Source organism: Ursus arctos, unplaced genomic scaffold, assembly GCF_023065955.2.
Source record: "Ursus arctos isolate Adak ecotype North America unplaced genomic scaffold, UrsArc2.0 scaffold_4, whole genome shotgun sequence".
NCBI classification, from domain to species: domain Eukaryota; kingdom Metazoa; phylum Chordata; class Mammalia; order Carnivora; family Ursidae; genus Ursus; species Ursus arctos.
Window position 1 is genome coordinate 4,190,676 of NW_026623056.1, and position 144,179 is coordinate 4,334,854.

General features: G+C 41.2%; 5 protein-coding genes, 1 non-coding gene and 1 pseudogene across 12 annotated transcripts; 4 read left to right on the forward strand and 3 right to left on the reverse strand.

The window, feature by feature from the left end:
• Positions 1-1,668: 1,668 nt before the first annotated feature.
• Positions 1,669-3,797, reverse strand: ACTRT3 (actin related protein T3). The gene is made up of 2 exons (XM_026500568.3): positions 3,495-3,797; positions 1,669-2,885 (listed from the first exon to the last, which is right to left on the reverse strand). Exons 1-2 carry the CDS (start codon positions 3,692-3,694, stop codon positions 1,967-1,969), a joined length of 1,119 nt encoding a protein of 372 aa, XP_026356353.1. The 5' UTR covers positions 3,695-3,797; the 3' UTR covers positions 1,669-1,966.
• A 1,614-nt stretch (positions 3,798-5,411) lies between these two features.
• On the forward strand, positions 5,412-5,484 carry TRNAV-AAC (transfer RNA valine (anticodon AAC)). Its single transcript has one exon. It is a non-coding gene; the product is annotated as a tRNA-Val (tRNA).
• Positions 5,485-6,990: 1,506 nt separating this feature from the next.
• MYNN (myoneurin) lies at positions 6,991-23,001 on the forward strand. 2 transcript variants are annotated; one of them, XM_026498964.4, is made up of 8 exons: positions 6,991-7,080; positions 7,930-8,226; positions 12,596-13,389; positions 14,138-14,297; positions 16,414-16,592; positions 17,478-17,561; positions 18,532-18,618; positions 20,316-23,001. In XM_026498964.4, exons 2-8 carry the CDS (start codon positions 7,961-7,963, stop codon positions 20,576-20,578), a joined length of 1,833 nt encoding a protein of 610 aa, XP_026354749.1. In that variant the 5' UTR covers positions 6,991-7,080; positions 7,930-7,960; the 3' UTR covers positions 20,579-23,001. The 2 variants fall into 2 exon arrangements, with proteins under 2 accessions (XP_026354749.1, XP_026354756.1); XM_026498971.4 differs by lacking the exon at positions 17,478-17,561.
• Positions 23,002-36,813: 13,812 nt separating this feature from the next.
• On the reverse strand, positions 36,814-52,988 carry LRRC34 (leucine rich repeat containing 34). Of its 5 annotated transcripts, none has more exons than XM_057306596.1 (10): positions 52,865-52,988; positions 48,261-48,325; positions 48,042-48,106; positions 46,973-47,056; positions 44,118-44,246; positions 42,282-42,377; positions 39,663-39,817; positions 39,124-39,279; positions 38,427-38,553; positions 36,814-37,149 (listed from the first exon to the last, which is right to left on the reverse strand). In XM_057306596.1, the coding sequence occupies exons 2-10, from the start codon at positions 48,280-48,282 to the stop codon at positions 36,946-36,948; spliced, it is 1,038 nt and encodes a 345-aa protein (XP_057162579.1). In that variant the 5' UTR covers positions 48,283-48,325; positions 52,865-52,988; the 3' UTR covers positions 36,814-36,945. The 5 variants fall into 5 exon arrangements, with proteins under 5 accessions (XP_057162579.1, XP_057162578.1, XP_057162577.1 ...); XM_057306595.1 differs by having other exon boundaries at positions 48,207-48,325; XM_057306594.1 differs by lacking the exon at positions 52,865-52,988 and adding an exon at positions 49,056-49,161.
• A 5,951-nt stretch (positions 52,989-58,939) lies between these two features.
• Positions 58,940-71,379, forward strand: LRRIQ4 (leucine rich repeats and IQ motif containing 4; the record flags this gene model as incomplete). Its single annotated transcript, XM_026498921.3, has 5 exons — positions 58,940-59,959; positions 64,123-64,296; positions 65,481-65,619; positions 66,513-66,709; positions 71,257-71,379. Coding segments are annotated over exons 1-5 (1,653 nt in total), but the record flags the coding sequence as incomplete, so codon positions are not given.
• Positions 71,380-73,442: 2,063 nt separating this feature from the next.
• On the reverse strand, positions 73,443-101,783 carry LRRC31 (leucine rich repeat containing 31). Of its 2 annotated transcripts, XM_026498908.4 has the most exons (9): positions 101,524-101,783; positions 92,583-92,726; positions 90,697-90,864; positions 87,961-88,128; positions 87,561-87,728; positions 86,623-86,790; positions 83,905-84,072; positions 80,109-80,276; positions 73,443-73,774 (listed from the first exon to the last, which is right to left on the reverse strand). In XM_026498908.4, the coding sequence occupies exons 1-9, from the start codon at positions 101,711-101,713 to the stop codon at positions 73,443-73,445; spliced, it is 1,674 nt and encodes a 557-aa protein (XP_026354693.2). In that variant the 5' UTR covers positions 101,714-101,783. The 2 variants fall into 2 exon arrangements, with proteins under 2 accessions (XP_026354693.2, XP_044240808.1); XM_044384873.2 differs by lacking the exon at positions 90,697-90,864.
• An 11,297-nt stretch (positions 101,784-113,080) lies between these two features.
• On the forward strand, positions 113,081-113,647 carry LOC125281465 (60S ribosomal protein L17-like; annotated as a pseudogene).
• The last annotated feature ends 30,532 nt before the right edge of the window (positions 113,648-144,179 follow it).

A 144,179-nucleotide genomic window follows, 5' to 3' on the forward strand; every position in this document is an offset into this window, starting at 1 on the left:
TTCTTTTAGGAAAAAAAAAAAGCACTTTAAGAATTCTAAAGTGAAGAGTGAATTCATGCTCTCTACACAGCTTGTGAATCTAGTGAGTGCAGCATCAACTGTTCAAACTGCCCTCAGATAATAATTTTCTACACCTTATCTAATCTAGTTTTGCTTACAATCACTAAAATGGGAGAGAAATACCAAGAAATGAAATGCACCTCTTCACAAATGCTTGACTCAGCTCTACTTACTGCTACTTGTACAATGTGCCCATCATTTTTACATCTAGGAGCCTTTGCCCTAACGTGCTCTCTGCCCAGAATGTGCTTCTGGTCAATTCTCCATATCTCCATACCTACTGGGAGTGCACCACAGAGAGCCTCAGGGAAGGGGACAGAGATGAAAAGGGAAATCCCACAATCCCTATTTTCTAAGAACACACTTAGAGCAGGAGAAAGACAAGCAAACCAAAAGGTAAATTTGCATAATTAAGTAGTGAATAGAAGTACAAGTAATATTATGTGCTGGAGTACAAAATGAATTTTGGCTGTATGGAGGAAGTAGCATCTGAGCTGGACCTCTAAATTATCTAATTCTATAACAAAAAATAACTGTTGTTTTATTGTAAAGTATCTTTAGGGACATTATCCCATTTGAACCTCACAATGACCCTGTGAGACAGATCGGGATTAGGAGCCCCGCTTATGGATGAGGAAATTGATCTTCAAAATGTTCATGCAGCTGGTAGGTGGTAGGGCCTGGACCTAAATCCACATATGCTGCCCCTAAATTCTGAGGAAAACGCATTGCTTTAGGTTTCAGTTCCAGCTGTCTTATAAGCCCAGCCCCAAAGCCAAATCTACTAGAAAGTCTTCTATGAGCCCTCAAGGTATTTTCCCTCCTTTGAGCCCCCAGAGCATTTCATATTTCTCTTAGAACATTAAATCACTTTCTATCTAGGATTATTATAATTGAGGTAAAAATTTCACCTCTTATACTAGACTGCTGGCTTCTGAAGGAAATGATCTGACTCCTGATTTAGCATTCATTGCACTTAGCACAGTGCTTTGCATAAAGCAGATACGAAATACTTTGAGTTACGTTAATACTGCCATCATTATCAGGAACCCAGGTCATTTTACATCCTTCTTCCCCCCTTCATATCTAATTAGACACCAAGACTTGTCGGTTTTTTGTAACTTCTTCTTTTTAATTCCTATTGCCTATAATCTTGAGTATAAAACTTGACTACTTTGTATCTAGAGTAGTAACTTATTAACTGATCACCAAATCTCCAAGGCCTTCCCAATCCAATTTATCTTCCAGACTACAGCCACATTCATCTTAATTTCCTGTGTCTCCTGCTTTTCATTCTTTAATCGTTCCCCTTTGCCTATAGGACATTTAACACACAGCTTTCCAGTCTAGTCCCTGGCCTTCATTTGCCTTCCTAGTCATTGCTCTTTGTCTGCTCCCTATGAGATCTTCATTTCAATAAAACCAGTTTATTAAACGTGCTTTGAATAGGCTTTGTTCATTCTCTCTTGTCCCTAGGCCCTTTCTCATTTCCATTATGCTTCTCTGGATATCTGCCCTCTTCCTCCTCCTCCACCACACACCCATCCTAATGCCACCACATCCATGATGGCAAACATTTGCTATGAAATCTTTCCTCACAGCAACCTTCTTTCCCTAAACCTCAGCAAACGTAAATCTATATCACTCATTTGGCACACATGTTGTACTACAAATTGCTCTTTTTCCAAAGGAAATATAAGATCTCCAAGGTCAAGAATAGTTTCCTCTAGCATTTAATTTGGCTCTACTCAATGGTTTACTTCACCATTATCTTCCCCCATCATAGAAATGCAAGAGATGTGGACAATCCAATAATGAAATACTTCCTGTTCCCCCAGATACATATAATATCCAGTTTTCTGTCACGAACACTCAAAACATTTTTTTCTAACCATTTTATCTGTATTCAGAAGCATCTTTGGTGTACTATGTTGGGTCCAACTTCCTTAAATTCTGCCTCGGTGATCCACATGTCCTGGAAGGCAGACAGGGATGCAAGAATGGAGCCTCCCATCCACACTGAGAGTTTCCTTTCTGGGGGAGCTGTAACCTGCACAGGCGTATTGGCAGGTACCATATTTGCTATATCTTTAACTAGCCGCTTGTCTAAACCAGGGAAAGAGGTTGATCCCCCAGCAAGGATAATATTGGAGAAAAACGAATTCCTCAGATCTGTATCGCATTTCATTATGCTGCTGAAACACAACTTATCGATGCCAGGGGTATCGAGGTTCATAAGATGTGGAGAGAAGAGGGCCTCTGGACAATGAAAGAGCTGGTCATGGAGCTTGATCATCTTCCCATCAGGCAGATGGTAAACTTTCTCTATAGACTCGGGATTCTTGGCCATTTCCTCTTCATAGTTCATTACCACATAACAAGTGGTTTCCTTAATGTCTGCGACAATCTTTCTGTCCGCAGCACTAAGCAGCACGATGCCATGATCCTTCAACAGCATCATGAGGTAGTTGGTGAGGTCAAGGCCTGCCAGATCTAGCTGCTGGACACCATGAGGCAGACAGTAACCCTCGAAGATGGGCACGCACTGGGTGACGCCAGCACCGGAATTGAGCACGAAGCCAGTTGTGAAGCCAGCAGCAAAGAGAGCCAGTACCCCTTGGATGCACATATAGAAGGCAGGAACCTGCAGGTGCTCAAAAAACACCTCAGTCATCTGTTGCCGGTTCACCAGTGGGTTCAGTGCCGGCTCGGTAATCAAAACTGGGCCATCACAGGCCTTTAGCTTCAGGTTATGATCATAGATATGCTTCCACATGGTCTCCATGTCTCCCCAGGAAGTAACCAGACCACGCTCCACTGGGTAGCTGTAGGAAAAGCAGTAAGATAAATGGCAGCGTTTGTTTGTTTGTTTGTTTGTTTGTTTGTTTGTTTGTTTAACAATGGCAGCTTTTAATTTCTCCAGCATCTATTCTCTTCAAACTTGGATTAATCCCCATTTTTATCACCAGTATCCCTCTGTGGACAGTGACTGCCAGTCAGAAAAAGGTGACTGCCAGCAAAAGTTAGCAGAGCTACTACCTTCCTCTGCAGTGTTTGTTGCTTTCTATTCGTCCTCCCTTTAGAAGACAAAGAATCTTTTTTTAAAAAAATTGGGAAATCTTTACATAATAGTACAGTTTTAATAGCAATTAATTGAAGAAACCCACATGATAAGGGTACTATGAATTAAGTGATATTCTTAATGAACTTGTATTTTATGAATGATAACTTTATTTGTACATTTGAATACATCTATTTATACAGAGAGCAAGTAATGTTCACTCTTAGATGTTTCGCACCCTTGGAGATTTGCGGCCGGCACCAGCAGGCTGAGACTTTCCTGTTCCCCGCTTCCTTATCCTCTCACCCTTGCGCCCCTCATCTGGACTCCCCGTAATCCGACGTGGGTCCTGCCTGCTGGGAGAAGGCCATACCTGATGGACAGTGAGTTTCTCTTTTCCTGCGCCTCGTCGCCCACACACAGTTCCAGCGCGCCCTTGGCCACCCAGTTCTGGCCTTTGGCTCGGCCGATAATGTTCGGGTAGACAAACTGGGGTTCCCGCGAGCCAGCCAGGCCCGCCTTGATCATTCCCGAGCCGTTGTCGATCACCACTGGAAGCTGGTAGTAGCTCATGCCGCCGCCGCCGCCTCCGGTCGCCTGGCCACACCGGCCGCCCTGCCTGCGGGCTGCGCCAGGAGGGCGGAAAGTGCGGGCCGCAGACCCTGGGCAGCGTTAACAGGCCCACGGCCTGGAACGCCGCGTCACAGAGGCCCTGGCCCGGCCCCACGAGACCTGCGCCTGGCAAGGGCGGGCGGGGGTCCGGGAGAGGCCTGGCTTATTGACTCTCGGAGGTGCTGCTTGCTGATTGCATCTCACAGGGGCTGGGTCACTATGCCAATATCGGGGAAAACCCAACTTTCTTCCTTAAAGATGCAAATTTAACCCTTCAAAGTGCCTTTCTCTAATACCTCGAAGAGCCATAAAAACAATTTTCTTTTCCAAAGCCTTTAAATTCTGCTTAGTAGGTACCTGTCCAGGGGCCTGAGGAAAGCTCTGGAATGTGCCCTTGAAGCTAGGAAAAGGTGGAGAGATTTGACAGGGGAAAGCTGTCGCAGAAGAAGCTTGGTTCTGAAACCCTCCTCAACTTCTGGATAGAAAAAGTGAAAGAATGCTAGGATTTAATGTGGGTTTTATACAGATGAACATAGGCGGAGGGAAGGAAAAATAAAGACAGAGAGGGAGGCAAACCCTAAGACAATCTTAAATATAGGAAACAAACTGAGGGGTGTCAGAGGGGAGAGGGGTTGGGGGATGGGGTTATTGGGTGCTGGGCATTAAGGAGGGCACTCGATGTCATGAGCACTGGGTATTATATGCAACAGACGAATCACTAAATTCTACCCCTGAAACTAGTACTACACAGTATGGGAACTAACTTGAATTTGAATAAAATCTTGAAAGAGAAAAAAGTGGGATTTATATACTTTTATTATTGTTTCTATATACTGGGCAAATACTTTGTTGTGTTTCTTTCCCGCAGTTTCTAAGAAAAATGTACTCAAAACCAAAATGGTAGAATCTTGCTTTTTTTGATTGATTGATTTTTAACAATCTCACCCGGTATCCCCCATGTGATATGGAAGGCCATTCTGATTTCCTTAAAATATTTGATATTTAGGCATAAGGATGTGTCTGCCTCTTTTCAAGAAAAACGATATTCCTTAGGTCATACGAAGTTCAGGTTTAGAACAATTTAAGTACATTGCGTGCCAAAAGGTGCGTCTTTCGTGTCTGATTTTTTTACCCCCTTAATTCTACACACTGTGTAGAGGATTTTAAAACAAGCAGGCAAGTTCGAACCTCTGGTTGGTCTATACAAGCAGGGGAGGAAATTCAAAAGCTATTTACCTGTCTCTCCACCAGAGGCTGAAACGGTCACCCTACTAAACAACAGTGATGGCATTTGGTGCTGCAAACTGATGCAAGAAGGGGGACGCCAACCAAGCCCCGCACTTGCCCCGGGCTTCTCAGCACTGCGTTGGGGGGGGGGGGGGGGGCGGAGACTGCCAAACAAAACATTTCCTCCCACAGAAGCAAGTGTAAGCAAAGGAAGTGGAAGGAGCCAGCGCCTGGTTTCTACAGCAGTCCGCAGGAGACTCTGGAAAAAAAGCGCACGCAAATTCCAACTTTCGAAATAGTTTTAGCACTACACAATTAGAAGTATAGTCATTTTTCCTTTTTTGTTTGTTCGTTTTTCCTGTTAAAACTACCTTAATGTTGCTGTAAGTGCCCAGAATTTCGTGGTACTACTTCTATATCAAGGCCATTTTGAAGCACAGAAACCAGTTAGGTTTCCGTAGTGTAGTGGTTATCACGTTCGCCTAACACGCGAAAGGTCCCCGGTTCGAAACCGGGCGGAAACAATTATTGCTTTTCCTATAGATTCCCTCAAACAGAGATATGTCATTTTTTAAGACAGTCTAAATATGAACTTGTGGAACAGTGGGAATTTGAACTTTTACCTTGATTATTTTGTTCACCAAATGTTTTTATTGACAGCTTGCCACGCGGAAATGTTTCAAAAAAAAAAAATTCAACTCCCAAACTACTACTGAAAAATAATGTAATGTACAACCTAGAAGAGGAGCTCAAACACGGTGTTAGAAACTGTTAGCCCTGTTGCCTACCGACCACTCTTTGTATTACAAGTCCTTTAGTTTTTCATTAGTCTTCCCCTTCAGATTGCAAATTCCCCTAAACGCCAGACCATGTTTTACTCTTATTTTATCCATACTTGGTGTCATGCTTAACACCTGGTAGAGACTCATAAATATTTCTGAATAAACTACCGAAAAAGGTTCCGACGAAATATAAAAGTGAAATCAGAAAGATAAAATCAAGAACCCGACTCAGCTTTTTCCCTTATAAACATAATGGTAGTGGCTTTATTCACAAATGTTTTTACGGACCAGAGAAAAGAAGTTAAAGAGCAAGCAGAATGTCTTTGGAAAAATCTCAGAAGAAACGAGTAAATTCCAGGTGACTGTCCTTTAAAATAAAGTCATGAGTAAATATCCTAAAGTCCTGATACAACTTTTAACAAGAAAAAATGAAGTTTTGGTTTTCTGAGATTCATGATGTCTGCAAGTACTAGGGAAAAATTCACCCTAACATATTAACAGGACTTATCTTACTGTTTCTGCGCCTTTTGTATATTACGCAGATGACTGGCATCCTTTTCCGTCACTGTACAAAAATCTGAATTCGATGTAAATCATTATATTTAAATTTTTCTGGTCTAGACACAGAACCTTTTCCGGTATAAAGCCCACCTTCCTGCAATGTTGCGCGTGCCCAGTGTACCCTACTGCTTTGCTCCGCTTTGCTGCATCTCAGACTTGTAACACCAGGTAAGGATATCCTGGAAACTAAGCTACAGTCGGCTGATGCAAACAAAACCCAGGGGGTTCCCAAGAGCTTTCGGGTACGTAAACCGAAAAGGGGTGATCTGTCTCAGCTTGAAAATCTCCCTTGGCCAGGAGCCTAAGTACACAAGCTGTTTCCACTCGCGGGGTCCTGAGGAAGGGCAGGATGATGAAAGAAACTACAAGCCCCAGCATGCAGTGCACAATCTGGCTCCTGGAAAGAGGGCCTCGGTGGGGCGCTGCCCGACCGCTGGCCATAGGCGAGATGCCGACTGTCGGCCAACCATAATGTTCAGAATGAGGAAGACAAGCGGGGCGCTGTGAATGAGCCCTTAAGTCCCGTATTCGTGACGTTTGCGGTTTCGCGGGGGGCCCTAGTATGCTGGGGAGTGGAATTTCTGTGGGCCTGTCTGGTCGGGCCTCGCCGTTGTCGGACGTCCACGGTACCAGCGCCTCCAGAGTATACATGGGACGCCCGGGCCGGATATGATGTCGCCGTAGAGGAAGAAGGAAGAGGCGGAGCGGGGCGCGGTGACGTCCCTCCAAGATGGCGGAGAGAGCGTGAAGAAACTGTTCCCCCTTGGATTGCTCCAGGTGAGTTCTTTTTTCAGCCCCCCAGCTTGCCAGTCCAGCTCTCTCCAGACGCTGGGTCATTGGAGGGCAGGCGTCTTGGAGTTCGAATTCAGGTCGGGGCGAAGGTATTAACGTGGAAAGCTTGGGCGAGGCAGCCCGGTGTGGGCCTTGGCCACAACCTCTGCTGTGGGAACTCAAGGTAGTGGGAGGTAGGCGAAGGGCAGTGCGGCAGAAGCCGGGAGACACCGTTGTCACTCTCCGTTGCGGTCCGGAATGGAGAAGTGGGAAGAAAGGGGGTGTGGCCTCCTCTGGGCGAGTGACGGAACCTTGACAACTCTTGGCTCCGCTCATTCTCCGCCCCCTGGGCACCCGCCTCGCGTTTTGAAACAACTGTGCACCACGGAAACTAACAGGTTTCGGTGATTTGAGAGTAGTTTTAAAGAACTTGCACCGTATTTTTTCGCCATCTGTTCAAAGGAGTCATTTGTTAGTGGTTGGTTAATTTTTTCCCCCAGCATATGCATGCGTACTGAGCTTGAAAATCTGAAGGTTCAACTGCTGCAAAAGCGTGAAATTTTGCGGTGCTTTTTTTCAGCTGGTGCAAGTGTTTTCATTCATCGCCATTTGTTTATCTGTCTAAAGGATTGTGTTAGTTGTCCAGGATGTAACAAAGATAGACAGGAACTTACGCTTCAGCATTTTTAACTATCCTGTTTGATAAGAATTTTCGAGGTGGGGGGAATACATAAGGACTGACTTTGTTTTTGTCCATGTTCTGTCCCATGTCCCTTCTCCCCTTACCAGTTGGTTGGGTGAAACGTTTGATGAAAACTTAGGGTTACTGACTTACTATTTCTTTTTGTCTTTTAGAACAAGGGTAAAATTCCATTCTGATATCAAAATGCAGTATTCGCACCACTGTGAGCACCTTTTAGAGAGACTGAACAAACAACGGGAAGCAGGTTTTCTTTGTGACTGCACCGTAGTGATTGGGGAATTCCAGTTTAAAGCTCATAGGAATGTGCTTGCCTCATTTAGTGAGTATTTTGGTGCGATCTACAGAAGCACTTCTGAGAACAATGTCTTCCTTGATCAGAGTCAGGTGAAGGCTGATGGATTTCAGAAACTGTTGGAGTTTATATACACAGGAACTTTAAATCTTGACAGGTAAAGTACACATTTTATTTTCACTTATAAAAGCTAGTCAGCAGTCTGTAGAGCTAAAGTATATTTGAATTTTTTCCATTCAGTCCCTTAACTCGGAGTCGTCATATAGTCATGTGCACAATGCTGTTGTTTTTAATAAAGAAGTCAGTATTACTGATTTGGGATGAACAGACTACATTTCTTACGCACGAAAAGCACAGGTGTTAATAAGATTAAGGCCTTGCTTCTGACACATTTGATTTATCTACTGAAACAGAGCCTGTGTTTTTAGTTATGAAAACTTAAGGAGCATACACAATGAATTCTAGGTGAATTCCAGTTTCTTTGGTCTTTCTGTACCTCTGATCGTCTCTCTTCCTCACTCTATTTCCCTACTTCTTAAAGTGGTTGAGGTAAGGGAATGTAGATGAGGAAAGAAGGATGATCTTCTGTGTTCATTTAATAATACTCCCATTTCCAACCATAGAGAGGAACGTGCAGGACCTCTTCCTGATCTTGTTTCAGGGAGATAATTTCCTTGGAATGTAAATGGCCGTGACTTCTATTATCTCTGTATAGCTATCAGTACTAATGCTTAAATCAGATCCATGGTGCTAGAATGCTTTTCTGAAATGCTTAATGCTCTCACTGTACTAACAAGAAGTAGGCTTTGAGGAATTTGATAGTGCAGGCACTGTGTGTCTCCCATGCATAGTGAACTGTATAATTAGTTTAATACTAATGCATTTATTAGTTGTGGAGGTGAAAGAGAAACCAATCAAATTACTCCTGTTTTCTTTCCTCCATCTCTTATAAAAGTGTGAACATGACTAGATCATAATCTGACATAAAAAGATTATGGGCTTTAGAATTAGATCTAGCCTGTCAGTCACTGTGTCTCTGAGCAAGATGCAACCTCTAAAAGCCTCAGTTTCCCCATCTGTAAAAATGAGATGGTAATAACTACCTTGGTGTTACTGTGAAGATCAAGGATTTACTTGAAGGCCTTCCTCCCAATGAACATTAGTTTCATTTATTTTCTCTTTTCGACTCTCCTCTCTCCCTTTAATTTCACAATTTTTGGAGAAAAATTAGGAAAGAAACCAAAAGGAAACATCTGAAATTCTGCCACCCACTTATAATCATTGTTAACATTTTGATAAATATTATTTCATTCTTTTCCAGATGATCTCTGTCTCTGTATATATGCTCATACACATTAAGCAGAATCCTTCTCTCTGTTTTACACTGCAGCTTATTGTCTAACTATACTTCTTTAGAAAGCTAGAATCAGGATGTTCCTTAATCCTTTTGAAAAGGAAACATTTGTACTGTTTGGAATTGTTTTTAAATTTTGGTGTAATGAAATCTTTGAGTCAGTTCTGTATGAGTTGATTAAAAGAACAGACCAGTGTCATAGATTAACCTACATGACAAATTATTTAAATTTACTGAATAGTTGATTCTACAATTACCTCTTTCTAAATATTCAGAATATGTAATATAAAATAACCACAAAACTAGTGAATTTTGGTTGATCTTCAATTTAGTGGTTTCCCTTTCTCAATTAACTTTTCCAGAACAATCTTGAATTGATTTGAACAAACTGAAGAGCAGCTTACTTTGAGCCTTCGTGCAAAGAACCAATGTGAAAAAGGCCAGATTTTTGCTCAATCTTTTTTGGTACATATCTTGCCTGGGAACTAGTTGTTTGAGCCCACCCACCAATGTGAGAAGGTTTACATCAAAAGTAGAAAGTCTGTACAACTTAGTGATTAAATTTAGTGAAAAAAACAAAATAATAAAGAATTAAGTGGACTCACGAGCCAGATTTCCTTGGTCAAATCAGAGTTCTAACACACTGTGATCTTGTACAAGTTACTTTCTTTGGAACTCTGAGCCTTCATTTGTATGTAAAATGGGATTATTCCAGATTGCATAGACATGTCCTAAGGGTTAAATGAACTATTTATGTAAAGCGTTTAGCCATATACCTGGCAATATGTAATTAAATGACTTTCAGTGACTGTGCAAAAGATGACAGTAAGTTTGCAAGCCCTGTAACTTTACGCTTGTAAACAAAAGCAGTTATTGATGTAAACAAATGCTGATTGGTTCTCTTAACTGTAACTGAGATTATAGTCTGTCTATGAAATAGGTGGATAATTTGTACGAAATACTGTATCAGTACTGAACAATTCATGTGCCACTCAGTGCTAGTTTGTATTGGTCTTACAGGCTACCAGACCTTGTTATGTGTTCGGTGGTTCATTTTATGGAGCACTAAGCACAATTATAATTGATGGCCTGAGTATAATAAGTGATAAATTTGGTTTCATTCTAGTGGTATTCTCATTTATTGTAATTTAATAATAGACTGTAACAAAATTAATAAAAGGCTTAAGGAAAAACAACATTTTTAGAAGTGATAATGCTACTGTATATATGGCAAAAAACATTTTGTATAAAAGATGAACAAGATTGTGTTTATGTTTGGGACATTTGTGCTATATCTTTGCAAATAGAGAACTTCATTACAAAGATAATTTGTTACATATTCCAAAATTATAACCAAGGTCATGTTTTCTTATGTAGGGGAAAGACTCCATTTGCAAATAGATTATATTCCAAAAGTTTTTTTTTTTTATAGTATATTTAAGAACTTTAGGTATATTTTCCCAGAAAGTAAAATGTTCCCTAAACTTGTGATTAGGTTTCCAGACTGGCCTATAAACCTACTTAATCTATGATGAGCTGAAAAATGATTAAGTGTATAATGAAAGGCAATTTTTTAAAAGCCAATGTAATGTTAAATTAAAAAAGAAGAAACATACAGGTGGCACTTGAAATAAAGAAGTTTTCAATTGTTGATGAAAAAATGGATATAGATCTGTAGATACTGTAGCATACTTTTAAAGACCTGAGTGGTTCATGACACTCATTAATTTTTAATTTCAAATTTTACTCCTTTTCTTTTTTTAAAAAAGATGTATTAATAGCACTATATTTATATTATCAGCTATAACTAAAACCCTTTTCTGGCTTACATGTATAATGAAGGAAAAGGGAAAATATATTTTTTTTCTAAAGAGTTAAATATTATTTGGGGAAAATGGCAAGTAGTAAGGTTACTTGAAGGGTGTGTTTGTGTGTGTGTGTGTGTGTGTGTGTGTGTGTGTGTATATCCGTCCTCAGATAATTAAAAGGGTCATATTTTTGTATTATTACCAACTCAACTCTCAGATTTTTTAAATAAAGATTTTGTTTATTTATTTGAGAGAGAGAGAGAGGGAGAGAGCACAGAGGAAGAAGGAGAAACAGGCTCCCTGCTGTGTGGGGAGCCAGATGTGGGGCTTGTTCCCAGGACCCCAGGATCATGACCTGAGATGAAGGCAGATGCTTAACCGACTGAGCCACCCAGGTGCCCCTCATCTCTCAGATTTTATAGCTAAGAAAATAGAAGTGCCTAAAGATGCTGACCTACCCTGATAAATTCACCTTGTAATGCCAGAGCCAATGTTAGAGTAATCAAACAATTTTTCACTACAGTATAAACTTCTGAAGGGCAGGGACTATTTGATATTTCTTAATATCCCTCTTAGTGTACCACACATGGTAGATGCTCAGTAAATATTGACTGGAATGTTGAACAGGGTGAACTTTAATCTTTTTATATAATTCTAATAATGACAGACTCTCCAACATGAGTTGAGTAAGACACATACACACACACACACACACACACACACGGGAGGGTTGTTAGAGCTTAGTGCATTCTAAATCCTGTTCCTTCCAAGTGTAATCTGTAAACCAGCAGCATTGGCATCACCAGCAAGTGTGTTAGAAATGCAGACACTTAGGTCCCACCACACACCTCCCTACAGAATCTGAATCTACATTTAACAAGATACCTGGGTGACTCTCATACTTGGGAAAGTTTGAGAAGCACTGTTAAAGTCCCTCACAGGGGAGCAGAGAGAGATAATAGGAAATAATTTTTTACTCTGTTGCCAGTCCAAGAAAGATGGTTGTATCTGAATAGGCCTCAGGGTGAATGGCGGAGGCAGTACATTGCCAACAGCTACTTTTGTGTTACAAGTATTTTTTAAAACACACAGTACTTTGAACATTTTATTTTCCTATAGTAGTACGTAACGTAGTATGTAACCATTTTTTTCATCTTTTCAAGTTCTGCAAAACTGGAAGTTTTTGCCTACGCGTTATTCTGAATGAGTAAATGAATTCTTGTAAATTTGTTCTTTTAGTTATGCCTTTTTCATCATTCTGCTTCATTAAGTTTTTAAAAGACATTGAAATATATGTGCAGCTCTGTTTCACAAATAGTTTTTCTTTGTTCAGAATATTGTCATTTAGCCTTGTTTCCTTACAGTTGGAATGTTAAAGAAATTCATCAGGCTGCTGACTATCTCAAAGTGGAAGAGGTGGTCACTAAATGTAAAATAAAGATGGAAGATTTTGCTTTTATTGCTAATCCCTCTTCTACAGAGATATCTAGTATTACTGGAAACATTGAATTGAATCAACAGACTTGTCTCCTTACTCTACGAGATTATAACAGTCGGGAAAAATCAGAAGTATCTACAGATTTAGTTCAGGCAAATCCTAAACAAGGGGCTTTAGCAAAGAAGTCATCTCAAACTAAAAAGAAGAAGAAGGCTTTCAACTCCCAGAAAACAGGACAGAATAAAACAGTGCAATATCCCAGTGACATTTTAGAGAATGCATCTGTTGAATTATTCTTAGATGCAAATAAGTTATCCACAGCTGTAGTAGATCAAGTTGCACAAAGAAATGATAATTCAGAACTCGAGTTGACGTCAGTTGTGGAAAATACTTTTCCAGCACAAGCTATTGTGCAGACTGTTCCAGTGAAACGGAAACGTGGAAAGTCACAACCAAACTGTGCTCTGAAAGAACACTCTATGTCTAATATAGCCAGTGTCAAGAATTCTTACGAGCTGGAGAGCTCTGGGGAAGAGCTGGATCAGAGGTATTCCAAGGCCAAGCCAATGTGTAACACATGTGGGAAAGTGTTTTCAGAAGCCAGCAGCTTGAGAAGGCATATGAGAATACATAAAGGAGTTAAACCTTATGTCTGCCACTTGTGTGGAAAGGCATTTACCCAGTGTAACCAGCTGAAAACGCATGTAAGAACTCATACAGGTAAGACTGGTTTGTGGGAGATACGATTGCTTTTATACTGTGACTGAAATGATATTTTTGTACAGAACATAATAATATGCAGTGTTGACTATTTGTGACCAACATTTGGTATATACTTGAATTCACAAAGTATTTAGCATGTTAGATTGTTGAAAATTTCTTTGTAATTGTGACCAAGTATTTACTGGTTTTTTGTTTTATTGCTGCTGATAACTCTGAAGTCCTAATGTATGGGGTCTTTGTACCATTTTCCCTCATAGTTAAAATAAACACAAACTTGATTCTAGCTTGCTAAGTATTTAACAGAGACAAAGATTAAGAGAACTGATAAAAAGTAGTTACAACTCAGGACAGTTTTCAGACTGCCAACACGTCTCACCTTTTGCTTCCTAGACCGTGTCAACTTCTGAACATGTTTCTTAGAATCACACAAATATTCATTCCTCAGCCTCTACGTTTACCTTTGTTGGTACACTTAGATTTGTACATATTAAGATGCAATGTGTATTTCTAATTGTTCACCTTTCACTCTTATGAATTGAGAAACAGTGATTTCTTTTAATTCTACTGATGTTTTCAATAGACAATCTGGAAAAAAAATCCTACTTGGTTTTTTACTTCTAGCAGTTAATATTTTCTGAATACTGAAAATAGTACTGTTGGTGAGCTCTTGAAAGCTTATGTGGCTCAAGCAACTAAAACAGAATATCTCCTTTTAAATATAAATTTTATTTGCTTGTTCTTTTAGGTGAGAAGCCATACAAATGTGAATTGTGTGATAAAGGATTTGCTCAGAAATGCCAGCTGGTCTTCCATAGTCGTATGCATCATGGTGAGGAAAAACCCTATAAATGTGATGTATGCAATTTACAATTTGCAACTTCTAGCAATCTCAAGATTCATGCAAGGTAAAAAACAAAAAAATAAGTTGTTTGATCTTTGAGTCTGTCATTCACCATAGTCTTTTGAATAACTATTGTATTCGCACTCAAGACAGTAGAGTTGTAATTGTCGCTCCACCATTAAATTTTCTTAGCATAGTCAGGGAACCAGAAGGAAGCCATGGCGACTGGAGAGGAGTCAATAAGGGAGAGACATAAGATCAGAATGGTGATAGGGCATCTAAATGGTATAACGTTTTATAGGCCATTATAAAGCTTCTACTCTCTCTCTCTTTTTTTTTTTTTTAACGATTTTATTTATTTATTAGAGACAGAGCACAAGCAGGGGGAGCAGCAGGCAGAGGGAGAGGGAGCAGCAGCCTCCCTACTGAACAAGGAGCCAGATGTGTGCTTGATCCCAAGGTTCTGGGATCATGACCTGAGCCGAAGGCAGACACTTAACAGCTGAGCCAGGCAGACACTTAATAGCTGAGCCACTCAGGCGCCCCTAAAGCTTTTACTCTTGAGGTTGAGAAGCAGGCGATGTATCTTGCTTGCATTTTTAGGGGATGACTCTGGCTGCAATAATAGAAAAAGAATGTAAGATTGCAAGAATGGAAGCAAAGTTACCAGTTAGGAAAATACAGATATAACCCAAGTGAGAGCGATAATGATTCAGGCCAAAGTGGTAACAGTGGAATAGATCAGTAGTTGTCAGATTCTGGACATATTTTTAAAGGTAGAACAATAGAATTTGCTGCAGATTGGATGTGGGGTATGAAAGAAGGAAAGAAGAGTGGAATCAAAGGTGATTCTGAGGTTTACAGCCCTGAGCACCTGAAAAGATGGAATTACTGTTAACTGAAATGGAAAAGTTTGTGGATAGAGCAGTTTAAGAGGGAGTAGAGATCTGAACTTGTTAAATTTGAGGTGACTATTAGACATCTGAATGGAGATGTACATTGGTTAAGAAAGTCTGTAGTTTCGAGGACTGGTTTGAGTTGAAGGTATAAATTTGGGAGTCTCTAGCATATTTAAGTATTTAAGGTTTAGTATTTAAGGTTATATTTATATAACCTTATATATAAACCTATATATAAATATATATATTTAAGGTTATAACACTGAATGAGATCACTAGGAGAATGAATGTGGGTAGAAAAGAGATCAAAGGACTGAGTCATGAGGCGCTTAGAGGTGACTAGGAAGGAACAGCCAGTCTACAAGAGTAGACTGCCCTGGAATCCAAGTGAAGGAAACTATTCCAGAAGGGAGCAATCAGCTGTGTCAACTTCTGATGATAGGGAGGTGAAGACTGAGAATTGACTATTGAATTTAGCAGAGTGAGAGGTCAGCAGTGCTCTTGACAAAAGCAATGTTAGCAGAGGCTAATAGAGATTAGTAGAGAAGAAATGAAAGTAGAACAGTTGGAGACTCAAATTTTGATAAAGGGGAGCAAAGAAATGGAGGAGCAAGAGAAGTCAAGGGTTTTTTTTTTTAAGATTGAAGACATCAGTATATTTGTATGCTGAGATACAATGGGATGGGAAAACTGGTGGAGGAAATTACAGGAGTGATTATCATTGAGTGGGCATGGGGGGTAGGATAGTATCTTCATTATACAAATGGGAGTAGTTGGATTCAAATCAACTGTCACCCTCATGTTAGAGTCAACAGAAAAACAGCAAATACATAGGTGCAGATGCCTATAGGTAGAGAGTTGGGATGGTGGAAATTTTCTTCTGATTGCTTAAATTTTTCTCAGTAAAACAGGAAGCAAGGACATCAGCTAAGGATGAGGATGGGTGAGGAGGTGCTGGAGGTTTAAGGAAAGAGTTCTGAAGAGTGAGTGAATGGACAAGTGAAAATAATAGCCTGTGCTATTAGGGGCACACTTGACAACCATATAAAGATGATGGCACAATTTTTTTTTTAACTGATCTTAGAACAGATGTTTTGATAACACCCAAAACATTTATTTTTGACAGTATACATTGAACCTGTTGATTTTAAATACATATTTTTGGTCTGTTAAGATGAAATAAAAGACTGAATGAAAATTGAATGAAAAATGCTTTTTACATAGATTGGACACAAATTGTTTTACTCACCAGCATATAACTTTATATTTATTTACGAATAGGAAGCATAGTGGAGAGAAGCCATATGTCTGTGATAGGTGTGGACAGAGATTTGCTCAAGCCAGCACATTGACCTATCATGTTCGTAGGCATACTGGAGAAAAGCCTTATGTGTGTGATACTTGTGGGAAGGCATTTGCTGTCTCTAGTTCTCTTATCACTCATTCTCGAAAACATACAGGTAAGAATTTGACAGAGATGTTTAAAATTAGGAAAAGTTGTAAATAAAAGAAAAAAAGGGAAATTGAGCCCTTAAAGAAAAGAGGTTATAGACTTTGTGTTGTATATCTGTTGTGTTTGTGCTTGTTGAAGCTTTTTGTGTTTGTGGTTTTCACATAATAAATATTAGCTATAAAAACAGATTTATTTTCTAGAGCATAACGGTGGTTGGAATTTTTTATTATATAACTTACATACATTAAAATCAGATAGTTTTGACAGTATATAAACTTGAATTGAGACCTATGTTATGACCTTAGAAAAACTCCTTAGCCTCTTGTTTTACTTTCCTCGGATAAAACTGTAGAGTGAAATTACTGGGTGGAGGTGGGTTTGGGTAGAACATTGATTTTTACGACATCTTAGGACTTGTCCTACGCAGACATTCTAAGATTTGCAGATTAAATGGATACTTCAAATGCAGAGTATCAGTTTTGAAGCAAATTATGCTCAAAGATTTTCAGTTTTGATAAGGTACCTTTTAAAACAGATCTTTGCTAAATATTCCTCTTAATAATATAGTAGATAGTAAGAAAGTAATGGATTGACGAATTTTTAATCGTATGTTTGTAATCATATAAAAATTGAACTTCTTGCCCAACTCTAGTCTACTGGAAGGATATTTGCAGAAATAAAGTTTTATTATATGAAAAGCATCAGGTTACATGGACAGTGTAAAATAATTACTAATAATTCATCTAAGTAGGATCACACTGAAGATACCTCTAAAATACAACATAAGAGGTTTTAATTTAGTATTTTAGAACAGGTTACTTTAGATTATTGTAATTGATAAATATTATATTGGTATAGTACACCACTTCGCTATCTTTTATTTTCCATCTAGGTGAAAAACCATACATATGTGGTATTTGTGGGAAAAGTTTTATTTCCTCAGGAGAGCTCAACAAACACTTTCGATCCCATACAGGTCTGTGTTTAGGGAGAACGTATTATTTTTGGTTCTCTCTAATTTCTTTTTATGTAAACCTTGACTTTTAAACCATTATGGTATCTAGTCGTACTCTACCTATAGCAATATTTTAATGTATAAATATCAACTTTTTACTTGCTTTGATTTTTTTTTTTTAGTTATTTGGAGTAGTATTAATTAAATTTGGTCTAGAATTGTATAGATTTTTTAATATGCCAGATAATAATAGCTTTTAGGTGGTTTGGATTAAATTGCACAGGTGTACCAAGAAATGAAAAGGAATAGATAATACCAAGATAATATCATATTTTCTTATCAAATAGTGTTCCGTAAGCAAATTTTCGGAATGAATTTTTGTACTGACATGTTTCTTGTAACAGTATTGTGTAGTATGAAGAAAATATGGAACAAATAAATTAAGGGAAAATGCCACTTTGAAAATGTACTGTTCTGACTTTTTCATTTTTAAAATTATTCCTCATAATTCCTATCTGGAATAGTGTGAGCGCTTAGTAGACATTTAATAAACGTCTATAGTCTCATGCTCCTTTGTTTATAAAGCATTGAACAATTCTTATTTCTTTTGTAGCATTTTATTCTGTCACTATTTTTAAAGGATTTTAAAGCTGCCAGAAAGCAGAAACCATAATTACACATTTTTTCCCCTTAGCTGTTCCTCTTAGGGTCTGGCAGATAACTGGCATTCACTAAATGTCTAATAGAAGTAAAAGAGTAAGTTAAATTTCTGTTAATGAAAATGCTCCATTTTCCCAGAAATGGGGATGCTTTATATAAAGTAAAGGAGTGCCTAATATGTATAGAAGTTTTATAACCAAGTGATGAAAAAGGTCATTTGAAACTAAACTTAAACAGTATAGTAATGTTTGCACTGTGTTCATAGACATTGATATTTTTGTCTTAGCAGCTTTTAAAATATTGAGTTTAAACTTTTTAACTTGCTTTTCAGGAGAAAGGCCATTTATCTGCGAATTATGTGGAAATTCTTACACAGATATTAAAAATTTAAAGAAGCACAAAACAAAAGTCCATTCCGGTAAATGTTTGTGTTTTATAAAAATTTGGTGCTCTCATATTCGTGCTATTCCTAAAATGTTGAGATGCACGTTATAACAGTTTAAATTAGATATATATTTTTGAAAACTAGATATACACATATTAGGAAGGAAGCTTTATAATTTGTAGATAAATTCACTAACAATTTTTTTCCATATTGGCCTTCTAATAAACAGTACTTGAAATATTTCCTCTTTTAAAAACCTGATTTATGAAGTATCAAGAATGAAAGAATATTAAAAATATATATATGTATCACTGTTATCCATACTAGAGTCTGGGTTACCTGGGGATTACTATAGTTATGTGAAGAAAAGGGCATCATAAACCCTAATCCAGAAACATATAAGAGGGAATATAATAGAAACATAAAAATAAGCAAATAGGTAGCCCCAAATTGTTACATAGAAATGGAAAGCCAGACTACAAAATTTTAAGTCTGTTGCTTAAAATGAATCCTCGAAAAAGCTTCACTGTGTCATGATTAGAAACAAAATACTAGGCTTCTTCAGTGTGTAGAGATGTTAACAAGTCTGATAGTGAACAGAAACAGAAACATAGGATTAAGTCAGTAACTTCTGAAAACTGCAGTGTTGTTAATTCAACAAACATTAAATGCCTCTACCTCCAAAGTACACATAACTAACTGCAAGATATATGAAGTAAAACAAGGCACATTCTTAGTCCTCAAAGAATTTGCAATCTAGTGTGGGAGACCAGAAAGCTAAATAGCTGTGATTACAGGATAAAATGTAGGGTTTAATAGAGACACAAAAGTGCTAAAGAAGAGATAAAGACCTTCTGAGGTAAGTATTGGAAGGGCTTAATTCTAGGGAACTTGAAGGAAAGAGAGTTCAAAGGGTGCAGATAGGAAAAGGACCTTCGTCCCAGGCAGAGAGCACATTATAAAGGGAGTCATCGGGACAAGGAAGCGCAGGTTATATTCTCGGCTGGTTGAACTGAAGAGTAGTTTGGCAAGAACAGAGAGAATTATAATTTTATGAAAGTTAATAGGCAGTTTTGTCTAATGAAGACAGAGTGAAATGTAAATACTTTGGAGAGACAGAAGCATGGTAAAGCTCATGGGAACTTTGAAGGCAAAAGTGTATCTACCATAGGGTGATAATCACTCCCTAAGTAGAGAAGAATTTCTCGCTTCTGAAAATACACAAAAGTGCCATACCTCTGAACTTGAACTCAGAGAGTGGTATGAACTACTCATTAATATGTTCAGTAAACACATTTATTATGTGTATAGCACTATTATTAAGTACTTTGAAGGAATTAGAGAAGCATAACTTGACATTTACCCTTAAGGAATTTACAGTCTGGTTGAGAATTCAGGGCATACTGAAGTAGAATGTTCAGTAGCAGTAAGAGAGATAGATGTCACAAGGTGATAAATGAAAAATTGACAACCGAGTGATAAAATAGGTAACAGCTCACCCTAGTCTAGAACAGTTAAGTCCATTTTAAGTTCAAGTTGGTGCTTGAACCTAGGCTTGAGGCCTGTATTGGATTTGAATAGATAATGAGGGTAAATCAGCATAAGAGAAACAGCATGAGTAAAAGGTGTGGAGGTTTGAATGCAAGTGCTGGAAATGGTAAGCAGATTTAGTCTAAGGGTTTTTGTTTTGTATTCAAAGATAGCATAAATTTGTTGCCCTTCTATTTCAGGTGCAGATAAAATTCTAGATTCTAGCACAGAGGATCATCCCTTAAGTGAACAAGATTCCATACAGAAAAGTCCGTTATCAGAAACATTGGATGTGAAACCTTCTGATATGACTTTACCACTCTCTCTTCCACTTGGAACTGAGGACCACCACATCCTTCTGCCTGTCACAGATAATCAGTCTCCTACATCAGATACCTTGTTGAGATCAACTGTGAATGGGTATTCAGAACCACAGTTGATTTTTTTACAGCAGTTATACTGACTTTGTGAGGAATATGGAGTTGCTAAAACATCTCTGGTAGTAAACATAAACATCTCTGGTAAGGTGCATCTATTCATATTAAATTACCATTCATTTGAGTTGTAACCATTATTTTTCATTCACTGAAGTAAACACCTGATGCTGCATCGTAACCGCAATGCTTGTTTTGATTTTTGGCTTTTATGTCTAGATTATAAACAACGTGTTAAGGAGTGAATTATACTGTAGTAGCACTATTTTGGATGGATTAGTTATATTTTCCTTTAGAGCTGCCTTAATTCATTTTTATTTTGCATTTTAAATTGCCTTTCATTTATTGAAGTGGAATCTTTCCGTTTATATGAGTTAGTTTCGACCTATGGGATTTTTTAGTTATTTCCCCTCAAAATTTAAGCAGAATTCATGATAGTATCAGGCCAAGAGTGTTGCTGTTACTAAGCCCCATAGATCAATATATAAACTATGGGGGAAAAGTAAATTTTCATATTTCTATTTAAGAGAATTTAGGTACTGAATAAGAATTGTGTTATTTAATATAATCCATTGGAGGTAACTTTTCTAATGAATTTAAAAAGTTTTTCATAAAAGCTAAAAAACTGTGTGTACATTTTTGTTCTTTTAGAATTCAGTATTCTGGAGAAAAGCAAGGGTCAGTACTTTCGACTTAACTGTGTTATCTGAGACTACATTTGCAAAACGAGTTTTAAATAGATCATTTGATGTTTTTACCTTGTTAGAAGACAGTTTCAAAGTGTGATTCAGGTTATGTTTTAATAGGTTTTTAGATTACTGGTGATAAGGAAAATATACTGAGTTTTGAAGATTTTTGATAAGCCTCTCTTACACCTGTTACACTCTTTTTAAAATACTAAGTTCTAAAAAGAATTTTTTAAATATAAACTTAATGCATACTCTAAACCACTTGGTCTCTGAATTGACACATTATGATTACATAAAGAGTTAAGAAACTAGTTTCAGTTATAAGTGAACATTTGAGTTATCAGAAAACCAGTTTATTAACTATTTTATATTTAAGTTTTCTGTAAGTTTTGAGTTTTAAAATTTTATAAATTAAACCACAACATGTGGGTGTTGTCATAGTTTCACAGTAGTCTGTTTCCTTCCTGCCGAATGTAGACAATTATCATTCTGATAGTTACTATCAGTCTTTCCCATCCCACTTATCTCACATAATTTATTCATTTTACTGCCTAATCTTTGGACATTAAATTATCAGTTCCACAGAGTCAGTTCCTATATTGCTGATAAAACACCATGGTGACATTATTTCTTACTTCTGCCATGCATTAGCTGTGGCTTATTTGTTTTCTGGCTTTAAACTACACCTGTAATAAAGTTAATGTGGGGTTTTTTTGGTGTTGATTTCTTTAATTGTATTTTCTCTGGCATCCTAGTCAGAGGAACCAACTAGAAGAGGATGTTGTAAAACTCCTTAATTCTTGTAGAGATTGTCACCATTTCCCAACGCACTCAGCATTTTTACAGTGGATTGTCACCAGCGGGTCTGACTTAACTGAGTAGACTTTGAACTGTTGCCTTTGTATAATAGACATCAAGCTTAGTATTTAATTATTTACCTAAGAAATCTAATTATGCATGTGTATTAATATACTGGTTTAAATACAATTTACAAAGTTATAAAATGTTCAACTAATCTATTCTGGCTTAAATTCAATAGGAATTTATTGGAATGTGAAGAAATTAAAGAAAATTAAAAGACTCAGCCTCTTTAAGAAGTCTGCTGAAATGGAGAGGTTATATTTAATTCACATCTTCATTAATTCAAGCATCTAATGAATAAAATTTCAAAAACTGCTGCAGTGATGCCAAAATTTTATGAGAGCAGTAGTTACCAAATTTCCACTAATATGCTGGTAATTAGCATTTTGCATAGATTAGTCTTCAAATTTATTATTATTAATATTAATGGATTGGAATGGCTAAGGTTGATTTACTGTGCTTTTTCTTCATCACGTTATCTGCTTCATAGCTAAAATAATTTTATTTTAAATTGACATGGCTTGATGTTCTTCCAGAGTGACAGGTAAGAAATCTTGAAGGCTGAGGTTCCTGTCTTGTCATTCTTCTTATAATACTATACCCTTATCATAATACGTATATATTTCAGTTGTATCTGGTATCTTCCTAACACTCATAATTATGATTTTAATTAAGCCCATTTTTAAATATATTTGTTACAGTGCAGTTTGCGGAAAAGTCTGTTCTTAATTAAATCTGACTACATTTTTGAAAGTTTGTTTAGGATGTTGAAGATCTTACTGAGAAATTATTTTCTAAAATAATTTTGTATGTATTAGATTATTCCTACTGTATTGTTAGAGTGTAGACTTTTTAAAAAGAAACCATAGATTATATATAAATGATTTTTTGCTGTTTTTAAATGGTATTTGTTTTATGTTTAATTTCATAGGATGATTTTGATAGACAAATTTTAGAAAAAATTTTCTTAAAGAAAAGGTTCTATCAGTTCTCTTGCAAAAGTAGTTGATCACTTCTGTATGTTTCAATTCTGCAGAAATTGTACAAATGAGAGTAGTTGAAATGTACATGTATAAAGACAATGTACATGTTCTTATTTTTTAAAATATCCTAGAATAATAGTTCTAACATATGATGCATATCAGAAACATTTTAAAAATAACACTATCCAAGCCCCACCCCAATTTAGGCCTACTCAATCATACAGTCTCTGGGACATACATGCTGGAAAAGCCCCACAGCCGGTTTTAATGTAACCAGATGTTGGGAAGTAATATCGTAAATTTCTTTTGGTATTCTTTGGAAGCATTTAAAATTGAAGCTCTTGATATAACTTTCCATCTCATACTCAGATTTTGAGTCTTTAGAATTTCCCTAGAAATACCACCGAGTAAATTCTATATTCTTACTCATTTATGAATAGTATGTAGATTTAGTTATTGAAGGATTAATTTCTTGAGACAATGGTATGGTTACTCTTATTCTCTGCAACCCCTGCCCCCATTCATTCAAGAGAGAGCTGGTATATTTGCTTAAGGAATATGGTAATTATCAGGTAGACATAATAACGATCCAGAAATAGGGTATTTAATTTCAAGAAGAATATACCATTGTAAACATCATGGATGTGAACAGATATTTGGATTAAAATGTCTGGGCAATATTTGAAGTGCTAGAAAGTTATTGAAATCAGGATACATAAACCTAGCAAAGATAAGATAAATGCCACCCTTTAAGTCAAATGGGAAAGACAAGCCTGAATATAGTGGCAGTAAAACAAGACAGAATGTCAAGTGTTATGGGGGAAGGCAAGGAAGGAAATACTGAGCAGTCAATGAGAGTTGAATGGACAGAAAAAGGGCCACTGTTCCCCTGGGTAGACAAACAAGAAGAGATGGATGATGGTGGTGGGAAGGACTGTGCGCACAGCCAACTGAAATAGGCCGAATGAAGAAAGTATGAAACGGAGGAGATAGGAGTCAAAGACACGTCCAGCACTATGCCTACACCATCCTACATGAAATAATCCTCTGTCCTTAATCTGTGCTGAAGGAGTAGGATTGGATAGCCAGGTTTGTAATTCTAATGTCACACACCTAAGCACGGTTGACTGCCGAAGGGCAGGGATTAGAGGATTAGGCAGCCACATTTGTAAAACATGATTCCATACTTATGTCCACAGTTCAGCTGAACACCTTACCAGGGAGAAACAATTCTTAGGTCTGACTGAGCTAGTTAGATTCTCAAGAATTTGAGCTCTGAAATTCAGACAGGTTTTGGTATACATGTAAGTGAAAAGAGCATTTAGAACTGGCTCAGAGTGAGTGAAGGAAGCCAAAATCTAAAGGAAATTATGTATAAGCAGAGGAAGTTGATCTGTAGAGTGAAGCAAGGGAATGAAGTAGGTTCACAGAACCAAGCCACTGATTCCCTATGAGAGAGAGGTGTGGCCTTGCTGTCTGGCTTTGCAGTCTCGTTCTTGACATGGCTCAGCTCTATGCTTCATTTCCTTGTCCTTGGGTGCCAGTGATTTTTTTTTTTCCTGTTATATCCTTACAGTATATCCTCCTTTTCTTACACAGGCTTGAATCTGTTTCTTTTCCTTGCAGTTAGCCCCGACTTAGACACCTAAGTTTTGATCCTTCATTATTGAGAAGATGGTGACACCATTAACTGTGATAGGGAAGATACGGTAGAGGTTTATGGAAGAGAAGACTTTATTTTAGATGCACTGAACTTGGTTGGTGCTACAACAGCCATGTGAAAATGTCTAAGAGTACTTGGAAATGGAGCCCAAAATCCAGGAGAGGTTAAAGCTAGAGATACAGATCTTGTAGCATAAGGCTAATAATTACTGCAATAGAAATGATTAAGGCAGCCCTGGGAGATGGTACAGAACAAAAGATAAAATCTTTGGGGAAATACATTTAAAGAATGAGCAAAAGATAGGAGGGCCTGGGTGGCTCAGTCAGTTCAGCATCTGACTCTTGATGTCAACTCAGGCCTTGATCTCAGGGTCTTGAGTTCAGGCCCTGCTTTGGCTCCACACTGGGTGTGGAGCCTGCTTAAAAAAAAATGAGCAGAAGATGGACAAGGAGATAAAAAGTGGTAACAGGAAGAACACTAGGGTAGTGCAAGTTTCACAAAGACAGAAGTGGTTTTGTACTGATCATGTGGTACAGAGAGATTAAATAGGGTGCAAATCAAAGACAACTTTGGGTTGGGTAATTGGAGCATGATGGTCCTTTGAGAAGGCAATTTATAGTAATAGCAGGAGTAGAAGTGAGGTGGCTATAGTTTGAGTAGTTCAGACTTTGAATACTACTGCCCAGCTGAAAAGCAGTGTGGAGCAGGATCATTTTTTCTCAAATATGTAAAAAATACAAAGCATGTTATTACTTGTTTTCAAATCTGAAACACTGTAAAATGATGAGCATAATATGATTTGCAACACTATAATCAGAGGCTGTATTTGAGCCTGATCTTAAAGGATGATAAGAGAAAAATGGAAGGAAGCTTTATATGGTTGCAGATTTACTCAGTACAGTTCAGATGTGCAGAGGATGTGGAGTTTTCTGACAGAACTTGCATTTCTTTCCTCTTGAACTCCCACCCCGTGGGAAGACGGGAAAAAATTAACTTTTAGTCCCAGCCAGTTTAAAACTTAGTCTGATATAAAGTAGATACAATTTATAAGATTTTAAGGTAATGGTTAAACTTTTGGAAAAATGCTCTTATTTCTGTCCTTTGTCGTCTCTTTAAACTGGTGTCCAGATATATGGAGGGGACTTACATGATGATAATGTTATCAGAGAAGACAGCGTCTGCAGTTCTTCCGTTCTTTGGGCATCCTACTGGCCTCTGATGCAGTAGGCCACAGCTTGTAAAATACATGTGATCAGGTTTTTCCTAGCTTGGTCAGAGCCCAATAGTTCTTGACTGAATTGGCCTCACCGGAGTTGTAACAAATGTGGCGAACTTGGACACTTCTGCAGCTCTGTCTCAAGCAGGCCCGTGTAGATCAAGGTGCAGGTTTAGCCTGTGCCACCCCCCTGCAGGCTCAAAGTAAGCCTTTTTGCTTCCCATTCATCAGCTTGCTTCCCACTCAGCTACCTTCTGAGTCCCCTTGGGAGAATATAAAGATTTGTGGGTCCCCTCTGTACCACAGAAGAACAGAGATTAGCCTGGGCAAACAAATCTCATTCCTAAGGTTTACTTTCATATGACTGTGCCCTACCTAGTCTGATGAGAGGCCACCTCTTTCCAGAATCCTGTAAACTCCTCTGTTACCCAGCATATTACAGATACTTTAAAGCAATGAAAGATGGACTGTTGCTACATTAAATATGAATGAGTTACATTAATGTTGTACAAAAGAAGTCAGACATAGAGTGACTACTGTAAGATTCAGTTTATATAAAATCAAAAACAGGCGAAACTACTCTGGTGTTAGAAGGCGGAAGAGTGGTTGCCTATTGGAAGAAGGTTGAAGGAGCTTCTGAGCAGCGTGTGGCATTTACTGTCTTTATCTAGGTCATGGCTGACACGGACGGTTAGCTTTGTGATAATTCATCTACTTGTTCACTTAAGATATGTGTACTTTTCAAGGGGCACCTGGGTGGCTCAGTCGGTTAAACATCCAACTCTTGATCTCAGCTCAGGCCCTGAGCACAGGCCCTGATCTCAGGGTTGTGAGTTCAAGCCCCACATTGGGCTCCATGCTGGGCATGGAGCCTACTTAAAAAAAAAAAAAAAAAAAAAAAAAAAAATCTGTGTACTTTCTGTATGATTGCTATACTTCCGTTTTAAAAAGTATATATTTAAAAAAATTTAAGAATGAGAAAACCAGAGCATTGGTTCTTAAACTTCAATGAGATTAAAGACCTGGATTATAAAAATGCATTCCCCAGACTATCCTCAGAAGTTTTTTTGTTTTTTTTTTTTTAAAGATTTTATTTATTTATTTGACAGAGATAGAGACAGCCAGCGAGAGAGGGAACACAAGCAGGGGGAGTGGGAGAGGAAGAAGCAGGCTCATAGTGGAGGAGCCTGATGTGGGGCTCGATCCCACAACGCGGGGATCACGCCCTGAGCCGAAGGCAGACGCTTAACCGCTGTGCCACCCAGGCGCCCCTATCCTCAGAAGTTTTGACTCAGTAGGTCTGACTCTAAGAATCTGTATAACATTTTGACCCAGTGGTTCTGATGCTCCACACTTTAAAAATGATGATTTAGCATCTGTAGTTTAAGAAACTCTCCTTAACTCTCTGGACTTGAACTTTGGTTCAAGTATAAGAGGTTTGTCATATTAATTGTTACTTGAGTCTGAATTTATTGGATCTCTAATTGCTAGGAGTAGCATTTCCTCATCACCTTAATGTTTTACAAATGTAATGACGGTTATTTAAAATGTTCCTATTTTTTTTCCTATAGCGTGGTTTTATTGCATCCACTGAGTTCTGCAAATTTTCAAATTTGAGTAAAAGACAAAAATTTTATTCATTTCCTATTGCATTTTTAACAATACAAAGATATTTGATTTTCCTGGGACATATAGCCTTTTTAGATACAGATATTTAGTTCTAGACTATTCAGCATGTGATAATGTAAAAGAACTCTGTAAAGAACAACCAGTCTTTATAACTGCAGAGCAGAAATCTTAAAATGGAAATAAAATAAGATTTGAACACATAGAATGTTGCCAAGTAAGGTTTGTTAAAACCTAATAAGTAAAATCAGTAACTAGTAAAATCAGTCAGTTTAAGTATCAGGATATATGTCATTTATAGAATTCTGTAATCCATACAGTTTTGTTAGTTCCATTGTAAACATTGGCAGATCTTTATGTGATTTTCACATCAATGGAAGGTCATATTATTTCTAAAATTCCATTACCAGATTGTGATAGTTTTCTTTGATAATAACATATAAACAATATTTATCTAAAAAAACACAACCACTTGAAATCCATTTCACACATTGTTAATTAACATTAACTATTGGTTAGTATTTTTCAACCAATTTCAGATGTTTTAAGATTTTGTTTTTCAGCACAGACTCAACCCGATAGCAACCATCTGTCCTGTCCTGGATGATTCAGATTCATCTCTGAAAGCATGAGAATGGATTTGGTAAGGCATTTAGGTCTTTTCTGGCTCAAAGACTCTGTAACATTAAATGAAAATAATGCCGGACAGTTTAATAGATGTTCTTCCCCTTATGTAATCACCACTACCCGCTGTGTCTGCCCTCCCATCCCCCAGGAAGTATAGGAACATGGTATTAGGTGCCAAATATTAGGAAAGACCTGTAAACCTTCAAAAATCATTAACTAGTGAGTAGGGGATATTGATCTTAATTGTTTAATCTACTAAAGGAGTGGACAGATGTGATTTTTTGATACGGTAATTTTAAAAAAAATAAATGCAGCTCTGATTTGAGGAAATCACAATACTTTAAGTGAAGGCCAGTACTTTCACAACTGTAGAGTTGACCACCACCTTTATTCCACCTCCTCCCTGTTGACATTTAGAGATAGATGGTATTTTCTTTTAGACTGCAGAACCTCAGCTTAAAGTAACGTTTTAAAACTGTCCACGTGTCTTTTTTTCACACTTTGCTTGACGAGTAAATCATTCAGATGAAGCAGCCTCTTCTTGGCGTGTGTGAATAAATTTGGGAATATAAGTCTGTAATCAAAGCATCATAGCGTTTATTACCTCCTCATAGGAATCTTTATTTGAAAATAAGATTGGCCATAGACAACAGTAATTATTTGCCATCAAATCATTAAAATCTTACTGGCATTTTCTAAAAGAGAATGATCTTAAAAAGTTCACTGGCATTACTGACTTGTTTAGAAAGCATATATTTATATGTATTTGTAATATGTATATTTATATATATTTGCCTGTATTTGTGAAATTGTATCAACAATCATAATTACCTAAATAAGATATATAAAATATTTTTTCAACTTCTAAACCCCCTGAAATTCCCTGGCAGTCTGCCACCTGAACCCTTTTTATTACTTCATGACAACTTTCAGTTAGGATACCTATGATGACTTTTTCTTTTTATGCAGTTTTACTACTTAATTTTTTCTTTTTAAAAACAAATTAAATTCCTTGATTTTTTTTTTTCCCTCCATGGTTAAAATTTTAGTCTCTATTCTTTTTTCACCCCAGTCCTTTTTTCTTTTATTTTTTAATTGATGTGTAGTTGACCTGTTAGTTTCGGGGTTACAACATAGTGATTCAACAATTACATACATTACAAACTGCTCACTGTAATAAGTGTAGTTACCATCTGTCACTGTACAGTGTTATTACAATATTATTGAAGACGTTCTCTATTTTTTCATTCTCATCACTTATTTTAATAAATTTGGAAATTTATACCTCATAATCCCTTTCACCTATTTTGTTTATCCTCTCATCTCCCTCCCTTCTGGCAATCACTGGTTTGTTATCAATGAGTCTGTTTTTGTTCTTGTTTGTTCATTTGTTCTTGATTCCACATATAAGTGAAAGCACGTGTTGTCTTTCTCCATCTGAATTACCTCACTTAGCATAACCTCTAGGTGCATTGATGTTGCCAATGGCAAGATGTCCTTCTTTTTTATGGTTGAGTAATATTCCATTGTGTATCTGTACCACGTCTTTATCCATTCATCTATTGATGGACAGTTAGGTTGCTTCTGTATCTTAGGTATTATAAACAAAGCTGCTATCAACGTAGGGGTGCATAATCTTTTCAAATTAGTGTTTTTGTTTTCTTTGGGTAAATACCTAAAAATGGAATTGATAGATCATATGGTAGCTGTATTTTTAGTGTTTTTGAAGAACTCCATAGTGGTGATACCAATTTACATTCTCATCACCAGTCCATGAGGCTTCCCTTTTCTCCACACCAACACTTTTCTTGCCAACACTTATCTCGTCTTTTTGATACTAGCCATTCTGACAGGTGTGAGGTGATATAATTGTGGTTTTGATTGTCATTTCCTTGATGATTAGTGATGTTGAGCATCTTTTCATGTGCCTGTTGGCCATCTGCATGTCTTTGGAAAAGTGACCCTTCAGGTCCTCAGCCCATTTTTAGATTGTTTAGGGGGTTTTTTGGTATTGAGTTATAGGAGTTCTTTATATATTTAGGATACTAACTTCTTAATCATAAACGTCAGTTGCAAATATCTTCTTCCATTCAATAGGTTGCTTTTTTGTTTTGTTGATTCTTTCCCTCACCGTGCAAAAGCTTTTTAGTTTGATATAGTCCCAATTGTATATTTTTGCTTTTTTCCTCCTTCCCTCCCATGCTTGAGGAGACATACCCAGAAAAATACTGCTGAGATTGATGTCCAAGAGATTACAGCCTGTGTTCTCCTTTAGGAGTTTTGTGGTTTCAGGTCTCTTACACTTAGGTCTTTAACCCACTTTGAGTTTACTTTTGTGTATGGTACAAGAAAGTCCTGTTTTCCCAACACCATTTATTGAAGAGACTCTTTTGTTTGTTTGTTTGTTTTTTAAGATTTTATTTGACAGAGCACAAGCAGGGGGAGCTGCAGGCAGAGGGAGAGGGAGAAGCAGGCTCCCCACTGAGCAAGGAGCCTGATGTGGGGCTCGATCCCAGGACTCTGGGATCATGACCTGAGCCAAAGGCAGACACTTACCTACTGAGCCACCCAGGCACCCTGAAGAGACTGTCTTTTATCCATTGCGTATTCTTGCCTCCTTTGTCATAGGTTAATTAACCATATACGCATGGGGGTTTTTCTGAGCTCTCAGTTCTGTTCATTGATCTAGGTGTCTGTTTTTGTGCCACAGTACCATACTGTTTTGACTACTATAGCTTTGTCGTATAGTTTGAAATCTCAGATTGTGATATCTCCAGCTTTGTTCTTTCTCAAGATTGCTTTGGCTATTCAGGGTCTTATGTAGTTACATACAGATTTTAGGATTTTTTTGTTCTAGTTCTGTGAAAAATGCTATTGGTGTTCTGATAAGGATTGCATTAAACCTGTAGATTGCTCTGGGTAGTATGGACATTTTAACAATATTAAGTCTTGTAATCCGTGAGCACAGAATATCTTTTCCATTTGTTTGTGTTGTCCTCAATTTCTTTCATCAATGTCTTTTTTTTTTTTAAACCTTTATTAATGTTTTTAAGAAAGCTCTACACCCAATGTGGGGCTCAAACTCACAACCCAAGATCAAAAGTCCCATGCTCTTCTGACTGAGCCAGCCAGGCACTGCAGTTATTTTATTCTTTTTGATACAATTATACATAGGATTGTTTTCTTAATTTCCCTTTCTGCTGTTCTGTTATTAGTGTACAGGAATGCAACAGATCTCTGTATTTTGTATCCTGTAACTTAATTCATTTTTTCTAATAATTTTTTGGTGGAGTCTTTAGAGTTTTCTATATATAGTATGCTATCTGCAAACAGTGACAGTTTTACTTCTTCCTTACTAATTTGGGTGCCTTTTATTTTTCTTGTCTAAGTGCTACGCCTCGGACTTCTAGTACGGTATTGAATAAAAGTGGTGAAAGTGGATATCCTTTCTGTTTCTGATCTTAGGGGGAGAGCTTTCAGCTTTTTACCATTATGTTAGCTTTGGGCTTGTCATATATGTCTTTTATTCTGTTTTCTGTGCCCACTTTGAGAGTTTTTATTATCAACGGATGTTCAATTTTGTCATTCTTTTTCTGCATCTACTGAGATGATCATATGACATTTATCCATTTAGGTTTTTTTGGTTTTTTTTTTTTAAGATTTTATTTATTTATTTAACAGAGAGAGAGAGGCAGCAAGAGAGGGAGCACAAGCAGCGGAAGTGGGAGAGGGAGAAGCAGGCTTCCTGCTGAGCAGGGAGCCCGATGCAGGACTCAATCCCAGAATGCTGGGATCATGACCTGAGCTGAAGGCAGACGCTTAACGACTGAGCCACCCACGCGCCCCTATCCGTTTTGTTAATGTAGATCACATCAGTTGATTTGTAGGTATTGAGCCATCTTTGCATCCCTGGAGTAAATATGACTTGATCATGGTGAATGATCCTTTTAATGTATTCTTGAATTCTGTTCACTAATATCTTATTGAGGATTTTTGCATTCATGTTCATCAGGGATAATTGGCCTATAGGTTTTTTTGTTTTTGTTTTGTAGTGTCTTTGGTTTTGGTATCAGGATAATCCTGGCCTCATAGAATGAATTTTGAAGCAATTTTCCCTCTTCTATTTTTTGGGATAGCTTGAGGATAGTAATATTAATTCTTCTTAAATGTTTGGTAGAATTCACCTGTGAAGCCATCTGATCCTGGACTTTATTGGGAGTTTTTTATTACTGTTGCAATTTTATTTTTTTTTTAGATTTTATTTATTAATTTGACAGAGACAGCCAGCGAGAGAGGGAACACAAGCAGGGGGAGTGGGAGAGGAAGAAGCAGGCTCCTAGCAGAGAAGCCTGATGTGGGGCTCAATCCCAGAACGCTGGGATCACACCCTGAGCCGAAGGCAGATGCTTAACGACTGCTCCACCCTACTGTTGCAATTTTGTTGCTAGTTGCTAGTTATTGGTCTGTCCAGTTTTTCTATTTTCTATTTTCTGTTTCCTCCTGATTCCGTTGGAAGAGTGTATGTTTCTAGGAGTTTATCTTTTTCTTCTAGGTTGTCCAATTTGTTGGCATATAGTTTTTTTTGTAGTAATTGTATATACTTTTTTATATTTTTATGGTGTCAGTTTTAACTGATCTTTCATTTCTGATTTTGAGTTCTTTTTCTTGATTAGTCTGGCTGAAGTTTTATCAATTTTATCTTTTCAGAGAACCAGCTCTTAGTCTCATTGATCTTCTCTGTTGTTTTTTTAGTCTCTATTTCATTTATTTCCACTCTAACCTTTACTGTTTCTTCTCCTAACTTTGGGCTTTATTGGTTCTTCTTTTTCTAGTTCCTTTAGATGTAAGGTTAGATTGTTTAAAATGTTCTTGTTTCTTGAGGTAGGCCTATATCACTATAAATTTCCCTCTTAGAAATGTTTTTGCTGTGTGCTAAAGATTTTGAACTGTAGTGTTTCCATTTTCATTTGTCTCCAAGTATGTTTTGTTTCCTCTTTCTTTGTTGATCCATTCGTTGCTTAGTAATCTATTATTTATCTCCCATGTATTTTGTGTTTCAGTTTTCTTGTAATTGATCTTTTTCTAGTTCATACTGCTGTGGGAGAAGATGCTTGATATGATATCACTGTTCTTAGACTTGTTTTATGGCCTGCCATGTGATTTGTCCTGGAGAATGTTTCATGTGCAGTTGAATAGATACTCTGCTGTTTTGGGGTGGAAAATTCTGTGTAAGTCCACCTGGTATAGTGTGTCATTCAAAGCCACTGTTTGATTTTCTGTCTGAATGATCTGTCCATTGATGTAAGTAGGTGTTAAAGCCCTCTAGTATCACTGTGTTATTGTCAGTTTCTCCCTTTGTCTGTTAATATTTGCTTTATATATTTAGGTGGTGCTCCTATGTTGGATGCATAGATATTTAGTTATTATATCCTCTTAGTGAACTGTTCAGCTTGGGTGTTTTCCATTACCCTCTCCTCCAGATCATTGATTTATTCCTGTATTCTCTAATCCACTGATTTCCTCTAGCACATTTTTTAATTATTATATTCTTCATCTCTGACTAGTTCTTTGAGTTCATCCTCTTAGTGAACTTTTATTTAATGACCTTTTTCATCTCTTTTTACAGTCTTTGTTTTAAAGTCTATTTTACCTGATATGAGTATTGGTATCCCATTTTCCCCCCTGCTTCATTTGCATGGAAAATCTTTTTCCATCCCTTCACTTTTTTTTTTAAGATTTTATTTATTCATTTGAGAGAGAGAGAGCACACAAGCAGGGGGGAGGGGCAGAGGGAGAGGGAGAAGCAGACTCCCCGCTGAGCAGGAATCCTGATGATGCAGGGCTCAATCCCAGGACTCTGGGATCATGACCTGAGCTGAAGGCAGGCGCTTAACCTAGTGAGCCACCCAGGCACCCCTCTGTCACTTCACTTAGTCTGTATGCATCTTTAGGTGTGACCGGAGTCAAGGCAGCATATAGATGGGTCTTGTTTTTTTTCCATTCAGTCACCTTAAATCTTTTCCTTGGAGCATTTAGTCCATTTACAGTTAAAGTAATCATTGATAGGTACGTACTTTTGTTGTTTTCTGGTTGGTTTTGTAGTTCTCACTTCCCTTGTGATTGATGGCTTTCTTTAGTGTCCTGCTTGGATTCCTTTCTCTTTTTGTGTATTACAGGTTTTTGATTTGTGGTTACCATGGGACTCATATATAACACCCTATGTGTATAGCAGTCTATATTGAGATCATGGTCTTTTAAGTTCTCTAAGAGCACTAAAGTTTTATTCCCCCCCCTCCGTGTTTTATGTATATGAGGTCATATTTTACCTCTTTTTGTATATCCATTGACTAGTTTTTATAGATAGAATTGCTCTTACTACTTTTAACCTCCTTACTAGGTTTATAAGTGATTGATTTACTACCTTAACTATACATTTGCTTTTACGGTGAAGTTTTCTCCTCTTACTTTCTTACACTGTGGCCTTTTCTTTCTACTTAGAGAATTTCCTTTAACATTTCCTGTAAAGCTAGTTTAGTGATGATGAACTCTAACTTTTGTCTGGAACACTAGCTCTCCTTGAATTCTGAATGATAAATCTCGCTGGATAGAGTATTCTTGGTTGCAGGGTTGTTTTGTTTTCTTTCAGCACTTTGATTATGCCATTCCTTTCTGGCCTATAGAGTCCTGCTGAAAATGAGCTGATAGCCTTATGGGGTTTTTCCATGTATGTATGTAACTGTTTGCTCTTCTCTTGCTTTTGGGATTCTCTAATTTCTGTCATTTTAATTATGCATCTTGGTGTGGACCTCCCTGGGTTCATCTTAAGGCTCTCCTTGCTTCTTGCACCTAGATGTCAGTTTCCTTCCCCAGGTTAAGGAAGTTTTCCCGCCATTATTTCTTCAAATAAGTACCTGTCCCCCTTCTCTCATTCCCTTCTGGGATCCCTATAGTGCAAATGTTCATACACTTGATATGTCACAGAGGTCCCTTAACCTAGTCTCATTTTCTGTTTTTGCTGTTCAGCTTGGGTGTTTTCCATTACCCTCTCCTCCAGATCGCTGGTTTATTCCTGTATTCTCTAATCCACTGATTTCCTCTAGCACATTTTTTAATTATTATATTCTTCATCTCTGACTAGTTCTTTGAGTTCATCCACTCTTCTTTCAAGTCTGGTGAGTATCTTTCTGACCATTACCTTGAACTCTATTAGGCATATTGCATCTCTCTTTTTCTGTGGTTTTGCCTTCTTTCATTTGGGACATACTCCTGTGTCTCCTCATTTTGTATTTCTATGAATTAGGTAGGTCCTCTGCTTCTTCTGGTCTTGAAAGTAGTGGCCTTGTGTGGAAGGGGTCCTGTTGTTTCCTGCCACACAGTTCTCCCTGGTCACCAGAACCTGTTGTGGTTGAGCTATGACCGATGCTGGCATGCTGCTGGAAGATGCTAGCCCTCTGCCCCACTGGCTCTAATGACCATCCTATAGTGTTGAGGGTACACTGAGGGCAGGGCTTGTCCACTGCACAGCTGGCTAAGGAGCCCTAGTAGTCTCTACAGCATGCAGACAGGCCCAGCGCTCAGCCTGTCTGCAGTGGTCAGCTTTTCCTGCTCTGGGCTCACTGGTGGGCTGGGCTTGCTTCCTGTGTGGCTGGCTGTGAGACCTGGTTGCAGCACCTGTGGGCTTGCTAGTAGGCAGGGCTGGCCATTTGCCTGGCTGTCTGGAACGAGCCTCTGTGGCTGCTGCAGACACACTGAGGGGTAGGGCTTGCTCCTATGTAGGCAGCTGAGAAGCGTGCCTGTAGCAACTGCATGTGTACTGGTGTGTGGGGTTAGCTCCCCACTCCCCAGGGCAGGAGGTGCTATGGAGGGGTGCCTACCACAGCGGGCAGGGTAGACAGGGCAGGGCACACAGTGCTAGCAAGGTAGGGGGAGAATGTCAGAACTGGCTTCTACAAGTGTCTAGCTGTCTAGGCTGGGAGAGGGCAAGAAAAATGGCACCCACCAGCACTTTCATTGCTGGAGAAAGCTCCTGTATTTCCTATAGATTCCTGCCCCTCCTGTACACATCCTAAAACTAGTCAGTAAATCTCCCTAACGTATACCCCAGGCACTTTTCAAACTGCTGCTTCTGTGCTCTGTCTTGGGCCAAGTTATTTAATGTGTTGGCTTTTAAAGGGTGGAGAGTTGGTTTTCTGTAGCCCTTCAGCTCTCCTGGAGTTAAGCCACACTGGTTTTCAAAGCCAGACCTTCTGGAGACTGGTCTTCCCAGTGCAAGTCCTCAGGGCCAGGAGTGTCCATTGTGGGGTCGCTCCTCCTTACCTGTGATGTCCCTCGCCTTTGTGAGTAGTCACTCCAGGGGTTTCATTCCTGATGGCATCACTGTCCCTCCGACCCTTGTTGATGTGACCTTGTCTCCACCCCTAGCTGTGGAAGATCTGTTCTGCCCCCCTTCAGGTGGTTTCCAGAGTGCATTGCAGTACAGGTAGCAGTTGCCTCCATGTGTCTGTGGGGGGAGGTGAATGCAGGGTTCTCCTATTCTGCCATCTTCCCTCACCTGTCAAATTTCTTTTAAAGAATTAGACTACTGTTTTTCTACAATAGGTAGGCATACAAAGCCATTTTAATAGTCCCTTTTTTCCAGTGTATAAAAGGTAAAACATTCTAATTTAAGAAAAACAGGCAATAAAATATTAACATAAGACAGATATATGAAAATTATTTTAGAGCTTGTTTCTCATAGATGTCCACCTACTGGTACAAGAGTAAAACCTGCATTAGGTGAATTCGTGCAAGCTTCTCCATAAGTTGGCCTCCAGTAGTAATGCTTTTTAAGGCCATTGGAGACTTCTGCAAGATACACATGTCCATCCACCACAAATGGTTCCACATCTGTATTGTCTGGTTTTAGACGGCCCATTTGAATTAAGTCTGAATAGGCCTATGATTTTTAAGAAAAGAAAAACCTCTCATTACAAAAATGTTTAATTACTGTAAAATGAATAAGCTAATTTCAATATTCAGAATAGCTGTACTGATTCAGTTTAAAATATTCTAAGTTACTGGATTTTAGGTTTTTTTTTTTACATACGATTTTTGTTCACTTAATATCACATAATGAAATTATAATCTTAAAGTTTATTTCCAAGTTCTAAGGTATTTTGTTCTATGGCTCCCAGAATTAACAATTCTCTGTATTACAGATTTTGTGGGCCAAAGGTCCCATGGTCAAAATTTTCAAGTCCTACAGGGGTTCTTAAATGAGGGAGGAGGGAGTTGTATATGCTTTGAAAATCTGAGGATAGCCAGGGACCTACTTTTCAGAAAAATAAGCAACCAAATTTTGGCATACAACTGTATGGAGTCCATGAACTCCCTGAAGCTAATTTATAGACTGAGGCTAAGACAATTTCTGTAGTATTAGATGCTGGCCTGTCTGGTAGGCTAATTCCATCTTTATTGTAGAATTTTCTTTGTATGTCTCTTATGCATCATTGGTATCTTTTTAAGGGTATCATACAAACATGTTAAAATGGTTGGTCAGTAATGTGGTGAGTATAGAGAAAGGCAGATATTTAGACAATGAAAGATTTAAAATTTTAGTTGCTTTCTACCTTAGCTTATTATTCCAAACTCATTCTAGTGTGTAGAATATGATGTTTTTCTGAAATCAAGGGTTTAAGTAGTATATTTTATTACTCTTTTTAGAGGTAGAATTTTGGATAGTCTTTTTGCAAATTGAGAATTTTAGCATCTTCCTTCTTTCCAAATAAAAACTATTGTTACAATGCTTTTTTGTTCTGAAAGTCGTTATGAAGGCCTCTATTTACATAAGCAACATAAAAGCACCGTATGTCTCCAAATTCCATGTCTTGGTTTAATTATTGGGCAGATTAGAGATTGCACTACATCAAATTTAGAATAAATCAACAATTGTGATTTTTTAAATGTTTAAACTTTGGAGGAATTGGGACTGTATAATTCAGTCATCTTTATATTAACATGTAGTATTTGATATCTCCTATTTCAACCACAAAACTTTCCAGTGCTTAATTTTTAGGACTTATGTTAAAATTTATCAAAACTGAAGTGTCGTACTATATTTTGGAATCATTTCCAAGGCCACCTGTAAATGTCTGATATTATAGAGAAGACCCCAGCAAAAGCCTTTAGTGAAGGAGAGAAAAAACAAAAACAAACAAACAAAAAACAACTTACCATACATGTAGCCTCATCAAATTTGTTTCCCCAGATGTAGACATTCGAGAATGTGGGGTTTGTTTTCATCGACTGTGAAAGTGCAACAAGTCCTTCTCCCTCTATGTTGTTGCTGACTACTGAAAGCCTATGAGAAACAGGAAGTAATAACCCTAGAAACCCCGCTACAGACTTCCACACAGAAGATGCATAACTTAGCCAATAACATTTGACATTTTATTGTGTAAAATCTTAGGAATTATCTTAAAGATACTTAATGCTAACTAAAATCCAAGAAACTTCATTTTCTAAGTGGATGCTTCAGGTACCTAGTATAGTTACCTACATTTTAGAAGTCAGCAGTCTGTTTTATATCATTCAGCAAATGTCGGGGTGGATTACAAATATACCCTTCAGGATAAAGTCATCCAATAATATTTTGATTATTTTTTGTCTTGATCATATTGAAAGATTATGATTTTTCTGTACAATTCAGGATAAATACTGTAGGCAGTAAGAATTTTCTTAGTCTTAAGCAATCATAACGAGAATCAACTGATTTTTAATAGACGTTACTTTTGAAAAAAATTGAAATGTTTAATGTCAGTTTAGAAACTGTTTTCATATTTCATCATGAGTCTTGATTTTTAAAGGGCTTGAAGTATTTTAAAAGTTTAATTAAAATAAGAGAAAAACTTAAATATAAAACCATACTAACGCTCTAAGGCTCCTGTTGTGTGAAGCAAGAGTTTCACTGAGATACTTTGCTCCTGCATTTTCTATTCTGTTAAAAGAAAGATCTAGTACTTCCAGGGTAGTATTGCTTTTCAGTACATCAGCCAAACACATCATTCCATCATGAGTTATTCTATTGCTGGGAAGGAAAAAAAATACGTGGTTACATTTTAAAATATGAAGTATTCTTTTATTTATAGAGATTAACATGCTTCAAGACTGTTGTATAGAACATTACTTTCTAGTTTAGTAAAGATTTTAATCACTCAGTTTCCAAAAAAGTTAATAAAAATTTACTATAAAATATTGCTTCCATTCTGGTTTACTCATGATTAAATTGCTCATTCACATTGCTAGGAGATAAAATATCAGTATAAACTAAATACTAAGGCTTAGGACAAAAAGTTAACAGTGGTTGCATTTTCTGGTCTTTGGAATTAGTGTCTAACAATGTATCCTAGGTACTGTGGATATTTACATAGATTATTCCCAGGACTTCTGGATTAATGTATTATCACTTACCAGCTGACATCAAGGTAGCGTAGGCTTCTGTTCAGATACAGTGCATCACATAACTGCTTCATACCACAGTTTTTTATATTGTGCTTACACATGTGGAGTTGAACAAGGCAGTGGTTTTCTTTCAACATGTGGCCTAGATGAACTGTGGACTCTTCCTAAAAATAGGTAAAATCTTTTTCTAAAATACAGTTTTGAAGCTGTACATGTTTATTCCAAATATATGCCAAGTTATTTAAATTAGCTCTTTAAAAAGATAACAAGTTAAGACTATTAGCCTGTGATTTGTATTTGTTTTGGCTTGGCTTTTAAGAAAAACCACTTTTGCCACAAATGATATTTATCATTTTAAAAACTGGCAGCAGGCACTTGCAAAGTACAGTGACTAAGTGATATAAAAGAGGCTGGTTTTAAAAAGTCATAATTCTAAGTCACTCCAGAAGGGGGGTGGGGAGGGAAACAATTAGCCCTCTGTGATATTGTGCATGTTAAGCTCCCTTATTGCTGTCCTCTCAAGAATCTCTAAACGTTTCTTATACCCTCCATATGTTCCTCAACTTTTCTCCTGATAGAGATAAGATAGATAAAATAAACTCTTCATAGATAAAATACAAAGACATTTCTGAATGTTGATTCTATTTTAAAAATACACTCATTAGTCCTGTGATATCCAATTCTTCGCTTTTATAATCATCACAAATTTCTAAATATGTTTTACTGTTCTAGTCACTGGAAGACTTTTTTCATACCAAATTCTAGCTGCTTCCAGGCAAAAAGTGTATAATCTCAATGAGGATTTGAATACCAAGCACTTTAAGTTTTTAACAAAGTCAAAGCAGGTCTTAAAATGAATGGGTCAGTATTTTATGGTAAGAAGTCCTCTTACTTGATTGCTGCATTTTTTCTTTTTAAGTGGGCTCCATATCCATGGAGCCCAACACAGGGCTTGAACTCAGGACCCTGAGATCAAGACCTGAGCTGAGATCAAGAGTCTGATGCTTAACCGACTGAGCCACCCAGGTGCCCCAAGATTGCTGTATTTATAAGTTTTACAGTCACTGGAAATACTGATCACAAACATGGTAACTATGTATGCTCAAATTATGTACTTCTACATAATAACTGAGAAAAACTACTTTGAGAAAAACTACAAAAGTGAAAACCCATAGCAATAGCAGATGTGTACATGAATTTTATAATAAAATGGTCTTTATAATAAAATGGTCCAAATACTAGCTTTATACTAGCTGTCTGACTTTGGGCAAATTATTTCATCTAGCTAAGTCTCCGTTTCCTTTTCTGTAAGATAGGTAAAATTATACTTCCCTCACAATTAACAAAAAAGTACCTGGCATAAAATAAGTGTTTTGTAGAACACTATAAAGTGTTTTTATTGTTCAGTAGTCTGCAATCCTATATCTGATTTAAATTATTGCTGACGCTGTAAAAGATACACCCAAAGGGAAGCTATGGTTTGAGGTCTTAACAAATGCAGACTGACCACTTAGGGGGTCCAGTATTGCTCTGCATGGGGCCTGGAACAGAGGACAGGATGTATATATATATTTGTGTTTTATGCTTTGATTGCATTTTTTTTTAAGGTCAAGAAGTTTGGTTGAGGGACCACCCTTATTAAGGAAGGGAACTAAAATCAGAAGTAGTAAAGTGTTTTTAGATCCATTTACCAACTTTGACAATTTGCCTAGGATGGCACCTGGCATCTGTAGCTTTCCATGCTCCCCAGATAGTGAAATGGAACCGGCTTGCAGGCTTCTGTCTGGAAATAGCAAGTGCGAAGCAGCACAGGAGGACTCTGCTGCACAGCCATTGAAGAGACTAGTACGCACAGGGATGGAACGTAGTGGCTGTCTTGGAGAGGAATTGAAGGCAGGCTAGAGTTTAGCTGACTGCTAGAAGCACCAGGCCAGGCCTGGACCTCAGAAAGACCTTGGGCTTCTCTTAACTATTCTGATTTGGGAATAATGACACCACCCGACACACTTAAAAGAGGAATTGTGCTTCTAATGTGATTCCATATAGTTTAACATACGTATTTCCTCAAGGCTTTAATCCAGAAAATTTTGATTTAGTCTTCAAGTCTCATGTCCTCAACCTGAGAACCTTCTCTGCACTTCTAAAAGAATGTTAAAGAACAAGAAGCCTTGAAAGCAGCTACCATGTTTTTACCATCATCTTGTCTTCAGCATGCAGCTTACCTATAGGATGACATCCAGACTTCCCAGGCTGCTGTTCACACACATTTTGCCATTGTTACTCATGATTTCCAAAGGGTTTAGTGATATCAGTATAACAAACAAAACAATTCACACTGAGCTCTTACCCAGCCTTTAAAACTTTAATCATTGTTTTTGTCTTAACTACTCTGCCTCTTTACAGGTTTATTCACTGTTAATCTGAGTTTACAAGGAAGAAAAAAGCATGTTTATTGCTTAAATAAGTAACATCTAAAATCATAATTTAACTCAATTTTTCTTCAAATAAGTTTTTCTTTGTAAATGCAGTAAATTCTAAAAATATGAACCTTGACATAACCTTCAGTAAATAGTACCTTCGTTTTATTCACATGTAGTAATATTAGCTGTTATCACTTTGAATACATACCTGTTCACCATACAGTATAGGTCGGTTTAGGTTTATTCCCTTAATTGTTTGGTTTTGAGTTAGGACTGTAGCAAATGCTATCACACTTTCCATTCCCTAGAAAGAGCAAATTCATTAAGGAAACTGTTGAAATATAAAACTTATTTCAAAATCAGTAATCTGGATTCAGAGAAATAAACTGTTTTAAATTATAAATCCTGAATTGCAGTTTGGTCAAATTCAGGAGTGAATTGTTACTATGTTTTCTCCCTGCCCTAAAATCTGTAACATGCAAGGGGAGTTCTTAAAGTTTCAGTATCCATTTCCTAGGACTTTCACCTCTAGGTTTACTCCTAAGCCCTCAAGTTTCTGTGTGTTTCTGACCTCAGATACCCAGACACACCTGCAGATTCCAGCTAGGGTTCTGCACTACTTAGAATAGACCTTGTGCAAGCGTTCTTTTATACCCATACTCGTACTTTCAGTGTGTGCACAGTGGGAAAGGTTTACTGATCAACGTTTTTCACAGCTTCTACAGGATTCCCTCTTTACTTTATTGGAAGGGCCTAATTCTCCCAGATTTCTGTGATGGACACGAGCACACACCCCCACCTGTTACGCCAGAAAACCTGGGCCTCCTCTCCGCCAGTCTACTTACCCTCCCATCCAATTGATCAGTAAGTCTTAGAGATTGTCTCCAAAAGAGGTCTCAGATTAACCCATCTGTGTGCCACCACCCTATCCCCAGTCCTTATCGCCCCCCTGGATTATAGTAACTTCCTAAGTGGTCAGTGAGCTTCCTCTCACCACCCTCTTAATTTCCCCACAGAAACCGGAGTGATCTTTTTATAAAGGACAATCAAATCGTCACCCCCAAAGCCTTATCATGATACATATTTACAACACAATCCCCTCTCCCCCTGGTGTATGACCTACAACCCATACAATGTCACTGGATTTGGCCTCTGCACACCTCTCACCTTCGCTTTGAGATCCTCTTAACCCCCTCTGTCTAACCACTCTGGCTTTTCAGTTCTTAGAAACTGCCAGACTCAATATTTCAATATTCATGCACCACTCATAGTTTTTGCCATAATGGAATATCAGTTTTACTATTTACTTAATACGTTTCTATTAAATCAACTCACTGTTTCCCATTTTAAAGCTCTATTGCTACCATAAATAGAAAACCGTAATTCCTCAAAATAGAGCATCTGTAAAAATAAATACACAAGTAGTAAAATTACCTCCATCTGTAATAGCAATGCTACCCATACCACTCTTGGGGTAGCATTATTTTAGAGTCTATGTTTTCTGGACCCCTGCCTGGAATGTTCTGCCATGGACCCTCTCCAAGTATGTTTTTCCTCACCCTTCATGACTCATATTACCTCCTCAGATATTAGGCATTAGATAGACATCCTATCATGCAGATTACCTCCTACCAGAGTACTTGGCCATCTTTGTAGCACTTTTCTCTTTATTGATGTTTTCCCAACTAGAATATTTAAAAAAAAATGCTACTTCTTTAGAAAGCCTAAATTAAAAACAATCTTTTTTCTCAAAAAACCCCATATAGGTTAAGAAGGGTTATAGACTGAAGCTTAGGAAGAATTTTATTATAGGTCTTCCTCTATAATATCATTTAATACAATCTGATTTTATTAATTGCACTGTTATGCCTAATAGAAAAAGCGAAACAACAACAACAACAAAAAAAACGTTTTCTCTCAGATACTAGGGGCAAGTTCAATCATTTATAAGACTGTCATTTATCTGGTCTCTGACAGTTCCCTATCCTGGTTCCAAGGAGAATGATGAGGTACCTGGGTGATTTTTCTCAACCATTCTACTTACCAGATCACAGTCACCCAGATCTAATTTTTCTAAAGATGAATTAATTTGTAGCATTGCAGCAAAAAACATTCCACCTTTATTTTCAATCTTGTTTCCAGTCATTCTTAGGTATTTCAGAGTTGTATTCTTCTGAAAAGAAAAAGAATCAAAACTTGATTAAAGTTTTATTTCACAGAATTCTCTTGATTACATGAGTTAGGAGATTTTTCTATTTGCAGACTCATCAATTTTTTATGGCTTCATGGAGATAGAGTAGGATATACTCCTTAAAGGTAACATTCAGTTTCCCCAATAAGAGATAAAAATCTAGTTTAATTTTGTACTGGAAAGAGTGCCCAGGAAACAGATGCCCAAACAATGCCCAGTAAATGAAGCAGATTTTAATAAATTTTCCTTTCTTTAGGAAATCTATAAATTTGTTTTCTAAGAAAATTACACTACTTTTTTTATTGAGGTGAAATTCATATAACCCAAAGTTAGCCATTTCAACATGTACAATTCACTGGTTTTTAATAAATTCACAATGTTATATGGCCATCACCTAGCTAGTTCCAAAATACTTCGCCCCCCAACCCCCACAAAGGAGACCCTATACCCATTAAGCAATCACTCCATATGCTCCCTGTATCACTTTTAAAGGAATAGAATTCCTCAAACACTTGCAAAATTTAACTCCTCTCATTCTACTCTTGATAATTCTTTTACAAAGAAAATTCAGCATTTCAGTATCCTAATGAATATTAGAGGATATATAACTGCAAATAATTAATTCCCTTAAGAGCAGGAAGAAGGCAAGGATGTCCACTGTTAAATGGAAGTATTAACAGTGTACTGGAGGTTCTAAATGAGGCAATTAGGCAAGGAAAAGAAAAAAGGCATCCACATTGGAAAAGAAAAATATCCCTGCATATAACGTGATCTTATATATGGAAAATCCTAAGGAATCCACCCAAAAAAGCTGTTAGAACTAGTGAGTTCAACAAGACTGTAGGACACAAGATCAATATATAAAAATCAATTGTATTTCTACACACCAGCAATGAACAATCCAAAATTGAAATTAAGACTATCCCATTTACGATAGCATCAAAAAGAATAAAGCCTTAGGAATAAATTTAGCAAAAGCAAGACTTGCATATTAAAACAAAGCACTGTTGAAGGAAATGAAAGATAAAAATAAATGGAAACACATCCCACGTTCATGGATCAGAAGACTTAATACTGTTAGGATGGCAGTACTCCCCAAATTATCTAAAAATTTAAAGCAATTCCTCTCAAAATCCTTGTTTTTCTTGCAGAAATTGTTAAACTGATCTTAAAATTCATATGGAAATGCAAGGGACCCAGAAGAGCCAACACATCATGAAACAAGAACAAAAAGGACTCACTTCTTGACTTCAAAACTGACTACAAACTACAGTAATCAAAATAGTGTGGGACTGACATAAGGATATACGTACAGGTTAATAGAATAGAATGAAGAGGAGAGAAACCATTTGTAATCAATCAATTTTTGACAAGGGCATCAAGAAAATTAATGAGGGGAGGAAAAGTCTTAAATAGTGTTGGGACAACTGGATATTCACATGCAAGAGAATGAAGTTAGACTCCTACCTCACATATATAAAAATTAACTCAAAATGGATCAAAGAACAAGGGAGCTAAAACAAAAACTGTTAGAAGAATATGCAAGTGTAAATCTTCATGACTTCCAGTTAGGCAAGGCCTTAGATATAACACCAAAAGCACAAACAAAAGAAAAAATAAATTGAACTTTATCAAAATTAATTTTGTGCCTTAAAGGACACCATTAAGGAAGTGAAAAGGTAACCTACAGAATGAGAGAAAACATTTGCAAATCACGTATAAGGGACTTATATCCAGAACATACAAAGAACTCTTAGAATTTAAAAAGACAACTAGACATGGGCATTGAACAGACGTTTTTTCCCAAAGAATGGCACATGAAAAGATGCTCAGCATCATTATTCATGATGGAAATGCAAATCAAAACCCAAAAACCTCTTCATATCCACTAGGATGGCTAAAATCAAGAAGACAGTAACAAGTGCTGGGTGTAGAGAGGATATGGAGAAATTAGAACACTCCTACATTGTTGGGGGACTTCTAAAAAGAGACATGTTGGAAAAGAGTTTGACAGTTGAAGAGTTAGCAAATGATCTAGCAGTATACTCCTAGGTATATACCCAAGAAAATTGAAAACATATGCACACAAAAATGTGTGAATATTCGTAGTGTATTATTATAGACAAAAAGTGGACACCCAAATGTCCTTAACTGATGGATGAATAGGATATATCCAAACAATAGAATATTATTTGTCAATAAGAAGGAACGAAGTATGTTACAATATGGATGAACCTTGAAAGCATTAAGTCAGTCACAGAAGACCACATATTGTAAGATTCCACTTATGTGAAATGTCCAGAATAGGCAATCTATTAGATGAAACATAGATTAGTGACTGCCAGGGGCTGGGGGGTGAAAGACGCATGGAGAAGGATTGCTAATGGGTACAGGGCTTCTTTCTGGGATGAAAAGGTTCTAAAAACAGATAGGGATGGTCATGCAATTCTGGATATACAAAAACCCACTGAATAAACATCTTAAAGGTAAATTTTTATGGAAAAGGAAATCTTTATGTGAATTATCTTAAGCTTTTTAAAAATGAGTTCAAGAATGCTCATGTACTGTTACATTTTAATAAATTGAAGTGTAATAAAAATACACATTTGCACAATGAGTTCACAGTAACATTTCATCCTGTTAATTTCAAGCTATCAGAAGTTGAACTTCCCAAAGAAAATGTTAGTTTGAGGTATAAAAATGCTTACATGTAGTGCTTTAGCAATCAATTCTCCACCTTCGGGCCCAATATCATTAAACATAAGGTTTAAGTAAGTGAGTTTATGTTGTTTCTATAATAAGGAGAGAAAAGAAGCTATTACAGATGTAATTATTAGGGGAAAAAATGTAGAAGCTGCTTTAAGTATTCACCTCCAAAGAAAATCTTTGTAACAGAAAATCAGCCAAAGAAGCTACCATTTGGGGGGCGGGGGGATGGGGAATCACCATCCTCATTTAAACATAACAGCAATATAAATGGAAAAAAAAAAAACTATGTTCTATTTTGATAAGTCATTTAAAGTACGAATGTCCTTTATTTAACTTTATTTACAAGTTTGCAAAAGATGACTCAGGAGCTCTAGGTACCAGCAATCTACCGATAAATACACAAGTGGGGTTTTCAGTTTATTTCAAGTGTTATAAATATAGTACAAGGTTAGGACCCTGGATATTTTGCAAAACTAGCATTTTGTGTGTACGTGCCACTAGACTAGGTGGTTTCACTGCAAACAACTAAAAAAACTTAACACTTTGATGATTTTTGCAACATTTTTGTAATTGCTGAGAATTAGTTCATGTTTTTAAATCTTCACTCTGTCCTTGTGCTATGTGCCATCTCATGGATAGGAGAATTTTAAGACCATTTTTAAGCTCATGAGAAGCACATTTAGCAATTGAGACTGGGACAAGTAGTTAGGAACTTAAGCCAATTTAAGAGAGGTATCAAAAAATGATATATGCTCCTTTAAACATTTTTTTTTAAACAGACATAAACCCATATTTGCCCATCTTCTGAAGTTGAAACAAACCCTTTTCTTAAAGTACACCTACTCTGATTGGTGGACCACACTTTTTTTACTCCACTGTCCGTCTTAAATAAAATGCAACCACGATGCCGCATTTCATCACGGGCATCTCCAAAGTGAGGTCACAGTAAAGGGCCAACCTAGCAGGCTGGGGGTGCTCAAACCCTGGACCGTCCAAAGAAGAAGGACTGGTTCTTAATGGACTCCTGAAGAAAACAAAAAGAACTACGAACATTTTGTGGTAAAATACCTGAAGCAGTCTTGCGGCATAGTATGCACCGACATCACTTATGAGGTTATATCTAACATCCAGACCTGAAGAACACGGATGAATACAGGCTGACATTTGTTATACTGAATAATTAAAGTCAGGAAAATGAAAGCAAGAGGTAATGAGTGCTAAGGAGACATATACCATTAATATATGGATTCTTCTTTAAAATTCTGAAAAGAATCCAAAAATCTTCACCTGTTACTCTTTCTTCTGGCATTAAGCAACTGTTACCAGCAATGTTTAATGTGATTCCTTCCAACCTGTTAAAATACAAAAAGAAAAAAGAAAAATAGAAGTATTTTTTCCTCCTATATAAGTAGTAACATCATGAATAGCATTTACTGAAACCAAGAATGTATCACAATACAGATTCATACCAAGTAACTTAAGATGACTGATTATTCCATAGATTTTGTAAACACTTTTATACTATATAGTTTTTCTCTCACAAAAACAAAACAAAAAAAACCCCACGATGTGTCAGGACGCCTGGGTGGCTCAGTCAGTTAAGCAACTGCCTTCAGCTCAGGTCAGGATCCCAGGATCCTGGGATGGGTCCCGCATCGGGCTCCCTGCCCAGCGGAGAGTCTGCTTCTTCCTCTGCCTGCCGCTCCCCTGCTCGTGCTCTCCCGCCTCTGACAAATAAATGGAATCTTAAAAAAAAAAAAAAAAAAAAAAAAAAAAAAAAAAAAAAAAAGTATCTCTCCCTGATAATGACATCAAAGACTTCAAGGTTTTCATAAATAAATCCAGCTCACAGGAGTTCAGGACAAATCTGAAGGCTAGACTTGGAAGCCGCTGGTCTAGTGTTCTTCCCCACGTACTCCGCTACCTCCAAGACCAAGTAGCAGTGTCCATCACCCACTGCTCTAAGTCAAAGGTGGGTCTGTTTTAAAAAGCGTGTGCAAATAGCTTAAAACAAATCACTCGGTATTCCAGGATTTTCACACAGAGGAATTACTTATGTAATCATGTATTTGTCCTCCTTACCCCTTTCCAATTTCTTCATCCACTTCTTGGAGTATATGCAATATAAAAGAATTAATTTTCTGGGACTTTTCCATACAGAGATTATAATAATTTTCCTGGAGATGGCCAATAGCTTCTGGAACTTTTGAAACATAAGTGCATTACTCTTCATCATATATAAATGATACCAGGGCCTTTCCTATGCCCCCTCCCTGCCCTCCCCCCCCCAAAAAAAATTACACTTCTTTCAAAGATATGAGTGTGTGTGTGTGTGTGTGTGTGTGTAGAGTCAGGGGTAAGGAAGAAAAAGATGATAGAATGAAGAATAAAGAACGAAGAGGAAAATAGAAGGAATCGGGGGGAATAAAAATGCTGTTTGGAGAAGCAGGGCCATAGAAGCACCCACTGAGGGCAGGCAGACACTAACTTGGAAGGGACACAGAGGGAGAACTAAAATCCTGGTAGCGGAGGAAAAGGATATTCAGAGAAATTAAATATTTTATCCAAAATCATACAGCTCATAAGGGTAGAGTATAAAAACGGACTCCAAAGCCTCTTTCCACTCTGCCACATCACATTAAGGGACTCATGTTTTCTTATCATGACTTCAAATGAAGACGGTTTTAATCAGAGAATCTAAACTCAAAGGATCTGAAAAATCCCCGAGTCCCAGAGGTTTCTCAGATACGCTCTACACGTGCAAGAGGATGGCATCTTTGACTATAGCTCTGTTGGTTCCTCCTGAGTTGAGGCCTGACTCAGAAGCTCTTCACCTACCCTACCCTTCCATTTCCTCTTTCTAAAGGTTGGTTTTTCTCTGTTCAGTCCTTAATAAGAAGACAGAAACAAAGCAGGAGTTGAAATCTTCCTCTGTTATGCCTACAGCTTTCTTTAATGGTCTGTTTTTGATATTTATTTAAAAGGATCTTTTGCAAGACCCAAGCCTTCTAGGGCTGGAAATGATGTTTTCCCTCTTCTTAGAGGCACATACCACTATCTTTGTATTCTGTCCTATCTTTTGTATAGGTCTTTAAAAAAACACACACACAAAAACAAAAAACAAAAAAACCTGTGCTCAGAGATCTCACAACTCAACAAGCCTGGTGTCTTCAGGAGCCAGACTCTGAGTCTCTGCATTTCAAGCGATGTTCTTTGCTGAGATTTCTGCACTATATGAACAGAGTTTGCTAAACAAATTTGCAGAACAAGATTTAAAATGAGGGAAATTAAAAATGAAAGTAGTAAACTTTTAATAGTTTTTTTTTTAAATAAACTTTTTTAAAAAAATCAACCCGCTTATTCCAGACAACTTGGAAATTTCAATATCAAAAAGAAATAAATACTTATCAGCAATCCCACTGCTAAAGAACCATTACAATAGAGGTCTGTGGGTATTTCCTCCTTATTGTTTTTCTCATCTATGTACATATTAGCCTTTTTAAAAAAATTGGAATATTTCAGTACAGTTCTATATCTCTTAACACTGTGGGTTTTCCCATCAGTCTCTGAAAAATTTTAATGTCAACAGAATTTCCTATCTTATGGGTGGATGTACATAAGAAATCCACTCGTTTTAGGAAGTTTCCATGAATTTAACATTTTAGCACAATATTTCCCAAACTGTGTTCTTCGGCATACCAATCTTCCATGAGATGATTAACGACATTCTAAATAGAATTCATTGTCAACTAAGTTTGGGAAGTGCTGAATTAAAGCTAAACAGACCTCTATAGTACTTTTCAGGACATTTACAACACTCAGGGGCACAAAGAGTCTTCAAATTGTTCAGTCTGGAGAGTAGGGAGACTCAAAATATTCCATTTCCCAGACTTACGGGACCATGGTTCACATGGAATTCAACCTACAAAATGCTACTTTAGCATTCTCCACAGGAAACACATCAAATAGATCGCCAACAAATTTACTGCTGGAGCTGGGCTCCCACTGGGCTTCTTTCCTCCCTTCCGGCTACTATCTTCCTTGGTATTGAAAAGAGGACAAGACTGTATATACAATGGAATATTACTCAGCTATCAGAAAGAATGAGTTCTCAACATTTGCTGCAACATGGACGGCACTGGAGGAGATAATGCTAAGTGAAATAAGTCAAGCAGAGAAAGACAATCATATGGTTTCTCTCATCTATGGAACATAAGAACTAGGAAGATCGGTAGGGGAAGAAAGGGATAAAGAAAGGGGGGGTAATCAGAAGGGGGAATGAAACATGAGAGACTATGGACTCTGAGAAACAAACTGAGGACCTCAGAGGGGAGGGGGGTGGGGGAATGGGATAGACCGGTGATGGGTAGTAAGGAGCGCACGTATTGCATGGTGCACTGGGTGTTATACACAACTAATGAATCATCAAGCCTTACATCGGAAACTGGGGACGTACTGTATGGTGACTAACATAATATAATAAAAAATCATTAAAAAAAAAAAAAGAAAAAGAAAAGAGGACAAGACTGGCCTGAGAATCTCTGAGGTTCAGCACCTGCCCTTAGCTGGCCATACCACACCCAAGACATGCAGAAGAAATGTGTCAGACTTAGAACTCTTTCTCTGGAGGAAGGAATCTTAGACTACCAGTTAAATATAGCCAAAGAAAGGTACGAGAAAATTCTTAGGGCGCCTGGGTGGCTTAATCGGTGAAGTGTCTGGCTTCAGCTCAGGTCATGATCCCCTACCCAGTGGGGAGTCTGCTTCTCCCTCTGCCTCTCTCCCCAGCTTGTGCTCGCTCTCAAATAAATAAATAAAATCCTTAAAAAAAAAAAAAAAAGTCTTTTTACCTGACCATGGATTTAAAGTATTTAAAAGTTTCTGCTGTATTTTTCTGCTATGCTCGCTTTCATTTAAAATTCACCTAAGTGTTGTACGTCAGGATTTTATGGCACCAATAATTTATTTCCTGTATTCCTATTAGGGGAAAATAATAAATCCGTCTTCAAATTGTAAAGCTAAAACTAGAACTAACCAGTCACACAAGAAAAATATCAGGAATCTAACTTAAATGTCAATTTTCATCCACGCCAAAGTCTTGTATTCCAAGTATTTTTCACCTGGCAGCACGTTTTAAAGTTTCTAAAGAAAGGGCTCATTTTGGAGGTGGCCCCTATGCCAGGAAATCCAAGGGTTGGGAGTGAGACAGACTGGTGTGCCTACCAGGGTCAGCTGTGCGGCTTTGAACAAGTTATCTTAACTCTCCCATCTTAAATTTCCCCTTATGCTAAAAGCAGAGCATGATGCCCATCTCAAGGATGCAGTGAGGAATACCTAAGGCTTCTAGCACAGTTCCCTATCTACAAACACACACTTGAACACAAGCATCCAAGATGGAACCAGTGGCCGGAGGAGGGGCGTGCAGGCTATGCCTAATTTGCTAGAGATAATTCACAGTTGCAGAAATACTTAAAACAGAGACGGCATAGAGATGCAAAGTAAGAACGGTCTCAAGACCCTCTTGCCCACCTAGGCCCTGCCTTTTGGAGCTTGCACAAAAAAGGGCCCGAGAAGAGCACCTAGACACCCTTCCGGGAGACCCGTAAGAGCAAAGCAACAGACACACCCTCCTCCAGGACAACGGCTCATGCGAAGGCCAGACCCACGGGTGGGGGTGGGGGGACATTCGGGGCTCCCTTCCCGCCCACATTTGGGGACCCCCAAAGTTCTGGCCGCAGCTGGGGTTCCCTGGGGCACCCTCCCGCCCCACCGCCTCGAGCCGGCAGCCTGCTCAGAGGAATGGGCTGGTGCAAGCCGCCCTCAGCTGGGGCCGGAGCCCCTCCGCGCTTCCCATGGGCCTGGCAGGCGCCGAAGGACACCCTATTTCTTACCACTGCCGTCGGCCAGGGCCCAGGACGGATTAGGGGTTGTAGTGGGAGCGGGAGGGGGGGATCGGGGCCCCGCCCAGGGGACCTCCTTCCCGCGGCCCCACATATTGCTTTTCACCCCAAGGCCGCTGCGGGGGCGTTGTCATGACGACGGTGCGCATGCGCCTGCCCAGTCCCAGGCTGCCTGCTTGCTGCGTCGGGGCTCCAAGGACCGCCGGATCCTGAGTGCCACCTCCAGCCAGCTGCGCATCCCCTGCCGTTACCCACTTGGGCCCCGAGGCCTGACTGGGCAGGCGGTGACCGCCAATGCTGTAGAAGTTCCTTGGTCACCCCCTCTGGCTCTGGATCACCCAGACCTGGGTGAAAACACAGAGGGAGGGTACCCGGGCTCCTCTGCAGGGGGAAGTTCTTGAGGTTTAGGGGGCACGGCTGATGGGCTAGGGGCCGGGGCTACAAAGACGATTATGACACAGTCTCCTCCCCGAAGTGTGTACACACCTGCGGGGGCCAAGTGCAGAGGAAGTAGCACCAGCACGGATAAGGCACGGAGCTAGGGGAGCTTAAAGGGGTATGTAGATAGTCTTGTGGAGGGGCGGGGGTATCACGGAGGGCTTTCTGTAGGAGGTAACTTCCTGATTGGTCCCAGTGAATCCATCCCAGGAATGAACGGGTTGGTGGGTGCTGGAGACACGCAGGTACTTGGGGCCACCCAGAGGAGTATGGGGTGGGGGGCAGGCAGGGTCGGACCCACATGGAGCCCTTGTGCATCCTGAGAAGCACAGCTGTTATGGGACAAGGATGCTGGGAGCCCTCAGATAGGGAGCAGCTGGTGGATTTGACAGGACCTAGGGGAGAGGAGGTCTGAAGCAGCTGCAGGAGGCCTTTGGAGAGAAGGCCCAGTGGAGGCTGGTCTTGGGGAGAGGAGAAGAAGGGGACAAAGTCCAGCCATACTTACGGGCAACATGCTCAGGTACTTGGACATGGGAGAAAGAAAAAGAGGAAGGAGGGAAAGAAAGGTCTTCTGTTGGGTGTCACCGTAGACCACAGAAGAAGTAGTTGAAGGGCCCCTGTAGAGAGCTCTGGAGCCAAGCAGAGACTCCTTGCCTGGGAGAAAGAAGGAAGACCCTCAAGGTGAAACCAGGAAGTTTCTGAACACAGTTCAAAGGTGAAAAACAAAACGTCCAGGACCTGGGTCCCTGAAGCTCCCTCACTAGACAATTCCAGATCAGCGCTCCACTGCTAAGAAACCGTGCTAGGCAAGGCAGAAGTCTCTTCACACCCTGTGTAGCCCACAGATTTTAAGCATCACTTAAATTATTTCAGGTTAAACATGAATAGAAAATACTGTTTTCATTTACCCCATGTTCTACCAACAAAGCCGAGAGGTAGCTTGAAATATGCTAGAGCGCGAGTGCGGGCACAATTCAGCATCTAGCCTCCCAACCCCTTTCAGAGTATTTGGAGTTAAGTAGAGGAAAGTAAAGAGAGGTTCAGGACTTATTAATTGCTGCTCTAGGGGAAGGGAGGGATACCCTTCTAAGGGAGCAAGAAGTGCCAATCAGATTTTTGTTCTAGAGAGTAACTAACAAACAGGGTTAGAACAGAATAAACAGAAAAGAGCTGCTTTTAACCAAATAACACTTAAAGCACTGTTCTCCCTATCCACGTTAGCAAAAACAAAACAAAATAAACAAACAACAGTATTTGCACAGACTACAGCCTGCATGTCAAAATGCATATCAAGTAGGATGGTTTAAAAAAAAAGCCAAAAAACAAACTGACCACATGTACAACTCATTTCCATCAGTATATTGTTCATTAATCCAATGATTTCCAGACAAAGGAGGGAGGTAATTTTAAAAACACTCCCCTTGAGAATCCCTGATTGGGGGCAGGGGCGGTTAGGGAGGTGGGGGAGACGTGTCGCTGAGCTGGCTTCAAGGAAACTTAAGTGGATTCACTCGGTGCTTATGTATCAAGAACCCAGAATGGAAGTCTAACTTGAATCTCAGCTTTCTAGACGTCAGAACCAAAGAGAATACATGAGGATATGTAGTCCCCATTCTTCAATAAAAGGCAGCATTTACATTTCTCTGGCACCTTACAGTAGGAAGGTTTAATAGGTGTATCTTTATATAAGTAACTTACTAGACAGGTCTTTGACTATAGTTTTATAGAAAATTCAGAAATATTTTTCAAATGTTTCTTTTATTGTACTTATTTAAAAAGCCAACAGCACGAGGTTTAATTATGATCTCATTACGATCCTCCCGTCTTGAGAAAACACAAAATAGGACCTAGGTAAGTCGTTTCCTGCTAACATGGAGAGCGAACTCATAGGATCTGGGAGAATTAATATTTAACCCACCCATTACCTATTCTTCCCCAACCACCAGAGGGCTCAACCGGGCTGCTAGGAAGTGTCAGAGCAAATTCCGGGTTGAATTTTCCGACGAGTATCTTAAGCGCTGACTTCTGGCATTGCTCATGCATGTGTGTTTAGGTACTAAATACGCAGCTGGGAAAATTAGTGTTATCAAAGAACTGATTTCCCATGGAAAAAAGTGAGTGGTCTGAAAAGTTTACATTTTTCTTATCTGACGAGACAAGAAAGTAACAGGGATTAGTAATGGAATAGCACCTCAAACCTTCTTATTCATCGTGCAAGACAATAATTTGAAAAACCACATTCTAAGAGAAAAAAAGAGGTTTTGCGTAGGAATTAATAGATCTATAGTTTGGTGGTACATGTAGAGGAATGAAAGGCAGAAACGTTTTTGACAACGGGTGAGATGCCCGTACGAGTCTATTTAAGGAAAACATGTCCTGAGAAGCTGTTTCAGATCAATTTGGTGACAACGGGAAGGGGGGAACACCATGCCACACAGCTAACAATTCTGGGAAGCGAATGTTTCTCTAAGGCCTCTTTAATCTTCAGCTGACTGATCTGAGGTTTTCAAAGGCCAGAGTCACTGGACCCGTCCTTGGAAGCCTCTTCACTGTACAAAACTTTTCAGAGCTCATTATCAGTAGGGACTCAGGTGTGGTTGAATGGGGTCTCTTATGAATACCAAAAGACGATCCTCTCCAACCCCTTGGAAAAATACTAAAGGTTTTAGAAGCTCTTGTATCAGGAACTTGGGAACAAAGACCAAATATATATTAATTATTATATCACAACATCACACCCAGAATCTTGTCTTTATTATTGGCTGAGCTGTGTAGATTCTCCCTTGCCCCTGCCAAAAATCTAAAGTTGCTTGATTATAAAAGCTTTCCACTCAAGTCTGAAGTTTATATGGGTCTTCATCTCAGTATTACTTGAGAGGAGACTTAAAAATTTTTCCTGGGATTTTAGTGTCCCAGAAATGTTTATCAAAGCAAAGGGTGTTACCATTACCATCACATGGTTCTCCATCCTAGGTATATGGAGGCTTTTGGCTTGTCTGTGTTAGAGGGAGAAGATCTCGGATGAAGCTTTAAGTAAAATCTTGAAATGATTTTAACTAGAGATGGTTATTTCTGCTATCAGAGAGAGCCATGTTAACCTCAGGACCCTAGTCTTGTCTATGCAGTTGGTGTGTAAACAGACTTGGAAACAAAAGTGTCAACACTTGATATAAATTTAAGAAGGTTGGCCATTTTCTTAAATGGTTTTCTCAGGCATTAAAATGACACAAAAAAGGGCTAATCATTAAACGATTCAAACGCTGAGTCCTTGAAATGACACAACAGTCACTACCCTTAGAAATTCCACAGTAATACTGGGTTGTAACAAGTTCATCTGACCACGCTGCGGTAGCAATCCTTATGAAAAAAATAACCAATAAGGAATCCATCTTCTCTGTTCTTATTTACTGTGGCTGAATTACTGGCCAAGCTGTTGCAAATCTGACTTTACGACCTCCTTTTATTAAGTCTGTTAATGGATATACAGTATATGTAGCTTTCAGAGGCCATCAAATCGGTTCCAGACACATGTGGGATATATGATTCTGGCGAGATAACATATGTACACAGACATTCAGACATTCTAGGCAGGTCTCATGGTGGAACCGACGAACGTTAGGAGAAATAAGTTCTTTTATGTGTCTGGAAGCCCAGACACACCTGTGTTAACCCTAATCAGGCCGCTAGTCGGCAAGCATCTTCCCCAGATGACTCTGCTGGAAGGCCGCAAAAGAAAACCAAGCCTGAATGCTCACACCCAAGCCGGACTTTGACAAAAAGCAGGCTTCCTGTAAACAAATGATGTTAATATCCTCAGCGGGGTTAAAACAAATTCTACGCTCCTGCCCCCACTTCCTACTAGGTTCTGAGGAAAGCCTTTTTGGTTAGTTTCTGTCTCTGTAAAACAGATCGTAATGGTGCCTGCTTCTTAGGGTTCTAGTGAGGGTTACGTGTACATCAGCTTAAGTGAAGCTTAGAGCATACAGTGTCCCGAGTGTTCTCTATTTTCATTTCTACTATGGCCTTAGTCTGCACACTACGAATTGTCTAGGAGTCTTCAGCATTGTCAGTAGTTTATATTCAGGACGCGGGAAATTTTATCCTACAGGACTGAACAGCATTAAATCAATCTAATGATCAAATGAGAAATCCTGGAGACAACTTATTCTAGATATAATTTAATCAGTGATAAGTCTTTTCCTTTCTTTAAATAACAGAGAGCAACACTGTCCCAGAACTCTGCTGGAGGCTAGGCATAGAGCCATGAGGATCTAAGCCACATACTGCTGGGCGGCCAGGCGCAGTAATAGTAAGTGGGGGCTGGAAGCACACCCCCCCATCTGGGGCCCAGGCTCGGTGTGGGAGCAGAGGCCCAGTACTCCAGCAGGAAAGCCCCCATCTAGAAGCCAAGTCAAAGACGCAACAATCAACCAGGCCAACACCACCTCATCTTCTCTGCCTTCCTTCCTAGGCTGTGGCGGGTGTGCGCGTATGTTAACGACCCAGGTCTTAGTCTTCTGTGACACAATATTAACATCTTAGATTTATAAGATTTATGAATGCAGTAGTGCAAGTCTGCCAATTTTGTTATTATTCAAGATTGTCTTTTGCAATTTTCCATTCTTTGCATTTTCATATAAATTTTAGAATCAGCTCGTTAACATCTACCAAGAAAGAAAGAAAAAAGCCTATTGAGATTTTGATTGAAGTTGTACTGAACCAAAAGATCAGTTTGGGGAATATATTAACCTCTGAACACTGAGTGTTCTAATCCATGGACATGATTTATTCTCGTTTAATTTCTTTCTAGGTTGCTGCTGTAGTTCATTTCAGTTGGAGCGATTTCAGATCTCTTGCTTAGAGATTTAAGGCCCGGCCCGCAGCCAGGCGTAGGGATCTAAAACCACAAGCTCTCTCTGGTCTTTCAGCTAGCCTGCAACTTTTCCTAGGCCACTGAGTCGCCCCCGTCTATGGGGGGACCCGGCTCTGCAGCCGAGGCCCTTCCATGCTACTCCCCCGGGGTGCGCATACCCGGCTTGAAAAAGTTTGGCTGGTCCCTCCTTGTCTCAGAAGTTCCTTTCCCGGAGCATATGGCAGCTTCTCTGCCTGCCAGGTCCCAAAGTTGAAAATGCCACCAGGCATCAAAGTGCCCACTGGTCTCTCCCTACTTAGGAAGCGGTAGTCCGTCTCTAGAACTTAACGCGCTTGGCCTTCTTTGCATCCACACTTCTCTGGTGGCTTCAAGAAAAAAAAACACACAATATTTTAAAATATTATTTTTTCCTAGGGCTCCGTTAGTGTTTATGGAAAGAGCAATCTTTTGCAATCTTCTCCATTCTACCTGGAAATAGAATCAGGATAGGGACTTTTTAAAAAAACTGAAATGAGACAATCTTTTTTCTTTTCATAGAAGTCAACCTATTAGGAGGAGCCTATATTTGAATTCATCTCCCAGCAGGAAACACAAAAACCTACATCTCATGCCGCGTTAGAATGTCAAGCCCTCGATTCAGTCAACTAAACTTAAATTTTCTCTCTCTTAAGGATATGGAGTCTCACGGCAAGTAAACGGATTTTCTGTTTTCCCAATATTTCCGATTTTGAATACTCGACCTTTCCGTCAACACAATGTCAAATGACATAAAATCAGTAGGCCGTGCATCGAAAATTCATCCAAAAGGTGGTCCACAACAGGCCTCCGGCAGAACATTTTTCATCGATGCTTCTAATCAGAGCTTGACTACCATTCCATCGGAGATCTTAGAATTAGAAGAACTAGAAGAGGCGCATCTGGAGAACAACCAGATTGAAGCAATCCCCCGGGGTATCCAGCGTTTGAAGAACGTCCGGATCCTCTACCTGAACGGGAACAAGCTGAGCGCGCTGGGCCGGGAGCTGGGCGGGCTGAGCAGCCTGGAGGGCCTGGACCTGAGCCACAACCCGCTCCTGAGCTCGTCCCTCCCGGCGCTCGGCGGCCTGCGGCGGCTGCGCGAGCTGCGCCTCTACCGCACCGGCCTGGCCGAGATCCCCAGCGGCCTTTGCAAGCTCCTGCACCATCTCGAGCTGCTCGGGCTGTCCGGCAACGACCTGAAATCTCTGCCCAAGGAAATCGAGAACCAGACCAAACTGAGGGAGATCTACCTGAAGCAGAACCAGTTCGAGGTTTTCCCTGCGGAGCTCTGTGTTCTCTACGACCTGGAGATCATTGACCTGGATGAGAACAAACTAACTGTCATCCCGGAGGCGATCGGGAACCTGACAAGGCTGCAGAAGTTCTATGTAGCTTACAACAGCCTGCCCGTTCTCCCCGAGTCGCTGGGCCGCTGCAGCCGACTGTCGGTGCTGGATCTGTCCTACAACCGCCTGCACTCGCTCCCGCACACCCTGGCGGAGCTGACCGGGATGACGGAGATCGGGCTGAGCGGCAACCCCCTGGAGAAGGTGCCGCGGCTCATCTGCAGGTGGACCTCCGTGCACCTGCTGTACCTCGGCAACACAGGCCTACGGGGGCTGCGGCGCTCCTTCCGGCGCCTGGGCACCTTGCGCTTCCTGGATCTCAGCCAGAACCTTCTGGAACGCTGTCCGCTGGAGATCAGCGCGCTGAAGAACCTGGAAGTCCTGGCGCTGGATGATAATAAGATATGGCAGGTACTGATTCCCTTCCTGGCTGTCACTGTGCTGTCAAGGGCTTTTGCTGCCCTGAGCTGGGGTTGATGTGCTCGTTTTGATGTGGGTGCTGTTATCTCAGTGATACATGGGAAAACGAGGCGCAGGGACCTTAACTGACTTGCTGAGGCCACACCCCTGTACGAGACAGAGCCGCGTTCCCTCCCAGAGCGGCTGGGCCCCGGAGTCTCTATTCTGACCCAAGACCAGCTCCTAATGGGGGTTCCTCACACGGCAGGTGTTTTTCTGACACCTACAACCTCAGGCCTTAATGTTGCACTCGGGGGGAACTGCAAAAACAGTCCCTAAAGAAACTCTCTCCCATGTGTGCAGGGTGGCGTGTTCAAAAATGTTCAGCATAGCACCGTTGACAGCAAGTATGGGAGACAGCCAAATGTCAGCAGAGCAACGAGCAAACAGATGGCTATATTCATAAAATTAAAAACTATACAGTAATTTAAGTGAACTGGAGCACTACGTGCCAGGGCAGCGAGACCTCAAAATTACATTTATTAAAAAGGAAGACACCAAGTTGCAGAACCTGACACCATTCATAAATTCTTAATCACACAAAACTACATACATACGCACACAACACATACTTTGTGGATATTAATATATATGTAATAAAAGTATAAAAAATATGAACTAGAAAAAGAACTCGCCAAATTCTTAACAGTGGCTGCCTCTGGGAAGGGGAGGGAAGTCAAGGAAATGAGGAGGGGATCACAGAGGGGACGCCTGGGTGGCTCAGTCATTAAGCGTCTGCCTTCAGCTCAGGTCATGATCCCAGGGTCCTGGGATTGAGCCCCCATCAAGCTCCCCGCTCAGTGGGAAGCCTGCTTCTCCCTCTCCCACTCCCCCTGCTTGTGTTCCCTCTCTCGCTGCCTCTCTCTCTCTGTCAAATAAATAAAATCTTTAAAAAAAGGGGGGGATCACAGGGGAGCTCGGTTTTGATTGCAGCATTTCATTTTATTTATTCGAAAATTATTTTTATTTAAGTATAGTTGACACATTTCATTTTGTTTATTAACAAAAGGTTTGGATGGTGCCTGCACGTGTGTTTTTTTTTTTATTTTTAGTTTTTGAAAATTAAAAAGAACAGTTAGTTCTGTTACAACTTCAGAGGGAGAAATCAGGAGATTTGGAAATCCACGACTGTAATCAAATAATAGTCTGCTTTTCTGGACATGGACATGGATGTCCTGTGCTCACCATACTTTATACTAATCCTAGGCCCTAAAGGTTTGTTGGGGGTGTTTTTGTTTTTGTTTAATCTTTTACTCGATTTTTAATGTAGAACTCTGTGGGGGGCGCTGTTGTTGTTTTTTCTAGTTGCTGTAGTTTTAAAACTGCCTTTCAGGAAGTAACCATTCTGATGGTAATTTAGGATTTAGGAAGAGAATCTAGGGCTTAATCTCTACTTAGGTAGCAACCCATGGCGGGGGGGGGGGGGGGGGGGGAGGGGGGAGGGGGGGTTAGAGGTTTATCAGAGGCCCTCTGCCCATCCCCCCAGCTCTTCCAGCACTGAGGTAAGAAATTCCTTTCCCAGCGGACAAAGTCCGTCCAATTCTACACTGGGAGTGAAAGGCTCAAAATCTAAAGTGCCCTTGGGAAGAATAACACATTCACTTCATTCTTGGTGAGTCCTGAATGATCCCTAATCCTTTCCTGTGAGACATTTTCAGAGATCAGAATAGAGGACGGAATCACACACGGAGGGCATCTTAACAAGGATAAGCCTCATCCAATACCAGGTTTGGCCGCAAGTCAAGCTGCGCTGAAATGTGGACGTGTTCAATATTAGTATATGGAATGTGAAAATCTCTAAGTACCATTGCTTGTTATTCTTCAGTTCTTATGGTGGTGTTTCTGTGTTTTTTTGTCTCCTTCCCTCATTACCTATTATGCTAATCCCTCCAGTGACCTCCCAGTGCATTTCTCTGTATTAGACACATGGCTTTTAAGCCGGCTCCTTACCTGTCCTACCCCAAACACTTACCTGATGGGTTTCTGGCTCGTGGAGCCTGGCCAGCAGCTTTTTCTGTCCAGGTGGATGCAAAAGGAGCTGACTTCCAGTGTGTATCTAGATGGATTTTATTTGTATGGTCTTTTCTGTAAAGGGACGACTCAGCCTCAGAATGACTGCAGCAGTTCGCGCATCCATAGTGATTGTCCTCCTTTGACGCCCTGCAGCTTTTCTGTACAGCCAGATTTATTCCCGCGACACTTTAATGTGACTGTGATGGCATTCATTATTGAATCTTGAATATCCTGCAAAAAAATCTTTAAACATTCAATGTGCTTTGAAAAAGAAAAGCTAAACCTGTGAGCTAACTGAACAGCAGCAAGAGGGACATTGTAGGTTGTAATGAAGCAGTTAGCGTGAAAAACCTTTTCCTATTATTTGGACTACACAGGTGCAGGTGCTTGGTATTAAAGGGATCCAAGTGCCTGATGAAGAATTTTGAAATAGCCAAATAAAACTATAAACATTTTATAGCACTTTTAGGAAAATGAACCCTCACCCTACACAATAAAGAGAAAAGATTGCAGGTGGGGGTGCCTGGGTGGCTCAGTCGTTAAGCGTCTCCCTTCAGCTCAGGGCGTGATCCCGGACTCCTGGGACCGAGCCCCTCATCGGGCTCCTCCGCTGGGAGCCTGCTTCTTCCTCTCCCACTCCCCCTTGCTTGTGTGCCTTCTCTCGCTGGCTGTCTCTCTGTCAAATAAATAAATAAAATCTTGAAAGAAAGAAAGAAGAAAGAAAGAAAGAAAGAAAGAAAGAAAGAAAGAAAGAAAAAAGAAAGATTGCAGGTGTGTGAGACCTACTGTTATGTTATCCCTCTAGGGGGCTTACTTTTGGCTACTCCGCAATTATTTATCTATTCCCCCATCTATGGAGAGATCACGCTGAGCTGAACCGTAACCATTCTCATGAAGAAGAGAGGAGTGGGTGGAGGAGAACCCCGGGCTTAGGACAGGCAACTGCGGGGAATGCTTTCCCTGTTAGGAGTAAAGTCAGACAAAGGAAGGTGGTTCAACGTGAGTTATGAAGCCGTTGAGATATATAGCTGGGCTTTTCCCCACAAGAAACTAGGTGTCTCTGTAACGTAATCAATAGGGAGACTGTCACACATTTTAAGAATGAGATTTCTCCATGTGGTTCCAATGCGCCAGAAAGAGACCAATAGGTGAACATAATAGTGACACAAATTTTGGCTTGACAGAAGAAGGAAATCCGATGATTAGAGGTCTCCATCCAGGTAATGAGTTTTCATTCCAGGAGATGGTATTTAAATGTATGCTGGATGGCTAGCTGTGGAATATATTCAACCACCCTGTTCAAGGATTAGAATAGATGACCTTCCGATGGCCTTTCATGCCTGGACAGTCTGGGAGTCTGGGAAATGGCTACCCAATACCTCAAAGGGCACATAAGCCTTGGTGTTCATTGGCGGAAGAATATGGCAGGATAAAACCACGATAGTCTTCATTGTTTGCTTCCAACTGAGATTTTTTTTTTAACATTTTTATAAGTTTATTTGAGAGAGGGAGGGAGGGAGGGAGAGAGGGAGGAGGAGCAGAGGGAGAGGGAGAAGCAGACTCCCCACTGAGTTGGGAGCCTGATGTGGGACTCCACCCCAGGACCTTGGGATCATGACCTGAGCCAAAGGCAGATGCTTAACCAACTGAGGCACCCAGGTGCCCCCAACTGAGATATCAGCTGAAGTTTCTAAATTGCTGACTTAAAGCATTTCAGGGTAAGGGGTCATGTTCCTAAATTGATCCGTTCCAATAGCTGAACTTATTAATATTATAGTTGCGAAATCACACTGAAAGCTTGAGTACTTTTTCAGTCGTGTCACGCATTTGCTACACGACAGTTCAACAACTTGCCATAAAGTAGGTAAAAAATCGCTTCAATTTAAAGCAGTGCCTGAAAGCGAAGCGCAGAGAGGCTCCGGGAAAGAGTGGGGCTCCGGACTTCGATCTGCAGATACGAATACTGTGTGCAAACATGTGTGCCAGCTTCTCATCAGCAGGAATTGCTCAATTGCTCTACCTCAAAACTAAAAAACCCCATTTATTATCTTACTGTTTAAAATAACCTTGACCTGAAACTTATCTTTTTGGAATACTTCTAGTTGCCGTCAGACTTCGGCTCACTTCCAAAGCTGAAGATGCTTGGATTAACAGGAAATCAGTTCCTTTCATTTCCAGAAGAAATCCTTCCTTTAGAGTCTTTAGAGAAATTATACATTGGGCAAGACCAGGGAGCCAAGTTCACCTCTATGCCAGAACACATTAGTAAACTACAGGTAAGCTTCCCCAGGTGAGTGGACAAAGCAGTACGTGCCCACCGATTGCGTACGTCTGCTGATACTGAGAAAACACGGTGGTGTCCCGTGGGCTGCCTGTGGAATCATCCGTGCTAGATTTCCAACCCCGAACAAGCAGTCGTTCTAACACTGTTTTCCTGAACCCCTGGATCCATCCTCAAAGAATATAGCCAAGAGGCTGTGACACGCCACACTCCTTTCCACAGTGCGGTTTGGCATGTTTTATTTGAAGAAATTGAGCCATACCGCTTTCCATTCGATTTCTACCTTTTTGGAAGAGGCCCCTGAAAATCGTACTATTTTGAAGTTGAAGTATCATACCGGTGACATGGCTAGGAACCTGCATTTTGGATGGGTCAAGGTGACCTCCCTCCCTGCAGGATGGCAGGCAAATCAGGGTATATTTAACATTGTCCCCGGTTCCTGTGGAGATGGGTCCACACCCATGGGCTAAATCCCAACAAAGCAACAAGATAGCTTCATTCAAAGTAGCCGTGCCCTGTGTCTTAATGTATGCGTATGAGATTTTTTCCGTGTTTGTGGTCCTGCAGTCTCACTAGCCCCCCGTTGCGGAGCTGAGCGACAGCGTGTGTAGCACGGGTACTTCTCACCTGTGACACAGAGGTCCTGTTCCTGATTCTCCATTGCTTTGCCCTGTGTTCAGAATTCTTCCCGTCATCTGGCTCCTTCACAGGCCATGCAACACTCTCTGAAATCTTCGTGTGAGATGCAAACATGACAGCGGATTTGAAAATAGCTAACTCATTATCTGCACATTTTTACCACTTCAAACCCGGACGATGTTAGATTGATACTTGATGCAGTTTCAGTTCTATAGCAACTGCTGCAGATAGTCAGCTGTTGAAAGGGAGCAAATGATAATATATAGTTACATTATCACAATTATTTTTCCGTAAAGTTCATGTGAACAAATGCTAGATTTCGTGTTTTCTTTTCCCTTCATAGATGGGAACCATGTCTAATGGTTTTACCCAAAAATAATTTTATGTTTTGATGATGGTTCTTTAAATAAGTATGTTTTCCCTTGATTCCAATCCACGGCATCCCCCACTGAAAGAGTATGGGAACTCACCAGTGATGCTGCTTATTTTAATTCTTTTATCAATGTAAGGATCATTATGGTCTACGCTGCTGTTTTTCAGAGTCTTAAAGAGCTGTACATAGAGAATAATCATCTGGAGTACCTGCCCACATCCTTGGGATCAATGCCTAACCTGGAAATTCTGGACTGTCGCCACAACCGGCTTAAGCAACTTCCAGATTCCATTTGCCAAGCACAAGGTGAGGAATCTTAGTAGATCCTCAGCCTAGTGGAGTGTGAGGCCAGCACTTTCCCTCTCCTCCATTCACTAAAGACCAATCTCCACGTTTAGAGAGCTTAGCCCTACCCCATTACCTCCTCGCAAGTCTCACTAGTGAGACAGGGAAGGCCGGGGGCCTGAATAGTACACAGGCAGTGAGATTGTTTGTTGGGAATTGAATAGAGAAGTAAATAGCAACTACTGAGAGAATTAGCATTCGTCCATATAGTCATTATACCACCAACCATACTTTACTACCTACCTACTACATGCCAGAATTTGGAGTTGGGGGTCCCGCAGCAAGTTTGCATTAGGTCACTGAAGTCACTGGAATAAAAGGAAAAGTGTTGACCCAGAGTGGTGAAATCAGCAAGGGAGGACTTTTGGAGCTGTAAGATTGGCATGAAGAATCATATATGATCCATATTTAAACACCCAAACATTTTGCACTAGGCTAAACCATTCTTTATTTGTACATGTGTCCATCCACGTGACAGCCTTGTGCTGAGCTTTTAGTGGGACCAAATAAAACAATGTTTTCTGCTATAGATTAGGGCCGAGGGTCGCGTGCAGTACTCCTTAGTCATGCTCCCGACCATACATTCTCATCCTGTCCTTGGTCCCTGGAGGACTGAAACATTGTCAGATTGTTTTCGTGTGTACTATTTTTCTGTCTCTAGTACTTATACACACTGGCTTCAACAACTTTGAATTGTTATAAGGAAGAGAACTTGGTTTGCCTCCTTAAATCTGTGTCTTTTGTTACACAACACAGCAGGAGACACACGTTTCACAGTAACTGGACTAAAGAATGCACATGTTAACTTTGCTGCTTCTTAAGATAAATCTATCATTAAAAACAAATTGTTTCAGCTTTGAAAGAATTACTGCTTGAGGACAACTTGATCACCTGTCTTCCAGAGAATTTGGATAGTCTGGTGAATCTCAAGGTTTTGACGCTGGTGGACAACCCCCTGGAGGACCCCCCAAGAGAAGTGTGTGCTGAAGGCATCCAGGCTATATGGGCGAACTTTAAGAAAAAAAGAAACATGAAGATAATGGCAACAAAGGTAAAATCAGCAAAAATTCTGGGTAGCACGTTCACAGCTGCTCTGGAGAAGGGCCGGTGGTAAACACAGACCTATCACAGACCATTCCGGGCGGCTCTTTACACATCTATACCTGGTCCTCGTCGAGAGTAGGCCCTCTTATTTCCTTTATATCCTCAGAAACAAGCAACAGGACCTTTGAGCATCATCTTAGCATTTTTGCATTTTCGTTCTTCAACTCTTTGTCAGATAAGAAGACAACAAACAGGCAAAAGAAAGCCAAACTTCCAATCCCAAAGCAGTCTAAAATTCTTGGAGTAGTCACTGGGCCGAAAAGCTTATATTCACAAAGTCACTAAGGTCAGGCCGAAGAATTAGAAATGAAAGTATTTATGGAGCGGGGCTGTGGAGACCAGAGTTCTGCTCTGCCACGAACTAGGATCAAAGGGCAAAGAGCCTTTAAAAGGGAGGGGGGGCAAAGAACCTTGTCATGGCCTCCTTGCCCACCTAGCTCATGCAGATGATAGGGTGCCCCAGCCAGGCCAGGCCAGTGTCCACTTCAGGCAGTATTCCATGCAGCTGGTCCACGCCCCCATTTCCCACACCCTGACGGCCACCTTGGTCCTCCAATAGCATCCCCACTTCCGCACCCGCTCCCCATACGTGTACCCTCCACTTAGCATCAGACCAGTGCCGTTAAAACACAGGTGGGAAGTTATCACTACTCTACTGAAATCTGTGATTCTCTTTTTCATCTGAAGCAAGAGTCAGTCTTTGCTTTGCAAGACCCTCCTCTGGCAGGGGCCCTCCCCCATGTCAAACCTAACGCCCTCTCTTTTACGATAAATAGTATGTGATACCTTCTTTACTCTTCTGAAATTAAACTCAGATAACATAACCTACCAAAACCCATAATTTTAACAAATGAAAAGAATGCCTGAGCTGCAACATAAAGGAGAAAGGAAAGTAATTTATATTAATATGTATATACTCAAGAATGGCTACACTGGAAGAATGAAAATAATACTTTTTGGATACTTCCTTAAAGTATTTTGAAAAACCATGTACCCTCTTGCACAGTTTGAAACTGATATTTAAATTCTTTTCCCACTAAGTTTAAAATTATTGCAAAGGATTTACTTTTTTTAAAATATTGACATCTTAAAATAGAGCTCTTAGATCAGTATTTTAAATGTGCCCAGTGGAATCTAAATACCATTATGGGATTTGATATGTCAGTCACATCAACTTACAAAATACTTGAGCAAGCTCTTATTTTATAGGCAGAATTTTTTTTTTTTTTTAGGATTTATTTGAGATTGAGAGCGTGCACCGTCTGAGTGGGGGAGGGGCAGAGGAAGCGGGAGAAAGTCTCTCTTAAGTGACTCCATGCTGAGCACAGAGCCGGTCTCAATCCCACAACCCATGAGATTGTGACCTGAGCCGAAATCACCAGTCAGACTTGAGCCACCCACCCACCCCATAGACAGAAATTTTCTATCCTTTCTTTTTCTTCTTGAACATGTATTTCTATTTCACTTTCCCCTAAGAATTGAGCTTAATGTTTTATATGTATAATTTTAAGTCATTTATAGATCACTTTTCATACTTTCAGGCAACACAAATATTTATACAAGTTAAGTTCTAAAATTAAATTTTTTTTCTGTGAGCATAATGTCCTGGATTAAGTCATATTGCAATTATTAGTGGTATAAAATTGACCAAAACACTATAAAATCCATTAAAATTTTTGGTATTTAATTTAATATTTTAATTTAATTATTTGCCCTAGAGGATTTGGGGAAAATACATACACAAATGAGAGACTGCCCCCCATAGTTTATATATCCCTGCATAAATGTTACTTATTGCTAGAATGAGACAGAGTTGACATCGGTTCTATTTTTCATTTTACAGATGAAGCGCTGAGAAACCTTGCTTACATAGATAAGTTGACAAGAATGGAGGAGGCCTCTGTGTGTGTGTGCCTATATTATTTTGTTTTAAATGGTAATGCTTCACACATCTCTGAACTTCTTCCAGATTTATATCCCCAAAAATCAGAGGCCGGGCTCTTGGCTGGCAAATCAACTGGTCTTCTTTCGATTTTCTTGAAGGCAAAGAGCTGGGAACCACTTGCCTTACCAAAGAACTGGTTACCTAGTCCCGAGGGCCAACATCATACTGCTAGTCTCTTAGTATTGGACATACAATTTTATATTAGTTTCAGGTGTACCACATATGACTTGACAATTCTGTGCATCACACAGTGCTCACCCCAAGTGCAGGCCCCATCTGTCACCATACGACATTATTACAATATTATTGACTATGTTCCCTTATGCTGGACTTCTCATCTCCCTGACTTACTTACTTTATAACTGGAAGTTTGTACCTCTTCACCCCTTTACCTATTCCACTATCTCCCCGCCCACCTCCCCTCTGGCAACCAAGAGCTCTCTGTATTTAAGAGCCTTTGTTATGTTGTTGTTTGTTCATATGTTTTGTTTTTTTTGGTACCACTATGTATTGTCTGGTTTTTGTGGTGTCCCAGAGGTTTTGGGAGTCCAGGGCAACACACCCTAGTCAGATTCAGGGGGCTGAGAGGCGTGCCTGAGGGGCAGCCGTGAAGCAGAGGTGGGAGTGGAGAACCAGCAGCTGGGTTCCTCGGCAGATCCATTGTAGGAAGGGGTGCGTGTGAAAGGTGAAGCTCTGGAAGTGGGTTGCCTGCAAACTACCCAAGTGTGCACAACCTGGGAAAGTCTTTGTGCACGACGGCTTGTGTCACACAGTTGAAGACTGCTCAACTTCAAGACACCAAAAAAGCCCTGCAAAAGTCTAGACTGCCTCTAGAGGGCGATACTGTTCCCCTGGAAAAGCACCACCTGACTCCTGTACGGCTGCTCTCACTCCCCATCTCCTCCATGCCATTTTCATGTCCCGAACGGATCCTCCGTGTTTTCCCAAGGCCCAAGCCTGCTCCTCCCTCTGCCCAGAGAGGCTCCCCCCGGATATGGACAAGACTCCGGCCCTCACTTAGTTCAGTCCCCGCTCAAATATCCTCATACCTGCCCTTGGTCCACCTTATCTAAAACAGCACCCCCAGCCACCTCATTCATTCATTTGCTCATTCCATTCAGCAAATACTTACTGAGCTTCTGCTATGTGCCAGGCGCTGCTGTAGCCACTGGAAATACATCAGTGAACAAAACAAAGTTTTCCGTCCTCATATTGCTTAAAGTGTAGTGTGATAGAAATAAAAACATGAAATATAAAACATAAAATTATATAGTCTGTTAGAAAGTAATAAGTGGCATTGGAATAAAGTTCAAGCTAAGGGGAACTGAGATTGCCAGAAGTAAGTGTGTGTGTGTGTTGGGTGTGTGTGTGTGTGTGTGTGTGTGTGTTGGGTGGGTTGGTGGGGTTCGATTTAAATGAGACGGTCAGGGTAGGCCTCATTAGAAAAACGACTGGCTTCGTCAGCTCAGGCTACCATAACAGTATCCCATACACTGGGTGGCTCAAACAGCAGACATCTTCTCACAGCTCTAGAGGCGAGAAGTCCAGGATTAGGGTGTGGGCGTGGTTGGTCTCCGGTGAGAGCTCTCTTCTGCCTCGCGCATCGCCGTCTTCTTGCTGTGCCCTCACAAGACAGAGAGAAGACTAAGTTACCTGGTGTCTCTTATAAGGGCACTAATCCCATCATGAAGACCCCCCCTTCATGACCACATCCAAGCCTAATTACCTGCCACCAGCCATCTCCAAAGACAATCACATTGAGGGTTAGGGCTTTTAATATGAGTTGGGGACGAGGGGTGAGAGTTCAGTCCACAGCCATGACAATTGAGCGAATACTTGAAGTACTGGAGGTTAAGCCGTCTGAATATTGGGAAGAGTGTTCTAGGCAGAAGCAGCAGCAAAAGCGAAGGCCAAGAGCTGGGGTTGTGCCTGGTGTGCCCGGCTGTGAGCAGGCCGCACAGCTGCAGCAAGGTGAGCAAGGGGAAGGAGGAAAGAGGTCCGTGCGGGCAAGAGGAAGGGAGCAGATCAGATAGGGCCTTGTAAGCCCGTTGTAAGGACCTGAGCTTTTATTCCAAGAGAAGTGGGGAGGCACAGGGAGATTCAGAGCCTACCACCACCTGAGGAGGTGGGAAGGAATAGGATCTCGGAAGGAGTGGGGGCTGCTGTAGGTAGGAGCCCAGCAGTCCAGCGACGAGGGGGAGGGCAGGTGCAGGCCCTCCTGATTCCCCTTACTGTGCACTGTCGTCTCCATGGCATTTACTACCATCTATCCAATCATACATTCCTGTGTTGGCCTGGGACATTGGCGTTTGACTGCTGTTCCCTAAAAGTCTACAACAGTGACTGGGACATAAAAGCACTGATTTTTTTTTTTATTTTTTATTTTTTTACACATTTGCCAGGATGGCTGGCCAAGAGAAAATAAGGCATAGAGTTCTGGTGACATTGCATTCTTCACATCTTTAAGGCTACATACCAGAATGAAGAGCTAACTATCCCCCATCCTGAGTGATACCAGCTGATGCTGTTTGGCTTTATCTTGTTTTCAGATTCAGGCGTGGTGGCGTGGAACAATGGTCCGGAAAGGATTGGGGAGATTTGAAGAACTGCAAAATTTGCTAAAGAAAGGAAAGAATTCTCCAAAAGATAAGAAAGGAAAAAAAGATGTAAAAGGAAAAACTGCAAAGAAAAATAAGAAATAATTCTATGATGAATTGAGGTAATGAACCCCGTTGGATTAAGAAGGCAAAATATATAGGAATTAGATGCCTACCACCCTAAAATTATTCATAGAATCATGATTATGTATAAAAATAAAGATTATCACTTTATTGAAATATTTATGGATTAAATGATATGATGCCTGGGAACTGTGACAGAATAATATCAGGGAGAGGTAAGTGTGGGGGATCCCAATGAAACAGGAATGGCCATAAGTTGATAATTGTAGATGCATGTGATAGGTAAATGGAGGTTCGTTGTACTATCCTGTCTACTTTAAAACTTCTTAAGTTTATTTAAGTAACCTCTATCCCCAACATGGTGCTTGAACTCATGACCCCAAGATCAAGAGTCATATGCTCTTTGGACTAAGCCAGCCGGGCACCCCTAAAACTTTCAATTTTGAAATAGAGACTCATAGGAAGTTCCAAAGAAATGGACATGGAGGTCCATGCACCCTTCTCCCTCCCTCAGTGTTGACATCTTGCATAACTCTAATACGACACCAAAACCAGAAAAGTCATACCGGTGCCATCAACCGAGCTTATTCAGATTCTATGGGTTGTAGGTGCACTTGTGTGCGTGTGTGTGTATGAGTGTGTGTGCAGTTCAATGTGGTTTTGTCACATGTAAGCCACAAATCTCCCAGGTGCTATTCCTTTTACACACACCTACGGTCTGCCCCATCTCCCGATCCCTAAACTTTTCTCCAGCTCTATAATTTTGTTATTTCAAGGATATCAGACAAATGGAATGGCATAGTGTGTAACCTTTGGGGATTGGTTTTTTTTTACTCCACATAACTCAAAGTCCATCCACATTGTTGCATGGATCAATTAGTTGTTGAGTAGTATCACCTAGTACCATGGTTTGTTTAGCCCTTCCCCCATTGAAGGATATTGGTCTGTTTCCGGTTTTTGGCTACTTGTTCATAGGCTTTGCATATGTTCATGGAAACACATGAGCATAGGTGCTCATGGAATTCATGGGAAGGCCCAGAGAATGAAGAATACCACGACTGCCTAAAACATCCCCATCTACACCACCCAAAGCTCCTCATCTTGGTGACTTCCTTTGGGAGTAATATTGATTTCAAGTTCAACATGTCTTTCAAGCAATAATTGCAGTATAAATTACTAGTGAAGCAACAAGAAACCAAACATAATTTGCTTAGAGTGTATCAGAATAGAAATGTGTGGGCAAACAAATACTTCTGCTGTGCAATGAGTTTCGTGCTCCTGTAAAAGGTAACCAAAAATTTCAAAAATCACTTAGAGCAAGACAAAAAACTTTAATTAATGAATTAAATAGGTTTTACATAGAATATTCCATGTCAAAAGATGCCCAGAGCTAATGTTATTTTATTTTAACAATAAAAGATTTTACTTTATTTTAATAAGATGTATTTTTGATACTGGGTTTGGAAGTTTTGACCACTTTTTACAATGATTTATATGTCTGTGATCATTATCGGTGTTCATGGTTTATATCTGAGATAAAAAGCACCGGAACATAAAATAATACACCTTGGAAGGATATACTTTCTGACAAAAATGGAAATACAGTACATAAGACACATACAATAGTAATGATAGCATGAAACTATCATAGCCAGTGCCTTTCACATTAGAATTTCACACACTCACACATACACACCCTCACACTTATATTTAGAACATTTATCATGCAGGAAGGGAAGAGACAGAAAATTCCAGGTCAAGAAAAAGGGAAATGTGTTACTAGAATCTAAACATTTTTGGCAGGCCTTCTAAACAGAAAGGGAACTATATATCCAAAATAAATGACACTCCATGGAAACATATCATCCTTGTCATTAGAAAGTAAAGCTGTACTTATATTAGATTACCATATACATATTTATAAAGCTTTTGTAACATCAATCCCATTAAACAGCCCAGAAGCTGATACTCCTTTGATTACACTAAGATTCATCCATGCTCTTTTCCTTCTCTAGATAATGGTTTATAGCTTAGTTAAGCCTTGGGAAATCAGCTTACTGAAACTCACCAAGGTCAAAGTGAATGCTGCGTCTGTGATCTTGGTGAAAATGTTCTAGCTCTTCCTCCTGTGCAGTGGGGAGGATCCATCTTTTCATTCCTATCTCCGTGATCTTGGAAAGTTTGGCGACAGCACATAGCAAGTGTCTAAACCATTGTCCGCAATCCCGAGAAGCTGATGGCCGAAGGCTAATATCCAGCTCGGTCAACTCTTTGAGGAACCTCACGTTTTGGCAGAAGACGGCCCATCCTGCATCACAGATGCTGTCATTATAGCTCAGGTCGAGCGTCTGTAGCTTGGCCAGGTGACCTGTGTGTATTACCGATGCTGAAAAATAAAATCACACTAAATGCTAAAATACAAGAAAACTTTCTCCAATGGCTATTTGCCACTTCCGATAACACAGTTGTTCTAAGATTAGTAATGACAAGATCGGTGATTAGTGGCTTTGTTATTAGCTAACAGCGTTATTCAGGACACCTGAAATCGCGGTAGTGCCAAATCTATTCTCTGTGCATCCCAGGTACAGCCTGAAAATCGTTCTTTTCTCTTTCCAAATCCCAACCTGAAGAACATCCTTTTCGTCAAGTTCCTGCTCTTAGCTCTACTAGAGTCCCAGCTCTCCCTGCAGACTCTCTCTAATTTAATGTGACGAGTGACGGCTCTCTGGCTTTAACTGAGGACCATTTATATAGAGTCATCTTGCTGTTTAGTACTGTTTAATTGTTCACTGCTCATTCAGTCATTCTTCATTCAACAAGTATTTAACTGAGCACTTTTCACGTGCAAAATACACATGGGTAATTTCCAAGTCACTTTAGGGACCTCCAATTCACAGAACAATTTTCCCTTTGAAGAGCACATATCACAGTACTACCTAAAGTGGCACGTTGTAAATCCTGGTTAGAGACGAAGCTAAGAAAAGAGAGTAACGCTTGTAAGAGGAGATAGGAGAGCTGCCCACGGCAAGCAGCGCCAGCCAGACGCAGCGGTGGACCACAGAGATGAGTAGCACTGGTCTCAGAGTCGGCGGGGACCCTGCAGGTCTCCTCGTTCAATGCTCAGATCGATGATCAGAGATGATTCTCTTTCACAGCTTCTCTACTGGTGACCACCCTTTCCAGTTGCCCCAACAGAGTGAGGTGGCTCTCAGCAGGAGAAAGCCCCCACCCTTTGGGTCCCTTTCTGCCTTACAGTGACGTTCACTGCCCCACAGCCTGCCGGACACCTCAGCTCCTTCCTCGCACCCGCCTTGCAATGTTGGACGCCAGTCAGTTCCCTTCAAGTTCTCTCCCTTTAGGATTCAATGTGCCCTGATCTCTCCGTCATTCTTCACGTGTCCTGGCTCCCAGAGCAAGCAGGATGCTCCATCCCCATTGCTTTCCCTTGCCCACAGTTTGGTTCCACCGTGCGTTCGAAAGCTCAGCATTCCGCACACACAAGAGCTGCGCCCCGTTCGTAGGTGTCCATGTTGATGTGTGGCTCTTCCGCTCCCCAAACATTACTCGCCATATTCTCAAGACCCAACCTTTAGAGACAATGTGCATGCTTTTCCCTTTTACAATTTTTTTCCGTAATGGAAATGTTCAAGGGTACAAAACAATAGAATAGGAGCATAAGCTCCCACGTCCCCATCATTCAGCTTCAACACTTACCTTCATTACACCAATCTTGTTTCACCTACTTCCCTTCCTTCTACTTTTTTTTTTTTAGTACAGGCATCCCTCCTTTTATTGCCCTTTGCTTCACTGTGCTTCCCAGATAATTGCTTTTATTAAATTAACGCGTTGAAGGTTTGTGGCAACGTTGCATCAAGCACCATTTTTCCAACAGCATTTTTTCACTTTGTGTCTTTGTGTCACATTTTGGTAATTCTCTCAATATTCGACATTTTTTCCTTGTTTGTTATGGTGATCGGTGATTAAGAGTTGCTGAAAGCTCAGGTGATGGTTAGCACTTTTTAGCGAGAAAGTATTTTTTTAGGGGGAGTAGGGTCAAAGGGAAAGGGAGAGAGAAAATCCTAAGTAGGCTCTATGCCCAGTGGGGCTCGATCTTACAACCCTGAGGTCATGACCTGAGCTGAAAGCAAGAGTCGAATGCTAAACTGAGCCACCCAGGCGCCCCACGACAAAGTATTTTTTAACTAAGGTATGTACATTCTTGTTTTAGACATAATGTATTGCATGCTTAATAGACCACAATATGGTGTACACATAACTTTTGTATGTGCTGGGATACCGGAGAATGTATCTGACTTGCCTTTTTGCAATATTTGCTTTATCGTGTAGTCTGGAGCCAAACCCACAATACCTCTGAGATATGACTGTATTTTATTTTTACTTATTTATCCTACAGTATTATTATTATTAAAGATTTTATTTATTTATTTGACAGAAAGAGAGCCAGCGAGAGAGGGAACGCAAGCAGGGGGAGTAGGAGAGGAAGAAGCAGGCTCCCAGCGGAGGAGCCTGATGTGGGGCTCGATCCCAGAACGCCGGGATCACGCCCTGAGACTGAGCCACCCAGGCGCCCCTGTCCTACAGTATTATTGATTGCATTCCCTATGCTATACTTCTCATCCGCAGGGCTTATTTATTAAGTTTTTGTACGAATTAGTTCCCTTTATCTATTTCAGCCATTCCCTACCCCTCCCCTCTGGTAACTAGAAGTTTGTTCTCTGCATTTAAGAGTCCGTTTTTGGTCTTGTTTGTTTTGTATTTTAGATTCCACATATAAATGAAATCATATAGTATTTGTCTTTCTCTGATTTATTTCACTTAGGATTATACCGTCTAGGTCCAACCATGTTGTCACAAATGGCAGGATCTCATTCTTGGGGCCCCTGGCTGGCTCAGTCTGTAGAGCATGTGACTCTACAAAAGTTCAAGATTGCTGAGTCAACGATTCCATTGTTGGGTCACAAGTTCAAGCCCCATGTTGGGCATAAAGCTTACTTTAAAAAATAAATAAATAAAATGTGTGTACCTTAGAAGGATCTCACTCTTTTTTTATGGCTGAATAATATTCCTCTGTGTGTGTGTGTGTGTGTGTGTGTGTGTGTACCACTCTTCTAGACCCACTCATCTATCTGTGGACACTTAAGTTGCTTCCATATCTTAGATATTGTAGATAATGCTGGTATAAACATAGGGGTGCATATATCTTTTCAAATTAGTGTTTTTGTTTTCTTTGGGTAAGTACCCAGTGGTAGGATTACTGGATCATATGGTAGTTCTATTTTTAATTTTTTAAGGAAACTCCATCTGGTTTTCCAGAGTGGCTGCACCAATTTACATTTCCACCAACAGTGCACAAGGGTTACTTTTTCTCGACATCCTCTCCAAGACTTGCTATTTCTTGTCTTTTTGATTTTAGCCATTCTGACAGGTGTAAGGTGATACTTCATGTGTTGTGTGTTTTTTTTTAAGATTTTTATTTTTAAGTACTCTCTATACCCAATGTGGTGCTCAAACACACAACCCTAAGATCAAGGGCACACGCTCTGCCGACTGAGCCAGCCAGGCGCTCCCTCAGTGTGGTTTTGATTTGCATCTCCCTGATGCTGAGTGATGTTGAGCATCTTGTCATGTGTCTGCTGGCCATCTGGATGTCTTCTTTGGAAAAATGTCTCTTCAGTTCCTCTGCTCGTTTTTAAATTGGATTATTTGGGGGCGCCTGGGTGGCTCAGTCGTTTAGCATCTGCCTTCGGCTCAGGGCGTGATCCTGGAGTTCTGGGATTGAGCCCCACGTCAGGCTCTTCCACTATGAGCTTGCTTCTTCCTCTCCCACTCCCCCTGCTTGTGTTCCCTCTCTCGCTGGCTGTCTCTATTTCTCTGTCAAATGAATAAATAAAATCTTTAAAAAAAATTTAAATTGGACTATTTGGGTTTTTTGGTTTTGAATTGTTTAAATTCTTTATGTATTTTGGACATTAATGCCTTATTGGATATATCACTCGCAAATATTTTCTCCTGTTAAGTTGCCTTTTCATGTTTTTTGGTGGTTTCCTTCTTTGTGAAAAAACTTTTCATTTTGTGTAGTCCAATTGTTTTATTTTGCTTTTGTTTCCCTTGCCCGAGGAGACATATCTAGAAAAATGTTGCTAAGGCTAGTGTCAAAGAGATCACTGCCTTTGTTTTCTTCCAAGAGTTTTATGGTTTCACGTCTCACATTTAGATCTCTAATCCATGTTGAGTTTTTGTGTGTGGTGTAAAAAGGGATCCAGTTTCATTCTTCTGCATGTAGCTATTCAGTTGTCCCAGCATCAGTTATCGAGAGATCGTCTTTTCCCCATTGCATATTCTTGCCTCCTTTGTCATAGATTACTTGACCATATAAGCACAGATTTTTTTCCCTTGGGTCTTTGTTCTGTTCCATTGATCTATGTGTCTGTTTTTGTGCCAGGACCGTACTGTTCAGATTACTACAGCTTTGTAGTATATCTTGAAATCTGGGATTGTGATACCTCCAATTTTGTTCTTTTTCATGATTGTTTTGGCTATTGGGGATCTTCTGTGGTTCCATACTAATTTTAGGATTATTCTACTTCTGTGAAAAATGCGGTTGATATTTTGATAGGGATTATATTAAATCTGTAGATTGCTTTGGGAAGTATGGACATTTTAACAATATTTGTTCTCCCAGCCCATGAGCATGGACTATCTTTCCATTTATTTCTGTCATCTTCAATTTCTTCCATCAGTTTCCTATGGTTTTCAGAGTACAGGTCTTTCACCTCCTTGGTTAAGTTATTCCTTAGTATTTTATAATTTTGGGTACAATTGTAAATGGGGTTGTTTTCTTAAATTTCTCTTTCTGCTGCTTTGTTATTAGTGTATAGAAATGCAACAGAATTCTGTATATTGATTTTGTATCCTGCAGCTTTACTAAGTTCATTTATCAGTTCTAAGAGTTTTTGGTGGTGCTTTTAGGCTTTCTAGATATAGTATTATGTCATCTGCAAATAGTGAAAGCTTTACTTCTTCCTTACCAATTTGGATGCCTTTTATTTCCTGCCTGACTTCTGTGGCTAGGACTTCCAGTACTATGTTGAATAAAAGTGGCAAGAACAAACATCCGTCTCTTGTTCCTGACCTTAGAGGAAAAGCTCTCCATTTTTCACCATTGAGGATGATGTTAGCTGTAGGTTTGACTTATATGACTTGTTTTTTTTAAAGATTTTATTTATTTATGTGACAGAGACTGCCAGCGAGAGAGGGAACACAGCAGGGGAGTGGGAGAGGGAGAAGCAGGCTCCCAGCGGAGGAGACCGATGTGGGACTCGATCCCGGAACATCCCGGAACGCCGGGATCACACCCTGAGCCGAAGGCAGACGCTTAACGACTGCACCACCCAGGCGCCCCGACGTATATGACTTTTATCATGCTGAGGTATGTTCCCCTGAATCCCACTTTGTTGAGAGTTTTTATCATGAACAGATGTTGAATCTTGTCAAATGCTTTTCCTGCATTTCCTGAGATGACTATATGATTTTTGAGATGATCATATTACTGTATTTTAAAGCAAATCCCAGACCCCGTTTTAACTTTCCTATACTGTTTGAATTTTCCAATCATGTGAGTATCCTAATTATTACATTTCACTATTTTATACTTATTATATATTTTTTAAATCTGGGTAATAGGATCGTAGGTTATGGAAATACTTTTGTAGTTTACTCTGAGAAAGTGTTGTTATTTATAAAAGAAAAAAAGCTAGAAGTGATTAAGAAATTCTTAAAGAACGTTTGTTAAAATAATCCAAGCAATATAAAAGTGGCAATAGGTAACCACAGACAGTGATACTTGTAATTCACTAAAAATTTGTTGGAAGGATGCTCGTAGCTTCAGAGATGCAGCTGATGGCTGCATAGTGCTGGGGATGCGGGCACAAGGGTAGATGAGAGACACAGATGTATTCTCCAATTCATTGTTTCCCAATGGGAAGTGGACGAAATAGAGGTGATTTTAGGGGATATTTGGGAAAGGTATTATATACTCTGGAATCCCATAGTGCAAAAGTTATTCCTTATTCAAATCTCTTCCTATCCTTCTAAATTGATGTGGAGAAAGGGTCAAATTGATGCTAGTATGCCTTTAAAGCCCTCTCTTCCCCTATTTCTAACAAAGAGAGAAAGAACCTCTATTCAAAGCCTTCAGCTGCCAACAGTCTAATAATGTCTATGAGAAGTGATTCCCGCATTTCAGTTATGGTGATGATGAGTTTCCTGTTTAAATAAAAGCATTTAGGTTAAAGAGTCAATATAAAGAAAAAAATTAAGTAACAGTGCAGGTACTAGGTGCACAGGGCAAGCTCTGTGAAGGCAGACTGTAAGTAACTGGTTTGAGTCACACTGAGCTACCCAGAGAACGAGTCTGTCCTGTGCGGGGAGGGCGAGGAGCAGAAGCGGGAACGACCCACTGCCACGTCTATACCCATCGCTCCCTTTGTGACGCGCCCTCCAGTCTTCTTGGCCCTCCCGGCTCGGGAATTGCCCTTACTCGTTTTCACCAGCTCTCTCCTATGCAGATGCTGGAGAGAAAGAAGGGAAGCCGGGCGGAGGGCTCAGCCACAGGCCTGGCCCAACTCCCCTCCCCCGCCCTGCCCCCAGCGGCGCACTGGGCTCCCCGCCGGACTTCTTTGGAATCAGTAGATACCAACCCAGAAGAGCCACGTCCTCCGTCACCAGGGCACAGCTGCTCAGTCTCAGCACTCGAAGGGACGCTAAGAACTTCAGTGTTTCCAGAAGCAGCTTCAGGTTGCCACCAACACATTTATTCCAAGAAAGGTCGAATATTTCCAGAGCAGGGAGGTAAGTGGAGGCTTCAGCTAAAATTGATAACAGAAGAGTAATCGTTTAGGCTTCCGTCTTTGAAACTGAAGAACCTGGGGCAATGTATTAATATAACTGAGATAAGAAAGTTACAGAGACTGTTTTCTTTTGCCCGAAATTCATGACCACAAGTTACGTTGCCTATTTTTATTTGGGAGAAATATTGGAAACTTTAGAAAAATAAAACTTGATTAAGTGGAATTCACTATCCACTGGGCTTTTTCTCCTGTAGTTCCCCTCTAGGAAGAAGGAGGCAGAGGATTTGGACAGCTAGTTGGGATTTCCGGAGCGTGTCCCGGTTTTACATGCTCCTGTGTCTAGTCAGGCTGAAGTTCGGAGGTGGGGCCAAGCCTCCTGCGGACCTACCTGCAGTTACAGAGACAAGGAAGAGAACTAGTGGATTTCGGAGAGATTTTAAAATGAGATTAAAAGAGGTTCTGGTTAATTCTCAGTTGCCCCAATGTTGAAATTAACCCAAACAACTTATTCCTAAGATATAGTTAATTATACTTTAATGCCACTCTTCTTTCTCAAAAATAACAGGTGTCCAAAGGGCAAATACATATCCTTTTATAATGTCTAATAAGAAAATCCCTCCCACCTGCATGGTACAGAGACCTATCAATAAGAAATGGAACTTTTTCTTTTAAAAATGATGTGATGAATTATATGTTTACTTGATTCACTTCTTTTTTTGGAGGGGAGGTGCAGAGGGCAAGGGAGCAAGAGAATCTTAAGCAGCTCCATGCCAGCATGGAGCCTGACACGGGGCTCAAACTCATGACCCTGAGATGATGACCTGAGCCAAAATCAAGCATCAGACACTTAACCAACTGAGCCACCCAGGTCTCCCAAATGATTTACTTCTTAATTCAAATTGAATGATAGATTTATCTCAGATGATATAATTTCATGTAATATCTACTTGATTATGAGTCATTATGCAGCAATAATTGGAAAGAGCTCTATCTTCCGATGGCAAAAGACACAAAATTAAAAACAAAATTTTCTTTTTAAAAAATACAACTTTTTCCAACTAGGGACATCATGTTGCCCCTAAATTTGTTTTTTGTGTAACTTTCTGAACAGAACATTAGTCTGAACAGTGGGATGTGTCGTGTGTGTGTGTGTGTGTGTGTGTGTGTGTGTGGTGTGTATATGTGTGTTTAAATCACCATTTTGGAGATTACAGACCCCTTGGAAAAGTTAGTTTACTTGCTTAACTGTATGCAGAAATACCTAAATGTGGTTAGGGTAGGCCGTGAAGAGTAAGTGCGATCTCTGCCTTCAAGGAGATGATCAACTGGGGGAAATACATTCATTGAGGAAAACACACAAATAAATACATAGTTACAAATTCTAATAGAGGCTATACAAAAGATACAGGGGCTCCTCATTTAGATCCGAGATGCTGTCTTTACAGGGAGACTTTATACTGAGACCTGAAGTCAGAGCTCCCCAGGAAAGAACAGGAGGCGGGTGAGGGCTGGGGGCACCCCATCCAGAGAACAGGAAGACCTGGAGACAAGGGGGAGCTCAGTGACAGGAAGGAACTGAAGAAGCCAGCTGAGGCTGGTTCAGGAAGCAAGGGGGAGAGTGGCCGAGAGGCACGAGGGCCAGATCACCTGGGCCTTTTAGACCCCACGAAGGAATGTGGATTTTACCAGGGGTGCTAGGGGCCGCCATTGTGTGTTTTTAAACTGGGTAGTGATAAGATCCAATTTACTTTGTAAATGAAATTTATAGATTATCTCCCCATAATAATATTAACAACTAACATTCACTGAGCATTTACTATGTGCCAGACACCTTTCCGAGAACTTTACATATATCAACACATTTAATTCTTACAACCTCATGAAGTCTTTACTATTATTCCATTTTACATTTTATAGACAAGGAGACTGAAGCACAGAGATGTCAAGTATCTCAGGTCACAAGAGCCAGAGCCAGGATTTGATTTTAGGCAGCCTGATTCCAGGAGATTTGAAGCCAGAAAATGTACCACATATGTCCCCCACAATATAATTGCAATCAATCTTCAGGAGTTCATAGCCCCCTCCCTCTAGACTGACTTTCTGATCCAGGTTAAGAACTCCTGATCTGAAAGATACGTATCTTGCTATTTTCCCCATCCAGACATGGGGACAAGGAGATGGGCAATGCTGGGAGCAGGCGAGGGGCACAGTTCACGCCAAGGACCAAGTCTATGTGGGTTGAACAAAGTACTTGGGCTGAAAGGGGGGCAAGAGTGCCCTAAATATAGAAGTCTTTGAATGTGGGGTGAATTATATGCATTCGTTTCTGTTAACAGTTATTAACAGAATATATTTCTTTCATTAGTAATAAACTGTGTCTGATCCATGGTACAATTCATTTTTCTAGAAATGTCAGCTGACATACAACACTTCCGGGGCCAGAGGGGGTCAGAGAGAAGGACTCTGTTTTCATCCTTATCCAGGAAGCACAAGAATACAAGTTCTCTGGTCTGTGTGTGTGCAGAAAAAGAGCTAACCTGCCAGGCCTGACTCTGCGACCCCCTAAAGGCTTCCTGACAAGGTTGGCTGGCATCCGGGCCTTTGCAGTTTGGCTGTGTTCCACCCATTCCTTACCTAACACGAGTGGATCGCTGTGCCTCCACTGCGTGTCTACAAATTCTAGGACTTAGGCTGAACACCAGCTTTCCTTCTGTGCTCTGGAATTTCGATATTTGCCAGTAGAGGGTAACTGTGTGACCACCCCCCAAGAAAAGCCCTGGATGGAAGGTTCAGGTGAGCTTCCCTGGAAGGCGTCCTTTCACCTGTGTTGTCAGAAGTCGCTGGGAGAAGGACGTGTGTGCTGTGTGACTCCACAGGCAGAGGTCTCTTGGAAACTTGTACTTGGTTTCCTCTAAACTTTGCGCCACGCACTGTTCCCTTTGCTGATTTTGCTTTGTATCCTTTTGTTGTAATAAATCCCAACAGTGAGTCCAACTCTACGCTGAGACCAGTGTGTCCTCCTAGCGAATCACTGAACCTGAACGTGGCACTGGGGACCCCCATCCAGCAACGTGTGCCCGAAGTGCTTTGCTCGAGTGGCTATTTCTGCAAACTGATGGAAAGTACCTTTGCCTCAAAATATCTCCTTCTACTTGCAGACGATGTTCTTGCCCCCGAAGAGGCAGACATTCCAGATTCTGCAGACCCTTAATCTGGGCTGGACTGTATCCATGACCTTCAAGCAGGCCCAGATTCCTAGCGAGGACAACAAATCCTGCTAGAAAGCGGATGCTGGGTAGTCAACGAGGTTCACACACTAGCGATTCCCTCATCTTTCCCGTCAGACTCCCAGCAATCCAGTTTATATTGGCACCTCGGTGAAATCCCAAGTTACCATGGATATGGACCTCCAGAGTTGGCTGCATACAATTTAGATTTTAAATGCTAAATTTGCAAATGCCAGCCACAATCATTCATCTGGCCTTCAGAAAGCCACTTTTAAGAGAGCACATTTCCTGAAAAGAAGACACATTAGGAATTCAGGAGTTTGCCTATGGCTGAGGCTTGGCATGAAATTCCTATGTAGGGAGTACACGTTCCCGTGTGTTACTGTACACGCCTGCAGGGGTCTGGGGGATTCTCTTACCGAGCGCGGTAAAAGTCTCAGTCTCCAGGGCACAGCTGTTGATGAGTAAGGACTTCAGTGTGGGTAGAAATCGGAGCCGGCTGAGCAGGTGCTCAGAAGAGCTGCCCATCCTTTTGTTGGCGGATAAATCCAACTCTTGAAGACTCGAGAGTAAAGGGACTACCTGGGCTGTGAAAATGTCAGCAGTGACACGTTTTAGGCACCATCTCACAAAGAGTCTTCTGGATATTTGGGTCCCACAGTCCCACAGTCTCCCTCCCTTACACGCACACACACCAGCCACCCTCCCCCGTGTGTAGCTTGGGCTGTTCTACTGCCAAGCCTCTCTCTAGGCTAGACGTTAGGAGCAAAGACCCTGGAGACAGAACTGGGTTCTAATCCTGCCTCTGCTGCTAAAGAACTGTGGGATTTCAGGAAAGTTACTTAACTTCTCTGAATCTCAGTTATCACAACAACAACAACAACAACAACAACAACAACAACAACAACAGAACTCACAGGGTCATTGGGAAGATAAAATGACTTGGTATATGTAAGCATGCTGGGATCTCTGTGCGGCTGGCTCACCTCCTCAGAGCCTTCCGGGGCCCCCTAAGCCACAAAAGCCCGTGGTCACGATCACATCACCCTATTTATTTTTGTTTATGTGTTTGTTTTCTGTCCTCCCTCACCGAAGGTGAGCTCTGTCTGTAGGGCCTGCGTCCTCCCGAGTGTGCGAAGAATCTAGAACACCGGAGGCACAGACATTTGTGGAAGGAGGGATGGAGGATGGGAAGGAAAGGAAGGCAGGCAGGTGGGATCCCAACAGATGTAACGGTTTCTTCCTCTTCACATGTAGTTGGTTTATTCCTGTCCCTACCAGACTGGGGCTCCTGGACTATGATTTTCGCTTAGCCCATGGCACAGTGCCTCGTACGACTAGATGATGAATCAAAGTTGTTGGCTAAACGATCTGTAATTCCATTTCTTTGGAGCTATCTAGAATGATCAGATAAAAGAATGGTGAGTTATTTAACCTCATAAGGTATAAACGGAATGTATTTTCATTTCCATCTTCTCAAAATTAGGCAGTAAGAGAACGATGCAATTTGCTACAGTTCTTAAATAATCATTAGCTTTCCAGGGCTGTTCACCCGTGTTCGTGGCTGAGAATCTGGTGAGAGAAGCTGGTGCTCCTGTTATGCTAGCGGTAACAGCTGGGGTCCCTGTAGCCCTGGAACCTTCCTCTGGTAACAAGATGAGGCGATATTCATGTTATTCGGTTGTATCGAGGGAAATTCATTCTTTGGAACAGGTGCACCAATAATTCAGGAGTGTCTCCTCCCGGTGTGACGCTCAGACATAAAGGGGACGGTGATACCCCGTACGCTCCATCTGGAGCTCAGAAGCGGCTTGTTTTGTTCCTTTAAAATCTTTATAAAAGCCTTGAACTTCTCTCAGTTTTCCATATTGAGGCATGAGTCCCAAATGTAATTTAGCAGGTCTAAAATATAGATATTCGACCTAAGAACCTATTTTACTCTTTTCCTTCCCAAATTGTACTAAAAACAACTAAAAAATTCTTTTTACTCTTGTTCTTAATTGATTCATTCATTCGATCATATTCAACAAGCATTTCCTGGTGCCAACTATATGCTAGCCCTGCACCTGAACAGAAGAGAGACACTGAAGGGGCTCCCTACACAGTGGGGGCTGCTGATCTGGACAGTGAGCAAGGCCAAGGCCCCAGGGACAGAGCCCAAGCAAGTGGCTGGGGTGGAGTCGAGGAGGGGAAGGCTAGGGAACAAAGTCAGAACGACAGAGGAGGAATAGGGGACCATTTGGACTCGCGGTAACCTGGGCATGAGATGGCGGTGGCCTGGACCAGGGTGGTAGAGGTCCAGAAGGTGAGCTGTGGTGAGATTCTGGAGGTGTTTTGAAAGTTGACTGTGGCCACAGATGGAATTAAACCCTTAATGGCAAGGCCGCGCTCACGCCGTTATGGGAAACTGCATTTATACATTACCTGTTATAATGACAGGATCATGTCTACAGTGGAAAGTAAGTGTAGACACCTGAAGTTATAACGTAGACCCGTGGTGCACCACCCTAAATTCTTCTGTAATTTCATTTGTACCTAAGGGACTTGACTTCAGTCATTAGTCAGAAAGCCTCAACGCCCTTTGTTTGGCTTTCTCTCTACATCCCTGTTTGAAACAAACTTTGTGACTAACAGAGTCATTTCTTTTTTCTTTTTTTTTTTTTTAAAGATTTTATTTATTTATTCGACAGAGATAGAGACAGCCAGCGAGAGAGGGAACACAAGCAGGGGGAGTGGGAGAGGAAGAAGCAGGCTCATAGTGGAGGAGCCTGATGTGGGGCTCGATCCCATAACGCCAGGATCACGCCCTGAGCCGAAGGCAGATGCTTAACCGCTGTGCCACCCAGGCGCCCCTAACAGAGTCATTTCTAAACAGTAACATATATTCAAAATTTTCTCCACCAAGCACCGCATTCATCATTTACAAATATGTGTAGGAGGAATTTAGATTCACTAACATTTCCCGGGCAAGTAATACATGCCAAATACAATATTGGGGCATTCACAGAACGTTTATGATTTGATGCATTTGGTAACTTCATAAACAGTAAATTTAAGGGGATACCTCAAATTTGCCAAGTTCCAAACAGATACTGAGGTTCCAAAAGTCTTTCCATGGCTCTGTCGTTCACACTTACTCAGTGACGCCACGTCATCTGCCGTTAGCGAGCACTGGTGAAGATCCAAAACTTCTAGACACTCCAATGTGGCCAACTGAGCTGATGAGTCCTCAAAACCTCCACCCAGCTCCCTGTTGCAGGAAAGGTCTAATTTCTTCAGTTCACACAAATACCTAAAAGCGGCATCTACAAAGAAAGTCAAAAGTCCCATTCTGACAAGTTAGAAGATGGAAGGCAGGTGTGGAACAGGGGAGGATGTAGGTGTGGAGAAGGGAGATAGAGAAAATATACTGGGTTGAGAAAAGCCAAGATGGAGAAATAACTTTAGACTTCCTACCATCTGGCCCTCCTTGGACTTGATAGTGGCTTCAAATTCCCCCACCCCCACCCCCTAATCTGCATCGACTGCCAGTGGCTTTGGTGGAACCCTGCAACTGATAGTTCTCCTCCTCCCACGCTGAGCATTGGCATTTCACAGAATTCTAGACTTACTCAAACTGCCAGCAAGATGGATATTGTAGGCTCTGTAAGTCGAAGGAGAGCACACAATTTCATGTCACGTTCTCCCTACAGATGCCACTGAAGCTATTCTTTTTATCAGTACCAATTCCTTCCTACTACTGAGCATAAAATAATGCTGACATTTTCAAAAGTAAGAGAAAAATGGAGAGCTTTCATAGCACATAACTTTTCTGTTGCCCAGTGTCTATCTCAAACCCAGAATATCCCGGCCTTTTCAGAGGTAGCTATTTTGAGAGGTAATTTTTAGAATCATAAAAGTGTATGCTTACCGTAAAAGATTTAGAAAAGAATAAAACAAAGAAGATTTAAATTACCCATAATCTCATTCCCCAGTATAACCCCTGTGTATATTTTGTTGAATTTCCTAACAGCTTAAATTAAATATAAACTAAAATTACATATGTGTATAAAAACCTCAGTCATTGCTAACTCACCCAGTAGTCTGACACTCTCTTGTGATAGTCCACATGAATGTAACTTCAGTACTTTCAGATTTGAGGTACTTTTTAATCCCTGAGCAATACTGTTCAGACTTGCACCGATGTTTCTGTTAATGGAAAGATCGAGGACTTCGAGATTTTGCATCATGGGTAGCAACTGACCTAGAGAGAAGTGAATCCAAATGAGAGGAGCAGCTCAGTGAAAATGCGTGGCGTGAATGCTGGGGCAGGAGGGGGAGGGAAGCCTTGTGTGACCTGTGGCCATAGGGAGCCACTCTTCCAATTCAGGGCAAGAGAAAACACAGCCAACTTGGACCCTTTGACTCTCAGGCTGTCTGATCGTGGGCATCTTCACATTTATTTTCTGGGGAGGACTCCTCCAAATTCCACTTACCCACAAATGCCCCATCTTCAGATGTGAGGCCACAATCCACAAGCTCAAGTGTTTGTATCTTGCTCCCTTCTTGGAACTTCCGGAGGATCAGAGGTAAGTTTCCTCCCACTTCACTGTTCCAGGACAAGTTCAGCTCTTCCAGGTCGGGTATCATCTCGAGTGCTTCTCCTGTTACAAAATAGCCCGAAGATGGGGTCGATTGCTAATCCACAAAGCAGGGAATCCATCTCAAAATCAGCACAAGCATTTTTTATGGAATGATAACGGCTGGGCCAGGGACTGGTTAGGTGCCGAGGAACAGTGCAGACTGTTCCCAGCAGGCTGAGATTTACAGGCACGGCGATTCTAGTCCCTCCAAAGTTCAGAAGCCATGCCTATGTACAAAAATCTTTGTAGGGGCGCCTGGGTAGCGCAGTCGTTAAGCGTCTGCCTTCGGCTCAGGGCGTGATCCCAGCGTTCTGGGATCGAGCCCCACATCAGACTCCTCCGCCAGGAGCCTGCCTCTTCCTCTCCCACTCCCCCTGCTTGTGTCCCCTCTCTCGCTGGCTGTCTCTATGTCAAATAAATAAATAAAATCTTTAAAAAAAAAATCTTTGTAAAGCAAACCCCACCTGCCAGTAGGGTGGTTTCACTGAGTTGTTTTTGTGGTAGTAAATGCTTGTACTCTTCCAACTACTTTCTCTCCTCCACCCTGTCTGCGGTCAGCATCACTGGGAAGCTGGGCCAGAAGACCAGGTGCGGCCAAGCAGGGCACTGGCCACCATGAGGGTAAAGCTCACTTTGACATCAAGAATATCACAACTAAACCGAGCCCTCCAGAGAACAAGTAATAAAGCATACGGTGCTGGCAGCTCCTAACAGCCATGCAACCTTGGAGGGTAGAGGAGGATGCAGGGAGAAAGGGGTGGGACTTGACATTTCTGAAACCCTTTTGCAGACAAAAGCATCCGCGGGCTGGAATGGAGGCTGGGAGAGAGCAGGGACGTGCCCAGGGAAATCAGCCTTAGGAATAACCTCCATTGCCTTGGGTAGAACACATGGAAAACGCACTTTCTCAATGTGCAGAGTCAATCTCTGCACCAAACAATTAAGAGTACTAGAAAGTCCCTGTGTCTAGAAGGCTCTCCCCCACGATCCACTACCGGACTTGGACTCCTACCGTTAGCTATTCCTTGTGTGGACCTGGCTTTCAGGAGTCCAGGAGCCTCACGTTAAGATGCATGATCTCCCAGCGCAGATGCCATTTTGTATGCCATCGCCAGTCAGTTGGGGTGGCCTTCGATAGCCCTGAAGCACTCCTCAGCAGCAGGGACAGAGAGTGTGACCGATCAGCGTGTCTGCAGTGCACCTGGTGCTGGGGAGCCACGCACCTGTCGTCCTACACTAAGCAGTGGTAACGGGTATAATAATGTTGGGACGCCTCTTGACTGATGGTGTCTTATCATTAAACCATTTATTCTCCCTGTACCCCATCTGCCATCAAGGCTCCCTTCTGATGGGAGAAAGTGCAGAAGCCCTTCCAGACGGGAAAAGGGAACAGGTTACAAAACATCCTAGCAGCAAAGATGCAGACTCCCTCCTGAGCCGGAGAAGTTTGGAGCGAGTCCCAGGGCAGAAATTCCATTTCCTGATTTCTTAAGGATGAAAGATCATGAACAAAAATTAGATTAATTGCAGAAAAGAAGGAAACTACATTTTCTCTTCACCCGAGTAACAGTGAGTTCAATTTGCAGCTCAGCTACACAGTAACCAGCTGCTAACAGTGAGGCTCAGCTGATCACATAAAGCCACTGAAGGTTAACTGTGAACGGGGGAGTAGCGGAAGGAGAAACTCTCTGTTCTTGAGCCGCACTATGTGCCAGGCACGTAGTAAGCGCTTCGCAGAAATCATTTAATCCTCACAATAGTTTTTTGAGGTGGATATCAAATGCATTTCAGAAATAAGAAAGCTGAGGCTCGGGAAGTTTAAACAATTTGTCCATGCGGGTAGAATTTGAGCCAAGACCTGGCCAGCTCTGAGATGTATGGTGTTTCTCCGCAGCTGCAGGAAGGGTGGGCCAGAGGGCATCAACTGACCCTGACTTTCTGCAGAGGATCAGAGAGAAGACATTCGACATGAATTGTGTTGTTTTTACAAAAATCTTGCGGAGATGTAAATGATCAAAATACGTCACTGAAATAAGAAACTTCAGACCCAAAGACTTTAAAAGTATGAATGGCATCTAAAACCAGCAAGGATTGGAGTAAAGAGTTGGGTTAGGAGCATGACAGATTTTATCCTACTTCTGTGTTATTCTGTGTTCAGTATATAAACTAACTTAATTGAGGTTCCAGTTCTAGTTAAACCATTGCTTTTATTTGTTTTGGTCAATTTTTTTAAAAATGGGAATGGAAAAAAAGAGATTATTTTGGAATTGGAAAATAATCATTCTCTACCCCCAACTCCTCAATTTCACAGACAAGTAACAGATCGAGAGTAAGCAAATTTGATAAATTATCTCCATTTAAATTCCATGAGAGCAGGTATCCATCTGCCCAGCTGTGTTCCCTTCTCTATCCTGGGGCTTACCACGGTGCTGGTAGGTACCGGCTGCGTAGCTTTTTAGAAGTTATGCAAGTGCTCAGCATGGCATTCCATCATCCATGTGCTCTCATCCATGAGCACCCGAGGGGGTGTGACCCAGATAGTTTGCCCTTGACACTTCAAAGCTGCTTCCAGTGAAGCATTCATCATACCCAGGGCTCGAACATCATCCGTGGTAAGTGTGCAGCTTCCCAGCCTCAGGATTTTTAGCTTGCTGACGAGATGCATTTGCTGGGTGACTGAATGGAGGTTTCCACCTACAGAATCATTCCAGGAAATATCCAGTTTTTCCAAGTCTGGGAGAAAAGGCAGCAAAGCAACTGGAAACAAACAAGAGGATATACAGATTTGCATCTGTAAGGTGCAATTGGTAGTAAATAGGATCAATGCCTATTGCACTATAAGATAGAAGGGAGGGGTGGACATGCTGGCTTTTAGCAAAGCAGGGATCCCTCAGCCATGCAACTGGGGAGAGAGTGGTGTTTACATTTCCTATTTCCTAGGATACTTTCCATTTCTGCCAAGTAAATGCACTCCAAAAAATGTAGTGATATCTTGATAAGATTTCATAGGAGCTCCTTTATTGTAGCAGAAATGGTCATTCTACTGTTACTACCACTGTCACTGTGATATGTATACTAGACCTTTATTTTGCAAAACATTCTGACATCCCTCACCCCTTCATCCTATTGGATCCTTGGGCTGAAAGCTGGAGGACTGCGATGTTGGCCAGGATTGCTGAGATTGAGGGTATCCGTTACCCTTTCTTTAAATCATGATTACCTGGGTATCACTACCTTAAAAAGCTCCCATTGTATTTAAATAGGCCAACATGTGGAGGTTTAGACAGGCCCAAAGCCTGACCGGAACTTTCTCTGAGTATCTGCCATTGCTCATTAAAAGTGACGTTACTGTCTATGAAAAAGATTCGCTAAGGCCATCTTTATCTCCTGAAGCAACGACACTCAAGAGTGGAAATGCCAACTTAGAGTGGGTAAAGCATCTTCGCTTGTTTGCTTTTAAATATCTGTCTTGAAGGTTAAGGGCAGCAGTCAGAAGTAGCAAGCTGAGCTCTTAGAGTCATAGGCACAGCAGCGTCCAAAATCCTGAAGCCACGCTTAGGGGTGAAATTTGCTTTTGCTTTTTTTGTTTTACTAGACTTCAATTTCAACTTGCTCACCAAAATCCTAACTTTATAAAGCATAAAAGTCTATTGAACACATTAAGAAGGAACAAAAATTAAAAACAAGATTGCTGGGGCCCGCTCTCAGAGACTGCAGGTCGGTGGGTTTGGGTTGAACTCAAGTGAACACAAGCTCTGCTAGTGATTCTGCCGAGCAGGCATCTGGAAACACAGACACGGGTAGGGTTCTCTCTTAAGAGAATTGCCCAAAATAATGGCATGGAATTTAAATAAAATAGTCAAGGACCCCCTCACTCATGATTCAGTTCTTTTGATACGTCTGTGCTGGCAGACACATCTACTTTGATCAAAGACTCGACTCAAGGTCTCTGAGAAAAAGGGAAAAGAAAGGCGGTAATAGTTGGGGGGGGGGGCGTCTTCACAACCAGACGCCTGCTTGCGTGAGACAAGCGGTGGTCACGCTGTTGAGCACACAAGTTGTAAACAACTATTGCTGGTAGTTCCGCTTTCAGTCCACACGTAATTGAGCACAACACCCTTTGACATTCCCAGCGGGGCTCAGCTTTGTGGATGAGTTGCACGAGTTTATACCATATTGTGTGCAAGACAAATGTTTTTCAGGGGGTAAGGAGCAATCAGTAGGGAGGTAAAATTCTCAGGAAGAACAAACAGACAAATGAACCTTCTTCCTAAACTTGGCTCAAATCTTCGAAGCTTGAGGAAGGTCAATTAGCTTGTTTTAAAAAACAAAACAGTGGCGCAGCCGGTATTCCTGAGCTGTCTGGGGCGGCGCCGAGACCTTGGGTTGCCAGGGTGAGCAATGAGCGTGTTCTGCCCGCTCACTCGACCCGAGGGCTCCCGAGGCCCTCCGTGCGAAGCCAGCCGCATACAGACCCGCTTCCCTCACGTCCGCTGCCGTCAGTCTGCAGTTGTTCAGATCGAGGCACCTGTCCACAGCCGTCGTGCCCAGCTTCCGCGGGAACGGCTCGTTTTTCTCCATCCTGGATCCCAATTCCACTTCCGAAGCGAGAGGCTGAGCTACGTTGTAAGAATAAAGAAGAACTCGCCGTGAATGACAGATCGTATGAACGACGCATTGTGATCACAGTGAGACAGGTCAACAGACCGACAGCAATGCTGAGCGGGTCCTTTGTGAAAGATCGACCCGGAAGGGGAAGCCTCTACCAGACGCTGAACTTGACCCCTGTCCTGCCTCCGGGTGCTGGACACTGAGCACTCCAGTGACCCTCTTCTTCTTCTTCTTCTTTTTTTTTTTTTTTAAAGATTTTATTTATTTATTTATTAGACAGAGAGAGAGACAGCCAGCGAGAGAGGGAACACAAGCAGGGAAAGTGGGAGAGGAAGAAGCAGGCTCATAGCGGAGGAGCCTGATGTGGGGCTCGATCCCATAACGCCGGGATCACGCCCTAAGCCGAAGGGAGAGGCTTAGCGACTGCGTCACCCAGGCGCCCCCAGTGACCCTCTTCCTAGCAAGGAAACGGAGGACCTCAGGGGCTCTTCTTTCACAGCCTGACAGGGGCTTCTCGGCGTGTAGACAGTGTTGTCTTGCTGGACGAAGCGGCGAACTCGTTAGCACAGCGATTAAGCGGAGCGCTGCTGAGGGACACAGAGCCGCGCTCAGGCCAGGTGGGGAGCACAGGTATTTGACCAAGCAGGTGAAGAAGGGGAAACACTGCGACCACTGCTGGGAGCTTCAGTTGGCTGCTGGGAGCCAATGAAACGCTGCCGGACTCCTAGACCATTCAATGGACAGATCCAGGGAGGGGAGTGCCTGGGAGAGCTTTTCTCCACCACCCTCCCTGCCACAAGAATACACTCAGAAAGCCTCATTTGAACTAGAAGCTGGTTCTTTGAGAGAATTAATAAAATTGACAGACCACTGGCAAGACTTATCGAAAACAATAGAGAAAAGACCCAAATTAATAAAATTATGAATGAAAAAGGAGAGGTCACAACCAACACCAGTGAAATTGGAAGGATTGTTAGAAACTTTTATCAACAGCTTTATGCCAATAAATTAAGCAATCTGGAAGAGATGGAGGACTTCCTGGAAACCTATAAACTACCAAGACTGAAACAGGAAGAAATTAATTTTTTAAACAGGTCAATTAATTATGAAGAGATTGAAACAGTGATAAACAACCTTCCAAAAAACAAAACTCCAGGCCCGGATGGTTTTCCTAGGGGAGTCTACCAAACATTCAAAGAAGAAATAGTACCTATTCTCCTAAAGCTATTTCAAAAAATAGAAAAAGAAGGAAAGCTACCAAACTCATTCTATGAGGCCAATATTACCTTGATCCCCAAACCAGGCAAAGACCCCATCGAAAAGGAGAATTACAGACCAATTTCCCTAATGAATATGGATGCCAAAATCCTCAACAAGATCCTGGCTAATAGAATCCAACAGTACATTAAAAGGATTATCCATCATGACCAAGTAGGATTCATCCCTGGGATGCAAGGGTGGTTCAACATTCCCAAATCAATCAATGTCATAGATTTTATCCAGAAAGAAAAATTCAAAAATCATATGATTCTCTCAATAGATGCAGAAAAAGCATTTGACAAAATACAGCATCCTTTCCTGATTAAAACCCTTCAGAGTGTAGGGATAGAGGGTACATTCCTCAATCTCATAAAAACCATCTATGAAAAGCCTACAGCAAATATCATTCTCAATGGGGAAAAGCTGGAAGCCCTTCCCTTAAGATCAGGAACACGACAAGGATGCCCACTCTCGCCACTATTATTCAACATAGTACTAGAAGTCCTTGCAACAGCAATCAGACAACAAAAAGGGATAAAAGGTATCCAAATTGGCAAAGAAGAAGTCAAAACGTCTCTCTTCACAGATGACATGATACTCTATATGGAAAACCCAAAAGAAGCCACTCCCAAACTATTAGAAGTTATAGAGCAATTCGGTAATGTGGCGGGATACAAAATCAATGCTCAGAAATCAGTTGCATTTCTATACATGAATAACGAGACCGAAGAAAGAGAAATTAGGGAATCCATCCCATTTACAATAGCACCAAAAACCATACGTTACCTTGGAATTAACTTAACCAGAGACGTAAAGGTACTATATTCTAGAAACTATAAATCACTCTTGAAGCACATTGAAGAAGACACAAAAAGATGGAAAAATATTCCATGCTCGTGGATCGGAAGAAATAACATAGTTAAAATGTCCATGCTATCCAGAGCAATCTACACTTTCAATGCTATCCCGATCAAAATACCAATGACATTTTTCAAAGAACTGGAACAAATAGTCCTTAAATTTGTATGGAACCAGAAAAGGCCCCGAATCGCCAAGGAACTGTTGAAAAGGAAAAACAAAGCTGGGGGCATCACAATGCCGGATTTCGAGCTGTACTACAAAGCTGTGATCACAAAGACAGCATGGTACTGGCACAAAAACAGACACATAGACCAATGGAACAGAATAGAGAACCCAGAAATGGAACCTCGGCTCTTTGGGCAACTAATCTTTGATAAAGCAGGAAAAAACATCCGGTGGAAAAAAGACAGTCTCTTCAAGAAATGGTGCTGGGAAAATTGGACAGCTACGTGCAAAAGAATGAAACTTGACCACTCTCTCACACCATACACAAAGATAAAGTCTAAATGGATGAAAGACCTCCATGTGAGACAGGAATCCATCAAAATCCTTGATGAGAGCATAGGCAGCAACCTCTACGACATCGGCCAAAGCAAACTTTTTCATGACACATCTCCCAAGGCAAGAGAAACAAAAGATAAAATGAACGTGTGGGACTTCATCAAGATAAAAAGCTTCTGCACAGCCAAGGAAACAGTCAAAAAAAACTAGGAGGCACGGGGTGCCTGGGTGGTGCAGTCATTAAGCGTCTGCCTCTGGCTCAGGGCGTGATCCTGGCGTTCTGGGATCGAGCCCCACGTCAGGCTCTTCCGCTGGGAGCCTGCTTCTTCCTCTCCTACTCCCCCTGCTTGTGTTCCCTCTCTCGCTGGCTGTCTCTCTCTGTCGAATGAATAAATAAAATCTTAAAAAAAAAAAAAAAAACTAAGAGGCAGCCCATGGAATGGGAGAATATATTTGCAAATGACACTACAGATAAAAGACTGGTATCCAAGATCTACAAAGAACTTCTCAAACTCAATACGTGAGAAACAAATAAACAAATCAAAAAATGGGCAGAAGATATGAACAGACACTTTTCCAATGATGACATACAAATGGCTAACAGACACACGAAAAAATGTTCAAAATCATTAGCCATCAGGGAAATTCAAATCAAAACCACACTAAGAGACCACCTTACGCCAGTTAGAATGGCAAAAATTAACAAGGCAGGAAACAGCAATTGCTGGAGAGGATGTGGAGAAAGGGGATCCCTCCTACATTGTTGGTGGGAATGCAGGTTGGTGCAGCCACGCTGGAAAACAGTGTGGAGGTCTCTTAAAAAGTTAAAAATTGAGCTACCCTATGACCCAGCCATTGCACTACTGGGTATTTACCCCAAAGATACAGACGTAGTAAAGAGAAGGGCCATATGCACCCCAGTGTTCATAGCAGCATTCTCCACAATAGCTAAATCGTGGAAGGAACCGAGATGCCCTTCAACAGATGACTGGATTAAGAAGTTGTCGTCCATATATACAATGGAATATTACTCAGCTATCAGAAAGAACGAGTTCTCAACATTTGCTGCAACATGGACGGCACTGGAGGAGATAATGCTAAGTGAAATAAGTCAAGCAGAGAAAGACAATTATCATACGGTTTCTCTCATCTATGGAACATAGGAACTAGGAAGATTGGTAGGGGAAGAAAGGGATAAAGAAGGGGGGGGTAATCAGAAGGGGGAATGAAGCATGAGAGACTATGGACTCTGAAAAACAAACTGAGGGCTTCAGAGGGGAGGGGGGTGGGGGAATGGGATAGACCGGTGATGGGTAGTAAGGAGGGCACGTATTGCATGGTGCACTGGGTGTTATACGCAACTAATGAATCATCGAACTTTACATCAAAAACCAGGGATGTACTGTATGGTGACTAACATAATATAATAAAAAAACATTAGAAAAAAAATCCTTAGAGATTTAAATATAAAATAAAGACCTCCCTCCACTCATAAAAAAAAAAAAAAAAAGAAAGCCTCATTTGTCCTTCTTGTTATTAGAGACGACTTACGTGGCCCCTCACCAAGTTCCTCTGCACTAATGCTGTGCTAACATGCAAACACTAAAATAAGAAAAGCTTTACTTTTATTGAACACCTATTGTGTACAGGTATGTGCCAGCATTTAAGATACATATAAAATACACCATACTTTTATAAGGAAAAAAGAATATGCAGGTACTGACAGTGACTTTAAGGAGGTGTTGTAGATGAAAACGGACAATTTAAAACGTATAAAAAGGGGGTGCCTGGGTGGCGCAGTCGTTAAGTGTCTGCCTTCGGCTCAGGGCGTGATCCCAGCGTTCTGGGATTGAGCCCCACATCAGGCTCCTCCGCTGGGAGCCTGCTTCTTCCTCTCCTACTCCCCCTGCTTGTGTTCCCTCTCTCGCTGGCTGTCTCTATCTCTTCAAATAAATTAAAAAAAAAATAATAAAATCTTTAAAATAACATAACATAACATAACATAAAATAAAATAAAATAAAATAAAACAAAACATATAAAAAGAGTATACTGGAATCCAATATTAAAGTGTAAATTCCAGATGTGCAGTGATATTCTAACCCTTGCAAAGTATAAAACCACATAGCTAAAAAGAAATATATTGGTACCAGTGAAAATTAATAGTAGGATTTCAGTAGTAATCAGCTTAGACTTAAATATTAGGAGAGTAATACAAAGCCTACCTCTCCTCCGCAGTGGGTCTGGGGCCCGGCTGTTTTTAAGAGAACACCTATATGGTGTCATCTTTGCAGGGATGGTTGGTGTTCCACATTCCGCCAGTAGGAGGCAGCACCACCCACTATTTTACCTCTTCACTCTGGCCTTCCGCTTGTAGCATGCATTAGATACAACGGATTTTATTTTGGGTAGGGTTGCCAGATTTAGGAAAAACAAAAACAGCCTGTCCAATTAAGTTTAAACTTCAAGTAAACAAGGAATCATTGCTTAGTGAAAGTATGTCCTAAATATTGCATGTATTTTGTCTGGCAACTCTAACTTTGGGTGGAGCAGAAGAGAGTGGTGGGTGGCAGGTGCAGAGAGGCTAACTCTTATGTGCCAGTGAGTACAGGACATTGTGTGTAAACTTCATGCAAGGAATCACAATCACACTATTTCATAGGTTTGGAACCTGAGACACAGAGAGACTGTCAATTAGTAAGTAACAGAGTCAGAATTTGAACCCAGAACAGTCTGCTCCAAAGCCCATTATATGTATGTGTGTGGCTTTGAATTTTCGTGTTAAAAAAAAATCTCTCTGCATGCTCTCTGATGCTTTCTCTCTTCTGTTTTTGAGCTTTTTATCTCCACAGGCTCATCCTACAATCATGCCCCAGCTCCAGCCTCACCAAAGCTTCTTTGTTTTCTCAAGCCACTGTTTTGTCTATCAGGAAACAATTACTGTCAGATGTTTGGAAAGGGTAGTTTGTGCTTGCTGGTCCCACTTCACCCCATTTGCCAATTAACCCTCTATGTTCTGGTGACCACATTCACCTATCCCAACAAACTGTTTTTCAAAGGTCACCAGCAGTGACCTACCAATTGACAGATTCAGGAATCTCTTCTCAGACCGCATCCTACTTGGGCACTCTGTAATGTCTGATATGACTGGCGAGTCTAAGACAGCATAAGTGGAAGACCAGGTTCGAATCATGGGTCCCTCAGGTGAGCAAGTCACGGAACTTCTTTGAGCCTTGGTTTACTCGTCTGTAAAATAGAGACTATAATTCCTGCCTGGTTCACTTTTCACTTACTGGGGTCTCCCAGGAAGAGGGGACTCTGCAGTGCCTTTTATATGAGAGATATTCTGTAAATATTTGTTGAATGAACAAATAATTGAATGAATGAATGAATGAATGAATGAATGAATGAATATTAGCTTTAAAAGCTCCTTAATGACCAAAATAAATCAACATGGTAAGTCTTAATCAAATGCCTACGTATAAATACGAGTACCAGCTGGTGATCCCTGGACACGTCCTTATAGACCATATATTTCATTTTTTTTAAATACATAAAACCCTTTCTTCAAGGGATAGCTTATGTCACAGCTCAAGATATAAAACAGCTGAGTCAGGGTTGCTACCCGTTGGCTGAGGTAGGATGACTGACACTCCACGAAGAGGACAGTTCTGTGGAGTGATTCCGGGCCTTTCCTGGCTGCTTTACTGCTGAACCAAGCTCCCGCCTCCTCCCCATGATTCTGTAAGGTAAGCAGTATCTTCACATTAACTATTTTCCAACCTAAATCTGTAAGGATTAGTTTCTTTGTTATAAACAACCAAGAATCCCAGTGGTTTCATAAAACATGACTACATGTTCGTAATATGGGTGACACCACACAGAGAACCGAGATAACAAGTTCCTGTTTTCAAGGAGCTACCTGTCTAATGGAGGAGGGACAAGGAAGCCATGCTGACAGTACAGAGGGGACGAGTGGTGGAGGTGTGAGGAGGGAGCATGGGAACACATGGTATGACAGTAAGTACCTCAGGGCCCATGGGCAGGTGTTGGCAAGCTTTCAAGAGGAAGGGGTACATGAATTGCTCCTTAAGGGTGAGCGACAGTCAGCCAGGTGGGTGGGCATGAGGGAGGGATAGGTGGGGAGGGGTGCAGAAGAAGGATGGTGACACAAGGGAAGTCTTTGTAAGCCCAGGGAAGCCCTTTGGAAGAATGTGGCCGGTTGAGGAAACTGCAAGTGGATTTGCACGTCAGGAGGAGAGGATGAGCGTGAGGCTGGGGGAAGGTGGAGGTCACGAAGGGAGGTCCACCCGATCACAACACCTTGAAGACCATGCTTAGCAGTGTAGACTTTCTCCGGAAAGATTTTAAGCAGGTGAAAGACATCATATCTGTGATTTAGAAAGAGCATGCTGTGGCGCTGTGGAGGACAAGTTGGCAAGAGAGCCGGACTAGAAGTAGAGAAATCAGTTAGGAAGCTGCCCCAGTGGTCCGGGCAAAAAACAACGAAAGCCAGAACAGCAGTGGGGAGGAGGAGCCAGGTCCAAGAGCCATTTTAGGGGCAGAACTGACATGACTCTAGGAGCCGCTGAATTTTGGGAGAGGTGGAAATGGAGAAGCCAAGCAAGGCTGAGTGGCCAGTGTTGCCCAGCCGGGATAAGCAGCGTCTGGCCTTGCACTATTAATTTCATCATGGTTGCAGGTATTCATGAACCATGTTCCTGAAGCTTCGATTCCTACTTTAGAACAAGAATCAACAATTTTCTGATAGAGGTTGTTCCTTTTTTTAAAAAGTAGACTTTAACTTCCGATTTCCAAAATATATTTAAAATATACGTACTCTACTTTCATATAAAATGATATTATTTTTGGTATTCGATGCAAATAATCTGACAGAATTGAGGGTAGGTATAAATGAAACACGATTGGCCATGGGTTGATAATTGTTAGAGGGAAGTGATCATGGGGGGTCCTTAGGCTGTTCTCTCTACTTCTGTGTACGTAGGTGTTAAAAAATACATTTAATCGAATAGATAATATATTAATGGCATTGTGTATGACACATAGTTTAGGGAGAGATTTGGCAATATTTATTTTCATAACCCTTGAATTTGTGATCTCTGTTCTAAGAATTTATACTTTAAAAAAAGGCTGAAATACAATGAAGCCAGGAATAAGCAAGAGGGAAAGACAAAACTATTCACTGAAGGGCAGAAAAGGAACTTATGTAATCGTGGCATATGCATGGAATGGAGCATGACGCAGCTGTTAAAGTTAGGCATACGAACATCATTTTGTGTGTGTCTGCCATGTGGGGACTGAGCAGTATAATCGTATGTTCCGGAAGTAGGCTCACAGCCCCATGTAAGCTCAAGAGGGATATGTAAGCTATTATAACTGCAGAAGATGCTCGCTCTGGCCCCCAGGCACCTCTGTGACGGTCCTACTGCTCTTGTCCTCTCTCCTCTCTCATCCTGCTTCAGCACCCCGACCTCGAGCTCGCTCTCAAGCACCCCAGGCCCAGTCCCACCTTTGCACTTTGGGCCTTTGCACTTACAGTTCCCCTTGCCTGGGAAGCTGTTGCCGTAGACATCCACGTGACTAGCTTTCTTCATTCATTCATTCATTCATTCATTCATTCTCGGCTTACTTTATTCAGATCTCTGCTCAAATGCCACCAAATCGGAGACTCCTTCCCCACAACCCCATCTAGAGCAGTACCTCATCCACCCTTCTCTGTCTCCTTAGCCTGCTTTATTTTTCTTCCTATCACTTATTACACTGAAATTATGTCTGTGTTTGGTTCTTTGTGCCCATGAGGTCCTGTTTTTCGTGGCTGCATTTCTAACACAACAGTGGCTGATATACAGTAGGTACTCAATCAATGTTTGTTGACTGGCTGACTGACCATAAATGCATGCATATGAACGAAAGACTGAAAAGAATCTTGAAGAAATGATCATTTGTGTTAGAATGAAAGGAAACAAGGTATTTTCTCTATACCTTCCTGTAATGTTACTTTTGTTCATTTAAAAGTCAAATTAGCAAAGTATTTAAAGCATTTAAGTCACATAGTAAATGCTTAGAATAGAGACTCAGATTAGGTTTAGTTTAACCCATATGATCTCTTTAGGGGAAAACGTTACTTTAAAAGAATAAAGAAATAACAGCAGTCAGAAGTTTACCCGTATCTAAGGCGGCTGTTTTCTGTGTGTCGTTGCTGGGTTGGAAATCGGTTGTTTCGAGGTCATTGCTCTCTTTTCCGTTTTCAGCTTTGGAGGACATAAATTTGGAGCCCCTGAGGAATTTGTTGACAAATGAAGTCCGGGGTTTAGTTTCTCCATCTGAGGAATTTTTCTTCTGTGTTTGACTCATGGTCAAGTTGAAGGGGGTATTTCTCAGTAAGACATCTTCCTGTTGTTTTCTGTTCTAGGATGACTGAGAAGAAAAAGACTCTGTCAAGCCTGTGTGAAATCAGAATTTCCCTACATGAGTTTTTATTTCCCCTTTTTCTTTGCTTTTATTACTGGTAATGTTTAATGTAAAAATAAGAATGACGTAACCCCAGATCCGGGAACCGACAGATGGTGGCAGATACGAATCTAAAGCCAACCTGGTTTTAACTTTGCCCTATTTTATTGTGCGAGATACAGGTCATTAAAAACCACTCTGGCAAATGGATCAAATGTGTTAATACGTTTGCGATGTCAGCTGTCAATTACAGTTGTAACCTTCTCAGGGACGACAGTAAAAGGGGGTTTTAGCACGCCTCTCAACTGGCCCTTCGCAAAACTGCCACCCAGGAGAGCTTGCCTCCAATGAGCCCAGCCTCCTCTCTCCCCGTACTGCAACTTTTTCTCCTGGCGTCTTCCCTTTTCCACTCAGCCCTGCTCCGCCACCCCATGAAAAACACATTGACGGTGAAACATCCACTCACTCCATAAACAGAGCCTACTGTGGGTCCGTTACTGTTCTAGATGAGAGATTCGATGAGGAGCAAGACGCAGCTCCGGTCTTTCATCTTTTGATGAAGCTTAACCTGGTGGGAAGCTGGCTGTGAGCCAGAGAACACACCGGGGTAAGGGCCGCCAGGGAGGAGGGAGCCGGGTCATCAGGGAAGCCTCAGCTGGACTATTCCTGCCTTAGAGAACAGACTTGGAGCCTGGGTTTTTAGCCCGGGGAGTTAGCTTAAAAAGAGAAGAGAAGGAAGAGTGTCCCAGGCAGAAAAAACAAGCTCAAAAGTCTCCAGGAAAGAAGGCTGGAAAAAGCCTAGGGTAGGCTCAGGCAGCGAATTCTGGTTTACCTGGCGCAAAAGAAGTGTGAAATGGAGGTAAGGAATGGGTCTGGTGTGATTTGAGGCTGAAGAGTCAAAAGGGTCACTCTATTGACCCTCCTGGAATTTGCTTACAATTTAAGGGAGGGTTTAATACTTGGACTGGGGATAAAACTGTCAATGGAATTTTAGATTTTGGGGGGCATTTTTTACAAAAATTCAAATTCAATTAATTAACATATAGTGTATTATTAGTTTCAGAAGTAGAGTTAGTGATTCATCAGTCTTACACAACACCCAGTGCTCATTACATCCAGTGCCTTCTTTTTTTTTTTTTTAAGATTTTATTTATTTATTTGACAGAGAGACAGACAGCCAGTGAGAGAGGGAACACAAGCAGGGGGAGTGGGAGAGGAAGAAGCAGGCTCATAGCGGAGGAGCCTGATGTGGGGCTTGATCCCATAACGCCGGGATCACGCCCTGAGCCGAAGGCAGACGCTTAACGACTGCGCCACCCATGCGCCCCCTAATAGGTATTCTTGACATTACAATGTTCATGGCCTCTTAGGGAAGAAAATAGGTCTTTCTGTAATACTATGTTCTAGAATGACTCAAGAACCTTTTGCATAGGGGCTCCTAAAAATGACCTTGGAGAGCCCACCTCCATGCCAGGGAGACAGAATATTCTATACACCTGGAATACTATTTTTGAAGTCACAATTGAGCATCTTTTTCTTTTTGCATTTTCTTTTCAAATTAGAGCAGGGTGCAGCCCAGGTTTATCCAGGAACAGACAGTGATGGAACCAGACAATAGCCCCCCACTGCAGCCCCACAGCTGACCAAGCCTCAGTGGGTTAGGTGGGAAAGAAAAAAAGACCATTGGCAATGAAGCCAGCCACAACAAGCAGACCTGGCTGTCCCATCCCGATTCCACCATCACCTCAGGGGCCCTTGTCCTTCGCTGGGTCCTCCGGCCCCCACCCAAGATTTACCTCCATGGTCATTGTCATGCAATTGCACCTTTTGGAGACAGAGAGGCATGCTCCAGAGTGTCATCCCACTAAATGCTTTCAGTTTTTCCCCCACTAAATGCGCTGACTTCCATTTCCAAGTCTTAAGAAAACACTGCTGGATGGTGCTCCAGGATGTGGTAATTTACCCAAGTGAAACCCCACCCAGCTTGGGAGGCCCCTCCAGGTCGTCTGCAGGGGAGAGCACTGCGGGCAGAATGGGAAGGGCGGGGGCGGGAGAGGCAAGACACAACCCAGGACGCAGGACTCCGGGGACAGAAGAGGAAACAGAAGTTCGGCGGGGGAAGGCAGAAAGAAGAGAAGGGCAAGGGAAAGAAACAACAAACAGGAAGCCAGGGCGGTAGAAAAGGACCAAGTATAAGGCAGGCAGACGAGTGAGTGCCCAGCAGAAGGCATTTGCACATTGCTTAACGTGCGGTGGGTAAGGAGTAGGTTACCACGCTCACTCTAAAAATATCCTTTTTTTTTTTTTTCCCCCAATATGTGTTCGGGAGATTTCTCTCTATATACAAACTTGAACAAGTACTCCAGCTTCCCATACCAATTCAGGCTTACACAAACCTTCCATTTTCCCCTTGTCCCTGCACTGGGTTTCACAGCGTGAAGGCAAAGCCTGGAAAGGGAATTGGGAAATTTGCAGATCACAACATAACAACCAGACTACAGCAGCAAACAACTGGGCTTTGTCTCTTCTCCTAGGATCAGACACATTCGTTTAGGAGCCCTTTGGGAAAACGAAGGGCTGGCACTCCAGTTCAACCTAACGACATTCACTGGGCAATCACTTTTTGATATTTACTGTATTATCACTAGATAAGGTTGTTTGCGGTGAAACTCCAAAGAGAATACATATCCGGCATGTTGTTGCTCTTGCGTCTACGCTGTTTTTATACAGTTCCGCAAAGTGAGAAATGCCTTTTCTTTTCCGTCCTCAGGTTTGGGCTTAACACGTACGTAACATTTCTGATCCAGTGTTTCAGAGTGAATCATATTTTCACTGTTGCTTATTAAAGGAAAATGCATTTTTCTTTCTCCACGAAACGTGCTTCACAAAAGATTGCTGTAAAATAAAATTTTTTTAAAATGGTGAAGATGGTTAATTTTATGTTATGTGGGGTTTTTTTTGCCACAATTAAAAATTTTATATATATGATTCAGAGGACTAGAACACTAAATGTAAGGAGGTTTTAGAAATACCTTAATTTCTGCTTTTATTTGCCTTATGTATGTACAAATGTGATATGATTGCTTTTAAATCCATGCCTAAATATATTTTAGTGAGTATAAAGTAAAAATCCTAGGTAATTGTTTTAAAAAAAGTATTATGGTAGCGTGTGGTATCTTGAGTTATATATCTGATGGGCTTAGTTCAGCCCTATTCAGGACTCTTCTCTAGAAAACACATTATTGTAAATATATTTCTAGCATTATTGTTAATACTACTATTCTCAGTTTAAGCAGAAGAGGAATTTATTAAAAGGATGGCAGAGGTAAACATGTATTTGCCTGCACTCCTTTTGAACCATACTTCATTACAATTAAGGGATTAAAAAAAACCTTCATAAATCTCTAAGGACAAAGAGAACTGGATAAATGTCAACAAAATTTTGAAATCTAGGGAGTATAAGGAAGAATTTAACTGACTTTATAGTTAAGTGCATGCAAGAGTTGGGGAACAAATTTTTAAAATTTCAGTATCCCAAAAGACTCAGTAAATGAGCCAATAATTGTACCAGGTAACTCTGAAGAAGAGGTGAGTGGGTGGACTGAAAACAGAGTGATTAGTTAAAAATTTGTAAGAAGTATTTTTTGTTTGTTTGTTTGAAGATTTTATTTTTAAGTAATCTCTACACCCAACGTGGGGCTCAAACCCACAAACCCAAAATCAAGAATTACATGCTGTGATGACTGAGCAGCCAGGTACTCCGATTTGTAAGAGGTTAAACAATTAAATTTTATTTCTTGGGGTGCCTGGGTGGCTTAGTCCGCTATTTGTCTGCCTTCAGCTCAGGTCATGATTCCAGGGTCCTGGGAGAGAGTCCCTGCTTCGGGCTCCCTGCTCAGTGGGAATTCTGTTTCTCCCTCTGCCCACCACCCCCAACCCACCCCCGCTCATGCTCCCACACTTTCTCTCTTCCTCTCTCTTAAAAATAAATAAATAAATTTTATTTCTCACCCCAGGGCAGACAAGAGATGGTCTCTCCCCTACCTTGGCAAAAGATGGAAAGTTTATTTTCAGGACAAGTTGAAATATAGAGGATCTGGACTCAGACACTGGTCATGTTTTGAGCACCTTATTGGATAGGGAAGTTAAGTAAGGTCTGTATTTTGAACCGTGAGACCCCTCCCTACTTCTCCTTCAGTTCTGCTGCGAACACACTGGCAACCAAGCTTGATTCCCCCTTCCCGCATCCCATGGCGGCATATGGGAGCACACCAGTCTGGGAAAAACAATATTGACTGTGCAGCATCCTTCACCTACGTAAAAGTGTCTCCACCAAGCAATTACAGAGTTGCTCGCTGATTGAGAAGTCCTACATATACACACAGAGCTCGTGAAAAATGCCTAATTCTATATATGCTTGAAGGGCCAAAGATCTCACGATAGTGGAGGGAAGACTGACATGAAAATGAGATGCAGAAACAAGAAGAAAAAGGGAACTTAGAGAAAATAAGGACAACATAGGGAGAATAAAAAAAATTTTTTTAAAATCACTGTTATACCTAGAGAGTTAAGAGTTGATGGAGGGTCCATAAACCAAGAACCAGAAGATGTAAGAAAGGGAAAATCCAGAGAACAGAACTTCTAGAAATGAAAAATGTGATATTTTCTGTGTAAGAGTAAAGTGGTATCGTGTCGAATCTACCTAATCCTACAAGAGCCATCACCGCCATAAACGCACGACAGTGATCTTCTATAGAAGCAATAAGGTATCCTGTGAGTTTCCAAATGCAAGGAGAGCACTGATTAACTGGCAGCAGCAGACCCGCGTATCAGCCAGTGGCAGGAGACAGAAGAAAGCAGCAAAGAAAAGATCTCCTGGTGGCACTGAGTGCCAGCAAACTCATAATCAAATCGCCAAAGGTATTTATCCCCAAATCTAAATGTTCCCACTCAGCATTGAAAGCTAATTGAACTTTTTGGGGAGCGGTGCCAGAGCTGGAAAGGGGTTCCTAACGGTGAAGGCAAAAGAAAGGTTAGATTGTATGGGACAGTCTAGGCTGTATTACATCTCAGCGCCAACAAATGCAATCTCCTTTGCAGAACAAAGTCCCTCTCAGAGGAGAGTCTGCTGGGGGTAGAATCTACATGGAGCAGCACAGAGGCGTGGTGGGCAGAGGCAAGAGAAGATCCAGATAAAGTGGGGGAGGAGGCAGAAAAGGTAGTTTCAAAAAGCACAAGGCAGTATTGTTTAACTCTTTATTTTTTATTTTTTTAAAGATTTAATTAATTAATTAATTTGACAGAGACAGAGAGAGAGCAGCAGAGGGAGAGGGAGAAGACGACTCCCCACTTAGCAGGGAACTCGATGTGGGACTCGACCCCGGGACCCCGGGATCATGACCTGAGTTGAAGGCAAATGCTTAACTGCCTGAGCCACCCAGGCATCCATGTTTAACTCTTTATAATAACAACAGAATAGCCATTGAGCCAGGGAAGCAGTCTTGGCTCACTCTCCTCTTCTAAGGTCCACCATGCGGGCCTCTTCATGGGGCTGCTTGATGTGTTTCCACAAAATGGTAGCTGGCTTGCCAGAGCACGTGATTTGTGAGTGAGAGCAAGGGGAAAGCTGTGAGGCCTATGGTGACCTTGTCACTCACCATCCATTCCATCATATTCTATTTGTTAAAAGTGAGTCACTAAGTCCAGCCCTCACACAAGTTAAGGAAAATTAGGTTCTATTCCTTGAAGGAAGGAGCATAAAAGAATTTACAGACATTTAAAACTGTCCTACAATATTAAAAAAATTAGAAAGTGAGAGATATAAATAGATGATAGGCCAAGACAAACCAACATCTGTATAAGGGGATTCCCTGAAGAAGAAACCCAAAGCAAATACTAAAACCTTTAATTTGTGGAACTACTTCTGAACTAACACTGAAACTGGCATATTTAAGTGGCACAGAGCTTATCAGGACGATTTACCTGGAATGGATAACACCAAGACATATTCGAGTAAGACAAATGAGCTTCAAAAAGAAAGAAAGAAAAGGCAAAAAGATCAGTCATTTGTAAGGGAAAGTAATCACACTGTCAGAAGACTTTTCAACAATAGTTTACTATTTTTCCCAGATAGTGGGATACATATTTAAAATACTCAAGGAAGGGGGCGCCTGGGTGGCTCAGTCGTTAAGCATCTGCCTCCGGCTCAGGGCGTGATCCCGGCGTTCTGGGATCGAGCCCCGCATCAGGCTCCTCTGCTGGGAGCCTGCTTCTTCCTCTCCCATTCCCCCTGCTTGTGTTCCCTCTCTTGCTGGCTGTCTCTCTCCCTGTCAAATAAATAAATAAAATCTTTAAAAAATAAAAATAAAAATATAAAATACTCAAGGAAGAAAATGAGCCAAGGATTTTATAATTAGCCAAGTTGAACTCTGCAGGCATACTGTTATGAACATTTAAGAATAAGGAAATACTGCTGCCATGAACTCTTCCTGGGGAACTTTAATCTAAAGAATGATCTTTAGACAACAAAAGTAATTGAAGTGACATCAGCATAAGGACTAACTGATGTTGATCACTGAATATATACTTATGTGCGGTTCTAAGAATAATTGATACATTTAAGGGAGACCAAGTATTTAATGGTTGTGTGCTCTGACATTATGAATATTAAATTATGAAACTTATGAAAAAGAAATAGCAACTATAGTAAAACAGACTATGGTTCCTGTATTATAGAAAAAACTAAAAAGAAATGGCTGCAAGTAAAACTATCAATTATGGTCTATTCTCTCCAGAAAGATGGGGGGAAAAAGCAAAGAAATTATATAAGAAAATTTCTCAGACCTGGAAAGTATGAGTTTCTACATTGAAATAGACTCCCAAGTAGTCATCAAAAGAACGAAGAAGGAAACACCTGTATTAAAGCACGTGTTCCTGAAATTTCTAAACAATGACTAATAGAAGATCCTAAAAGCTGCTATAGAGGAAAAACTTAGATCCATAAAGATCAGGACTCAAACTGGCATTGGACTGTTAGCATTAACTTTAAAAGCTAGAAGATTATAGGGACACCTGGGTGGCTCAGTCAGTTAAGCGTCTGCCTTCAGCTAGGGCCATGATCCCAGGGTCCTGGGATCGAGTCCTGCATCAGGCTCCTTGCTCGCTGTCTCTCTCTCTCTCTGTCTCTGACAAATAAATAAATAAAAATCTTAAAAAAAAAAAAAAGCTAGAAGACTATAGAATAGTGTCTTCAAAATTCTATGGGAAGTTATTTCCGATGTAGAATTCTACATTCCCAAGTAACCTGTCTTATGGAAAGTAAGAGATAGAGCTTTTCGAACAAATTAAGTGTCAAAAAAAGTTCCCTCTCATGTATACTTTCTCAGGAAGCCAATGGATTATGTGCTTCACAAAAATGAGGCAATTAGCCAAGATAAAGAAAAACATGGGATCCAGAAAGGAAAAAGTCCCAAGATATTTACAAAGGGAAATCCCAGAACGACAGGCACTAGGTTTAGGGTCAATCAATCAATTAGTGGCAAAAACAGGATTTTAAGGGGGATATTTCAGTTAAAAAAAAAAAACTGGGGCAGGAATGATTCCTGATTTATCTGGCCATATTGGAGGGAGTTTCGAAGCTCTGCAGGAATCTGTGCATGAATTAGTAATAAGTACAATAGAAAGCAAATTTTAAACTGCAGCGATTCTTTTTTTTTTTTAATGATTTTATTATTATTATTATTATTATATTATGTTAGTCACCATACAGTACATCCCCGGTTTCCGATGTAAGGCTCGATGATTCATTAGTTGTGTATAACACCCAGTGCACCATGCAATACGTGCCCTCCTTACTACCCATCACCGGTCTATCCCATTCCCCCACCCCCCTCCCCTCTGAAGTCCTCAGTTTGTTTCTCATAGTCCATAGTCTCTCATGTTTCATTCCCCCTTCTGATTACCCCCCCTTTCTTTATCCCTCTCTTCCCCTACCGATCATCCTAGTTCTTATGTTCCATAGATGAGAGAAATCATATGATAGTTGTCTTTCTCTGCTTGACTTATTTCACTTAGCATTATCTCCTCCAGTGCTGTCCATGTTGTAGCAAATGTTGAGAACTCGTTCTTTCTGATAGCTGAGTAATATTCCATCGTATATATGGACCACAACTTCTTAATCCAGTCATCTGTTGAAGGGCATCTCGGCTCCTTCCACAATTTAGCTATTGTGGACATTGCTGCTATGAACATTGGGGTGCATATGGCCCTTCTCTTCACTACGTCTGTATCTTTGGGGTAAATACCCAGTAGAAACTGCAGCGATTCTTAACTATAGAGAACATACTGAGGATTGTTGGAGGGGAGATGGGTGGGGGTGGGGGGATGGGTTAACTGGGTGATGGGCATTAGGAGGGCACTTGTGATAAGCACTAGGTGTTATACATAAGTGATGAATCACGAAATCCCACTCCTGAAACTAATATTATATTATCTGTTAACTAACTAGAATTTAAATAGAAACTTGAAACATTTTTAAAAAATGAACTGCAGCAATAATTAGGAATTATTAGACATATTAAACAAGTTTGTCAAAGTTGTAGGATCAATATACAAAAATCAAATACAAATACAAAAATTGAATTTCTATATATTTGGCAATGAACAATCCAAAAATGAAATTAAGAGAACAATTCCATTTACAATAGTATCAAAAGGATAAACTACTTGGGGAATAAATTTAGCAAAAGAAGTGTAAAACCTATACACTGAAATTTATAATACATCATTGAAAGCAATTAAAGAACATCTAAATAAATGGAAAGACATTCCATTTCCAAGGATCAGAAGACCTAATATGTTAAGATGGTAGTATTTCCCAAATTGACCTACCGATTCAACATAATCACCATCCGAATCCCAGCTGGCTTCTTCGTAGAAATTGATAAGCTGATCCTAAAATTCATATGGAGACTCAAAGGACCCAAAAGAGACAAAACACTCTTGAAAAAGAACAAAGTTGGAGGACTCAGGCTTCCCCTGTTCAAAACTTATTACAAAGTAACAATAATCAAGCCAGTGTGGTACTGGCATAAGAATAGACACATAGATGAATGGAATAGAATTGAGAGTCCAGAAATAAACCCACTTATTTATGGTCAATTAATTTTCAACAAGGTGCTGAGACTGTTCTTTCAACAAACAGTGCTGGAACAACTGTACCTACATGCAAAAGAATGAGATTGAACCCTCATCTCACACCATTACAAAAATTAGCTTCAATAAATCAAAGACCTAAAATGTTTCGGGGTTTTGTTTTTTTGTGTGTGGTTCAGCTAGTTTATTTAATTTTTTTTATTTAAAGTCAATTAATTAACATATAGTGTATTATTAGCTTCAGAGGTAGAGTTCAGTGATTCATCCGTTGTATATAACACCCAGCGCTCATGATATCACGTGTCCTCCTTAACGCCCCAGTTACCCCATCCCCCCTTTCCATCAACTCTCAGTTTGTTTCCTATGATTAAGAGTCTCTTATAGTTTGTCTCCCTCTCTGATTTCATCTTTTTCCCCCTCCCTTTCCCTATGCTCCTCTGTTTTGTTTCTTAAATTCCACATATGAATGAGATCATATAATTGCCTTTCTCTGATTGACTTATTTCACTTAGCATGATACCCTCTAGTTCTATCCATGTCAAAGACCTAAAATGTAAGAGGTGGGGTGCATGGCTGGCTCAGTTGGTAGAGCATGTGATTCTTGATGTTGGGTTTGTAAGTTTGAGCCCCACATTGGGTTGTAAAGATTACTTAAAACTAAAATTTAAAAAAATGTAAGAGGCAAAACTATAAAATTCTGAAAAGGTAACATAGGAGTAAATCTTTGTGACTTTTGACTTGCCAATTCTTAGATATGATACCAAAAACACGAGTAACAAAAGCAGCAAAGGGAAGAAATAGATCGATTGGGCTTTATCAAAATTTGAAACTTTTGAGCTTTGAGGGACATTATCAAGAAAGTGAAAAAACTCACAGAATGGGGGAAAATATTTGTAAATCATTTATGTGATAAGAAATTTGTATCTAGAACATATAAAGAACTGTTACAACTCAAGAATAAAAAGACTAACCCAATTGGTAACTTAAATGGGCAAATGATCTGAATATACATTTTTCCAAAAACAGGCAGATGGCCAACAAGCTCATGAAAAGACACTCGACATCATTAGTCACCAGGGAAATGAAAATCTACACTACGATGAGATACCATTCCACACCCAGTAGATGGTTAGAATCACGAAGTCAGATAATAACAAGGACGTGGAGAATTCAAAACCCTCCTACACTGCTGGTGGGAACAGAAAATGGCACAACCACTTTGTTCGCTTTTTTGTTTTGTTTTGTTTGTTTGTTTGGGTCTGTTTTGTTTTGTTTTTGCACAATCACTTTGGACAATAGTCTGGCAGTTGCGCTCTGCCTAACACCAGCAAAACATTAAAACTCAGACAAAATCCCAAGCATCAAAGTTCTACCTAGACAAATCCTGATTGTGAAATCAGCTTAAGGTAAAGAAAGTGCAAAGATAATTAGAGAGCTGCAAAAACACGGCCCAATTAGTCACAGAAAATAATATAAGTCCAGAGAGGTTTGAAACATCCACCCTCTCTGGTCCTTAAGCTCGAAGCTCAACGTAGCTCATCTCAACTGCGTTCCTTATGCTCCCTTTTAAACCTTCTCAAAGCAGTCTGGAGCGACTGCTTTACAGAAGAACCCAAGAGACAAACAACATTGGTGTGATAGACGTGTGTATGTACATTACACAGCGCTGAGCTCCGACAAAGCTCGCCTGTGATGAACTTGTCCTCACAGCTTCTAACGTTCCACATAGAGAACAGATAAACAAGGATGCCTGGGGGGCTAGGCTAGTTGGTTAAGTGTCTGCCTTCGACTCAGGTCATGATCCCAGGGTCCTGGGATCAAGTATCACATTGGGCTCCTTGCTCAGTGAGAAGCCTGCTTCTCCCTCTGGCTGCTGCTCTCCCTGCTTGTGCTGTCTCTCTCTCTCTCTCTCTCTGACAAATAAATAAATAAAAATCTTAAAAAAAAAAAAAAAAGGAACAGATAAGCAGAGGGCACATGCTTTAATGAAATGCAGAAGAAATGGAGAACTAGAGCGGTTTTACTCTTGGTCGAGAGAAGACGAAAGACACGAAGTGCAGCCCTACATACATACAGTGTTTTCAGCTTCTCCTAAGTGGCCTGAGGTGATCTCTGAAAATGGTTCTCTATTCACTTGATCCAGAAAACCCTACAAAATCATGCAAATCAAGAGGTTCAAATCTTCGTGCTCACTTTAAGAACACAGGTGAAACTGCCCAGGCCACCAAGGGTATGCCTATCCAAGAAGCCTGCAGGTATCTGAAAGATGTCCCTTTGCAGAAGCCATGTGGGCCGTTCCGTCCCTGCAGTGGTGGACCTGGCAGGTGTGCCCGGGCCAAACTGGGGGACTGCACACAGGCTTGGGGGCTCAAAAGGAGTGCTGAATTTTTAGTGCGCATGCTTAAAACTGCAGAGTGTAATGCCGAACTTCAGGGTTTAGATGTATACTCTCTAGCCATCGAGCACATCCAGGTAAACAAAGCCCCCAAGACGCAGCATGGAGCTTACGGGGCTCCTGGTCAGATTAACCCCACACGCGCTCTCCCTGCCGCACTGAGATGACACTCCTTGCTGAGAAAGAGCAGGTGGGTCCTAGACCAGAAGAGGAGGTTGCACAGAAAAAAAGATATCCCAGAAGAAACTGAAGAAACAAAAACTGATGGCCTGGACATTAATTCTGCATAAAGTAAATGCAGATAAGTATAGGGTTTGCAAAAGCTAAAGTGAGAGCTGGAAGGCTTTCGAAAGCAGGGCTCTCACTTGAATTCAGTTCCTCTGAGATGTGGTGTGATGAGCACCATGATTTTCACATTCAGAATCTCCTTCCACCCTCTTCCAGCAGCTTTTCCATACTGCAGAGACTACGAGCTTTTTTTCTCTTTTTTTAGAAAGATTTATTTATTCTTTTTTTTTTTTTTTGAGAGAGAGAGCACACATGCAAGCTGGGAGAGAGGCAGAGGGAGAGAGAATCTCGTGCCGACCCCATGCTGAGCGTGGAGCCCCACTCGGGGCTCAACCTCATGACCCTGAGATAGTGACCTGAGCTGACACCCGGAGTCAAACACTTCACCAACTGAGCCACCCAGGCGCCCTGAGACTAAACTTAAAAGGACTTTTCCCAGCCTCCCCTGAAGTTCGTTTCTGGATGTGATCTAGGTCTTGCAGATCCCTCACATTTGTGCAAGACTTGAATCTACAAATGAGGTACTGGGGACAGGGGCATGTCACGTGACACCCAACGTCCTGATGTATGTGGTTTCAAGCCGGCAGCTGTGACTGCGGCTTCCAGTTTCCCAGGCAGCATCCTCACGGCGCCAGGGCCACAGCGTTCTTACTGGGCCAGTCACGTGGGGTGGCTCTAGGTTCTTCCCGAAAAGACAGTGTAGAACCCATTTCTCCATGATTCCATTAGCCATTTAATACCTGTAGCAAATGCCTTTTTACCAGACTAGCTAGAGCTGATCCTGGTCTCTGTGGAGCAACGCGGCTGAACACCTCCGATGGCAGGGGGTGATGTAACTTCTGAGGGAGGGGGAGACACCACTCGGCAAACTTATGACAAGGGGACATGCTCAATCTCTCAACGTGGTTCAGTGCCTCCCAACGAGGAGGAACTCAGTGCCACTCCACAAGGGCTGCTGGGGTAAAGAGAAGGATTAGAGAAGGGTGATGCATGACCACTGTTTCTTTCAAGAAAACCCATATACATTTAGAATAAGTTCTTGAGATCTTTAACGAAGCCCAAAGGCCCATCCAGTGTGGTTTCTCTGAGTTTCACAAGCCTGGTGGACTGTTCCCCCACTTGTTCTTGTCCAGCCATGCTGGCCTTTTCTTTTTCAGATTCACCATGCCTTCTCTGCCTCAGAACCCCAGTCTGGAACATTCTTTAACTGATAACTCCTACTTGTTCTTAAATCAATCCTCCCATCAAATCTCAGACCTCAGGATGTTCATATTATGTGCTCTCTTGACATGTTTTATCTCCCTTTGTAATGAGTCATAGCCAAAATTAAATACTGATTTAAGGAAGTTAAAAATAGATGTGTGCCCTGCAGACAAGAAAGTTCATGAGAGCAGAGACTGCCTTGTGGGCTAGCATATTCCTGGCATCTAACAGTGCTTTGCACATGGCTGGTACTCAATAAATGAATGTGCTCCATCTCCCTGGTTCAATTTTGTTGCATCTCTATCTAAATACCTGCTCCCAGATTGCTGCAGCAAGGCAAGATTGCCTGCAGAAGTGGCCGCAGGCTCCTAAATGCTTCCGCGTGGGAGTGACATGCATCCCTTCCCACTAACATTTCATTGGCCAAAGCAAGTCACGAGGCCATCTACATTCAAAAGGGTGATCAGGAATGGAAAGAGAACTGCAAATATTGACCTGTTGCAGCTGCCTACCCAAGAGCTAACCTAAATGTTGAGGTTGGGATAGGGAGGAGTACTGATTAGTCCATAAGGAGTGACTTGAGTTTTACTTCCTCAAGCAAGCACATTGCATTCTTTGTTTAAGGCACATTTTTCCTATTTCACTTTTATTGTTATGCTCTCTACTGGCTAATGTGCATTCATATATTGTCAGTCCTAAGCTCAGGGCTTTACCAGAAATGTCCCTGTGAAAATGACCTTCAGGTCAATGGCAGAATTTGCTTACCCAAGCTGGCTCATCATCTATTCATTGCCTTAATGAGGACAAGCAGATTTAGTCCCTTTGTTACACATGACCCCTGGGTGTACTGTTGCTTTCATTCATTTGCTTTGAAATTAGCTGTTCTTGGGGCTTTGCAGAATGGGGCCTGCATCAAAAATCAACCGCACATTTATTGAACATCTGTTACCTATAATTCCTTTACGAGGTATTGAGAGGTACAAAGAAATACAATTTATGGCTCTTGTCCTCACGGAACTCACTCCAGCTGAGTAAAACCTCCCAAATATCACCTAAACTCATGGCCGTGTAAATTTAAACACACACTCAGCGGTGAGGCAATAAAAAGAACTTCAGAGGCAAGAAAATTTCCACGTTGTGTTTTACAGTCAGGATCTCTGGGGGTTTGTGGAAGGTGATCTGTGCGTGGGGGGTGGTAGGTCTGAGCAAGTGGAGTGTGGGTCTCCCTCCACCCCCAGACCTGGGCTTCCCTAGGGAGAGCTTGAGAGAGGAGAGAGAGCAGTGACAGGAGGAGAGCCTTTACCATCAATGGATGGAGAGAGGGTGCTGCCAACGCAGCAGGGAGAAATACCGAAAGCAGGGGGCTTCGCCCGGCGGTGGCCTCCAGTGGGTCCAGCCATCTCGGCGCTGACGTCTGGCTGTCCTCAGGTCATAATTGCGCCTGAGAATCCAGAAACTCTAGGTCATCTAGGAAGTCCGGCATTGGGATTAATACCCAAGCCCACATCACGTCAAACATCTTTGTATTGTGTCTGACATCCTCTCAGCCCACGGCTGTCCTGGCCATCGCTGCAACAACCAGGCATGTGCAGGCCTAACCTGACAGCACTGCCTTGGCTGAACCCAAGGGCTCTTTCCTGCTCTGAGCTCTGCCGCCATCTTTAAAGATGCTGGAGGAAGCTGCCCAGACATTCCTATGTGGGCGCAAGTCTCAAGTGCCAGGGAGTTAGCACCTGTGGGGCAAACCTCAACCAACAGGGCACTTGGGGGGGCATGCAACAGATACATGCTCCCCTCTTCTGTCTCTTGGGCTGACAATCCTGAGGGCGTTTTACATATTTCCACAGGGGGTCCCCAAGGGAGTGAACCACCATTGTCCTCTTTAACACACTCTGGACTGGCTTTTCCTCCTTCTGTTTCATCTTCCAGGTCCCTGAAGAAGTAAGTCCTTATGCACAAATAAGGAAAGAAAACTCTTTAAATCTGTTTACTTTAAACTTGTTTATTTCATCATTAAAGCATTTACCCCCTTGCCTCAGGATTATTTACTGAGGTTAAAAAAAAGCAAGTTCTTTGCACCTTGCTCTTATAATAAGTTATATTGGAGATCTTTTCATATTAGTACATATATATCTAATTTTTAAAATAGTATCCACTCTATGGAATATCATATTTTATATAATCAATTCTCTATTCACTCTTATGATAAATACTTCAACGGACATCTTTTTTGGGGGGAGGGTCATCAAATGATCTTTTATTGAAATATTTTCCTTTGTAATTCTTAACTAGTGGAGTGTTCCCCTGCACCAGGGTGATGTTATTGGCCATCAACATGGCAGCCCACAGATTGGGCAGTCTCCAGGATTTTTTGATGGTTCCAGAAAGTTCTTTGGCTAAAGATCAGTGTTGCATCTGTCAGGCAATGTTGACAATCCTATCAAAAGTGGTATTTCCACTGTGTTGAATGTTTCTTTCTGTCTCTTGGCAGTTCCTCGAGGGCTCTCATAATCAGGGCAGAGGCAGAAGGTGCCACTTCAGTCTGGGACTGTCTGTTCGGAACGGTCAGTTTCACTGTCATTCTCAGACCCTTCCAGTCGCTAGTTGCCTTGGTGATGTCATCACCAACATTTTCGGAAGACAGACTCAGGGGGGCCGATCCTGGGAGCCAGGGCAGATGCGGCTCCGACTTCCCACGGGCGCACCTCGGGTACACGACTTTGAGCTCGTCGGGGCTGAACTGAGGTGGCATGGCGGAGGCGGCTGGAGTCAGATGAGCTCAGAATCAGGATGACCACAGACGGTTGCATCCTCTGAGCCGAAAGCCAAAAGCCCAACGGACGTCTTTATGTGTGTATGGGTCCTCTTTTCCCAAACCACCCTTAATCTTCGTTTTACTGTGATTTCTCCCGATCACAATGTTGGGAGAAATGTCCTAGCCTGCACTTTATTAGGATAGGCCAGGATGGACAGGCTTCAGGCAGTAAAGCTGAACTCGTAGGGAGTTTTGCAGGACATACTAATGCGCCTTCATACCTGTGAGAGTTTAACCAACTGAGAAGTTAGAACAAACAGTCTGCACAAGAGACTACCCTCACTTCTGACACTACCTGCAAGTTCAAGGGTACCTAAAACGACCCCTAGGTTTGCTCATTTGCTAGAACTCACAGAACTCATTGAAAGCTGTTATGCTACGGTTAGACTGTAACACAGCTCAAGGGTACCGACTGGAATCAGGTAAGGGAAGAAGTACCTAGGGCAGAAGTCAAGATGAAGTCCGAAATGCTGAGCTTTTGTCCTGTCCCCGTGAACTCACGGCATTGTCACTTTTTTGGCATTGATATGACTTAATAGGCAGTGAGTATTGCCAACCAAGGAGGTTTACCCAAGCCTTGGGGTCCAGAGTCTGTATAAGGGCCCCATCCAGGGGGCGATCTTGGGATCTAGCCCCTCGGGAGTTCAACTGATACCACATGGCTCAAATCCGCCAGCCTCTATCATATCGTGACTGTCTGGTGCCGAGTCCCCACGCAAACATGACACTCCCATCAGGAAGCTGAGGACAAACTCCAGACCTCTTTTGGAGTAAAGGCTAGATTCTTTACTATACAATACCAAAAACGGAATCGATTCCATTAAATTTTTCTGGGAAACATCTAATTAATAATGTCCAGCTTCTTGGGGTGCTTGGGTGGCTCGGTCAGTTAAGTTTCCGGCTCTTGATTTTGGCTCAGGTCATGATCTCAGGGTCATGGGATAGAGCCCCCTGTCGGGCTCAGTGGGGAGTCTGCTTGAGATTCCCTCTCTCCAGCTCCCTCTGCCCCTCCCCCTGCTCGCTCGCTCTCAAATAAATAAATCTTAAAAAAAATAATGTCCAGTTTCTTTCCTGAGAAACGTGTTTAACCAAACAAAATAGGAAGAACCATCAATTGACTCAGTAACAGAAAGTGTCCTTGACAGCAATTGGCTCGATATGTGGCAAAGAGAAAACCATGCCAGGACCCTGGTCAAATGATCCCCCCAAATTCGCTCTCTGCCCAAACACGCCTCTGGCAAACAGCAAGCTACCCTGGGGCTGCATACTTTCCCCTTGGTCAGGGATCTTTGTGTACTTTAAGGGAAATAAAATCCTTATGCTCTTGAATCATTTACACTTATTAAAAAATTTCACAATGGAAATTTTGTGGTTCTCTTCTTTAAATCTTGGTGGGAAAAAGAGGAAAGAAGTTTATACCAGGTATTTTATTTTATTTTATTTTATTTTATTTCTAAGATTTTATTTTTTATTTGACAGAGATAGAGACAGCCAGCGAGAGAGGGAACACAAGCAGGGGGAGTGGGAAAGGAAGAAGCAGGCTCCCAGTGGAGGAGCCTGATGTGGGGCTTGATCCCGTAATGCTGGGATCACACCCTGAGCTGAAGGCAGACGCTCAACGACTGCGCCACCCAGGCGCCCCAATATACCAGGTATTTTAAACATTTAATATAAACACAAACCTAGTTTCAGACCAGGAATTCATGAATAATAATATCAGTGTTAATAATATCATATGGACCATATTCTTCTAGACCTTGAGTCCTCACATCACACCATATCTACAAAGCTTTCTGGGGCAATCCCAGACGAACGTCTTACCACATTTAGACTGCTCTAACAGAATACCATAGACCGGGTGGCTTACAAACAAAAATTTACTTCTCACGGTTCTAGAGGCTGGGAAGTCTAAGATCAAGGTACTGACAGGCAGATTCTGTGTCTGGTGAGAACATGCTTCCTGGTCCCCAGAAAGCCATTTTTTCACTGTGCTCTCACACAGCGGAAGGGGCTAGGAAGCTCTCTTGGGTCCCTTTTCAAAGGGCATTAAGCCCATTCAAGAGGGCTCCACCCTCATGATCTAATCACCTTCCAAAGGCCCCACCTCCAAATACCATCACACTGGGGATTAGGTTTCAACATAGGAGCTTTGGGGGAATGCAAATATTCAGTCTACAGCAGAAGGGTCATCTCAGCCTTGTGAGATGTTCCCCCACACCTCTGATCTAATATTACCTGTGTGCTTATCTCTCCAACTAGAGTGTAAAATCCAGACTTGGAAGGTACTTCATACCTTGATACACGCTGCACCTTGGCCGGCACAGAACACTTTGATAACTGCTTAGCAGAGCACATAGTGGGGCTTCAATAAACATTTGTTGATGATGAAACAATTTAGAAATTTGTAGGTTTCTTTCGCATATATTTATTTGATCCCCACAATGCATATCGTTACTTTGTCCTAGATTTGGAAAGCAAGCTCCTTTACCTTCCCCCCCACCCCGCCCCCCAACTCGTTAGTTGCAAAGTACTGTACCACTAAGTTCCAGTAAGGCGCTCAGGACCGGCACTGGATACCTATCAATCACAGATCTTCTGCACGACATCGACAGGGTAAAATTACACATGATAGAGTGGAAACAGAAACAATCTGAAAGAACTCCTGGAGTGTGGGAAAGCAGGGATTTTGCCATGAGGATTTTGCTCTGGTTTTTAATATATTTTATTCTTTGCCCCACTGAGAAAGTATGCAATTAACCTCAAGAACCAAAGCACAACAAAAACCTACTGACTGTTTTGTTTCTCAAATAAGCTTTACGTAATTTCTACATTAAATGAAGTTAGACCTTTTCTGGAGGTGCAATCACCACCAATTCCCAAATTCTGTGGCTAAGAGCAGTACCATTTGAACACAATACTGGGTTTCTACTACGTAATTACTTTAAATTAATCTGCTGGTTTGGGCATGACCGTGAGACCACGTTCTGCCCTAAAAAAGCCCTTAATGACTAACTGTTGTCTAGGAAAACAGTGGAAACTCTGTTGCCATTCAAGAAAAATGTGGTCAGGGGACTGTTCCCTTGATTGCTAAAGCAACTCCCGGGTGTTTTAGTGGGTCAATTTTCAGAGTAGTCTGGCCATAGTAAAGATTTTTTAAATCCAGTGTTAAATACATTCTTTAAGGCTTTGCGGGTAAACATTAACTGTATATAAAGATTCTTTTCATCTTCGGCCTCATATCCATTTTTTCCAGCCTAACATTTCTGAGGCTCCAGCTGCTTTATCTGGTAAATATTTTATAAAACTGGGACAGTTGTTGACTCTCTTTCAAAGCTACTCTTGTAGAACAGGATAGATTTTTAGCTGTATGCTGTGACTTACATGTGATCCTATAAGACATGGGCTCAAAATCTCTCCCAGAGAAGAGATTTGGGGCCAAAAAAACCCTTCCACTAATGTCCTTGCAGTAAAAGCAATTTTCGTAACGACACTAAGAGGCTATTTGCCTGCTTCACTCTCACATACTCTCATGACTGTGCAGTGGAGTTTGCCAGAGACTATGTGACATGATGTCACAGCAGACGGAATAAACAGCAGATAGGAGAATCCAGCTGGCTTCTTTAAGCCAGACACTCCGGAGATTGACAAAAATGGAAAACAATGCCATTCTTCACACAAATTTTTTTGGAAAGATATTGTTCATAAAAGTATCTTACTTACATTAACATATAAAGCATTGTTTTTTAAATGAACCAATAAATATTTTTTTAATAAATTTTTTTTGAGAAAGAGAGAATGGCAGAGGGAGAGGGAGACAGAGTCTTAAGCAGGCTTCATGCCCAGTGCGGAGCCCAACACGAGGCCTGACCTCCCAACCCTGAGATCGTGACTTGAGCGGAAATCAAGAGTTGGACTCTTAACCGACTGAGCCACCCAGATGTCCCAAATTGATAAATATTTTTAAAAATTCTCTTCATTGAATTTCTATATTGATATGCATACCCATTTTAACAAAAGTTTTTTGAGGCACTCAATACATTTTAGAACAAAATGGACCTGAGACCAAAAACAGTGTGAGAATCTCTGGTATAAGGGAAATACTGAGACGACCCGGCCATTTACTAGCCGCCTTCCCACCTGTCCCACCTTGAACAGCACACAACACACACACCAATCAAGCTCTTTCCCATCGCTCACTCAAGAAAGAACCAGTTGCATTCAGTAAGTAAATACTAAGTGACTCATCAAAGCAATTGAAAGAAAAAAGTTCCCCAACCGAGTAATGTAGGAGGAAACCAGAGTATGTCACCCCAACATAGGCCTCTTCGAGCTCTTACGTTGAGCTGAAGGCAATTAAGCAGCAGCAAACACGGGAAACCTCTCTACCTTCCACCTCATCAGCCCAGAGGCAGCACCAGAGGAATCTGCCAACAAATCCAATTCCACCAGCTTCTACCCTTGCCTTTCCTTCCCTCCGTTTGTCTCCCCTGGAAGGCTAGCACAGCCTTCCTTTGTCCTGTCGTCTCTTCACACATTTATTGTTCCGTGCCGAAGACGCTGCATAAGCAAGAGGCCTAAGCCACCTTTTTTTTGTTTCTCTTTTTCTGAGTTTCTCCCATGTGTATATGAGATATACATGCTGACAAACTTGGGTTGTTCTGTCTTTTAATTAATCTGTCTTTGTTACAGGGGCCCGGCTGAAAACATAGAAGGTAGAAGGAAAGGGTTTCCCTCCCTTACCAGCATAACTAGTTTGGATCTGGGAGCGAGGAAGGAAAAGCACAGAATAAGAACTAAATGGAAATGGTCATTTTGGTGTTAGGCTCTATTTGCATGCATACTCAACCGTAGTTTGGACATTCAAAAAATTTTAGTTTTTCTATTAGCTTCTTAGGGGTGCTTTAATCCTTCTGTTTTGAATACATACGTTTTCTTTTCCTTCCCCAAGTCTGTTGAGGTATATTTTATCATAATATACTACACATATTTAGAGTACATAATTTGAAGAGCTTTGACACACGTACATACGTGTGAACCTATCATAAACATATGCATCATCCCCCCCAAATTTTTGTGCCCTTTTGTAATTCACCCCCCATTCTCCTACTTCTTTTTTTTTTTTTTAAAGATTTTATTTATTTATTTGACAGCCAGCGAGAGAGGGAACACAAGCAGGGGGAGTAGGAGAGGAAGAAGCAGGCTCCTCTGCTAGGAGCCTGATGCGGGGCTCAATCCCATAATGCCAGGATCACGCCCTGAGCCGAAGGCAGACGCTTAACCACTGTGCCACCCAGACGCCCCCCATTCTCCTACTTCTATCCTCAAATGCTAATCTGCTTTCTGTTTACTACAGATTAGTTTGCATTTTGTAGAGTTCTGCATAAATGAAATCACATAGTATGTACTCTTTTGCAGTATCACTCTGAGATTTATCCATGTGACATTTATCATTAGTTTGCTCATTTTTATTGCGGAGCAGTATTCTGTTGTTTAAATTTACCGAAACTTGTTCATCCATGCCCTTGTTGATGGACATGGGGTTGTTTCCAGGTCTGGCTATTACAAATACAGCTGCTAGGTACACTTGGGTACAAGTCCTTGTGTGAATATATGCTTTATGTCTCTTGGGTGAATACTTAGCAGTGCAATGACTGAATCATATAGTAGACGTGTGTTTAACTTTATAAGAAATGGTCAAATCACCAAACTGTTTTCCAACATGATCACCCTATTTCACTTTCCTATCGGCGGTGTGTGAGACAGTTCCAATTGTTCCACGTCCTTACCAACACTCAGTGCGGTTAGTCTTTTAAACTTCAGCCAAATAAAGGTGTGTAGTGATAACCTGCTACTTTTGCTCTGCCTCCCGAAAACCCTAGAACACTGTTTTCCTAATTTTCTTCCCCCCCCCTTTTTTTTAAGATTTTATTTATTTATTTGACACAGAGAGAGAGACAGCGAGAGAGGGAACACAAGCTGGGGCAGAGGGCTTCCCGCTGAGCAGGGAGCCCGATGTGGGGCTTGACCCCAGGACCCTGGGATCATGACCTGAGCCAAACGCAGACGCTTAATGACTAAGCCACCCAGGCTCCCCTGTTTTCCTAATTTTCTAAACAAGCTTCATTACACAAGGCCAAGCACAAGATAGCATGTCCCTCAGTGAAATACTAAGCATTTGTAAATAAATAAATTCCTCTATATGTGACAATATGGAATGATTTCTAAGACATATTAAGTAAAAATAGCCCAATCTAACATATATTATGGTGCTTTCCACATGCTGGACGCTGCTCTAAGCATTTACTATACATTAGCTTGTTTAGTCCTCACGATAACCGGAAGAGGCAGGTACTCATGTTTGCTTCCCTTGAGGAGATCAGGAAGCAGCTCTGACTCTGGCCCCAGGTCACCCTGCTACAACTTGACAGAGCCCAGACTAGAACACTGGCTGCAGAGCCTCGGCTTGAATAACTCTACCGGACTACCGCTCTCTGCTTCAAGGCCCAGAGTAGCTACCCTTTGTAACCCAAAAAGGGGAGGAAAGATTTATCATATTTATTTATATATATATATAAAATAGCTCTGAAAACATAGGCAAAAGTCACCCGGGGTTGATTGCCTTGAGGAGGGAAATTGTAGTCGAAGGGCAGGGGAGAAAGGGAGCTCTCTGGAATTTTGGACCTTGGGAATACATTATTTACTCAAAATATACAATAAAATGCAAGTAATAAAAACACAACCCACAAGTCCAGCTTCTTTCCAAAGGGCCTCCCAGACCCTTGATTCCACACTCACCTTGCCCAGCAACTGACATTTGGTGATTGCCTCATTTTTTTACATAAATCATCTTTTGCTACTAGATTATAAACTCTTCGAATGTCATGGTATCGTCGCACACGTAAGTCTTGGAGTTTCCTGCAGGACTTAGCACAGTGCTGGGCATTAGCAAATGCTTAAAAAAAACTGTTTATTAGCTGGTAAGCCTGTTTCCAAGAAACTGAAATCCTGACACTGAGCCAACTTTTTGGAGCAAATTGTCTTTCGCGAAGAAACCATGAGGGGCCGGGTCAGCAAAGGGGAAGAGCAGGCATGTGCTTATCCGCAAAGGAGAAGCAACCAACAACTTCTGAAAAAGTTCATATTTGATATTTGAAATAAAATTAAAAAATTGTAGTCATCATAGGAAATAGAAAGCCTTTGCTGGACTCCCTACAAGTATTTTATATAGTTTGGAAGTTTTTTACTTGTTTACATAATAGAAAGAGCCATGTTGTCTTTTTAACACCTGCCTTGGGGCCTCTAAGAACTCAATCCAGTTGAGAAATCAAAAAGAATGGAAGATTTTTCCATGCTGATGTAATCTATTTGTCTCCTTTTTTGGATAAATTGCTGATGCTAAATGTTTGTAGAAAAATCATTTAGAATCCCAAGGTACTTTATAAATGAAGCAGTGAGAGTGCTGGGTTAATCCCACGCGACGGAGCGGCTAGCCAGCCCTCCTTCAGGTGAAGGTGGTTGTAATAGAGTAAAGGCTCTTTAGGTTTCAGCCTGGGCCTTTTTTTTTTTCTTCCAATTTTGTGAACTGAACTTTTGGATAATCCATCGAATGGATCCTAATATTGGTCGTATTTTATTTTTCAGTAAGACTGGTTTGGGTTACAAAAATGGAGCTTAAGTTCTTGTATAGAAAGTAAGTCTGGGGTGCCTGGGTGGCGCAGTCGTTGAGCGTCTGCCTTTGGCTCAGGGCGTGATACCAGCGATCTGGGATCGAGCCCCGCATCAGGCTTCTCCGCTGGGAGCCTGCTTCTTCCTCTCCCACTCCCCCTGCTTGTGTTCCCTCTCTCGCTGGCTGTCTCTCTCCGTCAAATAAATAAATAAAATCTTTAAAAAAATAAAAGAAAGAAAGAAAGTCAGTAGGTGAGAAATTTTCCCATTCTTTAAAAAGACTCATTTGAAAGTTTCAGTGTCTCTGCCTGGGTCCCACCAATCAGTAGGAAAACACGACTTACACACAAAATGTTAGCAACACGATGCCCCACTCCCTGGGCATACTTATACTCTTCTAGCATCAGCAATCCTTAACTCAGAGGAATGACTTCTGACGATGAACCATTCAGAAGTTTCTGCTTCCTCTTAAAGATTATCTCGCTCTCTGAGGTCTTCCTCCTCTTAACTTTCTTGCTACAATTGCAAATTATGAGCAAAATTCTATATTTAAGTTTAGAAATGTTCAGAAGAGAACATTTTATTTTATTCAAATTTGCTTTCGAACTTTTTGCAAAAGAGAGTCAGGGAATAGCAGCCATCACTTCAAAAGTCAAATGCTATTCTGATTTTTTTTTTATTGTTTTGGAGAATAAAAGATGGTCTTTTTGTTGGAAATTTTGGAGTTGATTTCACGTTCAGATACTTTGGGGAGATAAGGACAGGCTCCTTGCATAAAGCACCACTACTTCCAACACCTGCCTTCGTTCGGATGTTCTGTAATGTTCCAGCCACCGTTCAGAGTTATTGACAAACACAAAGTTCTGCCGTTTAGACGGATATCAAAACGATTTGGCAGTAAGGGGTCCTCACAACTTAAACTGAGTATCATAAAAACACAGCTGAGGGAATCTGCTCCTTATGATGGAGCAAAATCTCTACCTGAGAGCTCGTCTCAACCAGGTTACTTAAGCACGTCACTGGTGTAGCAGCCTGCGTCATCAATACTCATCGTTTGGTTCTATCCACATAGAAAGCCAACGAAAAGGTCATTTGACAGTAATTTGCTTTATCGACTCTTTTTAACTAGAGGCGATTCCCTTCTAGAAGGAAGTTAGACTTTCGCAACTTCAGGTTTGCCCTTCCTAGAAAGAAAGCAGACAGGCCCGCCTTCCGTATCTGTGAAGCCAGGCTGCATGCCTCCTCTCCTGAGCATTGACCCCACCAGGCCTGCTTGCCAGGTTGCTGGACGGCGAAAGAGCTTGGCGGGGTGCCAGGACGCTGGAGGCATCTCTGCCGTGCTCATGGCCGAGTGCTTGGCAGGAAACAGGGCTGAGCTCTCCAGGCCGCAGTGCTGGAGGCCAGCAGCCTGGTCCCTTCTAGGATTCCTGGCTCCTCAGCAGGCAAAGGCAGAGCCGTGCCAAAGGTAGAGGAGACTCTTCCCCCTCCCACGCCCCTGCTGGGTTGGCTAGGAGAGCTATGTCTAGTGACCTCCTAGGTGACTATCATTTTTAAAACATTGTTTATTTCAGCTTTTTCTTATCATCCAGATTTCTATTTGGAGGTGTTTTGTTATATATATAATATATTAAATCCTAGGATACGTGTATAATTTATAAATAAGCATATAGAGGGGATTCATGCTTGAAAATATTTTCTAATGGGAGTTCACAATCAAAAAAGTTTGCACGTCACTGATCTAGGAGTGAAAATTCTGATATGGGTCTCTATACCCTTTTCCCAAAAGCAGTTAAAAAGCTTACGTCCAAGACTCAAGAACCAATTTGAAACAGCTCCACATAGCCAATGATGGGACAATTTGAGTACTAATGCCAACAATGGATTAAAACATATTAAATAAATTAAAAAGTCATGAGTTCATAAAGAAATTTTTATTTTTTTAATTATTTTTTAAAGATTTTATTTGTCAGAGAGAGAGACAGACCACGTGCACAAGCAGGGGGAGCAGCAGGCAGAGGGAGAAGGCTCCCTGCTGAGCAGGGAGCCTGACCGGGAACTTGATCCCAGGGCCCTGGGATCACGACCTGAGCCGAAGGCAGACTCTTCACCGACTGAGCCACCCAGGTGCCCCCAGTAATGAAATTTTTAAAGTAAACTCACTGGTCACCTTCGAAGGATACTTGTAAACCAATTATTCTAAAATGAATCAAGCATTTAACCTGTCTGTCCTGTATGAGCTGTACCCTCACACTCAAGGAATAATAGAATATACCGTCATCTGGCAAATCTCAAATGAAATAAGATCTAGGTTTTGGCTGTCAGTAGCCACTAACATCCCAGGGGAGAACTGAGCAGGGCGTGCCTCCTGATGGAAGATTCAACACCATCTTTGTATAAAGTGACCTTGCCAAAATACCAAACCTGAATCAGATCAAGCATCTAAATCTAATATTTAAGAAATAGGAAGGCCTGGGGCAGCTGGATGGCTCAGTTGTTAAGCGTCTGTCTTTGGCTCAGGTCATAATCCCAGGGTCCTAGAATCGAGCCCCGCATCGGGCTCCCTGCTCAGCAGGAAGCCTGCTTCTCCCTCTCCCTCTGCCCCTGCTTGTGTTCCCTCTCTTGCTATGTCTCTCTTTGTCAAATAAATAAAATCTTAAGAAAGAAAGAAAGAAAGAAAGAAAGAAAGAAAGAAAGAAAGAAAGAAAGAGAAAGAAAGAAAGAAAGCCTGGAAAACATGGTCACAACACCAGGGGAATGCAATAAGCAAAACCAGACACTCGACAGAAAAGATAAACTGTTTTCTTAAATCCGTTGCAAGGAAAAAGAAGAGAGAGGATGAACCTATGGCTTCAAAGAAACTCAGTGCACATCAACCAGTGCACGTAAACCACATGGACATTCTTTGGATTCTCAAACAAACCAACTTTTTAAAGAACTATGAGACAATCAAGGACATCTGAACCTTAACTAGAAAATAAATGGTGTTTAGAATTGTGGATGTTCTAGGTGTGGTCATGGGTTCATGGTAATTGTCTTAAGGGTCTTCCTCTCTTAGAGATATATACTGAAATATCTGTGGATGAAATGATATCATAGCTGGCATTTGTTCGACATAATCCAGTGAGGGGAAGGAGAAGCAGAAGGCATGAAACAAGAGTAGGCAAGAGTTTGTCATTGTTGCAACTACATTATTGGTACATTCAGGTTTATTGTTCTAGTCTATCTCCTGTAGAGTGTGTGTGAAATTATTCAGAATAAGAAGTTGGGTTTTTTTTTTTTAAGGCTATGTCCAACCATCATCCTCCTCCGTATTCCTAGACCACACACCAGAGAAGAGAAAATGTTCCTCAGAAACAAAAATTTCAAATGCTCTAGTGGAATCCAACAAAACTAGATTAAATGGACCAATGAATCTCTGCTCCAATCTCCCCTCTAAGGAAAAGCCAAGCAAAGGGGCCATGATTATTCTGATGATTGTTCCATGCAGGGTTTCCACTCTAGAAAGGGAAATCCTGCAGCATTTAGTGCCTTCCAGAAAACATTCCATACAGAAACCATAAAGTGTCATTGAAACAAAGGACCTGTTGCGTGCCCTGATTGCGGTCAGTTCTCCTCTCCTGCCCCCTTCCCTCTGGAGAGCTGGCCAGGGCAGCAATGTTGGAGATGGATTTCAATAAGTCTGTTTGTTAAAATATTTTTAAAAGGAGATGACTGAGTATTATTATTAGTATTAGTATTATTTATTGTCATGTTTGAAAATCTACAAGGTCGTTGGGTATATAGTGGTTGCCTGTAGGTGGTCTTTGAATGAATATTTGTGCGTAGAGCGTTTCATAGGATTTACACTTATGCCACAGGAGAGAGGTCATTCTAGTGATTCATCAGGACATGGCCTGGATGGAGAACACAATTTAAGGGGCATAACTTTCTTGTGATAGTGAGATCTGCCATCCTTTTGGTTCCCTGATACTAGAACTAGAATGTTCCGATACTGGTGCTCTGAGGGCTTTCCTGGATATGTGGGTTGCCTGGGGCCGCTCTAACAAAGCCTCACAACTGGTGGCTTAAACAACACAAATTTTTAGTCTCACAGTTTGGAGGCTAGAAGTCCAAGATTGAGGTGGTAGCAGGCCTGGTGCCTTCTGAGGACCGTAAGAAAAATTTCCATCCCTTCTACCTAGCTTGAGATGATTTGTTCACACTCTTTATAATACCTTGGCTTGTAGAAGCATCATTCTGGTTTCTGTCTTCTTGTTCACATGTCATTCTCCCTGCATGTCTGTGTCCAAAGTTCCCCTCTTATAAGGACACCGGTCATTAGAATAGAGCCCATTCAAATGACCTCACTTTAACTCGGGTGATGACTTCTGTAAAACCCTATCTCCATATCAGGTCGCATTCTGAGGTACTGGGGGTGGGGGGGGGTCAGAACTTCAACACATAAATTTTGGAGGGCCACAATTTAACCCGTAATACTGGATAACCCCTATCTTCCCAGGCCTCCCTGCCCTTGGGGACAACTGCACTACCTTACACTGAGTTTTCCAAGGAAGTCACTGGGTGACAAGGCCTTGAGCTCCCTTCCTTTCCCTATTGGCTCCACAGTAGTCTTCCTGGTCTTGCTTCTGAAGCTTTCTCAACATGGCTGTGCTTAACATTGCCTGTTCTGTCTCTTGATGGCCTGGGTTTGTGGCTGTTACTTACCTATCACAATATGCTTCTCTGTTGCCTCTTCTTTCACTGCAGTGATCCTTAATGCTGAAGAAGAGTTTCTTCCCTAGTAGCAAACTGTTTTTTTGGCCTAACTTCCTGTGGCCTGGCCTCATACTGGCTATTTTATTCTTTGAGCTTTCTTTGAAATGTAGCCTGCTCCTTTTGGAGGAACTTGGGAAAGATTTCCCAGATCTAGACAAACGTGTGCAGGTAACAGAGTATTTCTCCCCTATTGATCCTGCGCTCTTCTTTAGGGACTAATTTTCCTTCCCTCATTCAAGACATGGTACATGCTCTGCTTTTCAGGGTACCCATGTCCCCCTAAATTGAAGGAAGCCTTCATCACATCTTTGAGATTCCTCATCTTGGTGGTCTAGGAGTTTATAACTTCTCAAAATTCACTTTCCTATTTTTCCAAGACCCCCAAGGGGTTCTCATGCAACAGAAGTCCCAGTAACCTACTATGATATTCCAGATTTCTCATGGCCAGGGTGCAAACCAGTGGCCATGGAATTCTCACTATAGGATTACATCGTCATATAACTATCATTCCTGCTGTTTGTAGTCTTTGCCCAGAGCAAGCGAACTAAGGAAAGCCTTATCCTTTTGGATATATAGACTCCCAACCTGATAGGCTACATTCTTAATCTGAGTACTTCCAAAATTAGAGCTAGAAAGATGACAGCTGTGGACTCACGTCCCCTTAGCTAAAGAGTGTCAAGCATCATTAGCATAGAACCATAAGAAACTTATACTCCCCTTGTGTTTTCTGACGGTGGACGATTATACTCCAGGTCACCAGATAATGATAATAATTGCATCCTGAGACCTCAACTGCAAGAAGAAAAAAGGAATAGCCTGAGGAGACAGGACTAGGAGCAGGAAAACCAAGAAAAGGCCCAGTGCCTCCAATGCCACAGACCTGGGGGGCAGGGTTGGGGGTGGGGAGTGGGAGGGAAGGTGTTCTGCTCCAATCCACTAAACTCCAACCCACTCAACTCCAACCTAAGGCAGTGGGTGAGGGTGAGAAGCCTGTGAAGCCAGATGAACATGGGTTCAAATCCCAGCTGTCTTTAACGAGCAATGCGAACCCACCTGTATCCTTGCCTCAGCATTCTCGTTTATAAAATGAAAGTCATGATAGTACCGCCTCACAGGTTTGTCGTGATGAACGCATGAGACGCTGTGTGAGAAGTACATGGCACAGGGCTTACTACAGAGTAAGGACTCAATAAAGGTTAGCTCTCAGCGTTATTGTATGAAGTCCAAGGCTCTGTTCTGCTAGTGGAACAGAGCTGACTCGTTCAGCCTGGGCCGCCCGCATTTATGCACAAAGAATTCCCTCTCTCTGAACTCAAATCAGCACCTTGAGGTCAGTGTTACCCTATGAACAACATGCTGGCACGTTTCCCCCAAAGGCCAGGCAGAACTGCCAAATTCCTTCGGTATTTTGTGAGGTGCAGGTGCACCTTCCAATGTCACACTGCAGAACCGCCCTGTCTACACCTTCGACAACTCAGTAGAATGTGGCTGGCTCATCAACCCCACCAAAGGAAGTGAAACGTCCGCAAAACTGGAACTGTGTCCCAACAGGCACGCCTGGAAGGACTTGAACGCAAAGGAGATCTCTCTAATGGAGGGCAGGGACCCAGGCAGCCTTCTCTGCAAGAGGGAGAAGGGGGAAACTCCAGCTGCTGGCACCCAGGTGGAAAGGCTGTTGCTGTGGTTTCTGCCAGGGGTAGAGACACTATAATAGATGGAAAAGATAAGATCGCACCCTTGTTTCTCTCAGTGTGTCTTTAGAAGGGCAACAGTAGATGAGCAGAAGGTCGAAAACCTAGCGACATGAAAAAGTGATGCATTAACCTTATGGACAAAGGAGAAAAATTACTTATTTTTTTGTTGTACCTGAACAACTCATAATTCATCCAGGAAATTACTTGACATACCGGCAGTTGCTTTTATTTGCAGTTGACTTCTCTTCCTGACTGACCGGTTTGGGCTCCACGGCTGGTCCCGGATTGCCCCGGCGGCCCTTCTGGGCGCTTCCTGAGTGGGCGAACTGGGGGAAGCCACGTGCGTCGTCAGCACGGTGGCCAGCAGCAGCTTGTTTCCGCTCTGAAGCCTGTTTCTCCTTCAATCCAGAGAACCTGCGTTTGGGGCTCCGGGCGGGGGGGGGGGGGGGCACGAAGCACAAACGTTTGGTCCGGGTTTGTCCCTGTTACGTCAGGGGTGACTTTGTAGAGTTAAAAGTTGGGGACGTTTGATTATCAATTTTGTGTGTGTGTGTCGACAGGGGAGTGGGGGTGCAACGGAGGAGGCTGCGGCCGTGCGTTTGTTGGATAATAGGCACCGCGGCCGGTTTTCCTTCACACTTCCCACAGTTTCAAGCGTTTCATCTTTCACTTGTTTTCTAAACCTTGACTCAAAACCACAAGGTCATTTAGAGCTTTCCTTTAGGTGATGGGTTTTAACACCTCCAGTCTGTTGTAGGAAACAGGACTGACCAGGCGGAAAGGACAGGGGGCATGAACTTTCAGCTTGATTCCCCTGGCGTCAGAACTGCAGTTTCTACAGCTGCACCCAACACCAGACGCGTTGTCTCCTTTTGTCGGGATTAGCTTTTCCAGATACCATCCTTATGAGCATCTTTAAGATTACACTGTAAGTGACACGGGGCAAGCTCTCCCTTTAGTTGCCAAATATTTTGCATCATACTTGATGATGCCCCATCATTCCAGAAGACATATGAAAAATCATCTGCTCATATATGCTTACATTGAAAATGTTTATTTCATTTTTATGTGTTTACATTACTTTATTTAATATTTTAATTGATTACACATCAATATGTTTAAATTGTATTTAATATAGTAATATGTTTGGAATATTTTTGACTTTTAAAGGTATCTAACATTTTGAAACCAGGACTAAATTAATACACTGTCCATATTAAGATATGAGATTTTCTATAGATAGATGTGTAATGACTAAGATTGCAACATGATAGGAAATGTTGATTTGGTGACTTGAATAGCATGAATGGCATTGCTGTACATGATGTGATTTTTATTTATTTATTTATTTTGTAATGATGATCAACTCTCAATAAAATTTGGAACAAAAGACAGCAATTTTCTTCAACTTATATCATAGCTGAATACCTGTAAAGTCAGTGTATTTCAAAAACCACACAAGAGAAAGCTTTGTGTTTCATGTAGAGTTCTAGTTCTGAGCTTTGCTAATTATAATTTATCTTCGTGAATTCCCAGTGAAACACTTAAAAATTAGGTGTGAGGTAATACGGTTCTTTGTTGAATGGGACTATCCACACATTTAAGGATGTCTCCTATCCCTGGAAATACCCATAAATCCCATAATGTTCTCTAAACAACTGAACAACCAAAAACCTTCGACAGGGCTCCAGAAAGTCCCTGGGGAAGCATCACTGTCCCCAGTGAGAATGCCTGGTCTAAGATCCCTGCTAGTTCTAAAATTTGGTGGTTCTGTTTATATACTTTACCCCCAAACTTAATTTAATTAGTTTTAATGCCTAGTGTGTACTTTTTCATTGAGGTTGGCAGAGACAAACTTATGCCTTGTTCCTTTACAAAGACTTTTACAAATGTATCCCTAATGTCTAGCACAGCCCCTGATACATAGTGGATGCTCAACAAATAGTTCTGAATGTGTGAAGACACACAGGGGGGTCCTCAAGCAGTATGAATCACCTGTCTTTCCTTGACCTTCTAATTGGAGATGTTGGCCATTTCTAATACATCATCATTGGAAAATGAGGAACAACATGCGACAACAAAATAACGTCAGTGCAAAATAATAGTTCATTCAGGGTGCATCTCCTGGTAGAAACCGTAAGGGCAATAAAGTGATAAGAGAGATTACTGATGCACCCAGGGAGGGTTTTGTACAGTCTATGGGATTGGAGCTGGACCCTGAAGGAAGGGTTGAACTTGGGTGAGAAAAGAGGAAGGCTTTCCAGAGAAATGGAGAGGCAGCAGAGCCCAGAGTCAAGAAGGGTGCAGGGGCTGGATTTAGAAGAACTTTGAATAGCAATTAGTGGAAACTTACTTAAAAGCTATCAAGGAGAGGTCAGAATTATATGCTATTTTAGGAACCCAAGCAGAATTTTGAGGGGTGGAAGGAGTTTGAGGGCAGAAGTGGTCTAAGCAGCTTTGTGCTGGGCCAGCTTGCAACAACTCACAAGAGCTGATTGTACAATTTTTAGGGATTTTGCATGTTGGTTGTTAAACATAGCCATTATTAAAAATTGAATTATACAGACTCACAATTGGATCTATTATCTTAAAAACAAACATAATACATACTCAAAACTTACCACTTCCTAATTATTTTACCACATTTTACTGTTTTCTATGTTTTTGAGATGGTTTATGTTTACTTATCAGAATGACGGAAACAACATGTAACAAGGTGCTGCTGTGCCTCTCTTCAGGGACGGTGGTGGCTTGAGATCCACCATGCTGGGAGTATGGATGCCACAGGAATCAGAGAATGCTATGAATTAGAGCTGGATATATCGCTTTGTTGACCGTAGACTTAAGAGAGTGATGGGGCAAATGTTAACAATCCAGATGGAAATGTTAAGTGTCATGTCTCTGAGAAGCCATTACTTAGAGAATAGCACAAAAAATTGAGGAACTATACTTTCAATATTTATAACTTTTTTGGCTTTATTGAAGTATAATTGACAAAATTACAAGATATTTAAATGTACAATGTGATGATTTGGTATACATACATGTTGTGCAAGTATTCTCCCTATCAAGTTAATTAACCTACCCACCATCTCGCATATTTACCTTTTTTGGGGGTGGTGGTGAGAACATTTAAGTTCTAAGATCTTACCGAATCCAGACTACACATTACATTGTTATTAATTATAGTTTCCATGTTTTACTTTAGATACTCAGATCTTATTCATCCTAGCTGAGAGCTTGTACCCTTTTACCAAACTTTCCCTATTTCTTTCACCTCCCAGACCTTGGCAACCACTTTTCTACTTTGTGTTTCTATGAGTTTGGTCTTTTTTTCTTTTTCAATTCTACATCTAAGTGATACCATGCGGTAATGGGATAAAGTCATATATCTGGTATGGGGCTAAGACCCAGAATATATAAAGAACACCAACACCTAGACAACAACAACAAACACACACAAGCGACGTGATTAAAAAAATGGGCAGGGGACTTTAACAGACATTTCTCCAAAGAAGACAAACAAATGGCCAACAAGCAACAATACTAATCACAAGGGAAATGCAAATCAAAACTACAATCAGATACCACTTCACACCCAGTAAGGATCACTATCGTAACACACACACACCTCTCCACACGCAAGACAGAAATAGCAAGTGTTGGCAAAGACGTGGAGAAACTGGAATCCTTGTGCCTTGCTGGCAGGAACCTAAAATAGTGTAGCTCCTGTGGAAAACTACAGAGTAGTTCCTCAAAAAGTTAAAAATAGAATTACCATATGATCCAGAAATTTCACTTCTGGGTATATACTCAAAAGAATTGGAAACAGGGTCTTACAGAGATATTTGCACACCCATTTTCATAGTAGCATTGTTCGTAGTAGCCAAGGGGTAGAAGCAACCCAAAAGTCCATCAGTGGATGAATGAGTTTTTAAAAGGTGGTGTACGAATACAATGGAATTTTATTCAGCCTTAAAAAGGGAGGAAATTAAACTTGAGGACATTATGCTAAGTGACAGAAGCCAGTCACAAAAGAACAAATACTGTATTGATTCCACTTACATGTGGTACCCAGAATAGTCAAAATCCTAGGAACGGAAAGGAGAACAGAAAGGTGGTTGTCAAGAGTGGAGGGGGAGGAGGAGGGGAGGGGAAGGGGAGTTTGTTAATAGGCACAGTTTCAGTTTTGCAAGATGAAAAGAGTTCGGGGGATTGGACGTAAGGCAATGTGAATGAACTTGCTCCCAAACGGTATGCTTAAAAATGGCTAAGATGATAAACTTGATGTTAAGTTGTATTTTACCACAATTAAAAAAAAAAGATATTTCATGCCATGTGGCACTCAGAAGAGTGATTCATTATTTCGGTATAAAATACAGACATCCAAGATTGCTTTGCAACAGGACGTTGTTCATTCCAGGAGTCCGAGCACTACCCCGGAGGAGTGCGGGGACCTGAGCCGCTCCTGGTGTCCTCACTGCTGCGCTGCCTGTGAAATGCGGTTATTGCATTATCGTACGTTTTGAGGATTTTATCAAATGCTCTTACTGCTTTCAAAAAAATCCTAAGTGTTTTAGGTACGAATGCGGTAATATTTATAAAAACGACGGTGGTGCCTTACCAAAAAGAAGACTGTAAGTGAAGAAAAAAATAGGGGTGCCTGGGGGGCTCAGTCGGTTCAGCATTCGATTCTTGACTGCAGTTCAGGTCATGATCTCAGGATCCTGAGCTCGGAGCTCCGAGGGAGCTCGAGTCAGGCTCCTGTGCTCAGCTTCAGTCTGTCTGCGAGTCTCTCTCTCCCTTTGCCCCTCCCCCCACTCGCGGGGCGAGCTCTTCCTCTCTCTAAAATAAATAAATAAAATCTTTAAAAAAGAAAAAATATATCATTGGTATTATTATGCTACTTCCGTAAACATTTTTAAATTGTTAAAAAGAAATCTGTCCGTTTAACTAGTCAGGGCTAAATATCTGTTAATGATAAGCCGTTTGTCACAGCAAGTAATATTTAGTTTCCAGAAACCAATCTTTAAAAGCCTGCTTTGTACAACTGTTGAAGTCTATCATTACAAGGATTTATTCTTGGCACTGAATCCTGGAGCTTTGGCTAATAGCAGTCAACTGAGGTAATTCTAGCTTAATTTTGCAAGTGTTCTAACGGCAGTAAAAAGATGTTACTCATGAATCATAATGACACGCAGCAGAAGAGCTCAATATTTTTAGAGCAATAACAGCGTGGCAACCGTAGTTCCCATTTTCCACGATCATCCTTTGTGGGGAATGTTTTTATTATTTAGAGAAATGCAAATAATTTTTTGGAATCAAATTCCGTTATAACTAATACCCACATAACAAAAATGTGCTCAATTCCCGAGGTTTTGCAACATGGCCAAGTAGTCTGGATCCAAATTTCCTGGAAGACTTGTTAATCCTGTAATCCTGGTACCAAAGAAAAAATCACCACCAGAAACCAGTTTACAAGTGCAATTGTTTTAATGATCCTTTCAAATTAATTTTATTTGAAGATAAAATGCCATTTCTTTCTGTTTGCTAGTCTGCTCTCTTTTCTACACCTTGCCGATTATTTTTTGTACTTAGTTCTTATGTTATATCTGTAGTGAAGAGGGAGGGGCAGAGGAATCATGTAGCAGAAACAAGGGTCCTTTGTAAAAATGAGGGGAAGGGCATATATAACCTAGAAGCAAGAACCATGTCTTTGGCAAAGTTCTCATGGTGCTTGGCATTTTATGACCATTAAAAAGCATTATTTAAGGGGTGCCTGGGTGGCTCAGTCCGTTAAGCGTTGGACTCTTGATTTTGGCCGAGGTCATGATCTCAGGGTTGTGAGACGGAGCCTCTCATCCTCTCTACTCTGGGTGTAGAGCCTACTTAAGATTCTCTCTCTCCCTTTCCCTCTGTCCCCCCTTAAAAAAAAAAAATTATTCAAGATCAAATGATGTCTTAAAAGCACACTGCCATGCAGAAAATAATTTTTAATTATTATTTTTATTTTCAGGGTTCATGGCTTTCTAATTTTAGTAATTATCTTTGAATGGGGTTATTAAAGAAAGTGAGGCTTTTAAAAATTGATTAAATGAAGGAAAATGGCAAGTAAAACTAGCATCTAGCGAAATGAAAACCTCTGTTGATTATCTTTCTTGTCTTAACATTTCCAAATTGTCCACTTATAAAATATACATCAGCAAGAAATAAACCAGAGTTCACTGATTCTATGGAATTACCATTATAACAGTAATTTATTTTTCATAGTCTTGAATATATGCAAATTGATGTAAAGTATGTTTGCTATTTCCAGCTCAGTTATTTACATAAGCAAATATTTTCATCCATACAAGGCTTATACCAAACACAGTCTTCTGTTAATTGTTAAGCAATTAAATTGTGAAGCATTAAAATTTAGCATATAACAATTTCAGAAGAAATTATTTAATGCTACCATATTTTTAATAAATGAATCACAATCTCATTAAGCTAGAGATCTCAATTTTTCACAATTTCCTTAGATCATGAAATAATCACAATCTCTGTTCCGGGCAAGGAAAGGGAAATACCGATGAGAGTTTGTAGAGAGAAGACCGATAGCCTCACTCCAGATCATCCCCTTTGGTGAGCATATCAAGAGTGAGGACTGGGGTCCCTGCTCACGGATGTACGTCAGGGAAGTCCCAGGAAGTGAGGAAGAAGGTGGCCTCTGCTTTGATACCAGGGGCCTCAGTTAGCTTTCCTGAGTGACCTGAGTGGTGTGGGAGGAGGGACCTAGACGTGCCTGCATCCCCTCGGATGATACGAAAGTAGCAGAGACTCTGTCTGGGAAGCCTGCTGGCGTGGGTCACCAGTCCCAGGGCAAAGATGACTCTGTGGTCACGGGCTACAGGGAGGATCACCTCAGCCAGAGGACGAACAGCCAAACCTCAGAGGCTCTGTTGTGTCCGACGCTGAGTCAGCGGGTAGGGCCTCCTGGTCAGCAGACCAGGCCATGGTGTCCCCATGGGAAGCCAGCAGAGCCTCCAGCCTGAAGCAGCACCAGGAGAGCCAGAGGCAGGATAAGGTCCTTCAACTGTCCCCTTCCCCGACTAGAACACTGTATGCGGCCCATGCCCAACTCACGCATCATCCTAAGGAAGAGAGGAAGATGGAGAAAAGATCGAAGGCAGACAATTTACTCTCAGAAGAGACTAAATTCCCCGAGAAACATGGTCTCTTTTTCATTGTTGGGTAGGTTTGAATTTACCAGATTGAACTACACGTAGTTTCTCACCTCTTATTGAGAGCGTAGGACTTTTGAAGGATACTAGACCAACTGCAAGAAACGAAAGAGGCTTTTCTTCCTACTGAGTGTGGGGTGCCAGTTTCCAACACTGCCGAAGGGTTCACGAGTAACCCGCACGCGCATGGCTGGTCCCAGCCTCACGCGTTCCTTCTTCTACCTACTCCCCAGATAGCCGGGGCCCCTCCAGCCCTCCCTTCCCCTCTCTTTGGCAGCCGTGGCGCTCCTTCTCCTACTCCTACTCCTTCTAGGCGCTGTGACCTTTCTCTCTCGTTCAGAGGCAGTCACCTCCAGTGCGGACTGTCGGACTGGCTTTTGGCGGGGGTGCTGGAGCAGGGACCTGCAGCCCTCTGCCTTTACGAGCCCTCTCTTTAGATGCTGTATGGTGGGGTGGGGGTGTCTCGGGAGAAATCCTGGGGCAACGGGGTGGAGGAATACTTGGGGGCTCAGCGCACTCACTGTTTTCTAACCAGAGCAGGAGATTCAGTCTTTTAATAATAGGCACAATCAGACCCGTGTGTGCTGACTGGATACCAGAAGCTTCTACCTCTTCTCTCCCACTTCCAATCAGAGCCCCCAGGCTCTCCGGAAGCCACTGTTTCTCCTCGTCCCCCCATTCCACCCGTCAGAGCTCCTCACCTTCCTTGCTTCCAGCACATGGCAGGAGCTGGTGTGGAAGAGTAAAAGGAGTAACAGCTGCTGGGGGTGGCAGGCACACACCCAGGGCCAGGCCAGGACAAACTGTGTCATTCATGAACCGACCAGAACTCTGATCACATTTCCAGAGAACGGGACTATAAATGGTAGCTCTATCTTGGAATGAGGACTGCTGTTACACTGTTGGGTGGGTGATTATGGGCTGGCCAGGAACCGAATTCCCCTTTAGGATATTGCTTATAGAAAGCAGTGCATTTGTAAGTTCTTGTTTAGCAATGTATAGACAAGCCTTTCAGATGCAGGCTCTTCTAATTTGAGGCCTATCAGGGTGATGAAAATCCAAATGCATTTATTATTTATTAGCAGAGATTTTAATATACACATACAATACAAAGAGAGAGACAGTTGAGTAAAGAAATCAGGGCAAAAGAAAAATCACATCTGGAAAAATAAGATGAAGCCATGGGCAATCTCTGGTTTTAAAATGCATGCCTAAAGGCAGGCCACAGATTTGGCCCTGAGCTTCCTGGTAGCCAATGCAAAGAAAGACATTCACAAGATACATGATTCTTGAGATTCTGCTTTGGCTGGATTTCTCAGGGAAAAGCCCAATTATTCTTAGCACTGCAGGCCTAGAAAAATTTCTCCCAGGGCTCAACAGAGGACTCCATATAATGTCGTTATCTAACATAATAATTAGCACCTCGTGGGAACTATCCAAATACTTGGTCTACATTGTTGCCTTCATGTCTCAGAGAAACTCTACAAGACTCTGCTAAGATGAGGAAACTGAGGTTCAGAGAAGTTCGATGACTTGGGCAGGTCATCAAGCTCACAAATGGAGGGCCTGAGAGGCGACGGAATCCGTTAGTCATGTAAATCCCCGCTATTGACTGCCGCTTTAGGAGAAAGAACCCCAGAGTGAAATCAGTACCTCCCATATGGTATTTCTTTTAGTGACCTCAATAGCCAATGATAAAAATGTGTGTCAACAGGGGCTCCTGAGTGGTTCAATCGGTTAAGCATCTGACTTTGGCTTAGGTCATGATCTCAGGATCCTGGGATCGAGCCCTGAGTCTGGCTCCCGGCTCGGTGGGGAGTCTGTCCTTCTCCCTCTGTTCCTCCCCCACTTGTGTGTGCTCACTCTCTCTCTCTCTCAAATAAATAAGTAAAATCTTAAAGAAAAAAATGTGTGTCAACAAAGAAGCAAGTTATCTTCGAACGGGAAGCCTAAAGCACTACTTAAAACATAATTCTAATTTTTGTCTTGGATTCTTATTTTTTACTTTCCACTGGCAAATTATTAGGAATAAAAATTATTGATGTTCTTTTTCAAAGCTACAAATGTTTCACTGGTAAATAAAACGGATCACATTTTCAAAATCCCATATTTCCTCATTTATACGGATCGCAGCTGTCATGCAGACTGTGAAGGGCTTTCTCCCTATCAGAAAGTACAGTTGTACTTTCTAGATGCTTCTTCCTTAAATAGACTGACTGCCCTTTTTGTTTAATTTTGCAGCTCTGTGAAAAAATAACTTATTTTTTTCCCTACGTGCGAAGGAATTTTCCCACTCAAAACCTGTTGGAAATATGAAATAGGTCATATTTCCAACAAAGAAAATGTATTACTTATTCTCCTAGTGTTTTCCTTTTGTGTCAAACTGAAGAGCAGCATTAAGTGAATGCCCACAAAGCATCTTAGGGGCTAAGGAAGGATTAAACTAAAGGCTAAACTCTGAGACAGGTTTATGTTCACTGCAGTGCACTTTCCTGGGGCTTAGGGTCTTTTCCGCTATCTGTAGAGTATTTCGGAGGGCAACGTTTCTGTCACAAAATAGGACTAATCAACTTAGTTGAGTTCATATTTAAGGCAAGGTGAATTAATTAAGACAGTTTCTGAAACAGTTGTCAGACGTGCTTTTAAATCTGCAGCCAGAGTAGCCTCTGCAATTGAAAGAGTCTGGATGGTTCTTCCACAAGTAATGTCAAAGCCAGGAAGACGTCACAGAGAATGTAAGTATACACAGCTACACTTTAATTAGTCCAAACTCAGGCTAGTTGCTTTTAGTAAAATGTTGGCACATATAAACTAAAAGGAATGCAAATATATGGACCCAATGCTTAATGGAGAAGTAAGGAAATAATCTTGTATAAATACCATCCACAGCATTCCTGCCAAAATCGCTGGGTACGTTACAATAACAAAACACATTAGACTTCAGAAAAATAAATTTTTATAAAGAAATGCTTGGGTTTATCTATAAATTTTGTTGGCTCCATTATTGCTAACAACATGTTAGCTAATAAATTCTTATTTGGCTGAAGTTACTAAAGACTTACTAATGATACACTGCTCATGCCAAATAAATAAATACTGTCATGCCTTAGTTTTTTTTTAAGTAAAAGGAAGTTTATTTAAAATAAAGTCAGCACAAAGTGCTATATAGATTTATGAAGTGTTTTCTCATCTTCAAATAGATTAAGGACCTGCCTCTGTGTGTTGCTGTCATACATTTACTATGCGTTATTATTTTAATGGCCTTTCATTACTGCAGAAAACTATATTCCAAAAATTGTCATGATGTATGGACTATGAAATGTCAGAGTAGAAAATTGTAGAAAAAAAAAAACACTGAGGAACAATCAATGATAATCATGAAAAATACTATGTTAATATTTCTTCATTCATTTTTTATAACAATCTACCTAAAATATCTAAAGTTGAGTTCGGTTACATGGGTACTGCTAGATTTCACTTTGGTTCTCATACAAATTTATGTATAATGGGTTTTGCCTCACAATCTCTTGGAGAAAGTGAACATGATCTATTCAAACTATAGTGGCCAGTCAGCTATATCGAAGTAGTGAAGTTATTACATCATTTCTACTTGTTTAACGATGACAAAGCTTTAGTCTTTTTCATCACAACACTTGCAAATGTGCCTAACCCTGTACATTTCAAGGAGGCATGGAGGGCTGTAAGGACAACGAGCTTCCAGGGTGAAAAGAAAGGAGAGGTGAGGGAAGGACACACATCATCAGCCTTCACGGGACACTTTCCAGGGTGTGCTTGTGATGCGGTGCATTTAGCCAAGTGCTAAAGCTATGCCTTTCGTAAAAGTGAAGTATATTTTAGGGCTGCTGCCAAGTGCCTGGGTATTAACTGCTTTTGTTGGCAGCACCACTCACCGCTACAGTGATAACTCATTTCATTTGTACTGTGCTGGTATAACAGAGCAAGGCTTGTTATTTAAAACAAAATTACATCTAGCTACCTTATAAAGTGAGATGTTCTTGGCATAAATCAAACCAGGAGAAAAGAAGTCTCTAAGTTTCTTCCTTACCCTTGGCAAGGATGGGGAGGGGTGGGAATATGCAAAGACCCAGAGTCAAAAGCCCATTGAGGACACACTCAGAACGGAGTCAGGAAGAAGGTCCAGAGGTCCCCTGCAAAATGAAATGGGACGAATTTTGGCATTGTTGGGGAACCAGCTGAGAGAAGGCCAAGAAAAAGAACGAGGAGCCTGAGCCTGAAATGTCAAAATCCCTCAAAGGAAGGTTTCACAATGGAGAAATTTAATGTTTAATTTTAAATTGTTTTCGACAACACTCTCTGCTCCCCCCCGCCCCAACCTCTAATTGGCAAACATCTTGGTAAAGTTGGCTATACACACATTGCCTTGTGTGGGTGATTTTATGTGGATACTGAGGGAAAATGGTGGCATTAGGAGTCAGTGTGGAGCAGTGAGGACGCAACAGCTATAGGAGGTGGGCTGTGGGGTAGACTGGGAACCCCTCAAGAGCATAGACTCAGAGCCAGAATGCCCATGAGGATGAAATCCTCAGGAATGGGCTGAGACCTTGCAGAAGAGGTGGGATGGGGCCAAAGGTGACATCAGCCACTCAGATTCTAAGGAGCAATGTCATTTGTGCTGTTTTAAATGGCCATGATGCACATTTGGGGTAAAGATACTTTAAATATAAGTATTTCTTCCACTTGAAATAAGAGCTTGGATAATTTTCGATTTCCCTTGTAATCTCAGGAAATTATGTGTATCTACAATTAGAGTATTTTATGCCAATTTATCCATCTAGTCTTAGATTAGGCTTTATTTCAATTAGCAAATGTATTTTGAATATCGGTACAATTATTTACATTTTACACAATATTTTATGTAATTATTTTTTAAAACTTTTTCCTTGTTGGATATAAAAATAGACTGTTCACACTTCTAACTGTAACTGTGAGAAATTAGCATGATTGCTCTTTTCACAGTGAATTTTTCTGCTATGAGTACTGATAATGAAATTCTTTTGGGTAGCCCTTTGGCTTTCCTATTTTTTAAACAAACATTTCCCATTTATTATTTTTAAAAACTGAAAATATATGTAAAGAAGTGTGAATTATGCTATAGCATTAAAATGCTTTTCAGAGCACACATTAATACAGGACA

Bases quoted from the DNA above. Each gene is read 5' to 3' on its own strand.
- ACTRT3 (XM_026500568.3), bottom strand. From the start codon at position 3,694: ATGAGCTACTACCAGCTTCCAGTGGTGATCGACAACGGCTCGGGAATG. The intron at 2,886-3,494 runs GTATGGCCTTCT...CTTTTCCTACAG, and splicing joins AGAAACTCACTGTCCATCAG to CTACCCAGTGGAGCGTGGTC.
- MYNN (XM_026498964.4), top strand. From the start codon at position 7,961: ATGCAGTATTCGCACCACTGTGAGCACCTTTTAGAGAGACTGAACAAA. The intron at 13,390-14,137 runs GTAAGACTGGTT...TTGTTCTTTTAG, and splicing joins GCATGTAAGAACTCATACAG to GTGAGAAGCCATACAAATGT. The intron at 16,593-17,477 runs GTAAGAATTTGA...TTTTCCATCTAG, and splicing joins TCATTCTCGAAAACATACAG to GTGAAAAACCATACATATGT.
- LRRC34 (XM_026498929.4), bottom strand. From the start codon at position 49,129: ATGGAAAAGTCCCAGAAAATTAATTCTTTTATATTGCATATACTCCAA. The intron at 44,247-46,972 runs GTAAGCATTTTT...TTTTCTTTTCAG, and splicing joins TGATTGCTAAAGCACTACAT to AAGAATACAACTCTGAAATA. The intron at 39,818-42,281 runs GTATGTATTCAA...ACCTATTTTTAG, and splicing joins CTATACTGTATGGTGAACAG to GAAGAGTCCACAGTTCATCT.
- LRRC31 (XM_026498908.4), bottom strand. From the start codon at position 101,713: ATGAGTCAAACACAGAAGAAAAATTCCTCAGATGGAGAAACTAAACCC. The intron at 92,727-101,523 runs GTAAACTTCTGA...CTTACAACGTAG, and splicing joins AACAGCCGCCTTAGATACGG to CTCAGCCTCTCGCTTCGGAA. The intron at 87,729-87,960 runs GTAAGTGGAATT...ACTTCTCTCTAG, and splicing joins TGAAGATGGGGCATTTGTGG to GTCAGTTGCTACCCATGATG.